The sequence below is a fragment of the Phaseolus vulgaris genome, chromosome 2, assembly GCF_000499845.2.
Source record: "Phaseolus vulgaris cultivar G19833 chromosome 2, P. vulgaris v2.0, whole genome shotgun sequence".
NCBI lineage: Eukaryota > Viridiplantae > Streptophyta > Magnoliopsida > Fabales > Fabaceae > Phaseolus > Phaseolus vulgaris.
The window spans coordinates 38,162,533-38,269,289 of NC_023758.2; the positions used below are offsets into that span (position 1 = coordinate 38,162,533).

Below are 106,757 nucleotides of genomic sequence, written 5' to 3' on the forward strand. Positions count from 1 at the left end.
TGTCAATTGTACCTAGCAGTGAAAAATTAAATCTGTTTATTCGCAATTGAATGTGTTTATTTTCTGCACTGATATGCATTGATGACTAGGAAAGAGAAATTCTGATATTTGACTGCTTGACTGACTTAGTGGGCATTAACCTCTGTACCTTTGACGGTTTTGGTCATGGTTATGTAACCGATTTGATGGTTTGGGTGCTCAATAAGAATTTGAGTGTATGCATCGTGACCCTAAATATTTGGTGCATATTTTCAAAGATTCTCTGCACAAATTCAGAGCATAATATCTTCATGCATATCCACTCATAACTGCCATATCAATCCATTTATTCTGCTATAAATCTGTGTGAATACTTGCTACCCACATTGGCCATTCTCTTTCTATTCTCACCATTTGAAATCAAGAAAAGAATTCAGGTTCAAACATGGCTTCGTCATCAAGACAAAAACAGAAAAGCAAGGGAAAGCAAACCACCTCTCAAGGAGTATTAGAAGGATGGTTCGCTGGAAATGAAGAAGGCATCAATGCCTACATTCATGAAACAAGCAGGAAGCAAATCAACATACCCAAGGTGCTGGATTTCAACTGGCTGAAATCTGAAAAATTGGTAGAAACAAGGGCTGTGTTGAAGCACCAGAAACTGAAAAAGATGCTGGAATTAACGGGTAATGTTTATCCTGACTTGGTTAAAGTGTTTTATACTAACCTCACATTGGATGGGAAGAATGTTGTCTCTTATGTGAAAGGGACCAAAATGAAGATCACAAGTGAGGTGTGGAATTCTGTGGCTGGAATAAAATATGCTGGACTGAAAGTAGGGAAAGGAAATACCAGTGGAATTTCAGAATTCAACAAGCTGCAATATTATAAGAGTTGCATGAGGAACCCTACAGAGAGTATAAACAGGTTTCATGCAGGGCATTTGAACCTCACTCCACGTCTAGTTGCATACATCATAGCATGGCAACTGATTCCAAGAGGGACAAACCATGCTGTCTTACATGAAGAGGATCTCATTCTCTTATATTGCATCATGAACCAGATTAAGGTAAACTGGGTGTTCATTGTCAATGAACACATGCTCAAGTCAAAAAGGTTGGCTGATTACAGATTTCCCTATGCTATTCTTGTTTCCAAATTAATTGATTACTTTGGTGTTGATGTTACAAATGAGAGAAATGACCCTATCAAAGTTGTAAGTGAGATTGATACTTCAACTCTCACCAAAATGGGTTTTCACAAAATTGAAAACAAGTGGGTGGTTCTCAAGGAGAAGGACACTCAAGCAGAACATGAGGATGAGGATGAAGCTGTTCCTATGGATGATGACTCACCTGCTGCCCAATCTGAACATGAGGAAGTTGCTGCAAATGCCATAGTTGCCTATCAAAGTCCAGAATACCGTGGAGAACCAATGTCTATGTTTGAGAGGCAAGTGCTGTATCGTCTTGATGTCATGTCTGCAGAACAAAGGGCACACTTTGAGACCACTCAAGCAAGGTTCCAACACCTTGATAATCAAATTGAAGGAGTTCAGGCACAACTTGCAGAGCTTTACTACAAGGATCAGTAGTTTTCTGCTTTTAATGCTTTCGTTATCAGTTTTCAAGTTTCTGTAATGTTGAACAATTTGGTTTTCTGTTTCTGAACTATTATGATTATGGTTTCTGCTTTATATCCCTTTATTCCCTATGCTTATATGCTGTTTGATGAATCCAAAGGGGGAGAAAAATAGCTCACCATGCTAGGTGAAGCTAGCTTAAACAGGGAGTTAATTCTGCACCTTAAAACCATGCCTTATGTTATGCAATACTGCTGTTTTTTCTGGTTTAAAATCTGGTGCAGTACAGGTGCAATTCTGGTTTAAAATGCAGTGCAGGTACTTAAAGCAACAAAGCTATGAGGTTAGCTATGGGGATTTGTCTCCATCAAACAGGGGGAGATTGTTGAAGATGGTTGCTGCCCCTTCAAGATTGTGTTTGATGAAGACCTATATGTAGTGTTTGATGAAGACTTTTATGTACTTTTCATGTATTTTTGCTTTGCTTTAAGTATGTCTTAGTTAGTGCTTAGAGGTTGTCTAAGAGTAGCTTTTTGCTGGGTAACTCACCTCATAACCACTGGCCATGTGTTAAGAACAAGCATAAGTTTTCTAAAACTGTTTTTCACATGTTTTACACAAAAACACGTTTACTGCATAAAAATAAATCTGTTCTTTTCTAAATAAACAGATTCATTTTCTTCACTGATGCCTTGGCTAAAGTCTTGTAAAAATTGGATTTTGTGCATCAGGTATTTTGACTAAGTCTTCTTCTTTTCAAAACGACTGAGTTTTAAATAGTTAAACTTTCTCTGTTTTTGTTTTGAAAAATAAATCTGTTCATCTGTAAATGAATAGATTCTTTTTGTCTCTGGTGCCATGTCAAGCTTAAACGTTTTCAGTTTTATCCCTGCACCAGAATGGTTGACTAAGTCTCATCACTTAACAGATTCTCTAACTGCTTTTTGAAAATAAATCAGTTCATTTTATTTTCAATCTGTTCATTTTATAACAGCTTTAACTGTTTTTCAAAATTCTGTTATAAGTTGGCTTTCTATAAAATGCAAACTTGTTTTCTGTGTTTAACAACAATTTCAAACAGTTCATACATTGCAAAAAACAAGTTTTGATAGCAGAGAGTTAAGTGTTTTCAAGGATTAGCATTTGTTCTTCAAAGATTTCAAAAATCACAAAGTGCTTGTTCTTTGTTTGGTTCCAAAAGCTTGGTGTGAGGTGCAACTACTGTTCTAGCAATCTTGCCTACTGGTTTAAGGCAAATATGTGTATCCTCAATCAGGTGTAGTCGTTTCACATCTCTTTCTTGTAATAGTTTGGTTGAACACTCTTCTTGATAGGTGTTCTTGAAGAGTGGGTGTGTGTGTATGCTGAAATAGGTTTTTTCAGCAAGAGTACCTAAGTTCTTGTAGGTTTCAAGAACAGTGGGAATTGTACTTGGTTGTACTGTGTGTTAGTGATTTCCACCTGTTGTTGGTGAAGACTGGATGTAGCTCAGGTTGAGTGAACCAGTATAATTGCTTGTGTTCATTCTCTCTCTCTCTCTGCAATTTCGTTTCTGCATAATTGATAAAACAGCAAAGAAATAAATCTGTTCAATTGAAAATAAATTTGTTCTTTCTGGGCACTGTGCATACTGTTCTTGATTTCTGAAAAAGGTGCTTGAATCTGATAAGAACATATATAATCTGCTAAAAACCATTGGAACAGATTGACTGTGATAGGCTGCTCAAGAAACTGTCAAAGCTATTAATTGAACCTTAAACAAATTGCTTAAAGTTGAAGCTTGCTGTTCTGTGATTCATTGTTCTTAATTTCTGGAAAATTGCTTGACATCAAGAAGAACACTCATAGTCTGGTAAAAGCCACTGGAACAGCTTGTCTGCAAAGGTCACTCAATTAATTAGCATGCTATCTGCTGAACCTTAATCACTTGCTTGAAATTAAAGGTTGTTGTTTTGTGTTTCACTGTTTTTCAAATCTGATATCTGTGTGTGTGCATCTGGAAATTCTTACTGCATAATCTTGTGATTAACCTTGCTGAATTAAAAGCGTTTCAAACAGAAAAACAGTGCTGAAATAAATCTGTTCATTTTCACATAAATCGATTTATTTTCTGTAAAACTGTGCTAAACACTGTTTCTGCGAGAAAGTTTTAAAAGGTCAATTCACCCCCCCTCTTGAACTTTGGCACTATTAAACCCAACAACTACGACTGGTACTACCAAGGTAATAATAGTAATAATAAGAGTAACAATAATAATAACCATAACAATAACAATAACAATAACAATAACAATAACAATAACAATAACCATAACAATAACCATAACAATAACAATAACAATAACAATAACAATAACAATAACAATAACCATAACAATAACAATAACAATAACCATAACAATAACAATAACAATAACAATAACAATAACAATAACAATAACAATAACAATAACAATAACAATAACAATAACAATAACAATAACAATAACAATAACAATAACAATAACAATAACAATAACAATAACAATAACAATAACAATAACAATAACAATAACCATAACAATAACCATAACAATAACAATAACCATAACAATAACCATAACAATAACAATAACAATAACAATAACAATAACAATAACAATAACAATAACAATAAAAAAAAAAAAAAAAAAAAAAAAAAAAAAAAAATAACAATAACAATAACAATAACAATAACAATAACAATAACAATAACAATAACAATAACAATAACAATAACAATAACAATAACAATAACAATAACAATAACAATAACAATAACAATAACAATAACAATAACAATAACAATAACATAACAATAACAATAACAATAACAATAACAATAACAATAACAATAACAATAACAATAACAATAACAATAACAATAACAATAACAATAACAATAACAATAACAATAACAATAACAATAACAATAACAATAACAATAACAATAACAATAACAATAACAATAACAATAACAATAACAATAACAATAACAATAACAATAACAAAAATAACAATAACAATAACAATAACAATAACAATAACAATAACAATAACAATAACAATAACAATAACAATAACAATAAAAAACAATAACAATAACAATAACAATAACAATAACAATAACAATAACAATAAAAAAAATAACAATAACAATAACAATAACAATAACAATAACAATAACAAAAACAATAACAATAACAATAACAATAACAATAACAATAACAATAACAATAACAATAACAATAACAATAACAATAACAATAACAATAACAATAACAATAACAATAACAATAACAATAACAATAACAATAACAATAACTACCGATGGTACTACCAACGGTACTACTACTAGTACTATTTTTTTTTTACGTATCAAAGCGACAAGGGCTGAATCTAAGTGGATCATGACAACTATCAATGGTACTACAAATTGAACTACCACTGGTACTACCACTAGTACTACCACTGGTACTTTAGAGGTAATCATTGTAATAATAATAGTAATAATAATAATAACAATAACAATAACAAAATTGAGGGTACTACCGAGGGTACTACCGACGGTACTACCAATGGTAGTACTACTAGTACTATCTTTTATTTTTACGAATCAAAGCGACAAGGGCTGAATCTCAGTGGATCGTGGCAACTACCAATGGTAGTATCACTATAATAATAGAAATAATAATAATAACAATAAAAATAACAATAACAATAACAAAATCGATGGTACTACCGAGCGTACTACCAAGAGTACTACCGAGGGTAATACCGACAGTACTACCGAGGGTACTACCAATAGTACTACTACTAGTACTATATTTTATTTTTTACGAATCAAAGGGACAAGGGCTGAATCTCAGTGGATCGTGACAACTATCAATAGTACTACCACTGGAAATATCAATGGAACTACCACTGGTACTACCACTTGTACTACCACTAGTACTACACAGGTAATAACTGTAATAATAATAGTAATTCTAATAATAACAATAACAATAACAAAATCGAGGGTACTACCGAGGGTACTACAAATAGTACTATTACTATATTTTTTTTTTACGAATCAAAGCGACAAGGACGGAATCTCAGTGGATCGTGACAACTATCAATGGTACTACCACTGGTACTACTACTAGTACTACAAAGGTAATAATTGTAAATATAATAATAACAATAAAAATAAAAATAAATCAAGGGTACTACCGAGGTTACTACCGATGGAACTACCGAGGGTACTACAGAGGGTACTACCAATAGTACTACTACTAGTACTATATTTTTTGTTACGAATCAAAGCGACAAAAGCTGAATCTCAGTGGATCGTGACAACTATCAATGGTATTACCACTGGAACTACCAATGGAACTACCACTGATACTACCACTAGTACAACCACTATTGCTACATAGGTAATAATTGTAATAATAATAGTAATAATAATAATAACAATAACAATAACCAAATCGAGGGTACTACCGAGAGTACTACCGAGGGTACTACCAATAGTACTACTACTAGTACTATATTTTTTTTTTACGAATCAAAACCGAGGTTACTAACGAGGGTACTACTGAGAGAACTATCGAGGGTACTACCAAGGGTACTACCGAGGGTAATACCGACGGTACTACCGAGGGTACTACCAATAGTATTACTACATTTTATTTTTTACGAATCAAAATGTCAAGGGCTAAATCTCAGTGGATCTATCAATGGTACTACCACTAGTACTACCACTTGTACTACCAATGGAACTACCACTGGTACTAGCACTAGTACTACCACTGGTACTACAGAGGTAATAATTGTAATAATAATAGTAATAATAACAATAACAAAATCGAGGGTACTACCGACGGTTCTACCGAGGATACTACCAATAGTACTACTACTAGTACTAAATTTATTTTTTTTACGAATCAAACCGACAAGGACGGAATCTCAATGGATTGTGACAACTATCAATGGTACTACTAAGGGTACTACCGGCGGTACTACCAAGGGTATTACCAAGGGTACTACAAATAGTACTACTACTAGTACTATATTTTTTTTTACGAATCAAACCGACAAGGACGGAATCTCAATGGATTGTGACAACTATCAATGGTACTACTACTAGTACTACCAATGGTACTACCACGGGTATTACCAATGGAACTACCGCTGGTACTACCACTAGTACTACCACTGAAACTACCACTGGTACTACCACTAGTACTACAAAGGTTATAATTGTAAATATAATAATAACAATAACAATAACAATAAAAAAATCAAGGGTACTACTGAGGTTACTACCGAGGGTACTACCAAGGGCACTACCGAGGGTACTACCAATATTACTACTACTAGTACTATTTTTATTTTTTACAAATCAAAGCGACAAGAGCTGAATCTTAGTGGATCGTGACAACTATCAATGGTACTACCACTGGTACTACGAATGGAACTACCAATGGTACTACAGAGCTAATAATTGTAATAATAATAGTAATAATAATAATAACAATAACAATAACAATAACAAAATCGAGGGTACTACCGGGGGTACTACCAAGGTTACTACCGAGGGTACTACCGAGAGTACTACCGAGGGTACTACTACTAGTACTATATTTTTTTTTACGAATCAAAACCGAGGGTACTACCGAGAGTACTATCGAGGGTACTAACGAGGGTAATACCGAAGGTACGACCGAGGGTACAACCGAGGGTACAACCGAGGGTACTACAAATAGTACTACTACTAGTACTATATTTTTTTTTTTACGAATCAAAGCGACAAGGACGAAATCTCAGTGGATCGTGACAACTATAAATGGTACTACCACTAGTACTACCACTGGTATTACCAATGGAACTACCACTAGTACTACCACTGGTACTACAAAAGTAACAATTGTAATAATAACAATAACAATAACAATAATAATAACAAAATTGAGGGTACTACCGAGGTTACTACCGAGGGTACTTCCGAGGGTTCTACCCATTGTAGTACTACTAGTACTATCTTTTTTTTTACGAATCAAATCGACAAGGGCTCAATCTTAGAGGATCATGGCAACTACCAATGGTACTACCAATAGTACTACCACTGGTACTATCACTGGTACTACCAATTGAACTACCATTGGTACTACCACTAGTACTACCACTTGTACTACCAATGTAATAATAGTAATAATAAGAGTAATAATAATAATAACAATAACAATAAAAATAAGAATAAATAAATCGGGGTCCTACTGAAAGTACTTCCGAGGGTACTCACGAGAGTACTACAAGTGGTACTACTAGTACTATCTTTTTTTTTTACGAATCAAAGCGACAAGGACTGAATCTCAGTGGATCGTGACAACTATCAATGGTACTACCACTAGTACTACCAATGGTACTACCACAGGTACTATCACTGGTAATACCAATGGATCTACCACGGGTACTACCGCTAGTACTACCACTGGTACTACAAAGGTAATATTTGTAATAATAATAGTAATAATAATAATAACAATAACAATAACAATAACAATAACAAAATTGAGGGTACTACCAAGGTTACCAACGAGGGTACTACCGAGGGTACTGATAATTGTAGTACTTCTAGTACTTTTTTTTTTTTACGAATCAAAGCAACAAGGGCTGAATCTCAGTGGATCATGGCAACTACCAATGGTACTACCGCTGGTACTATCACTGGTACTATTACTGGTACTACCAATGGAATTATCACTAGTACTACCACTAGTACTACCACCGGTACTACCAAGGTAATAATAGTAATAATAATAGTAATAATAATAACAATAACAATAACAATAACAAAATCGAGGGTACTACTGACGGTACTACCAATGGTAGTACTACTAGTACTATATTATTTTTACGAATCAAAGCGACAAGGGCTGAATCTCAATGGATTGTGGCCACTACCAATGGTACTACCACTAGTACTACTAATGGAACTACCACTGGTACTATCACTGGTACTACGAATGGAACTACACTTCGTACTACCACTAGTACTCCCACTGGTATTACAAAGGTAATAATAGTAATAAAAATAGTAATTGATTTTGAAGGGGATTCGAACGTCGAAGGATTCGTCACGTCAAACTCTATCCTCCACCTCCTCAACCACGACAAGTGCAAGAACGCTCCAGGAACTCCACAAGAACTCCAAGCAAACCTGCGAAACACACCAAACAGCGCCTCTAGCGGCTGATTCCACTCCGACGCCCAAGTCAGCCTTACAAAACCACCAAAAGAACTAAGAATCTCTGCGAGACTCGTGTGCACTCTATGTGTGTGTACTGGTAACTTGCAAGAATGAATCTTACCTCCCTCAGCATGAGCGCGGAATGCCCTTTATATACTGTTGCGCGCCTAAGTTATCAGTGCATGGAGTAACTTAGCGCGTTTCTTCCACTAGGTGTCTCGTGCAACCTCAGTGTGAGTACCAAGTGTGGCTTGGCTAAGCGTACGCACCAGGCATCCCCTACTGTGTGAACGATCACCTCTGCTTTGCACCATGCACGTTATGGGCTAAGAGAGCACCAACCACCGACTGGCTTACTAGCTCTCTTAGGCCACTCTCGTGCACGACACCATAAAGCACATAACTTCTCCTTTCTCTGATACTCTACCACACAAGGCTCGTATGCAACGCTTTCGCTGGGAAACGTCCCTCGTTTCCAGCTTAACTGCGTGCAACACGAAAACCCGATGACCATCGCCCACACCAGATGACCGATCGGTGCACCATAGCGCCACGCCTTCTGCTTCTAGGCGCGTATCCAGGCGCGTATCTAGGCGCCGTCCCCTGATGACCGATCACCACCCTGGGTGACTTACTCAATGACTCATCTGCTTCCCTGGCCCACGTGTTCCACTAAGAACGGTCCACGGGGCTATCTGTTGCTGATGTCACCGACTACCGATGACCGACCGGATCACAAGCCCCCCAGTCTCGAGCTGTAAACTTGTTTTCAACGAAGAGACTAAGTGATCGTCCTCAGTGGCCACGTGGCAAGTGATGCCATGTCACGTGCCACGTCACATGCTGTGTTTTAAGTGACGATACGCCTTCCTTCCTCAATCTTGTGACACATGTACGCATCAACGACTAGCATGAAACGCCACTTGCGCTTCCCACATTCAAAAACTTGCGCGCCTTCATTGTTCCTCTACCTTCTCCATCACTCTTCTCTGAACTTTCGAAACCTCTCTTATGCGCGATTCATCTCCCTCAATCTCAAGGTTTCAGAACCTACTTGCGATCATCAAAAGGTACCCCTTTTCTTCATCTATGGCATATTGAAATACTTTCTACCGATTGCATCATCCAATAATTGTACTGTGCATACGTTGTGGACTGTTTTCCCTTTCCCTGCACTGTACTAGGGTTTCTTCTGGTTTTTCTGCATTCTTCTGCATTTTTCGCTTCTTCTTCTTCGTCGTTTTCGCTTCTCCACTCCCTTCAACCATAGCATTTTCATTCTCCTCACCTTCCTCTTGTTTTTCGCTAAATCCCTGTTTTTCATTGGTCCCTCATTCCTTCTTTTCTTTCTCCATTGTAGTTACTGAACAATGGCTCGCACAAAAACCACTGCGTGTCTCGCCTCCTCCTCCGGTGCACAGCCTTCCGCAAGTGCACCACCACCACCTTCGACGAGTGCGCTCCCCCACACGGCGCCTTCTCAGCATAACTACGCGCGGGTGTACCAGTGGGCTCCCCTCCACTTGCTCGCTGAGACCTCTACACAACTTCCCGGCGATCATCTCACCAACCTTCTGAGCAGCGACTCAGACGAGCCCACATGCGCCCTTGACAGGGAGGACGACTCACACTTGGGCGTGTGCTTTCCTCGTCGGGACATGCCAGTATGTGTGGATGATAGGGCCACCAACGGAGTGCCCTTCACCTTCATTTACTCCGCCATCTTCAAGAGGTTGCGCCTCCGACTCCCTTTCACATTCTTTGAGAAGGACCTCCTCACCGAGCTGAACGTGGCTCCCTATCAACTCCATCCCAATGCTTGGGCCTTCATCCGAGCGTTCGAGATCCTCTGCAACCACTTCGGACACCCTCCTTCAACCGACGTCTTCCTCCACTTCTTCGAGGCCAAGAACCCAGGCGATAGGTCATGGGTGAGCCTGAACGGCGTGTCAGGGAGAGTGATCTTGGGCCTATACCAGTAATCCTTCAAGGATTGGAAGGGTAGGTTCTACATGATCACCTCCAACGAGCACAGCCCGACTCTCCTTGAGGGCTTCCCACTCTATTGGGTTCCCAAGGTAGAGTTCAGAAAACCCCGCGGCTTGGAGGCTATGGCACCCTACGAGCGCGAGCTGTGTGGCCTACTCTCGAGCTTGGGCGCTAAGTTCGGCTCCTCCACCCTTATCAAGCACGAATTCGACGCGGAGATGCTTAAAAAATACATTGGTTTGCACCCTCTCCTTCCCTTCAACTTGTCATTTCTTTGAGTATGATAGTGTGCTTGCTTGCCACACTTGCACATGTTAATCACTTCTCTGCATGCTACTGCTGAACTGATTAGTTTGATTGACTCTCTCGCACTTTGTTTGCTTTCTTGGCTCTTTGTGTACTATCCCTTTGCCATGCTTAACTGGTGCAAATATGACTTCCAACAAAGAACGACGCCAAAAATTGATCGCGCTGGCCAAGAGCCGACGAGCTGTCGGGTCGTCTTTGGGGACTGAGGCCACCTCCGAGCCTATCTCTGCCTCCCCTATCTCGGTCGCGCCAGCTGAAGGCCCCGAGACCAGAGGTGAGAGAAAAAGGAAACGGCTAGTGAAGGCTCCCACCACCGTTGCATCCACCAAGGCGGAGAGCTCGGGGTCTCCTCTGGTCCCAATGAAAAGAAAGGGAACCGAGGCGGGCGGCTCTTCCCCCCAAGGCCCGAGGGTGTTGAGGAGGATGTTTCTCCAACCCCTCCAACGCAGACTTCCCCGACGCACCCTCCTTCCCCAACATATCTTCCTTCCCCCACCCCCAGCCAGACAACCCCTCACCTTGCCATCTCAAACTGCTGGGAGCGGGGCTGGTCGCTCGGAGGAGACCTATCACCCCTCAACCTCACCACGTCCTCAAGCCTCTGCCGCCACGACCGAAGGTGGGGGTGAGAGTTCCCACCGAGCCTCGGGTTCCAGTACTGAAGGGCTCACCAGGGTCATCAAGCTGACAAAGCAACTGCTCCAAAACCACGAGTTGATCAAGTGGAGCGAGAGCGAGGTGGACCTTCATCTGGCCCGCCAGCTGGTGCTCTCTCTGGAGTTCTCCACCCAGCATCGCCGCATCGAGAAGCTGGAGAAAAAGATGGGCGAGCTGCACGACCAAAAAGAGTCGCTACAAAGTGACTATAAGGCCCTGCAGAACGCCAACGGGCTGTTAAGGGACATGGTGGAGGAAGCCAAGAGAGGGCACGCCCTGCAAGTCCAAGAAACCATTAGGACCGAGATGATGATGGGGGACGTCGTCACCTCTCTTGACACTGAGCTGGTCAAGACCACGGGGAAGGTCATTCAACTTGAAGCCGAGAATGCCTTCCTACGCCAACAGATCGTAAATCTAGCGGAGGCTCTCGCAACAAACAAGAAACGCACTGATGATCAGGGGTCCAAGCTCAAGGAAGCCGAATCCACTGTCGCCACCCTTATAACGGAGAAGGTAGTGCTCGAGACCGACAAGGCTGAGCTCGAGGATGAGAAGACCAAGCTTTGGGATGAGGCTACTGACACCTTTGCTGAAGGATTCGACTTGGCCCTCGAGCAAGTTAGGTGCGTCTTCCCGGAGGCTGACTGCTCTCAGTTTGCCATCGACTTTGAAGTGGTGGACGGCAAGATCGTTCGCCCTTGATCATTTGCTATTTTGTTTACATCCCTTTGTACATAAAACTGTAAAAACTTTTTGTGCATATATAAAATTCTACTTTTCTCTTATCATTTCTCGCTGTGCATCTCTTATCTTTTATCTACTGTCATGCACGACTGATCTTGCAAATGACTTGATCGTTGAAGGTCTCGCCACGTCAAACCTCGTTTCCCGCAAGTACGTTCCAACGAGCTCCAAGCGAACCTGCGAAAACACCACAAACGGCGCCTTTAGCGGCCGATTGCACTCCGACGCTCAAGTCAGTAAACAAGATGATCCTGCCAACAACTCGAGCGTGGAGGAACTGCCTTGTCGCTTCCTTTCCCCGCCTATGGCAACTGTGCTATCTGCAAGAGTGCTCTTAGAACCTTCTCTGGGAACTTCAAATGCAACCTGCAAAACACACAGACGGCGCCTCTAGCGGCCGTTTGCACTCCAACGCTTAAGTTAGATCACAGAATCACTCACAAAAATAATGTGTGTAAAAAAAGTGTGTCTGAATCTCCCTTTGATTCTCTTTTTATCTCCCTCTGTGTTTGTGCCTAACAGAATTCTGTTACGCTGTTCTCTGCGTGTGTTAGAATTCTGTTATGCTTTTGTACGAAAACGTACCACAGTCAGGGTCGTGGGTGTCTGGGTTTTCTGTCTGTACCTTTCACGACACGAAGTGCACCTTTATCTGGGCCGCGCCCCTCTCAGACAGCGACACGTGGAGGCATGCAACTCACATCTAACCGTACACGTGCCACCACCTGAAGGGCTCTAGCGCATCTCTTTGTGCGCCTAAGTTATTCCCTTGCAGAGTAACTAAGCGCGTTTCTTCCATCTGAGTGAATCGCACATTTCCAGGAGAACGCCAGGTGTGGTTGGACTAGGCACACTCACCCAGCACTGCTCTCTGCATACGCGATTTCCCCTCCACGACGTCATGCACGTAATGGGTTGAGGGAGTCACCAATCACTGACTGGTTTACTAACTCCCTCAGGCCACTCTCGTGCACGATTATACCGGCGAGGAGCTCTTCTTTCTCTGAGGTATGATCATGCGAGGTCCATGCGTAATGCTCTCGCTGGGAATCTCAGTCCCAGTTTAATTGCGTGTAACACGAGACCCCGATGATCATGCACCCGATGACTGATCGGTGCTCTATTGCTTCTCGCGTTCTCCCCCGGGTGTTTATCTTGGGACTGATCTGTCGGTGGCCACTCAGTTACTGACCACCGATCACCATACCGGTTGATCTCCTCCCTGATTTCTCTGCCACCTGATCCACGTGTCACCCTACGAGTGGTCCACGTGGTTATCTGCTGCTGACGTCATTGACTACCGATGACCGACCGGATCACAAGCCCCCTAGTCTCGAGCTGTGAACTCGTTCTCAGCGAAGAGACTAAGTGGTCGTGCTCTCGGTCCACGTGGCAAGTGGGGCCGCATCACGTGCCACCTCACGTGTTGCCTTTTAACGTTACAACTTCCTCCCTCAATCCTGTGACACGTGGCCGCCTCAACGGCCAGCGTGGAGTGTCGCAAGCGCTTCCCTCATTCAAATAGGCGCGCGTTTTCACTGTTTCATCATCTTCTTCAATACTCCAACTCTCAGACTCTCGTCGAACCTCCTCTCTGCGCACCCACTTTCTTCGAGCTTCCTACCTCAAGACCTTCTGCGATCACCTAAAGGTATGGCTTTTCTTCTTCCTTGATCCATTTAGGTTCTTTTCACCGATTGCATTCACCCTTTTCACTACCATGCATTCATCTTTCTCTGTTTTTCTTCTTCTCAACCCGTGCTAGAGTTTTTGCGTTTCTCACTTCACTTTCTACTTCTCCCTCTTCCTCTTCTTCGCTTGGACCTTCTTTCTTCTTCCCTTCCTCTGTTTTTCACCGAACCATTCATCATTCCCTCTTCTTCCGTTCATCTGACCTTTGCTTTCCTCCATTGCAGTTACCTCGCAATGGCTCGTTTGAAGCAAACTGCACGCCTCGTTGCCTCATCTTCTGGTGCACAGCCTTCAGCAAGTGCACCGGCACCACCTCCACCCGATGCAACCTCCTACCACGACAACGCCAGGGTCTACGACTGGGCTCCCCTGGCGTTGCTGGCCGAAACCTCCACTCTACTACCGCAAGGCCACCTCAAATCCCTTCTGAGCGACGACCCAGATGAACCTTCTTGCGCCATCGATAGGGAGAACGATTTTAACATCCGTATACGCATTCCTCCTCGAGGGATGCCCATCTGTGCGGATGATAGGGCTACTAATGGGGTGCCCTTCACCTTCATCTACTCCGCCATCTTCAAGAGGTTGAAGCTGCGCCTGCCCTTCACCTTCTTTGAGAAGGAGCTGATGATGGAGCTAAACGTCGCCCCCTGCCAACTCCATCCGAATGCATGGGCTTTCATACGGGCATTCGAGATCCTCTGCAATTATTTCGGGCATAACGCCTCCGTGGATGTGTTCCTACACTTCTTTGAGGCGAAGAACCCTGGGGATAGGTCCTGGGTCAGTCTGAATGGGGTTGTTGGACGAGTGCTCTTGGGCTTGTACTAGCAATCGTTCAAAGATTGGAAGGGCAGGTTCTACATGATCTCTGCTACTCAGCAAAGTCCAACGCTGCTCGAGGGGTTTCCCCTTTACTGGGTTCCTGGAGTAGAGTTCAAGAAACCCCGGGGTCTTGAGGTCATGGCCCCCTACGAGCGCGAGCTGTGTAGGTTGCTCCTAGGGGCAAAGTATAACTCGGCTCTTCTCATCAAACACGAGTTTGATGTGGTGTCTCTGAAGAAATACATAGGTAGGCTCTTCTTCTTGCACCCCTTAGAATGCTTGCACACTCTCATGCACACTTGCATAGCATTTTATCCACTTGCATAATTATGCCATCTAACTCTTCTTTTATCCTTGATGCAGATATGACTTCAGGGAAAGATAGGAAGAGGGCCTTGCTGGAGCTTGCCCGGACCAGGGGAGCCAAGGGGACTGGCTCTTCCTCCTCCACCACCGAGCCCATCGCAGCTCCCCCTCTCTCGGTCGCGCCAGCTAAAGGCCCCGAGCCAGAGAGGAAAAGAAGAAGGCTAGTAAAGGCCTTTCCCACCACTGTGGCGATCGCTGCTGAGCCTACCCCCTCAACTGAGGAGGAGAGTTCTGGCTCTCCCCTCATACATCGCAAGAGGAAGCATCAAGAGGTTGGGGGGTTTCTTCTCTCAGGCCTGGGGGAATTGAGGTGGTACAGATCGAGGAGGGTTCACCCTCACCTCCTCCTGCTCAACCTGCCTCAGCACCAGCTCTCTCTCTCTCCTCAGCGCCTACCATCTCCGACACCTCAACCACTGTCTCCAGCGCCACTTCCACCTCCACCCCCAGCGGGCCAAGCTATTGGTCAACTCACTCCACCTGCTGGGGGTGATTCTGCCCATTTAGGGGGTCTCTCAAGACTTCCTGCATCATCACCACCGCCAACCTATGCTGCTATTGCTGAAGGTGGTGATGCCAGCTCGCAGCCAAGCGGCTCTAGCGCCAGCAATGAGAATTTCAGCCGGGTCATTGCCCTGGTTCGACACTTCATACGCAGCCGTGAGCTCCTCGAGTGGAGTGGACAGGAGGTGGACGCGCACTTGGCTAAGCAGATAGTGCTTTCCCTGGAGTTTTCCACCCAACACCGCAAGCAACTAGTCCTGGAGAAGAGGATCAAGGAGCTTGAGCACGACTTTGAGGCTGCCCAAGGGTCCGTATATCTGATGAGGGACATGGTGGAAAAGTCCAGGAAAGAGTACCTATCTCAGGTCCAAGAGACCATCAAGACTGAGATCTTGATGGGGCAAGCTGTCAACGCTCTGGACAGCGAAGTGGTGGAGCTGCGGAGCGAGGTAATCCACAGGGAGGCTGAGACTTCCTCCCTACGCCAACTGAACTCACAACTGGCGGAGGATCTCAAGTCCACCAAGGAGAAGGCCGCTAACGGGGAGAAGAAACTTGAGGAGGCGGTGAGTGAGCTTTCTGAAGTGAAGATTGAGTTGTCTGAGGCAAAGGGCCAATTGAAAGAGGCTACCTCTTCCATTGCTTCCCTTACCACCGAGAAGAACGCTGCGGAGACTTCAAAGCAAGAGCTCGAAGCTGAGAATGCCGAGCTTATGAGCGTGGGTGTTGATGCCCTTGCTGATGGGTTTGAGCTGGCACTTGAGCAGATTCGATGCGTTCTCCCGGATTTGGACCTCACACAATTCAGCATTTACCATGAAGTGGTAGATGGCAAGCTCGTTCCTCCTCCTTGAGCTCTTTACTTGTAATTTCATATTTCTGCACCATTTCTGTACTTTGAACTTGTATAAAACTTGGTGTGAATACATACTCGTTTCAGCTATAAGCTTCTTCTCTTGTACTTTCTTGAGCTTCATCTTTCTTTATGCACACGACTAACTGTTAGCTAGCTTAGGTTTAGCGCGATCTTGTACTCTTTGATCTTGGCCTCTACCTTGATCACGAGTAGCTACTCCCTTAGCTTTGTCTTTAAACAGTTCTTATGCATAGCTTCGTGCTAGACGACTGACTAGGCGTAGTCTGGCTGCTTCGACTTGTTGTGTAAGAACTTGTTTGGAAAAGTTTCCTCCGACAAGGCACTACGCACTAGCATCCGCCGACAACTCATCAGTCATCGCTCTTCGGTCTTCACCTTGCTTCTTTGTCGCTCTAGCGCTAAGTGCATAGAGGACTTTGACATCGATCGTCAGAAGTGATGCCTTGTTTGGGGGAAGAAAAGTGTTTCTCGATAACCCCTCTTATCTTCCCCAAGGTCATCAACCTTGAGCGGATCGGGTCGTTCTTTCCCTTCCTCACTCCTGGGGTGAGAAGGATTTAAACTAAGGGCTTACTAGGCCAATATTGGTACATGCCAAGTGGGTAAGGACGTTTGTCAAAATCCTTCCTTTCCCTCTCTTGGTCTTACTAGCACCCCTGGCTTTTCGAACCTTAGTCACCTGCACTCACACCTGGGGTGAGGAGGACTTAGATCAGCGTCCATATTCGCACCTAGGGCGAATAAGGCCTAACCGATCACCTGCACTCGCGCCTGGGGCGAAGAGGATTTTAACTTGAAAACTTTCGCACACTTGATATGCTGATAATCTTTTCATTGGGTGGCCTCGTTAAAAACCCTCCTTAGGGAAAAGAGTGCCCCCTTATCTGTTCAACTGTTTTCAGTATATACACTGAGTGTGTCTTTAGCGTGAGAACGCAACTACTTTACAACTTAACTGAAATAAAATTTCAAGTGGGAGGCGTTCCACGTTCTGGGGATTGCTCCTCCCTCCAGAGTTTCCAGCCGATAAGCTCCATTCTCTAATGCCTCAACTACTCTGTATGGACCTGTCCACTTTGGAGACAGCTTGTTTTCCATCTCATTCTGGTGCGCCTTTCTCATCACCAGATCACCTTCCTGGAAGCGCCTGAGCCTCACCTTGGAGTTGTGCCTCCGTTCTACTCTTCTCTTAACGGCTTCAACACTAACTCTGCCTTCTTCTCACACTTCGTCCAGTAGGTCGAGATTCACCTTTCGCTCTTCGTTGGATTCTTCGGCAATGAAATTCAAAAACCTGGGGGAGTTCTCCTGTATCTCCACGGGAATCATGGCATCCGTCCCGTAGACAAGGCTAAAGGGTGTCTCATGGGTGCTGGACTGTGGAGTGGTATGGTAGGACCATACGATTCTGGGGACCTCCTCTGCCCATTTTCCTTTAGCTTTCTCTAATCTTCGTTTCAGCCCCCTGAGCAGTACTCGGTTGGCTGACTCCACCTGCCCATTGGTTTGTGGGTGTTCAACTGAGGCGAAAACCTGTTGTATCTTTAACTCCTCGCACATCTTCCTTAGTTGATGACTTGTGAACTGGGTGCCATTGTCGAAGACCAGCCTCTTGGGTACTCCAAAACGACAGACGATGTTCTTCCAGACAAAGTGTTCAACTTTCTGTGCGATGATGAGCGCGACTGGTTCTGCCTCCACCCACTTGGTCAAATATTCAATGGCCACAATGAGGAACTTCATCTGCCTTATCGCCAGGGGAAAAGGTCCCAGGATGTCGATTCCCCATGTGTGGAATGGCCACGGGCTATGGATAGACTTCAACTCTTCAGGGGGTGCCTTATGCCAATCTGCGTGAAGTTGACACTGTTTGCAACGTTGAGCATACCTCACGCAGTCTTCCTTCAGCGTTGGCCAGTAGTACCCTGCGCGGAGGATCCTACTTGCCAAAGCGCGACCGCCCACATGACTTCCGCACACCCCCTCGTGTACAGGATGAGAAAACCCAAATCTAAACAGGTTTCCATCAATCAAAGTAAACTTACTCGAGCTCCGCTTTATTCTTTTTGCCTCTGCCGGGTCCAGTGGGAGTACACAATCTTCTAAATACAACTGATACGGTGTTATCCACGCGTCGGGCTCCCTCACAGCGCAGACTTCCATCACCTCATTGGTCTTTGCCGGTCGCGCTCTAACCCTTGGCACTTTCAACGTCTCTTGAGTCAACGAACGATGACCGATCGCCAGACGCTCCATTGATTTGTACACTTGAAGTACCTGGTTGTCTGACACGAACGCTCGCGGTACCTTCAAGGTCTCCTGAATGACGGTCCTCTGCTTTCCCCCCTTGCCTGAGCTGGCCAGCTTGGCAAGCAGGTCTGCTCTGACATTTTGCTCTCTCGGCACATGAATTAGTTCAAACTCGGTGAAGGACGTCTTTAGGAGCCGTACGTATTCCAGGTAAGCTGCCATCTGGGGATCTTTCGCCTGGAACTCCCCTGTAACTTGCCCGGTGACTAGCAAAGAGTCACTCTTGGCAACCAAACTTCTTGCTCCCATTTCTCTTGCTAGTAACATTCCTGCGATCAGGGCTTCATACGTAATTATATTTTGTTCTTAATAAATACTTATTTTTAAGAGAAAAATATATTATTTAATGTACAACCAAGATAACGATTTAGATGACAAAAATAACTAATGCTAACGTATTTATATTAGAATGTGTTATTGAATTTTTCGGTGTAATGAAGAAATAAAAATTGTTTAATTGTAGAAAACTACCACGTAAATAAACAAACATGTAATAAAGTTTTCATAGTGATTAAAATTTTAATTCACAGACTATAATATATGATTAAAATTGAATGCAATTATTATTAATATTGTATATTAATGTAGGTTATCCTTGGTTTGTTGGGGATTGAATCCAGATACGAAATCACTGTGATTATTATAAATTTATTATCGTCGCATTTTAAAGCAGCACGCAACGAAACAAAAAGAACAAAACAAAACCACATGTGAATACGATTAATTCATCATACATCAACAAAAATCATTTCATATCATAGCAGCGCAATTCCGAGCTCACGGTGAAAGTGGAAGATGGAGAAGCCCCACAACGGAGAAGCTAAGGAAGAAGCGAAGGGCTCTATTTGTGGCTACGATTCTCTTCACCGTCTTCTCAAGGATAATCTTAATCCTCATCACTTTCAGGTATATATATATATATATATATATATATATATATATATTTATGCCAATTGTAAAGTTTCTGTTTCACTTTTTTTCTTCTTTATATTGATTCATGTCATGGATTTTTGGATCTGATTATTGGCCTTCATGATCCTTTAACTTTCCACATTCAAGAAGGAATTTAACATTTTAACAATTTACTTGAATTTTCCATTTGTAAATAAATCAACCAAATTTTACATCTTATTCAAAGCTATTCTAGCTTTACAGAAAATGGATCTCGTGTCTTTCTTCTAAATTAGTTTTTTCAGTTGGTGCTTGCATCAATCACATTAAATTTGCATTTTTTGCTGATGGCTCACTGTTACAGTGCCGTGTACCGTGTTGTAGGAAGTTAGCCGTTTGCTTACTGGGCTTAATTGTGGAAAAGCAGTTGAAACAATTGCTCTCCCTGAATCTGCAACTACCCTCTCTGTGGAGCATGGTTTTGACCTCCAGGTATGATACAATACAATCCACTTTTCTCCATATGATTGTGTTTTCATATTACAAATGAAAGGAATGGTGGATTAAGTTAACTTGCTTGTGCATGTGTGTTCAACTTCTTTTTAAGAAGTAATTGATTTTCTTAGAGTGAAGTGCCATTTTTGTACCTGAAAAATATGGTGCTGGCATTTAGGCTTGTGAAAGAAATTTTCAAGTAGGTGAGTTCTATAGTTTGCTGTAATTGGGCACATTCGCCCTTTTGTTACTCTCCCCTTTGGTAAGCTAAAGTAAAACTTCTCGTGAAGAAATGAATATAAGGATGCATTTAGGCATACCTTATAGCAAAATGCTCGTTTTACTTCAATATCTCCTATTTTTCACCCCTTATGAGTACACTGTATGAATTATGAACCGGGAACAGCTAATCCTTATTTTCTTGTTTGTCTGTTGTCTGTTGAATCAATTTTGGAACCTATTAACTCTTTCTCATTGGTTAACTGATATAGTTTTGGTTTAGTCCATTGATTAACCACAATATCTATCTTCTATATAGAAATTCTAACAGTTCAATTTGAACTTTAATCTGATTTATTTCAGGCCTTTTCCTTTTCTGCTGACAAAGAACTATTAAGGCAACCTCGAGTAGTGAGGGTTGGTTTGATTCAGAACTCCATTGCCCTTCCAACCACTGCTCACTTTGGGGACCAAAAGCAGGCTATCTTTGAGAAACTAAAGCCAATAATTGAAGCTGCCGGTTCTTCTGGAGTGAACATATTATGCTTGCAAGTAGGTGTCATATGTATGAGCATTTGCCAATTGATTTTACACAGTTGATTGAAAATCTGAAACGTTTTCATATAATTCCATTGCAGGAAGCATGGATGATGCCATTTGCCTTCTGCACTCGAGAAAAAAGATGGTGTGAATTTGCAGAACCTGTTGATGGAGAATCAACAAAATTTTTACGAAGTTTTGCTCTGAAATATAACATGGTCATTATAAGTTCAATTCTTGAGAGGGATATTAATCATGGAGAGGTTATATGGAACACTTCCGTTGTAATTGGAAATCACGGCAATATAATTGGGAAACACAGGAAGGTAATTGCCTTAAGCTGTCTGCATCTAATTTTAATGCCCGAAGCCTCTCTTTCATCTATCTCATGAACACAGTTAACATTTGGCAGAACCACATACCTAGAGTTGGGGACTTCAACGAGAGCACATACTATATGGAAGGAAATACTGGCCACCCTGTATTCGAAACAGCATTTGGAAAGATTGGCATTAATATATGTTATGGTAGGCACCATCCTTTGAATTGGTTAGCCTTTGGATTGAATGGTGCGGAGATCGTTTTCAACCCTTCTGCTACTGTTGGTGAACTCAGCGAACCAATGTGGCCTATAGAGGTTAGTCCCTTTATATAACAGGAACACATGCTAAATTCTTTTTAACTTTTATTGCTTCTGGTTCTTATATTTTATACAGGGCCCTTACACGATGGGCTGTATATCTTTTTCTATAATTTGATGCTAAATTATATAGATTGACATTTAGCATGATATTTCTTCACAAGTGAGTATAAGAAAATTGGACACAACTAAATTGTGGGATGCACTTTAGAGGGTAGGGTGCAAAGTTTATTTAATGGTTGATATTTTATATACTTTGTAATTTTTTTGTTTTCTAATCAACAAATATCACTACTCACATGAATTAAAATTCAAGAGAATTGGCATGTGATATTTTTTCTGCTTCACCTGTGATTACCAAATTTGGAAACAGACAGATAGATTTTGTACTTTTAGAATATCATATCAGCACAATAGTATATGGCTTGAAAGTGTGTTTGTTTGTCAGGCACGTAATGCTGCAATAGCTAATAGTTACTTTGTTGCTTCAATCAATCGCGTTGGGACTGAGACATTCCCCAATCCATTTACTTCTGGGGATGGAAAGCCGGCACATGCAGATTTTGGGCACTTTTATGGATCCAGTCATGTTTCAGCGCCTGATGCATCATGCACGCCATCTCTGTCTCGTTACAGGGATGGGCTTTTAATAACAGACATGGACCTCAACTTGTGTAGACAGTTGAAGGACAAGTGGGGTTTCAGAATGACTTCAAGGTACGAGTTATATGCAGACACACTCGCCCGCTATGTGAAACCAGAGTTTGAGCAACAAGTCATCAGTGACCCCTTATTGCATAGAAAGGCCTCGTAAACTGTAATGTAATAATGAGTTGATGTGGGTTCACTGCTTATGGTTCAGGCTCTGTAGTATAACCAATGCAAACAACCTTAAATTCTATGTATTATTAGATTCTGCTCTCAATTGTTCAAAATGCATAATTGTTTGATTTGGTGCACTTAGACTAGGGTAAATAATAATTTGTTGTTTTCAAAAACTCTTTAAGAAAACTCAGGTGGTCTTTAAGATAATTTTTTTTAAACTGAAACTTTTGAATGTTCGGAGTTTATTAGGGAGTTTATTATAATATGTAGAGATCAAAATAAATTTAAATAATAACAATTATATCTTCTATTTTTAAAATAATATCATAACATATTACATAATAACAATAAAAATCTGGACAGTAAAAAACTATAGAAGTACTCTTTAAAATTTAATTAGAATTAGTGTAAATTACTTAGTTTTATAACAATTAATTTAAGTCATATTTGAGATGATTTTCCATTTATTAATACTGTAATTCTTCCCACAAGAGTACTTCAAAATTGAACTCTATTTTTAAAATAGAAAATAGAAATCAATTCATCGACGATGAAATGGTTTTCTTCTCATTGGTTGCCTATAGGCTAAATTAAGCTCCTTGACTTGTAAATGTGTACTTACAGAAAATTATGGAAAACTATTTGAAGTATTATTCAATTCAATGACCTAGACAATAAGTGTATCAGAATTTAATTAAAATAAATGGACAATATACAAAGTCTCACACTGAAATACATTATATATTTCACTATAATAATAATTTTTATTTTTTTAATAATTTACACTGCAGAAGTTTTTAAACTAAATGCAGCAAAATTAAACTCTTAAAAAACTTAATTACTCGCTTAAAAGAAACTTAATTATTAAAAAAAGTTACTCCCTTAAATGTTAGAACTTATTTTTAATACACTAAATTCAACTACTGATATTTAATTTTACTCTCAAAGTTGTAAAATTACACAAATTTTGTTTTCTAAAATATTCTTGGTAAAATTTACTTTCCAATTTACAAAATGTTATGATTTTTTTGTGAGCAGAAAACTTGACAAAAGCTTGAATATGCTACGACGGTTTTTCTTTAAAAATGTTCACAAGGAAACAGAACTTACGATATTTTTATGAAGGTGGTGACCAACACAATAAAATATATACACTCTACACTCTAATAAATTATTATTTTAATTATATATATTTTTTAATTTAAAATATTATTATATTTTTATTATAATTGGTTGTTAAATGTTTACTGTTTGAGTGTGAAAACAAACTTTTTCTTTTATAAATTGAAGATAAAATTTTGCAATTTTTCCTTAAAAAAGAAGAAGAAAATCGTTAAACTTTAAATTAAAAAAAGTTAATTAGGCCTTGTTGTAACTGGTTCAACATGGTTTGGTTTAGCCTAACCCATGGTTATTATGGGATAAAGTATTTGTTTAGTGGGAAATATTGGCAAATGTTTTTACCTTTTTAATGACAAGTCATTGACACAAAACAAACCTATCAATACCAACCGTTAAAAGAAAAAAAAAAAAAAAAAAAAAAAGAAGGTAAGAAAGGCCAGAGGAAAAAGAAAAATTGATCCTTATCCCATTGTCGCTAGAAAATCTATGGAGGCATGAAGATCGATCCCTCAAATTTTCACAACGAACTTCCCAACCTCATGTTCCTTCCCATTCACTTCACATTCACATTATTCACAACTCAGCAAGAGCAACAACAACAACCATAATCTATCACCTCACCATTTAGCAAGAACACAACAGCATATTCCTCCTAATCTCCTTCAAACACGCACACACTCTGACACGCATATCCATTCCTTTCACTCTCCTCAATCTCTTCTCTCTCATGGCTTCCATCAGCGCTCCAACCCTCACCTTCCCTAACCAGAAGCTCGCCGTTCCGTTTCCCGCGCGAACGCCTTCGCTCCTTCCCTTCCCTTCCATCTCCTCTTGCCGCTGCCTCGCCTCCGACGACCGCAGCGGCGCCAAGCGCGGTTGGGACTCCGTGCTGCACCAGTTCTCCGAGGTCGCCAAGCGCGTCGATTCCTACTGGAAGTCCTTCGGGAACGCTGTCGAAGATCGTGGCCGCGCCGCTGGCCTCGACGAGGATTGGGATTGGGATCGGTGGCGCCGGCATTTCGAGGAAATCGACGAGCAAGAGCGTCTCCTCTCGATTCTCAAGGTGCACCGCCGCGTGCCTCGGATTTATTTTCAATTCGCGTCCTCTAATTACGTGTAACTTATTTTTTTTATTATCGTGAATCGATGTTAATGCGAAATTCTTGATTCGTCGAGGAAAAATTGAATTTATTTTCTAAGGAGTTTTCGTTTGTAGAAACAACGACAACGTTCAAAGCTTACAGTTCTAGTATTTTTCTACTCTAGCATCTTTTACTTAATCAACACTGTTTCGCTTAAATTAGGCATTCTGCCTTTTTCTCCCAAGCTTTGGTGTTTCTTTTAATTGACGGATGGAATTCGTTAATATGAAGATGAAAGTGTTCCCTAAGTTTGATGTGCTTCCAGGTTACAAATCTTTGCTTGCTTTTAGCTAACAGTTAATAGTCTTAAAGGAGTTTTTGCCAAAATTTAATGGCAAGTTCTTATTTATTACATGAAGGAACCTATTGTTAATGCTATCAAACTTGTTTTACGTGTTCATCGAATATCGTATGCCGTGAGATGCTTAAAGTTGGATTTCGTATATTTTGACTCTCGTATAAGTTTAATCATTGCCTGAACTTTTGATTTAGTGAGAATTAATTGCTGACAAATTTTGTGCTTGACAGTCTCAGTTAAGTCGGGCTGTGTATTTGGAGGACTACGAAGATGCTGCCAGGCTAAAGGTGGCTTTTGCAGCAGCAGCTAACAATGACAGTGTTGGAAGAGTGATGTCTTATCTCAACGTAAGAATTTTGACTACTCCTTTGACAGCCAAAGTTTTTCCATACAAATTTTTGGGTTTTTTTTTCACAACCCATTCGTATATACATTTTAAATATGTTTGTATATTTTCGAAACTTTCAGAGAGCCATAAAAGAAGAGCGGTATGGTGATGCAGCTTTCTTAAGAGATAAAGCTGGCGTTGGACTTGTGAGTTCTGATAGAATTTGTTTAATGCAACTTGTGTGAATATCTTTGCATTGTGGTGGAAATAGAATGTCAGATGTAATGTCAAAGGGTAACTAACCCTAGCAATACTTGTAGCTCTGCTTAAATCGCTGTAACTTAGCTGAAAATTTCTTTGAACCATCAAGATAAGACTTTCCTTGCTACTTCATTAGTCATCAGGATTCAGGAGTTCATTTAAAGTGAATCTATTCTTAGATCTGCTATTGGCCGTGGAATCTAATGACAGTCAATATTGGAAGATAGCAAATAAAAATCCATTTGTGAGCATGCTTGGTTTACTTATTATTGTGTTTTTAGATTTTAGAGCGCATTATAACATTGGAGTTCATCCTTTATATATTTATTTTTCAAACAGATTAATGCCTTGATGTGACATTTTAGTGCTGCATGCTCCGCCAATAAACTGCACTGCTTTAAACATCTGGATTTGATTTGTAATTTTATTTTTATATCTCTTGAATTTATCAATATTCAATAGAAGTTTTTTTTAATTGACGTGTATTTGCTCATATAGGTGGGTTGGTGGGCTGGTATTTCTGAAGATGTTAATGATCCACATGGTCTAATTATTCGTATAACTCCTGAGCATGGAAGATATGTGGCAAGGAGTTATAGTCCTAGGTAATTTCTCTATGTTGATGATAAAAGTGCGTAGGCTCTCTGCCTTTCACAAATTGAAAAGAAAAACTTATTTTGGTATAGGACCAAAGGAGGAGCTCCACTACTTATGCTTTGTGCTAATGAGGAATGACTTAAGTGAATGTACCTAAAATATTTAGGCTTATAATTCCTCCACTTTCTGTTAGGAATAACTTAATTATTGTTGTGATTGTCTTGTCAATCATTGTAATTATTCCCAACATGAAACTAAAATGTATGAACTGTGATCTTTTGTTAGGATTAATTTAACCTATTTTTGTGATTATCCTTTCTGTTAGTCTTAGCCACAAAGTAGCTTTTGTGGGTTTACGAATCTGATTTAATAAGCTCATCCAAACATGCTCAAGGATTCTAAGTGCTCTGTAATTCATAAATGTCTATTGTAGCAGCATATAAACTCAAATAAGTTTGGGAAAATGGACCAGCTTATGTGTTTATACTCTTGTAGCCTTAGTTCCTTTATGCATAAATAATGATACTGGGAGATCAGCTAGTTACTAGTTAGATTTCTTCCTCAACCTTCCCCCTTGTTGTTAGAGGTGGCCTATAGTTATATGTATTCAAAACAGTGCAAAATGGCATTAGCCAACTGTCCACCAGTTGGATTAACATATTCATTTTGACCTATTTCTTGCCATCCGCCTTAGTAGTTTGGTTAACCTTTCAATATTCTCTCTCAATTCTGTGTGTTCACACTTCACACAGGATAATTTTATAATGACTTAAATTGAAACATTGTTCTCTATTACCATGTTGTTCTAACATTTTCTGCATGATAACAACAGGATACTTTGTTTACGAGACTAAACTTAATGTACATATTTTGTATTTTTCACATGTTCATAAACTAAGATAAAAGGATGGATTGTCTGGGAGTATTGGTATAGTTTTTCTAATCTTAGACAAGTTTGTTGAATGGCGAAACTATGACGGAATCACATTGCTTCGCCTTCAAGCCTCATCGTTTCAATTGTTGCTGTTCAGTAATGAACTAATTTAGAGTCTAATTTGTCTATCTTTACCAACATTGTCTTTGTCTTTCTTTTAAAAATATAGCTGGAATTAATTTTAAATTGCTACAGGAACCAGTAGCTATAACTTGTGACCAATTTGATGAGCTAACAGTTAATTGCATGTTTTCTTTGGCACTAAATAATATTGAAATTTGAAACAATTATTATGGGAAGTCTTAACGGTGAATTGTACGGATCTGGTTGTTATATGCTCACATTATCATTTGATAAAGTTTTATACATTCATTTTTTGTATAGATTTACGGGTACAAGTATTTTTAGTGGCGTTTTGCATGAAATCTTTCTTATGTAATTAATTTATTATTTTCTTGCCTTGTTTTAATATTTTGATAAATTTAAGGAATATCAGTACATGAGATATTTTAGGTGAGCCCCTTCTACTACCTCGTGTGGCTTTCTGGTGTTAACCCCTTTTTACTATATTTTTCTAGGCAACTTGCAACATCTTCCGCTGGCATTCCTCTATTTGAAATTTTTCTTACGATGGATAAAAAAGGTGAATTCAAGTCACAGGTATCTCTTCTTGACTGAACCCATAATTTGTATTGCTTATGCTGGATCTTTACTATATAAACAGCAAGCAATCTTCTCTAAATTTGATATAAATTACAACTTTTCATAAACAAAACATTGTTCTGTATCTGGATTCTGTTTACTTATGTAAAATCTGAATATATGGGTAAGGATCACCTTCTATGTTTACTGTCAAACAAGTTTTCTGCTAATTATTCAGTTTAAAATACCCATAGATGATGGAAGAGGAAGTGGGATTGCATTAAAAAAGGAAGCATATTGCATGGAGTTCAGAATCCAGATTAATTTTCAATTTTTTGGTTTATTTCAAACACTAATGTCTTTTAATTATGAATGAGGTTTATAATTTGTTGGTAGATTAGTTGTTCTAAAACTTATGAGCAGTTGGGGGAATACCAAGCAACCAATTTGGATGGTTGGTGGCTTTGTGCTGAGTTGAATTTTTATTAATGGAACTGTATTAAGGAAATAATAATTATCAAATTATATGCAATTATTGTATGCAATACATGAAGTGTTGTAACCATACACATAAAACATAAAAGAATAAGAAACCTCTCTTCTTCTTACTATTTTTTTATCATTGTCTTATATGGTATCAGAGCACCGATTTTGGTGCCCTGACAGCCTCTCCATTTTTATCCCCTAAATAAAAGATAATGTCTGGCAAACAAGGCATGCCCGCGCTCGACAGTGCATTTTCATTGGTTATCCTCTCAATCAAAAGATGCAGACACTTTTTTTACAAGTCGGAATGTCATCTTCCATGAAAGTGTTTTTCCATTCTGTCAACCGTCGTCACAGATACAATCCTCACCTCCATCACAAGGTATTTTGCCCACTATTGACATTGACTTACCCACCCCTGTCCAACGTTCACTCGATCAACCTTCTTCTCTTATTCATCACAATGCACCTGAACCTCCATCAAACCAACATTCTTCTCCTACACATCACAATACACTTGAACCTCCATCAAACCAAACATCTTCTCCTACTCGTCACAACCTCAATCAAACCAACCTTCTTCTCCTACTTGTCACAATACACCTGAACCTCCATCAAACCAACCCTCTTCTCCCATGCCAAGAACTCTAGCACCCATTACCAAACCTTCTCCAACCGACCTTCCTGTTCGACGATCCAGTCACACATCAACCCCACCTTCCTGGAAGACTACGTAACGTGATCCCAAGCCAATCATTCGACTACTGTCCAAGACCGGCCGAATGGAACCACATATCTTATGCATCATTTTCTTTCTAATTCACGATTTTCTTCTACACGTAGTGCATATCTTGCTAACATCACATCCACCAAAGAACCTCACACTTATGCTCAAGCTATCCTTGATCCAAATTGGCAAAAAGCAAGGGACGAAAAGCTTTCATCCTTGCAGCTAAATCAAACGTGGACCTTGACACCGTTACTCGCTGGGCAGAAACCCATCGGATGCAAATGGATGGTAGCATCGACAGATATAAGGTGCGTCTTGTCGCAAAGGTACACTCAGATTGAAGGTGTCGACTATTTTGAAACTTTTTCACCAACAACAAAATTAACAACGTTGCAGCAACTAGAAATTGGTTCACTCACCAGCTAGATGTGCAAAATGCCTTCTTATATGGCACATTGCATGAAATTATTTACATGGACTTGTCACCCGGGCATCATCCACATGGAGAACATTGTATGTCGACTCAACAAATCCCTTTATGGTCTCAAACAAACATCTCGGACATGGTTTTCAACATTTTCTCATATGATTAAATCGGTAGGATTTCAACCGTTCAAGACAGAATAACTCATCATTCATTTACTGCCCTTTTGATTTAAAATGATTTGACAGAAGAAATTCAGCGGTAAAGATTGTCTATTACAACAATTTTGCATTAAAGATCTTGGAGACCTAAAATATTTTCTAGGGATTGAATTTTCCTTCCAAAGCTGGTATTTACATGTCCCAAAGAAAATATGCGCTAGATATTTTATAGGATACGGGACTTAGTGCTCGTCCAAACAAATTTTCAATGGAACAATACATAAAACTCACATCAGACGATGGAGAGTTATTAAAGGATCCACACGACTGATATACCTCACGCTTACTCGGCCTGACATAGCATTTTCGGTTCGGTTCACGGAAACCTCATTAGGATGCTGCAATTCGAGTCCTAAAGTACATGATCACCAGGACAAGGGCAAAGATTGTTATTGCCATCCGAAAACAATCTGACATTGTCAACTTATTGCGACTCAGATTGGGGAGGTTGTCAGACAACTCGGAAATTAGTATCTGGGTATTGCATTTTTCTTGGTTCTTCTATTATCCGTAAAAAAAATAGATAAACATATCAAGATCATCAGCGGAAGCAGAATACCGCGCGATGGTCAATACTGTTTGAAGATAGTTTGGTTGCGATATTTGTTGCAGGATTTAAAAGTGTCATGTAACTTGTCAGCTCAACTTTTCTGCGACAATAAGCGGCATTACCTATAGCAACACATCCAGTATTTCATGAACGCACAACACATTGAGATAGATTGTCACATTGTGCGAGAAAAATTACAAGCTGGAATCGGTCCTTTATATATACCGACACAGTATCAACTCGCAAATATTAAGAACAGTTTTTGACGCTACAACACAAATTGGGGGTTCATGATCTTCACCTACCAACTTGAGGAGAGTATTAAAGAAATAATAATTATCAAATTATATGCAATTATTGTATGCAATATTGTACGATATTGTATCTCTACCTAATTAAATACTGTAATTTGGAGAGACAAACTCCCTATATATTTCTTATACATGAAGTGATGTAACCATATAATAAACATCTCTTCTTCTTACCATTTTTTATTTTTCTTTGTAGTGTTAATGCTAGATTCAAACACACTTGAGCAGTGTTACTTCCTAGTGTTTGGAGCTTTAGATTGTCTTAAGTTTCGGTGGACATACATTCTCAGATTAGTGAAATTTCTGATCTAAGGTGCCTCCATTTAATTATTTTGAGCTCAAGGCTTCATGATGAGTTTCCCTAAATAAAAAGGTGGTTTTTTGGTATTTTAACTTGTATTCTTCTGGAATAAAAATATGGGGCAAAACTAATTTATTGTTGAACTTGTACCTATGGTCCATATTTGATGAGTTAAAATGATTGTTTCAGAAATGTATGGTGTGTGTGGTCTGAAGTGCACATTCTTTTAAGGGATATGCTAACCTACTGTCCTTCATGTTTAGTAGGTTAGCATCTACAGTGTTACTGAAAATAAAACAAAACCAAATATTACTCAACTTAAAGCAGTTAAATTCTTACATTTTAGTAATTAATTTTTTTTTAGTTGAATAGGTAATTGTTTATCTTTCATACTAATAATTATCAACCATATAAATCTTTCTCCATATCTACCAACCTTGAACTTTTCTCTCATTATTTTATAAAGATTAAAAATACAGTAATTTGCTTTTAAACAAAAAAATAATAGCAATTAAATTCCTACATTTTAGTAATTAATTTTTTTTTAGTTGAATAGGTAATTGTTTATCTTTCATACTAATAATTATCAACCATATAAATTTTTCTCCATATCTACCAACCTTGAACTTTTCTCTCATTATTTTATAGAAATTAAAAATACAGTAATTTGCTTTTAAACAAAAAAATAATGAATTATTTTTAAAATTGTAATAAAAATTCCATAAAGTTTCTCTATCATTTAAAATTAATAATAATAATAATAATAATAAATGTCAAGCATGGACAATTCATGGCATGTAAACTTTTTAGCATCCTTGATTAAATAAGATTAATGTATTTTAATTGATAAAATTTATTAGGAGAGAAGAAGGTTTAAAGATTTGGTTTGTAGTTATTAAGAGAGAAATTTATTTATGAGGCTGGTTGCAATTCGGAGAGAGACAATTATTAATTTGATTGGTAAGGTTATTAAATGACATTATCACTGAGTCGAGTAACAAGAGATAAAGATGGTTTGTTTTGTACAATTAAGTATGAAGAGTGCCACCTACACATGAAGGAGAGTAGTAATACCCTTACACAATTATGTATTATCCAATTGCTATTGTAAGGTATACTAAAAACTGTAATAGTTACTTTTCTACAAGTAATTATATAACACTAGTTATGTAACACTGTCTTTATCTATAGTTGTCCAATAGCAATACTACAACAGGATATTCTTTTGATTTTCAGGCTGTGTACTTAAAGCGGAGAGGGGCCTTTCATGGACCCCCAACAATGTCTTCTAAAACATTGGATGCTACTGGGAGACTGAGTTCAATGGAATCTACTGAAGACAAAAGTGAGTTGTTTGTTGTGAGTACTGAAGATCCAGAAAATGGTGATGATAGGAATGATGGCTCTGATCCAACAGAGGGAATGCCTGGATTTCAGAATGTATTGAAAGATATGATTCCTGGTGTAAAGGTGAAGGTTTTCAAGGTGATAACTCCGGAGAAAGTAGACACAGATCTATCCGATGTGATTGAGCAGATAATTGAGGATGAAGATGAAGAGGACGAAGACAGCAATGAAGATGAAGATGATGAAGATGATGATGATGATGATGAAGAAGAAGAAGAAGAAGACAAAGAGAAAGAACAAGATACAGAAAGTTTAGAACTAGAAGATATTAAGTCTGAGACTGAGCAGGAGGGAGATGATGAGATTGAAGTAAACACTGGTTTGGGAACTTTTGGGCGTGAAGAAAATGAATTTGCTGTAAAAATTGCCATTGGTGGTCTTGTTCAGAAACTTTCCAGTAATCTATCCACTAGAGATTTGCTTCGAGTTCCTGCTAAGCTGGATATGAAGGGGTGTGGTTCATTTTCGTTTACTGTTGAAAAAGAAGTCAATCAGCATATTGGTCTTGACAAAGGAAAATCTTCATCTGATAAATCAGCTAAGTTTCAAGGTCGTCGCAGAGTTGATCATGTTATTTTTGACCTTGCTAAGTTTATTGGCAGGGGAAAGATACCATCAAAGGTAGATATAAATAGTTGAATATATATTGCAAATTTTTTATTTTCAAAATTCAATATACTTATTGAATCTATCCATGAGTTGCGTAGACTATAATAGTTTGCTTTAATCTTTTAGGTTCTGAAGGAGGTGGGAGAATTGATAAGTCTCACTCTAAGTCAGGCTCAAAACCATCACCAATTATCTGGGTCAACTATTTTCAATCGCATCAAAATACCAACTTCTTTTGATCCCTTAAATGGTGATTTTCTATGGATATTGTCAATTTGGTCACTACGAGGTGCTGAATGTAGGATGCTTTTAATATGCAGCACAGCGTAAACCATGTAATGTATTTTCATTTTTATCAGGTCTGTACATTGGTGCACATGGACTTTACTCCTCTGAAGTTATTCATCTAAGACGAAGATTTGGACAGTGGGAAGAGGACAATGGAGCAAAGGAACCTTCAGATCTTGAGTTTTATGAGTATGTAGAAGCTTTAAAGCTAACAGGAGATCCTTATGTACCAGCTGGCCAGGTAATATTGTATACTTTATTAAAACAATGATTGTTTTTTCATCTCCATGCTTTACTATTTTGTGAGGTGTTGAATTAGCAGCTCTGTATCTGTGGAAAATGCAGTTTTTTGTCATACTTGCAAAAACTATAAGATGTTGGTGGTGTTGAGACATATGCTATGTCACTGAGAGCTTGATAGCAATAGTTTATTAAATATTTACCTTCATTATGAGAGTATTTACTGGATACAATTTTCTTTGTCTTTGGGAAACTTATATTGGCCAGAGTTCAACATGAACTGAGATATTTTTGTACTTTTTCTGCAATAGACTTAAATTCTCTTTTTGATACTAAGCTTCTCATCATGTTGTCTGTATCATATAGATCTCAGTGTTTATGTTCCTTGACCTTAGGTTGCATTCCGTGCAAAAATTGGAAAGAGGTATCAACTGCCTCATAAAGGGATAATACCTGAAGAGTTTGGCGTGGTAGGGAACTTTTCTTGAGGATCTTTACTCTCTCTGTTCCTCCCCTTCCCCAAATTTTTAGTTAATTGTTGTTAATTCACTTTAAAGAAGAGATTATTATTTTTATGTATTCTACTCCGGTTTTGTTGTAATTTTCAGATTGCTCGCTACAAAGGCGAAGGGAGGCTGGCCGAGCCAGGGTTTCAAAATCCCCGATGGGTTGATGGTGAACTTGTGGTTCTCGATGGAAAGGTTTGTATTCTTCAATCTTTTTTTATCATTTAGTCCTTTTTCTATTGTAATTTCAACTGAAATTATCCTCTTACTTTTGCTCAAAATGTTTCTGATTGCAACATGGCTTTTTATTTTTGCAGCACCTAAAAGCAGGCCCAGTTGTTGGATTTGTGTACTGGGCCCCTGAGTATCATTTTTTGGTCTTCTTCAATCGGCTTGGGCTTCAACAATAGGGTTTTGTTCATAATATCAGAGACTTGTAAATTCTTTCTTCAGATTCTCATCGTAAGTTCTCATTAAAGATCCACGTGTCATGGAAGTAGTAACTGATGGATTTTGTTTGCTGCATAAGTTTTTTTTTCTTACAAGCTAGGATTTTATTGAATTTTATTGGTAATTGTGTTAAAAAGTTATTTAACAATATGTTTATATTTATTGAATTTTATATTGCTCGTGGATGAATTATTGCCCTTTCTGAGTCAGTAACTGGCTTGAGTTTTACAACGCTACTTTTGGTTAGGTATGCTTGTTAGTTAGAACATGGAGAAGAAATGGAGAGTTCTTCTAGATGTTATTTTCTACTTTGTATGCTTAGCATTTTTTGTTGCTTTGTCTAAGTAGAAGAACGCCATTTTTTCTTTTCTATGGATTTCCCTAATTAAACTGTAGTACTAATTGAGAGCATTTTGTTTTCATTCAAAAGCACAAAAAAATAAACTCCAGAAGACTTAATTTGTAGCATATGTTATGTAGCCTTTTCTGTGAGAGAAATCTTGATATCATGCTTTGAAGTTTTAGAACTAGGAAATGGAATCAGAATAATACTTTTTGACTTGTTGGCAAGATATCTAGCTGAGACATAGCTACTAGATATCTCAATTAGATTATTACATTGAATTGGAGTAATGTAATGTAATTGTAAAACCAGAATCAAAGGCGTATACTTTGTAATGGTAATCATGAGATTTGTTAATGCTTTTCTTTTATTATGAGTAATGAAACATCTGTATGTAACACTTCTGTACGGTTATCTACAAAATTAACTAAACCTATATATCCTACTATTGTTCTGATTTGACAGTTTGATCTACCAACAGTTATATCAGTAACTATTTGCTCTGTTTGACCATTTTTCAAGTGCCATTCTGCCACTTGAAAGAAGAGTAGGAGTTTCTTCAGTAGTTACTATGTTTTCAACCCAAATAAGTCAGTTCCTATTCTGAGGAACAATGTTGTTAAAATCGCGATCTAGATTGTACGATCGTCGATCTTGCGATTTTTTAAAAGTAAAACGTGCTGGATCACATGGGGGACGGAAACTGGCCGGATCGGAGCGATCCGGCTAGTCATGGGCCGTATCAGAGGATCTTTGAGTCTCTCTGATCCGTGATTTGGACCATTAAAAAAACCTGAAAACTAGGCCCATGAGACCCAAAAGTGTTGCACAAAAACCCTTATTTTAATACGAATCTTTAAGTTTGGTCAGAAGACAGCTGAGAACTATTTATAAAAATGGAAATTCTTCTTTCAAATTTCGATTGCTGGGTTGCTAAAGGCTAAAGTTTTTTTTTATTCTGTATATTTTTTGGTTTTGGTTTTGGTTTCTAGTGGAATTGTCATGAAGTGTGTGGGTGATTCTAAATATTTAAATTGGTAAAGGGTTCATGTTGGAAGTTTATTTAATATGTGATCGAAGATATTTCTATTTTCAATAGGTTCTAGGTTTTGTTGAATGCTAAAACTGTGCTTCAATGGAAGATATCATCAATCACTGCAGGGTTCCATTTAAGGTATCCATTTTCTTCACTTCAACAACATGTAGGGTGTTTCATGATTCTTTCTTTCAGTGAGCTTGAGTTTTCTCTGATTGTTGATTTTCTTGTTTCTCTTTGTATCTGACTCTGATCTACAGCTATAAAATATCTTCACCACTAGCTTTCTGCCGAGTAGCAGAGACTGAGCATTGGACTACTTGTCTAGAACTCAAATGACTGTGGTATCTTAAGCTTGGTAGCTGTAGCTTGACTAACAATAAACTGAAGAGGGATTCATAATATCAGCACTAAAGCACAATGTACTAGTCTTCATTCCAAATTTTATGGAGGTGTAGTGTTCAGGGTATCTCTATCAACTTTGTACATTGTTACTAATTTTTCTTATAAGTTATATTCCCATGTATCATAAAATTCATAATATCATTGTTCTTTCTGTTACGACGAGATTTTCATCACAATTTGTCTTACTTTGGATCGTATATAGAGGTTTTTGGTATTAGCTTCCTCATTAACTATTATATCTAGTCAACATATTGAAGGTCCCCCGAAAGTATGAAACCAAAATTTTGAATACATAATTGATTTGATGACAAAACCGTAGTTGCCTTCTTTCCATCCCTGCCTGATCTGCGGATGAGCTTGGGACAGTATGCCCAGTTAGTTCATACCTTGCATTGAATTTATTGACGCATAATTAAACTTGCTTCGGGAAAGACAAAATGTGGTGGGAATGAAAATTAGGTGAGAGCTCTTGTTTGGAAAACTGAACATAGGTGAAGGCTGGCATGGAAAGGTAGTCAGTTATATCTCCCACATTGAGAAAAACTATCAAATCCGTTAGATCTCCTTTTCTCTAAATCAATGATTGAGGTTTTCTTTCACTTTTTATTTTCTCTTTGACCCCCTTTTTCCCAATCTCTACCTCTCTTTCAAAACACCTAACCTAAACCTAAAATTCCAAACAGAGAAACATAGAAGGGAGGAGGAAGACCAAAACGCTGTGCCGGCAAAGTTGCTGCTACAATAGCCATCTCGAATTGCAGGAAGTACCAAATGGGAGAATAAGACTGAAAGATGTTGAAAAGGAGGTAGAAATTGTTTAGTTGATGAAAGATTGTTTAATTTGAAATTTTGTAACTAGATCAATTTATGTTGTTGGAGTAATTGGTTAATATTATCTAATATTAAAAAGTATTAATACTTTTATTTTTTAAATTATTAAATGTTATCTAATATTTAAAAATTTAATTACCAAATATTTCTAATATTTAAATTTGGCCAATACTTTTGTAGTGAAATTTATTTTAAAATTTATATTTTAAAGAAGAAAATCAATTATTTAATCTAAATAAAGAAATTGAAATATAAAATATTTAAATTATTATATTTAAAAATTCAAAGAATTTAATCATAAATAATTCAAATATCATACTCTTTTGCAGTGATTGAAATCTCCAGCTCAAACACATGCTAACTTTTTATATAGCAATAAACCTTGTCTAACTTTTACATGATTATACTCTATATATGATGATATGTACACAATCATTTAGACCAACCATATTACATACCTTATGTAGAGAACATAGGTAGATTAAAGTTGAAAGAGCGCAAATAACTTCTATTAGTAAAGCTATAATTGTTCCTTCTTTATCTAATGTATCATAATTCATAAGTACTTCCCAAACTCTAAACATAACCTGAAAAGCATCACACAACACGGTTCTATATTAAACCTTCTCAGGTGAACCAATTAACACTTCATTTGCTATTTTGGCTCCCCGTTCTTTAGCCATATACAGCCCTACGTGATGCATAAACTCCTGCAAATGACATATACATCACCAGAATGCATTAAACATATTCCTTAAACTTTAGCATATCGTAACACATTCTTTCTCACGAAAGAGTCATATATGTACCTGTGGATGTGCCAAAGCTCCTTTGGTATTTGTGGCTTCTTCCAGAGGGATATTAAAGGTAGCACAGCCACGTGAATACACCACCACATTTTCTAAAGGCTTCAGAAAACCACGGTTTTTTGCTGACATTGTGGAACATACAAAATCTAGAACACAGATATCTGTGCACACACCTACAACCAGTAGCTTCACCGAGATAGAAACTAAGTTAATGGTTTTAAGAATACGAGTTCACATCTTCATGCCTAAGTACGTATTAGAATAAATAAATAAACACTCACAGTTGTTATCTTATTCTTTTTCACCCAATCTACAAAAACGTTAGAACCATCTTCTTCTATTGAGCCCAAATATCCGTCAAAACACTCCTTTCGTCTTATTGTTACATTGGGTTCATTCTCCAGCCATCTTAACTCTGTGAGCCATAAATAAAGACATGGCATGAGATGAGAGAGAAGGTTAGTAGAGGAAGAATGATGTTTGTAAACTATTCTTCATCTCAACTCTTAAACAATGTTGAACTTTTAAACCTATCACAGCTTCTAATAAATTTCAACTAAAAGTAAAAAATGTATTAAAAAAGAGTGTGATATAAAGTGTTAGTAATATTTCTCTTATATTTGTTGCTTAAAAGTTGAAAAGAGGCTGTGATGGCGTCCTTTCCCTTCCTGGTTTCAAGACCCATCAGCCAAAATTTACAAGTATTTCCACTCTGCAGAACTGGGTTAGTAATATCATTATTTGAACTCCAAGGAAATCCATTTGAGACTTTTTTGGGAGTAATAGCATCATTCATGAGAATTATGTGTGTCAATCTCGAGAGAAAAATGAAAATATATGTCAATAATTAATTGCTCACCTGGAACCAGATTTGATTCATCAGAGCCAATAATACAGTGAGGGGGATAAGGATCCTCTGGCTTGTTAGGATGGTGAGAATCCAGGAAAGCCATAACTGGCAATTTCTTCTCACAGAACACTCTTGCTAGCCTTGCTGATTCATTGATCATTCCCCGAATCTGGCTATTGGATTCTCTTGGAGCCTGAAAATTTCATCCATATATCTATAATTTTTGGTGCACAAAAGAATATTTAGTTTATCAAGATTGAATCCATTAAAGAAACACACGCACATAGTCACACATAGACATGAGGGTATTTGAAAAGAATCTAAAGCAGATACCAGATTTCCAGCACCAACTGTGCAGAAACCATTTATGATGTCCACAAGAACAAGACCATTTACTGTATCTTCAGCTAAAACCACTGACTCCTGTTCCAAAGGAATCTCCTTCTTTAGGAGTTCAACTGTCTGTGACACCATTTTGGTTTTCACTTATCTGATTTCTGAGATGCCTCAGAATTGTGTATATATTCAAATGTCACACCAACAGATTTTTAGTGAAATCTTTACTTTATAATGCAGAAAAGTATACGACGTGGTGAACATGATCTGCATAATGTTATCCTTGACTCAGTCAAGTGGAAAAGTCAAACAAAGGATAATGAAGTAGATTTTTACAATCATGGATATGTTTTCGAGAAAAATCTATCTAATGATTTCTATAAGAAATAAAAAAATAAAATAAAACTTTTATTTAAAATTAATTAATTTAAAAATAACAAGTATAAAATAGAAAATGATAACTCTTATGTGTAGCTGATAAAAAAAAAACTCTTATGTGTAGCGACTAAAATGTTTAAACAGTATAAAAAAAATAATTATTTAAATAATAAATGCATTTAGAATGTAAAAGAATAAGATTGTTATTTACTTAGATTGTATGAATGGTAAATTTATTTATTTTATTATTAAAATTAGCTCATTTACTTTTTTTTTATATTTTTATCACTTGTTTTAATTAAAATTATATGTCTGGATTTGATAAAAAAAATTATGTCTTAATTACACATTTTTAAAGTAATGTTTACTTTTATATCATAGTATATTTATGATCCATATTTAAGTTTATGTTATTTTAAGTTACTTCTATTTTTTATACTTAAAACATAAATTTGAAATTTTAAACCGGAAAATAAACCCACATAATTATAAGAATGGTTACTGTAAAATTAAAATTCATTCTTATACCTCCACATTTTAGAGTATGTTAAAAAATCTGAATAGAGGTTTGTGAACCTTTTCAAAGCAAAAGAAGTTGAAGAAAGGGAGAGAATGGATTCACCTTTTGTAATTTCATATCAATTAAACAAAAATATTTCTTCTTAGTTTGGGAAAGTAAGAATATCTAAGCTCAAACCGTAGAGTTTGGTCATACTTATATGGGTTAAGACTAAAAATTCTACATAAAAAAAGTTATAAGAACAAAATACTTACAAAAGTACCATTGAAGAGGCTAACCCGTTGATATTTTTTAAAAAAAATCTTATTTAAAAATGAAATGAAAAAATATTTATCTAAATCTTTTATACTTATGAGAAATATTTACTTAATCAAAATCTAAGTTCAAACCTAAGTTAGTATACTTAGTTTAGGTTATGTTGAACTAAGTCCAAATAGATTGGGTTAGACATATCTAGGTTGAGATAAGATTGAGTAAGGTGGAGCCTAGGTCAGTCTGGATCGGACTCAAGCAAGCTATGTCAAGTTGGGTCGGGCCTAGTCAAGTTAGGATGAGGCAGACTAGGTTAAGTTCAAGTCATGTTTCTTCAGGTTGAGTTGAACTCAAGTTAAGTCGAGTTGAGGTATGATCGAGTTGGACCAAGTCGAAGTCATATTAGATCAAGGTGAGTTGGATCAAGCCCAAGTCATATTAGGTCAAGGTATGACCGAGTTGGACCGAGTCCAGATTAGGTCGAGTCATGTCGAAGCCAAGTCAAGTTGGATCCAAGTCACGAAAGGTGTAGATGGCTTGTCATGGAAGATTGAGTTGAGTTTAAGTAAGGGTAGGTCGAGTTGGACCTAGGCAGATTGAGTTGAATCCCGACCTTGCAATTAAGTACAAATAGTAAAAAGTAGTTAATGATTAATATACAACTAATGTAAAATATTTAGAAATTAATTTGTGGTTTAGAATTTTTTAAGGATTATAGTTATAGATACCAATTTTTTTTTTCTCGTGGATGTATTTGGATTTGATTATATCTGAAGTAGATATATGGAAAGCTTAGTATTTTATGTTTAGAAACTCCATCAACTAGTCAGTAAAAGGTAAGCATCTTTTGGGTATGTCTTGTTCAAGTTAGTGTAGTTTATATGCATCTTTCATTTTTCATTTTCTTTTTTCACTGATATTATGTTTACTAGTCATGTAGTGTAGTGTGCTTCTCGCATGAAACATGCATATAGGATTTTATTCACCTTCTTTTTGGCGACCACTTTTCTTTTCTCCTTCGACACAAAGAGTTTGTGATAAATGACTTTAGGGTCATTCCCAACATATCAACAATTGTCATGCAAATAGGTTCACATTTCTCTTTATTGTTTCACATATAATTTCTTTATGTCATTGGTAAAAAATGATACTATCTTTGTTGCATTGTTTCGAGGTTCCTAACTAGAGGTTAGTTGTATCTTTCCTAGATTCTACAAGCATATAATCATTTATTCAAGGGTATAAGTTAGTCTCATTCTACTTCTTGTTGTCAATGGTGGATGTCGATGTTCAAAAAAGGGAGTCACACTTAGGCTTACCACATACCATTCTCTAGGTTTCCTTTGGTTGACATGAACAATTATTATGTCTCCTAAAGTTGATGGGAACTTCACTGTAGGAAGAGGCGTAGAGACAATGGTCCTAAGCTTATTCAAATATGGTCTTTCGAGAAGGATGTTGTAACAATTATTGGTATTGATAATGAAATATAATATCTTAATAACTTGACTATTTATAGTGCCCTTCCCAAACTTGATGTACAAATTTACATACCTACACATGTTTATCATTGCTCTTGAAAAGCCAATGACTTAATCATCATATGGTTGTATCACACTTTCTAGGAGTTTTAATCTCTTGAACATTCTGCAGTAGAGTATGTCAGCCGAGCTTTATTGATCGATCAAGGTTTCATGATCGTAAAGTTTTGTTTACTTTAATAGTGATGACTATAGGATCATCTTGCATTAGGTATGTTGCTTTAAAGTCAAAGTCAATAGAGATAATGAGAAACATATTTCTTCTAGGGGGTAAAACAATTGTGTTCACTTTGTACAACTTGCAAGTGTTTCTTTCTTGTCAAGTCAATTGAGTTGCTTGATGCCTTTAGTGTTTATCACTCCTCAAATTGACACATGTCAAATTTTTTCTTCTCTTGGTGTGTGATCTTGTTGGTGACCTTCACAACAATAATTACACCAAAATTATTCTTAAGACCGTGATCTTCCCTTCACCTAGGTTGATAATTCATCCCCATATGATAATAGTCATTAAGCTAAATCTTTGCATGTGTCCTGATTGTATAAACTTTTTAACCTTATCTTTCAATTTTAAGTATTTTTTGGTGGCATTATGATAGTATCAACATTGTCAGCTTGTATATACATTGATGGTGGACATTAAATGTTCTTACAAGAGTCGCGATAGTCCTACAATACTATATTTTCTTCCAACTTGATTGAAACCTTGATAAATGCTTCTATTTTGGAATATACTATTTTTTTAATTATTCAGACAAGTCGTGTCAATAAAAAAATACATTCATATTCAAGTCACCTAAAAGTAAATAATTTTTTTTTTCTTAACAGCTAGAAAAGTAATAAGTATACAAATCAATAAATAGTACACCTGAAAAATGTCAATACATTTATAGAATTTTAATGATTTTTTTTTATCCCAATGAGTTTAAATTAACCTTCCTCAATCATCTTAATACCTAATTAGTGTTTAATTTTATATTTATATGCATAATTTTATCATTAGGACTCTTATACTACATTTATGGTTTTGTTCCTTTATTTATAATTGAAATATTTTCGTTATTATAACAATCGAAATATTTTCGTTATTATAACAATTAAGGTTCCTTCACCTAGTATCTCGAACCCTAATTTTATGAGTTAGAAAAATACCTAACAATACCATATCTAATATTTAATTTTTATCTAACTTTATTACTTTTGAATTAACAGTATTAACATATAATCATCCTAACCATACATGTGTAGTATGTTCACAAGTACAACATCCAAGATAATATGTATGGGAATTCAAAAGTAATATATTAATTATTAAGAACATATTAACGCATTTATTATTAAATATATTAATATATCAATTTTCATATAAACAAATTTTGAAGGCAATAAAAACTTAGGTAACCCAAATCTATTTTATAGTTTTAGAAACCCTTTCACCTACTTGTTAACCCAAATTCTTTTATATTTTAAAAACTTTTTTACCTATTTGTTATTCTTTTACCTCTTCTTCTCTTCTCTTGTATTAGACAATTACATTATGCATTCTTGATGCAAATAGATTATGTATAATAAATATATGAGCTCTGCTCAAATTTATACTCCTTTTTTATAACTGGTTTTATTAATTTTTTTAATTAAATAATTTAATTTATATTTTAATTAAAAATTTAATTTAATATTTTATTATTATTTGGAATTGTTAAAAGATTGTAAAGTAAGAAGTTAGGTGTCAAGATAAAATTTTACCAGCTACTTTATTTTTATGTTTATGTTTAAATTATTAATAATATTCATACTATCTTTTCTTGATCGATTAGAGGCCAAATTAACGCAAAAGTCTCTTCACAGTAAAAATAATATGATTTAGATAGAAAATAATTTTGGTCCATAATAATTTTTCTTTATATTTTAATAGTTTTTTTTTTGTCTTTAATACATTTTTATTTTATTTTTTCTTTCAAAAATTCTTTAAATAACGTTTTAAACAATGAAATGAAACAATTTAGACAGTGATCTTGAATAAACAACGAAATTATCATACAAAATTAAAATTCAAAATTGATCAGAAATCAAGATCGCATTTAAACTTATGATTTATTTGAAATGTAACATATGTTTTCTGTAATAACAGTTTAAAAAGTAAGACGGTCTCCCTTTAATTTTAAAGAGTATTTTTTAATTTTCAAATATAAAAAGACTGCAAATAAAATAAGAAGTTGAAGCAAGGAGAGTTTTCTTTTTTTGTGTTTTAAAAGAGCTTGAAATTTTCTGAAATGAAAATATTTCATCATTAGATAACTTTTGACATTATGCAGTCAGCTGTAAGGCCACCACTCTATCATCTTGTAAGCTTAAGACCAAAGCTTCAAAAATTTTCATCAAAATCTCAACTTTGTGCCTTGGGGACCCCTTTCTGCAGACTAAGAATGACTTCAGTTTCTGGGTCTGAGCTAAGACCCCTTAGAGCTGTGGGTGGTTCTTCTTCATCTTCTGGAGGTGATGATGGGTTTGTGACACTGTTAGAGTATGTGGGGAAGGAAGGAATACACGTGAAGGATGATTTGGTGGTGTTGCTTGATCACATACAGTATGCTTCCAAGAGAATTGCAGCTCTTGTGGCTTCTCCTTTTAATTACAGCCTTGGCAAACAAACCGGTTTTGACTCTGTTGGTTCCGATAGAGATGCTCCAAAGCCTCTTGATATTCTCTCGGTATTTTCTTTTTCTCTTTGGAAATGACTAGAATGCAGTTTTGTTTGTTTTTCTTATCCTTTCATGAATGGTTATTGTTGTCGTGGTGGAAAGTGCTTTCCATTTGTGTGAGTGTGTCTTTTGGATGGTATAGAAATTGTGTGGATGTAAATGAGAGAAGAGAAAAAGGATGTGTGTGGTTTTGTCCTCTTATCCTTTCTTGGGTGATTTTTGGGAAGTGATTTCCATTGTGTAAGTGTGTACTCAATTGGGATGGAAATTGAGTAGTTGTAAATGAGAGAAGAAAAAAGGAATGAAAGTGTGGAGTGGCCATTATCTCCATTCCATCTTTTGGTAAAGAAGAATTCATTTCAAATTGGGATGAAGGGGCAATGTTAACAGAGCAAAGTGCAAAAGGGAATGATTTTTGTACCATTTTTTCTATTTCTCTTACTAATTGGGAATTTGAGGGTTTTGATATGATGCCTATTGCCGTTCAGGTTGTTGACTTGCACCACTTGGAAAATTTTGAAAAAATTCAGCCTCTTATGTCTAAATAAGTCATAGAGCAACAACATGAGAATGGCATTTAAATAAGTATATATCAATACATGAAGAAGGTGTACAAAACATAGTCTTGAATGTTTAATCCCTTACCTAAGTTGGTCAAGGGCTATATACTTTTCTTTACAAACATGGACCCATAAATATTAATGGAATATAGTATCTGATTATTCAATACTCCCCATCATGCATCATTGCAGAATGAAATTATCTTGTCATCACTCCGAAAATCTGGAAAAGTTGCTGTCATGGCTTCTGAAGAAAATGATGAGCCAACTTGGATAAGTGAGGATGGTCCATATGTGGTTGTAACAGATCCCCTGGATGGTTCTCGAAATATTGATGCATCCATTCCAACAGGCACAATTTTTGGTATTTATAAGCGGCTTGAGGAACTAGATGATCTACCAATAGAGGAGAAGGCTATGCTGAATTCACTCCAGAGTGGAAGTAGGTTGATTGCTGCTGCCTATGTTCTCTATTCTTCTGCAACTATACTCTGCATCACCTTTGGTTCTGGAACACACGCATTCACTCTTGATCATTCAACAGGAGACTTTATTCTTACAAATCCAAGCATTCAAATTCCTCCCCGTGGTAAAATATGCATTTTACATTTTCCCTACAATTTAAAGAGTTTAACATACATGCATTGCTTGTGTAAAAGCTTTTACACTGTCAACCATTAAAAAAGTTTATCCATGCTGCAACTTTTGTAGTAGTTGTTATAATGCATTATCTCTCATATCATGTCTTTATATTGCATTACTACCTAAGATTGGAAGCATCTTACAATGGGATATTGTCATTGTTAACTTCTGAATGAAATATACCTTTGGTTTATGCTGTTGACATCTGTCTAATGTGGTCAGGGCAAATTTATTCGGTGAATGATGCAAGATATTTTGACTGGCCTGAAGGTTTAAGGCAATATATAGACACTGTTAGACAAGGAAAAGGTAGATATCCAAAGAAGTACTCTGCCAGGTATATATGTTCTCTGGTGGCTGATCTCCACAGAACTTTGTTGTATGGTGGTGTGGCAATGAATCCAAGGGACCATCTTCGTCTTGTTTATGAAGCAAACCCTCTTAGTTTCATTGTAGAGCAGGCTGGTGGAAGAGGGTCTGATGGTAAACATAGAATTCTTTCTCTTCAACCATATAAACTTCATCAAAGACTTCCTCTTTTTTTGGGGAGCTTGGAAGACATGGAAGAGTTAGAAAGTTATGGGGATATCCAACAGAAAGTTAATCCTGGTTATGAGGTTTGATGCTGTGTACATGCAACCAAGTTTTGAATATTCAACCATCATTGTGCCTGATCAAGTGACTAATTGTTCCACTGTTCTTCACTTATGTTATATGTACTTCGTTATCCATCATCTGTGTTAATATATCTTTAATATCTGATCATACTTGTGCTCTAATATAAATAAAATTCTCTGTCAAATAGATTGCAAGAGAAAATGGATAGAAATCTTTTTGCTTTGTTGAATGTTTGGATTCAGGTATGATTGATCTTTGCCCTGAATTAGGTTTTTTGAAAAATCTTTGCAAAAAATTCTAAACTATAAAAAATACATCTGAAGGGAAACTTTAATCCTTTGCTTTTTACTTTGTAAATTTAAATTCTTTAATCATTTCTCCAATATTATATTAACCTTAATTTTCACTTTAATCTTAATAAACACATATCATATTTTCTTTTTGCTTTTTCTCCGAGTGGTAAGGGTTTAACGGGGAGAAATTGGCTCTCAATAAATTGAATTCTCATTTTATTTCTTATTCGTCCAAAAAAAACTGTTCCCACAATTTGGTTTTAGTTTTGATGATTTTTTATTGGTTGTCAAAAAATAAAAATATTTATAATGATTAAAAAAATATTATATGAAAAAATGATTTTTTTATAAAATTAAAAACATTTAGTTTAATTCTACGAACTTTTTTTTCAAAGAAGAAACGAATGTGAGAGATTTAGAGTCGAATTCTCATCGTGAACAAAAAAATCAATGTTACTTGAAGAAATAAATCACAAGGATTGTATTATACTAAAATTAATACTACTTAGAGAAAAAAAAAATTTATTATACTAAAATTAAAATATATAAATATTTATTGTATTGAACCCAACTCTTTATACTAAGTAATATGATATTTATCCTAAGTAATATGATATTGTGATTTTATTTAATTTATAATATTTTATTATGATTATATACGTTTTATCTACAATTTTTTAATTATCTTGTTGTCATTTTTAGTTAGAATATTAATAATTACTACTTTAATATTTTATATAGACCACTGAAACTCTTATTAACAAGTCTAATCATTTAATTTGATTTTTTATTATCACATATTTTAATGACTAATATTGAAAAACAATTTAAATCAACATTTTCAACTTTATAATTGACTATATAATAATTTTCAACATTGTAAATTTGATACTAAAATTATTATGAATCACGATTCAAATTAATAATAATTTAAAGTCACTGTATGATAATTTAAATCAACATTTTTTAAATTTGTATTTTAAAGTTAACCTTTCATATTTTAAATATTTTATTATTTTTGTTTTACATAATTTTGAAATAATTATGACTCATAATTATAGTTGATAAATGTTTAATAATATTAAAATTAAAATTAATAATCATTAATTAAAAAGTCTTAATTGTAGTTAAAAACATTTTCTAATATTAATTAATTACTTTATGTAACAGGCATCCCTCTTATCCCGTTCCAAACCAAAGTCAGACTTCTCTCTTCCTCGTGTCTGCAACTGTCATCGACCAAGAAGCACAACGAAACACAGTTACTAATTAATAATTAATAAAAATCATTAATCAGTGAAAGAGAGAGAGAGAAGACACACAAGGATAAACAATTAGTAATTTGTAATAAGGAGTATTTATATTTAATTATCCAATTAGGAGTAAGATAAATAAAGTCCTGCAAGAAAAAATACCTGTGTTATTATGGGAAGAAGCAGAAGCAGAAGCAGAAGCAGAAGCAGAAGCTTCCTCTGAAGCAGAATTTACAGATTGAATGATGATGGCGGATTCAAACCCCCCTAACGGACACTCCAACCGTCCCAAACTCTGTCAGACTCACGTCACCTTTCGTCTCCTCTGCCACGCCTCACGCGTCGGCGCCATCATCGGCAAGTCCGGTGTTCTCATCAAGACGCTTCAGGAGGCCACCGCCGCCAAGATCCGATTCGAGGACGCCTCGCCCGAATCCCCCGACCGGGTCATCCTCGTCACTGCCTCTGCCTCTGCTTCCGCCGCCGGCGAGGTCTCCAAGGCGCAGGAGGCGCTGCTCAAGGTCTTTGAACGGATTCTTGATGTTGCTGCCGATACTGCTGGCACCGAGGTCGGCGACCGTGTCGTCTCTTGCCGCCTGCTCGCGGATACTTCGCAGGTCGGCGCTGTAATTGGCAAGGCCGGGAAGGTGATCGAGAAGATCAGAATTGACACCGGATGTAAGATTAGGGTTTTGAACGATGGTTTGCCGGCGTGCACTGCTCCGTCCGATGAAATCGTTGAGGTCAGTTTGTTTGTTTCTGCTTTTCGTGTTCTTACACGGTGCGTTGCGTTGGACTTCTGCTGCTAGTGATGTATCGGCGTGCGATATGTTCGCTAGGATTTTGGCATTTGTTTGGAATTGAATTTTGAAGTTAGAATTTAATAGTTTAACTGTTTGGGTGAAAAATTGTTAGTGATTTATTTAAGGGAGGCATGTCTAACCTATCTTTTATTCTCTTTGAATGTATGGAATGGATGTTGAAGTCGTAGAAATATTAATGAGATTTTGTAGAACTGCTCATGTTCTAGTTGATAGAATTGAAGTGGAAGGATTTTTGAAGAAATTGAATATGAAGGGTTCCTCTTCTCCCGCTCTATTTTCCTTCCCTTCCTTTTTGTTAATGAATTTTATGAGAAACGGAAAAAATGGTTGAATATAAGGGACTATAATAGACTTGGTAAATTGGATTTTTGAATAATGGAGGCAGAGAATCTGAGCATTGATTAGTGTGGTCAGATGGGAAAGCATAGGAAGGTAGATGTGGATGTTTCCCACAAAATCTTGAGGCCGAACAGATGGTGATGTAACACGTCAGCAGTTAGCTGCCACTTAGTTTCTCGCTTCTATATATCCGGTCTTTTACACTTGTAATCCTGCTACGAGCTAGCAATGGTTGGCTATGCTGCCCATTTAGACGAGTGGATTTTTCATTTAAGGACCTTCTCAAAATAGATAGATTCATTGGTTGAAGGAAAATTTTGTGCCGGACCCCTATGAAGCCGAGATACTCCAAAAATATAAAAGTATCGGCGTGTAACTAGTATCTGATGTTAATACATACCCTATGGATACAGACATGAGTTTAGCATAATATCATGTGCTGAATAACTCTAATGAACTATCGGTACTGCCTGGTAAGTAAGCGGAGCCAGTAGCTAAGTGAGATTGTAACTACTGTAGTTTTTAATTGGTAAAAGGAATCAATAGTGTCTTTTGTTAAAAATGGACCGTCTCTCTTCCAAATCATGAGCCAGGGCTTGTCATTCTTAGATTAAAGCTTCTTTTGGATTGGACTAATGGTCGTTCTTGTGAAATTCTAACTTGGCCAGGGAAATTGTATTTTTTTTTTACATTTTCATATTAAAAAAATATAATTTCATATGGTGTGGGAAATATATGCATGTAAATATGCTTGATATGATCACTGGTATCTTTTTTGTAAATTGTGATCATCATCTATTGTATCGGCATGTTTGTGTATTGATGGGGAATTAGTAATGTGAATGTCTCTTGCAAATATTGTGTTCACAAAATTTTTGTTAGCATATATTGGCTGTGTCGTATATTGGATTTTTTTATAAATTTCACGTATACCTGTATTCATTTTGTATAGTATCCATTTCTTATTATGTATCTGAAATTCCTAGCTGTTCCCCCCCTCCCAAGCTAGCACATTGTTCTTGGTCTTTCACTTTATTGGTTCATGAACTGGCTGTCGAAGCAGTCCCCTTTTGGATACCTAATGAATTTTCTACAAGCATACATAAATTAATCATGATTCAGTAAAAATAGTCCATTAATATTATCATCATAATTGAATGGATAATGAGTTGGTGAATTATTTTTACATTTATGTTAGGAAAATCAAGATCTTGTATATGATCAAACGATTTTACAAATTTTGGAAGCCTGAGTGATCTCAGCTTAACTCATGTATGCGAGTTTGATAAGATCTTATTATCGTACTCATAAACTCAATGCAATTGCATGACCTTAATGTATATCTGGAAACCTTTTATTTTTAAAATAAATTGACAGCTCGGCCATTTTCTGAAGACCCATTCAATGAAACCCTGGAGACTTCACAGTATGATTCATTTTGGCTTGCCTTTTCTATTTTCTGCCCTTCTGAATCTGCATCTTTTGTGATTCGTCTTTGTTTGGTTCAAACTGGGTTCAACTGAATTGCTTCTGTATTGTTTGATCTCCTTTGTTCAACGATCTTTTCGGAATATGATGAGTTACTTCATTTGCTAGTGGTTTGAATCAACGTGGTTCTTTTTGCATGTAAAAATAATCAGCGTGGTTATATTTATTTTTGTTTCTGAAATCTACCAGTGGAGCTTTAGGCATTCCTTTAAAATATTATCACTTTTTGAATTTTTTTGTTCTCTTTCTGTATCTTTTTTATTATATAAAAAACTAAAAAATAGATGGAAATATTACTTTCAAATATAAAAAGGATTGAAATATTAATTATATAGTAACTAAAAAATCAAAATATTTATTTGAACGTTAATGATTTTATTCTATGTTTTAGTTAATTATATTACCATATTTTGATGTTAAAATATACTTTTATATTCTCAGTTGGTTCTTATTATTTGTGACCATGCTACGATCACATGATTCCCAATATTCCACCCCCCATACGATCTTATAAGTATAATATTGATTTTGACTTCCTTGTTTAACCCCCCTCCTCCCCCCTCTCTCTAGACCCTTTTCAGTGTTGTGAAATAGCCGCTTTCTCACTATTGCACTGCAGAATTTATTGGATTGCCTTTCTGGCTGCCATGGGTGTAGTTAGGGGTGGAAATATGCTGCAATCAGACTTTGGTAGAGCTAAGGCTAGGTTTGTTAAAAACAAAAACAAAAAAACTTTTGACTCTAGCCTGATCTAGATGCAGGTCTGAACTAGCCTGCAGGCATTTTTTGCTATAAGACCTTTAAAAAGCTAGTGGGACTTATTGTATTACAGGCCTATTAGTAATTACAATTTTCTTATATTATTATGTAATGTATGTATTTTGTATATATAATTATGTAATCTGACCTATTTTGACTCCCTAGTTTTCTTGGTGACGTCCTTTTGTTATCCGCAACGAGGCTTTGCCATTGAACTTTTGAGTTAATATTCTGCCAATTTTTATTTTTTATTGGCATAAATTTAATTTTTTATTAGTATAAAATTCCTATATGCCATTGTGCAACTTCTTCTATTTGGTGGTGATGCTATCTGTTACGTGATGTAGTATTGGCATTTCACCATTTTCCTCAATCCTATCCTTTATATATTGAAATAAAACTTGAATACGGGAGCCTGCTTAGTACTTACTAGTGTTGTCTTAATGGGCTAGGGTTAGATGGGTTTGATATCTGGAGGGGGACTTCGGGTCAATGTTATGCTTAGCCCCTTAGGAAACCTGTTTCCTTTGGCTACCTTCGATGCAATGTAAGAAAAGACTGCAATGTTTTGCTTAATGTTGGGAACATTTTCCAACTCACTGATTCTTGAGTTTCATGATTTCAAGAAGAAAGAAAGGAACAGAACAGTGTGGGTGAAGAAGAAAGAGTTTTCTGGGAAGAACGAAAACTATATATTCATATATTTTCTGATGCAGTAACTCTTACACAGATAAGGTTTTATACACACTAAGGAGAAGAAAAAAAAACTTGGTCTTTGGAACAAAGCCCATAAGAAAGATACAGGCCCAATAACTTAAAACCCTCCCTCAAGCTGGAGCATGTATGCAAAGAACTCCAAGCTTGCTGATAAGTTTCTGGAAAACGCTTTGCTTGAGGGCTTTTGTTAGAACATCTGCAGGTTGCTCTGCAGATCGAATGGGCAGGAGATGGAATAAATTCTACTGCAGCCTTTCACGAACAACATGACAATCAATGTCAATGTGTTTTGTACGCTCATGAAAGCTACTATTATGAGAAATATGCCTGGTTGTTTGTGAATCGCAGTAAAGACATGCAATGTTGAAGGTGGTGACATGGAGATCTCTTAGAAGAAAGGTCAACCATTGTAGCTCACATGAGGTTGAAGCCAAGGCACGGTATTCTGCCTCTGAGGATGATCTAGAAACCGTGTTTTGCTTCTTGGTTTTCCATGAAATCAATGATTCTCCCAGAAAAATGCAGAAACCAGTTGTTGAGCGTCGAGTCATGGAACATGACGCCTAGTCAGAGTCAGTAAAAGCTTTTAAATGCAAAACAGAATTCTTTGAATAGAACAAACCTTGTGCAAGTGCAGCTTTTATGTATCGTAGCACATGTTGAACGGCACGATGGTGATGGATTGTAGGCTTTTGAACAAATTGACTCAGATGTTGAACAGCAAAGCATATCTCTGGTCTAGTGTTTACAAGATACAAAAGACGTTCAATGAGTCTTCTATAACTTGAAGGTTCATGAATGTCAACTTCTTCAAACATATTCTCTGTCTTTTTCTGCATGGGTGTGGTTGTTGGTTTGGCACCTAGCATCCCTGCATCATCAAGGATCTCAAGAGCATATTTCTTTTGACAAAGATGACTACCTTCATGTGTCCGTGCTATCTCTAAGCCAAGAAAATATTTCAATTTGCCTAGATCTTTGATTTTAAAAGTAACATTCAGCAAGTTCTTCATAATATTTATCTCATGCATATCATCACCGATTAGAATAATGTCATCTACATAGACTAATAAAGCAATAAAAGATTTTTCTATTTTTTTGATAAAGAGAGAATTATCAGCTTGAGATTGGATGAAACCTATGGTTAAAAGATATGAGGCAAGTTTTTCATACCACTGTCTACTGGCTTGTTTCAAGCCATATAAAGATTTGGTCAAATGACAAACTTGATGACTCCAGGAGGAACTTCTGATGAAATGAATGTGCTTCTGAATAATGGAACTTGAGAACTTGTTCCTTTACCATCTAGGAAATTTGTTGTTGGTTGCAGGTGGATTTTTGCTATCAAACTTGGTCCTGATGGTACTATTGATCGTCTCAAAGCTCATCTTGTGGTTAAGGGTTATACCCAAATTTTTTGTTTAGACTATGGTGATACTTTTTCTCTAGTGGCAAAGATGACTTTTGTTCGCTTATTCATAGCTATGGCTGTTCTTCAACAATGACCTCTTTATCAACTGGATGTCAAAAATGCTTTTCTTAATGGGGATTTGCAGGAAGAAATTTATATGGAGCAACCTCCCGGTTTTGTTGCTCAGGGGGAGTCTTTTGGATTGGTATGTCGTCTTCGCAAATCCTTATATGGCCTCAAGCAATCTCCTAGGGCTTGGTTTGAAAAATTTAGCAATGTTGTTCAATAGTTTGGTATGACTCGCAGTGCAACAGATCATTCAGTTTTTTATCATCACTCGAGTGCTGGGTGTATCTATCTTGTAGTATATGTTGATGACATTATTCTTACAGACAGTGATCACCATGGCATCTCACAAGTAAAACAACACCTTTGTCAACACTTTCAGACCAAAGATCTTGGCAAACTCAAATATTTCTTGGGGATTGAGATAGCACAATCCAGTACTGGTATTGTTATCTATCAGAAAATACGCATTGGATATTTTGGAGGAAATTGGGTTGATGAATTCGAAATTTGTTGATACTCTCATGGATCCCAATGTCAAGCTTCTACCCAATCAGGGGGAGCCTCTTTCAGATCCTGAGAAGTACAGGAGATTAGTTGGAAAATTGAACTATCTCACTGTTACTCGTCCTGATATTTCCTTTGCAGTCATTGTGGTGAGTCAATTTCTTAATTCTCCATGTGAAGATCGTAAGAATGCAGTCATTCGTATAGTGAAGTACATTATAGGCTCTCCTGGACAAGGTTTGTTATATGGTCATAATAACCATACTAAAGTCGTTTGTTATTTAGATGCTGATTGGGAAGGATCTCCATCTGATAGAAGATCAACTTCCGGTTATTGTGTCTCCGTTGGTGATAACTTGATCTCTTGGAAGAGCAAGAAACAAAGTGTTGTGGCAAGATCTAGTGCAAAAGCATAATATAGAGTTATGGCCTCAGCTACTTGTGAGCTTATTTGGCTTAATCAGTTACTTAAAGAATTGCAATTTGGAGAGGTCACTCAAATGACACTTATATGTGATAATCAGACTGCTCTTCATATTAGCTCAAATCCAGTTTTTCATGAAAGGACCAAACATATTGAGATTGATTGTCATTTCATTCGAGAAAAGATTATATCAAGAGATATCAAGACTGAGTTTGTTAATTCAAATAATCAATTAGCATATATTTTTATTAAACCCTTACGAGGGCCTAGGATTGTTTACATTTGTAACAAGCTGGGTAAATATGATCTATATGCACCAACTTGAGGGGGAGTGTTAGATATTATTAGATAATATGAGATATTATAAATATTATAAATATTGTTACATATTTCATATTTATGTAATGGGCTTAGCTCATATGTTTCTTTTCCTATATAAACATAACCTTATGTGTTCAATATACACAAATGATTTACCCTACTCTTTCTTTTACTTTAATACTCCTGCGAGATTTCGCGGCGTCTCCGGTGAGATTCTAGCGACATCTCCAGCGAAGGTCCGATGGCGTCTTTGGCGAAGGTCCTGTGGCGGCTCCGATGAAAGTACGACGGCGACTCCGGTGAAAGTTTGGTGGGGCGGTGATTGGAAAATTCCAATGAACAGTGGTTTCACCAATAAAAATTGAACCCTAATCGTATGCTCTAGATACCATATTAAAGTAAAAGAAAGAGTAAGCTAAATCCCTTGTGTATATTGAACACAGAGGATTATGTTTATATAGGAAAAGAAACATATGGACTAAGCCCATTACATAAATATAAAATATGTAATAATATCTATAATATCTAACAGCTACTAATCGAGCTTTGTACCTCTCAATATTTCCATTTGCTCTTCTTTTAATTTTGTAGACTCACTTACATCCTATAGGAGTCTTACCCTCTGGAAGATCCACTAACTTCCAAGTGTTGTTGATCTCTAGAGCTTTAATCTTGTCGTTCATGGCTGCCTTCCATTTATCAGATTTGATAGCTTCCTCATAGGTGTGTGGTTCAGTTTGCAAAAAAAGGGAAACATAGTTAAAATGTTCATCAGATAAATTTTTATATGATAAGACCGAATTGAGTGCATACCTTGTCGTGTCAGTGTTTATTACCTTCTGTGAAGAGGTTAGCAATTGATGATGATAATCCTCAAGGTATGCAGAGCTTCTTCGACTTCTTGTTGATCTTCTGAGATCTTCGGTATCTCTGATCTTAGTGTTTTCAACTTCATTCATGTTGCCTCTATGATAACTGTCATGCGGACTGTCATACATGTGTTCCATAAAAATTTGATCATAACTTAGCTCGTTTTGTTCACTTTTATCAGTGACTTGACAAAAGCTTTTCTCATAGAAGATAACATTTCTGGAGACAAATATTTCTCTGGTTTGTGCATCAATGACTATATAACCTTTTGTTCTTGCCTTAAAACCCAAAAAAATACATCTTTTGGCTCTAGGATCAAGTTTATTCCTGTTGTTTTCAAGAGTAGAGGCAAAACACAAAGATACGAAGATTAGTTATATCAGGAGTAGTGGTGTACAATTTTTCATATGGACATTTATTTGAAATAACAGGATAAGGCACTCTATTTATGGGATGAACAACATGCATTATGGTGTAAGACCAAAAAACTTTGGGAAGATTAGATTGAAACATGAGACACCGGGTTACATTTAAGATGTGTTGATGCTTATGTTCTACCACAGAATTTTGTTGTGGTGTCTCAACACAAGTGGTTTGGTGAAAGATATCGTGCTTATCATAGAAATCCATCCAGCAAAATTGTTGGCCATTGTCAGTTCTAATAATTTTAATTCCTTTATCAAATTGATTTTTAATCATGACAACAAAGTTGCTTAAAAGACTACGTGTCTCATTTTTATTTTTCATCAGATATACCCAAGTAAATCTAGTATGATCATCCACTACAGTGAGAAAATATTATTTGTGACCATGAATAGAAGGAATACTAAAGGGACCCCAAATATCAATATAAACAAGATCAAAAGAATTATCACATGTACTTTTGCTTAAAGGAAAAGGTAATTTATGCTGTTTAGCAAGATGGCAATGAGTACACATATTGTTCTTATCAAAGTATATGTCGGGGATATGTTTTACTCACGCATTCTAACACCTTACTCGAGGGATGTCCTAATCTGCAATGCCATGTATCAATGTTTTTGACATGCTGAAAAGGCTCATCAGTTTGAGTGAAGAGAGCAATGTTCTTCTCAGATGAAAAATCAAGATTATAAAGTCCTGCACCAAGCCTAGCTCGTCCAATCATCTTGGATGTAGCTGCGTCCTGAATCTGACATTCATCACGAAAGAAAACAAATTTATAGTTAAGTGAGGTGATGAGTTTTTGAACAGATAATATATTCAGGGCAAATTCGGGAATAAATAAAACATTGTATATTATGAAATCTTCAGATAAGACTATGGTCCCAACACATTTTGCAATAACTTGGGTATTGTTAGGAAGTCTAACTTTCACAAGCTCAATTTCATAGTAAGTAAAAAACAAAGACATATCACAGGTTACATGATCAGTGGCTCCGGTATCAAGAATCCAAGATTTTGGATGAGTTTTACCTTTCTCAAAAGGTTGTTGATCAGTGGCAACATTACTGATTTTTCCTTTGTCACTGTTCATTTGAATAATATCAACAATTTTCTGCATTTGTTTAGTAGATAAAGTATTCAGAACTTGATGATTTAGAAACTTATCTTGTGGAGAATTCTTTTTTAACCATATGCTCTTCAAGATTTTCTACCGCATTCGTAGCAGCGTGTGCGATTCTCTGTTTGATCCATGGTGGATAACCATGTTTTGAGTAGCATTCATCCGCAGTAAGGTTCATCTTATTGCAGAAGGAGCATTGCTTTCCTCTGCCTCTGCCATTTCCTTTCCATCCACTGATGTTCCGTTTTTTACTAGATTGGCTAGCGTTGTTAGTCATAATCTTTGACTCTATGACAACGGCATCACTGAAAGTTCTTTCTTGCCTCTCTTGGTGCAGAGCAAGAGAAAAAACTTTGTTTATACCTGGTAAGGGCTCCATGAGAAGAATTTGGGTCTTTATACTGTTATAAGTGTCTCTGAGGCCTTTTAGAAAAGACATAACGCTTTCTGATTTTCTGTATTCGAGGATGATCTTGGACAATCTGCAAGTGCATTTGGTACTACAAATGCATGTAGGAATGGGTCGTAGTGAATCCAGTTCTTCCCACAATATTCTGGAACTTGTGTAATACTCGAAATGCTTCTCTCTCCCTTCCTGATCGAATTTATTTCTTGAAGGAGATCAGAAGTGTGGAAATGGTTGCTTTTGGAAAATCTCTCCTTCAGATCTTCCCATAAATCCCTTGTGTTGTCAATGTAAATGGCGCTTTGAGCAATTTGTGTGATAAGGCTCCGATTAATCCACGAAATCACAATGACATTGCAGCGTTCCCATGCTTCGTATTGCTTGCCCTTGCGTGTCGGTTCTGGTATTTCTCCCTGACAAATTTAAATTTGTTCTTCGAGAGCAAAGCCCTTTTCATCGCACAACTCCATGAAAGATAGTTACTACCGTCAAGCAGAGGCGAAATTAGGACCGCTCATGGATTCTCTCCGGGATGAAGATAGTAGGGACTTGTTGGGTCTTGTGAAGATTCCTCGGAAGCCATGGAAGAAACAAGACAAGAGGATACAAGAATGGGAAGAAAAGGAAGGAGAAACGGAGTGTCAAAGCGAGCGCAGGTCAGAGCGGGTCAAACCCGCTCTGATACCATCTTGAGTTTCATGATTTCAAGAAGAAAGAAAGGAACAAAACAGTGTGGGTGAAGAAGAAAGAGTTTTCTGGGAAGAACGAAAACTGTATATTCATATATTTTCTGATGCAGTAACTCTTACACAGATAAGGTTTTATACACACTAAAGAGAAGAAAAAAAACTTGGGTTTGGAAAAGAGCCCATAAGAAAGATACAGGCCCAATGACTTAAAAAAGGGACCAGTAAATATGGTAAATGGAATTAAATTTATTTGTGCTCTATTTTTTTTTTAAATACTGAGAAATTACCTTTTGGAATTGTGTTGTGTCAGATAGAAGGCCAGCTGAGGTCCGTAAAGAAGGCACTTATTGCTGTCTCCGAGCGACTTCAAGATTGTCCTCCACCTGATAGAACAAAGGTGATGGGAAGCAGGCATTATGAAGTGGTTCAGTCTGAACAGTTTTCAATTCCGCTTGAGTCTTTAACTAATCTGCATATAGATCACCATCTGCAAAGAAGCTCTACTTTATCCAACAGGTCTAATGGAAATGCCTCTGGTTCTCATAAATTATCAGCAGAAGTTAATAGAGTCTCATCCCTGGATCCAAAAGTACTTCAGCAGGAAGTTACCTTTAGAATTCTTTGTTCCAATGATAGGGTTGGTGCCGTTATTGGAAAGGGAGGTAATATTGTAAGAGCTCTTCAGAACGAATCAGGGGCTATTATAAGTGTTGCTCCTTCAGTGGTTGAGTGCGAGGATCGATTAGTTACTATTACAGCTTCAGAGGTTTGTTAAATGTAATCTTTTTGCTTGTACTTCTGTTCTATGTCTTGTCTATATATTAGTGTAGTACACTCTCTTTTGATGTTTCTTTTTTGCTGGTGGCTTACCTTTATGCAGAATCCTGAATCAAACTATTCCCCTGCACAGAAGGCTGTTGTGCTTGTTTTCTCCAAGTATGTTGAGGCTGGTGTTGAGAAGGGGCTAGACTTGGGAACAAAAAAAGGGACATCTGTTAGTGCACGTCTTGTAGTCTCATCAAACCAAGTTGGTTGCTTGTTAGGGAAAGGAGGGGCAATAGTCTCTGAAATGAGGAAAGCCACAGGGACGAATATAAGAATAATTGGCCATGATCAGGCTCCAAAGTGTGTATCAGAAAATGATCAATTGGTACAGGTGTGTCCATGATTCTTTATGTGCTTTCTCAATTAAAATGTTTTCAGATTGCATACATTCGTTTAGTGGTGCCAGATACTTGTTTTGTTTTGCTAAATCCCCAACCTCTCAGCATGTTACATTTGGTATTGTTTTAAGATATATAATGCATTCTTATCCTGGTATATTCAGCAAAAGTACCTGTTATCCCTATGTGTAAGAATGTAATCCTATTTTGATCCTCAGCTTGCAACTTTTTTTATGTTTCTGAACGCTAAGTCTTAGATACGACCCACCCACCTACTCTCAGTGTATAGATTGTATTTTATTTCCTTCTAGATGCTTTTTGGAGCAATAAGTAGCTACGTTATGTTTGGATGAGGAATTTTAAAATTTAGGAGAATTTGGAAGGCTTGAAATTTGAATTGATTTGATCTAAATTTCTTACATTTTTATGTGCTTTGTTTGGATAAATTAATTTAAATTTTTTACATTCTTAATTTGGATAGGGTAATTTAATTTCTACTATATCTAATATATATAAACGTGTATATTGAAATTTTAATATCAAACATTAGCTTATTTTGAATATTTGATGTTAGAGAGAAGAGAGTATTGAAAATTTCAAATTCTTAGTTTTTAGATGGAATTTGAAATTCTACAATTTCAAGTAATCAAAATACTTTAATATATTTCTAACATTTCAATTCCTTTTAAAAATCTCTATCCAAACAACATATTTTTGTCATGAAGTATTTTAAGTTTTTTATAAAAATGAATTATGCTCTAAAAACTCCCCACATAAATAGAGTGTGCATTGCAATCTGTATATAAAGGTATTTTGTTATGGAAAGCTGGGTTATGTCTTAGACACTTGGTTTTAGATTCTGTTTACTCTTAACTGTTCTTGGTGCTTATATGTCAAAACATGTTATTAATCCCTCAAAACGTTACCTATAATCGAAATATAAGTTGTATTCTCTACTTTATAGAGATTAAAAGTCTCATTTTCAAGTTGGAGCTACCTATTCTTTGTATCTCATAGACTTTTAGCCTCGTTATCATCTTGAGATTAGCTCTGAATTCATGGTCTTTCTGATGCATTCTATTTGTAACTTCAACTGTTATGTTGGCTCAATTTTTATCTTCATGTTTTGTTTGATCTAGAAATCTGATCTTAGTACTGGCCAAATATTGAAATATGGTTTTCATGATCTCCTTGTCGATATGTATAGTGATTATAACAAATGCTTAATGCTATGATATTCTACCTTTTTTCCTCATTTAATCCACTGATTGTTTTAACCTTTAGAGTTGACAAGAAGCAACTTATTTGCATGAGGATGTCTATCTTGGGTCATACACTTCTTGTATATGTAGTTCTTTAAAATTTTTTTATCAAGGGTGTCCTTAGATTTCAGTTGGGAAACCCAAACAACTTTCATCTTCCATCGAACATTGTGTCAACATGTTTGGCAATTTTTCTTCACAGTTAGAAGTGAAACTTATCTCAAACTATGGTTGAATTACAAGCCACAGTGGGCTGCTTTTTCTTAACTCTAGTTGAGTTCAACTTAACTTTCTTACTGAAATCTAAGTTCACACTAAATCATCAGGATAAATCTTGCAATCATGTTTCAGCATTTTTTAAAATCATTATTCACTTTTCCTTCAGATATCAGGGGAATTTTCAAATGTTCAAGGTGCAATATATAAAGCCACTGGTAGACTGCGAGATCATCTATTTGTCAATACACAACACAGTGGTGGAGGAAGGAGCCTTTCCTCTGTTCTAGCTGGAGGCCGACCAACTGTTGCTGTTTCTCATGGTCTCAATAGACATTCTTTGCCAGGATTACTGGCACCACAGGTATATTGCTTTCTCTCTGCTGGCTTGTTTTCCTTTCCAAGTTTTCCCTATAAACTTATTAAGTTTGGCTGCAGATAGTGGCTGGAATAAACTCCAGAGGCACCAATGGTCGGGGATTGATTTCTGAAAAAGGTGGCTTAGAACTTGTCAGGTAGTTGATATGCCAAATAATTAAACATGCTTTAATGCATATCAATGATTTATGAGGACAAACTTTAGGCTATCTTTTAGTATTTTCAGGATCATAGATCTGCATAACTAGGAACTGCTGCCTATGATTTGGTAACCAGTATTGATTTCTGTGGCATACTAGGTCAGGTCACATGTTTGCATTTCTTGTTGATGCCAAACTCACACTTTCACATTTTCTTACAAACAGTTGCTTCTGTCGTGCCACTTACTCTGCTGTTTTGAAAGATCAATACACTTGACTAGCATCTTTTGATTTATTCAACAATGACCTTTATGAGATCATTGTTTATTTGCTATTATTTGGAGCCCAGGCATTGACCAGGCTCCTTGTGAAGTTTTGGGACTACTATAACATGGTTTTTAATGTGAACAAGGCTTGGTTCTCCTTGTTTATTTTCTGCCCCATAATATAATAGTTGCATAACCTGGGTTCGTGTATGGGAATCTCCTCTTAGAAAATAATATGAAATTCCATTAAATTCTTCAATGAGTCCTCCCTGAACCCCAAAAGCATAAAAAAAAGGAAAATAATTGTTTTTCATTGTCACTAACAACTTATTAGAACTCGGAAATAGTTACTTGGGCAAGTATAACAATATGTTACAAAATGTAGTTCTTATTATTACTCTCTTCGGTCTGCAGTGGGAGTAAAACTGCGATTGTTACTAATACAACTGTGCAAATTGTGGTTCCTGAGGATGTTATTGGCTCTGTATATGGGGAAAACGGTAGCAATCTGGTTCGCTTGAGACAGGTACCCGATCTCGGATGAGTTTATGTATATATACTTTATTTAGGTGCTTAAGTGCTCCTCACATTAATCTTTTGTGTGGTCTCTACTATGATATTGTAATTGGTTAGTGGTTCTGTTACGAGAAAATAACCATCCAATGATGCTGAAATTGCTTGACATTTTGGACATATGGCATTGTTATGACGAACAATGGGACTTGTTTCAAAGACACTATTATTCCCCCTTTTTAACTTCATTTTGTTTCCGTTATCAGATATCAGGTGCTAAGGTCGTCGTCCATGAATCTCTTCCCGCAACAGGTGACAGGACTATTGTCATATCCGGTACACCTGATGAAACCCGCGCAGCGCAGAGCCTTCTCCAAGCATTTATTCTCACTGGATCATCGTGACAATACAATATCCCTTCACCGGCGACCCTTTACTTTTCAAGTAGTTTTACCAATTTTTTGAAATCGTTTTTTATCCTATCCCAAACCATCTACAACATAGGAAATCTTGATGTCTACTGTCACTCTAATGTGTCATTGTCACTCTTCTTTAATTCAATTTCGTGAAATTTAACTGACAAAAAAATTACTTTAGATGCAAATTATTTAAATGTGAGTGACAACAGACATATAAAGAGTTGCAATAGACATTCTCGTAATAGACTGCTAAATCAATTCACACCAGAAGTTGTTCACTGCGCGGCAATAGTCACTTGATTTTTTGGGTGTACCTAGTATTGGCGAGTTATATTCTACAGGTCAAGCATTTTTGCTATCAGCTACTTTTTGGAATATTACCCTGTTACATGTGGAACGCCGCGGTAAAGGCATGTGAACTTTTAGATACATATTTACTTGGACTTAGAATTTTCAGTGGTGCTGTGTCTGCATCCTAATGAGAATAAAACGACGGTAATTATTGACGAAAAGAACTAACAATGTGCAAAAATAGGAAGAACATCGTTTCATAAAAACTGCAATCCACAAGTCCTGGTTTTAGCATTTGATATATGCTTTAAACATTTACCTCAGACTAAATGGTAATACGAGGATATAATGTCTGATGTCTCCTCCACACGCTTAAATATATTGCACGCATTATAGCATTACAAGGATCATAAAACACAAGTTGGTGTTTCAAGTTTCTGCTGCAGCAGAGGCTGGACTGAGAATGATTTCCACGTTATCATGGACTCCTTGCAGCAGAAGCTCACCTTCGTATGTCAATACTTTTCTCTTTTTCGCTGCTCTTAGTGTTCCAACAAGTGCTTCAAATATATTTGCACATTCATCATCGTTAAATAGTGTTCCAAATGTTACCTTCACAATACAAGATGCTTTTGTTAATATCAAGAGAGCGCTATTCAGAAGGGTATAACATACAAGCAAAATTCTCCACCTAAAGATTAAAACATGATAATTACAAATTGCACTCATGCTCATTGACCAGAAAGTAAATTCACCATTTATTTTCCATGAATGCAATCGATTTTACGTGCTGCCTCCTTCAAAAATTTGGACATAAAAGCCAGAATTTACTTATTCTGATGATCATATGCTCTTGGATCACAAATTTTGACTTGTTACTTCAATGAATCACATTGAAAAGTTGAGCATTCTTCTGTTTCCCTGAGCAGATCAACCTTGTATAGAAGGGTTCTACATACTATCTCACCTTCGTAATTTTCAACATAGTAATGATATATTAAGAAGCCGTATTTTTTAAACACCCCAGCATGTTTTATTTCTCTTCTCATTTTATCATATTACTTATATTCTAGTTTTATATCTTTTTTTCTCTCATTCGGGGTTGAAGAGTATTTGGTATAGGTAACTAAAATTGTTTCTAGTGAAGAACAATTGTTGTTGCTTAAGTTTCATTTGATTATTAGCAGGTATTAATTACTAGGGCCTTTTTTTCCTAAGGATCGAATGGTTCTTTCCCATTTCATTCATCCTAATCTATGCAAAAAAACACTGAGGTGGTTTGAATCACAATTTTTCCAAGGAAAGAGGAACCTTTCTAGGTTACCGAAACTCAATTGACTTATCAAAGGCAAGTTGGTCAGAACTCAACTATCTCACCCTCAGTTTTTAATCCAATTCTTGAGAGATCCTGTTAACAAAGTTAAGATCCCTGTGAACAAATTTAAGATCCGATTTTGTTAAAGACCCAGGATCCCATTAACAAACTCACGATCTAGATCTATAAGAATGAAGTAAACAACAGCATATATTATTATGCGTGTATAAGGAAGAGGTGATGAAGAAATTGAGAGCTTGAAATTCCATAAATGTAGATTCATAGCAACATAATAATATAAAAAAAGATTTAAAGATGAGATTTTGTTATAGACCTTGTAAGAACCATCTTCTTGGACCTCGCCAAGCCTCTTGATTTCTTGCTTGAGCCGCTGAACCTCTTCTTCAACATTCATGGTTACAATATCTTCCTCCACCAAAAAATGAAAATATCCCCAGGAGATGTTTTTCAGCGCACTTATCTTAGAATACCTTCACAAGGAATAAATAATAGGCAAATAATATGATACATGAAAATTTCATTCAATAGTGTAAAGAGTATAAATTTATTGACTTTTACATTAAATATATAAGTCAATTATGTATATCCTACTATTGTAGAATAGTATATTATATAGTTGCTTAAATAATTTTTTATTCCCCAAATTGGGAGTAGTATTTATTTTGATCCTCCAATGAAAGATTTTATTTTTTTTAATTTTATGAAATGTTATTTTTAGTTTGTGGGATTAGATATTATATTGTGAATCTAACATATAAAAACTAGTTTTAATTGAATAAAATGTAGAAGTATACTATATTACTATATATAATACAAATGGGTAAAAATATAGATATCTATGGTTAAAAAATATAGACATTTTTAAAATAAAAAAACCATGTGATATATTCTTTTTCGTTATAAGACCGTGTTTTAAAGATGTAAATTTTAGTGGATAAAGAATGTAAAGTTTATAAATAGGTTATAATAATCTCATTATTTATTTTATAAGAAATTTATCTCTAAAAAATTCTTTTATTCTATTTAAGAGTATATGTATGATAAGATATTTGTTTTGATTACAAAGTATATTTCTTGATAAAAATAAAAGAATGTGAAGAAGAATACATCAAAATATATTAATTACAATATTGATGTAGGTAAGTTAACATTTCAATTCATTCTCTTTTTTTCTCGAGACTTGAAAAGAGATGTGATACTCATCAAATTAATAAGAGATGTTGATTGTATACTTTGAATCGAAATCATTGTCACCTCGGTTTAAGCTGCTTTTTGGGGGCACACTACTTTAGGGAGTTAATTAAATTACATTTGTTCATATTTGTATTTAAGTATATGGGTGGATTGTATTGTTGCTTAAATTGCCTAGATGTGTTAGGGCATGATTGTATACACCTACTTGGAATTGCTGAAAAATTAAAATATCATCATGGAGATAAAAAAAAATGAGCTATAATCATCTTTGACCGTATTGGTTTTCTGTATGGTGTATGGTGACTATGCTATCAGAGATGAGAGGAGAGAGAACATGTAAAAAGTAACTTTGGAAAAGATTATTACTGTTATTCATTATACATGCAGCCTATCTAAACAAGGAAGATATATATAAATATGAGTAGGACACCCATGGACCTAGTATAGCAAAAGAGAGCAAAGGCCCAAAAGGGTTCAAATATAAAAAAAAACCCCTTCAAGTTGGTGGATGGATACACCGAACACCAAGCTTGGAAATGAAATCATGAAACTTTTCTTTATCAAGAGTCTTTGTAAGGAGATCAGCTGGTTGATTCTTTATGCTGATGGGCAGCAAGTGGAAGAGGTCCTACTGGATCTTTTCTCTTACGACATAACATTCAATATCAAGATGTTTGGTTCTTTCGTGGAAGTTATGATTTTGGACAATATGGCGAGTGGATTGGCTGTCATAGTAGAGACTTGCAGTCTTGCTGATGGGTATATCAGGTCTTTAAGTAAAAATGTGAGCCATTGGACTTCATAGCATATAGTTGCGAGCGCTCTATATTTCGCTTCAGACGAAGATCTTGACACAGTATTCTGCTTCTTTGTTTTCCACGAAATTAATGAGTCTCCAAGGAAGATGCAGAGTGGCGTGTTAAAACACATGAAACCTAGTGTGAGTCAGAAAATGCTTTGATTTGAATATCAGTATTTTTGGAATAGAACATACCTTGTGCAAGTAATCCTTTAATGTATGTGAGGATTCTTTGGACAACTTGATGGTGCAGTTTCGTCGGTGCTTCAACAAATTGGCTAAGGAACTATACAGGAAAGTTTATGTCTGGTCGGGTATTAACTAAGTATAGCAGTCTTCCAATGACTCTACGATATGTATTTCTGTCATGCATTGGTGCATTCTGAATGAAAAGGTTCTCATTCTTCTTGATCATAGGGGTGCTAACAGGTTTGACGCTCAGCATACCTGCATCAGACAAGATCTCGAGAGCATACTTTCTTTTGACAAATGTGGATATCACTTTTGGTTCTAGCAATCTCTAAGCCTAAGAAAAACTTCAGTTGACCGAGATCCTTTATTTTGAAAATAGAATTCAGCGAACTCTTAACCTCATTAATTTCATTTATGTTATTTCTAGTAATCAAAATGTCATTTACGTATACAAGAAGGGCTATAAAGGATGTTTTTGTTTTCTTTACAAAAAGGGAGTTATCAACCTTGGATTGATTGAAATTGATGGTGTAGAGATAGGTATTGAGTTTGTCATACCATTGTTTACTTGCCTGTTTCAGCCCATATAGAGATTTGGTTAAGCGACAAACTTGATGTGGCTTATCAGTATTTATTATGGGTGGTAATTCCATGTAGACCTCTTCTTGTAAATGTCCATGCAGAAATGCGTCGTTTACATCGAGTTGCTAAAGGTGCCAATCAAAAGCGGCAACAACAACAAGGATGACTCTAACAGTAGTGAGCCTTGCCACGGGTGAATATGTTTCCGTGTAATCTATTCCTTCATGTTGAGTGTATCCTTTAGCCACGAGCCTCACTTTATATCTCTCTATCTCTCCATTTGCTCTCTGTTTAATTTTGTACACCCACTTGCAACCGATAACAACTTTGTTTGGAGGTAGATCTGTGACTTCCCATGTTTTATTGGTCCCAAGAGCTTTTATTTCTTCCTTCATAGTCTTCATCCATTCAGGAAAGAGTTTTGCTTATTCATAACATTTTGGCTCGTTTTCTGAAGAAATAGACATGATATATTTCAGTTGTTTTTCATAAAGACCTTTGTAAGATAAGACTGAGGGAAGGGGATATCGTACCACTTTATTTTCTTCAGAACTCCCAGCATTTGAAGTTCCGATGATTTGATGGTGGTAATCTTGCAAAAAAGTTGGTGCTTTTTTTACTCTAGTGGACCGTCTTGGTTCCTCCACTTCAACATATTCTTCCGTTTTAGTGTGTTCCTTAGGCTTTTCTTGTACTGGAACGTCCCCAAAAAGATCCATGCATTCATTATCTCCTTGTAAGGTTGTCTTATCATCTTTTTCCTCCAAGTTGCAAAATAATGTTTCATAAAACACTACATTCCTGGATACAAAAATCTCCCTAGTATGAATATCTAGGACCACATAGCCCTTAATTCTTTGTTTATAGCCCAGAAAAATACATTTTTGGGCTCTTGTATCAAGCTTGCGTCTGTTCTGTTCAAGGGTGGAAGCAAAGCAAAGACATACGAAAACCTTTATATAAGAGATATCGGTATGCGATTATGCAACAATTCATATGGAGAATTATTTTGTATAACAGGAGAAGGTAAACGATTAATTAAATGTACATAATGCATGATAGCATAAGACCAAAAGATTTTGGGATACCATGTGAATCATAAAGCTCTTGCCAGCAAAATTCTTTTCCATTTATTGTATTGGTTCTTAACAAGAATGAAGAAATTTTGCAAAAAATCTTTGGTATCACTCTTACTTTTCATCAAGTATATCCATGTATATCTACTATAATCATCAACCATAATAAAAAAATATATTTGTGTACATGTATAGAAGTGAGATAAAAAATATGTTCACTGCTGGACTTACTAAGTGAAAAAGGAAGGTTACGCTAGCTACTTAGCTAAATGATAAGGAGCACAAACATGCACACTATCAAAATGTAAATTGGAATATTTTTTGTTCAGGTTTTCTAACACTTTGTTTTGTTTGAAGGGTGACCCATTAATTAGCAAATTTTTTAAAAGAAAAATTAAGTGATTCTATCACTCATTAATTTAAACAGTTAATTTACGATAAAATAAAAAAAAAATAAGATTAACAATATGTCAGATGCATCCTTATTCTTTTTAAGAGATGAAATTAAAGATTTTCTCTTACTAAGAATCACTTATTTAATTTTTCTAATACCACATATAGAAGCTCTAAAAAAATATTGTATACCTGTTTTTACTAAATTTAAAAAATGAATTATTTTTTAAATTTTTCTACAAATATTTAAAACTATTTTTTTTCTTTATTCTATCCCAAGACTTAATTTTGTTTTGTCAGAATTTTACCTATAATCAAACTTATATGAGATTTGGTTTTCTAATTTTAACTTTTTCTTTTCACATCTAATTTACATTTTTTCTTAATTGTTTAAATTAATTTTGTTACCTCTAATTTTTTTTAACAATTTGTAGAAATATGAAAAAAAAATCAGATGCATAAATGAATTCAAAATTTTATTTAAAAAAATTATACTGAGACCAAGAAGTATTGTTTGGATGGTTGCTCTAACTTCAAATTGTTATGTGCCCACACAACATAAAGCCATGTAATAGCAGAAAATAAACACACAGAATCTGAAAATGGATGATGAAATTTATGAAGTTGGTGTGTGTGTGTGTGTGTTTTTTTTGTTTCAGCAGCAGTCTGCTCTTGACTCTTTGCTTGTCTGGGTTGTGATGTGTTTGGTATACAAAACATCACTCAATCAATAATTTCCATTTCTAATATTTTTCAATTTTTTTTTTTCCTTTCCACACTCTCTCCCTTTCCTTCCAATTCTTCCTTCTCTCTATTCTCTCTCAACCCCACTCTTCTTCTTCTTCTTTCTCTCCTTTTAGGGTTTCTTCCCTAAAATTTCAAACGGGTTTTCAAAATTTTCTGCAAGTGATGCTCCAGGAATGGATATGGTGAATAATCGATGCCAAAACGGGGAAGAGCCGCAGGTGGATGTCCTCAGTTACGCCAATGGTTCCGATGAAGGGGAAGAAGCTGCAACTTGTCCGCCTGTCCATGCTTCTTCTGTTTTGCACACCAGAACCAGTGAACTTACCATTTCCTTTGAGGGCGAGGTCTATGTTTTCCCTGCTGTTACTCCACAAAAGGTTCCTTCTATTCACTCACAGCTTTTTTATTTAATTAGAACAACACCTTGTCTCTATTAGTGTGGAGAGTTGGCACTCTGTCCAGATTGAAGTGTTTGAATTTGGTTTGAGGGATCCTTTGAGGGAAAAATTAAAAGAAAACAAAAATTGTTGCAGAAGGTGGCCCAAGCAGTGGTTATTGAAATGGTTTAAGGTTTTTGCATAGGGTAAGTAGAGAGATTTCTCAATATAGTTATGGGCTTGTAGATTGTAGTTTTTTTGCTTTTCTAGGTTTCCGTGTTTGTAAGGGTATAAAAAAACAACTGAAAGGAATAGGTTTTCGTGTAATGAAATTTCTGTAATTGTATTATTGGTAATGCTCCGATATTGTCATGCATAACATAGAAGACATTATCAGAGAAGCCAAGAGAAGAATCTCAAGAGGAGTGGTTCAACACATTCATTTCTTCTCTCTCTTTCTATAACAGAAAGTTATATCTACTGCTATTTCCCTTCCAGACATAATCATTCAAATGCAAATTGGTTATTTTTAACTTTGAGCTGTTCCTGATTGTTGTCATGCTGGTTGTTTGACATCTGTTCTCTGATAGCTGTATTTTCAATTTCCTGTTTCACACTTTGTTCATTTATGTTCATTACAGTGTTGTTTCTGGCTTCTCCTTTCTGCATTGTATTGACCCATTAATTGGTTTTAATTGTTTGATTACGAAAAATTGATGATTTTCTGATATCTGACTGGCATCTATGCTCCAACTTCAATGTGGGTTTCAAACTTTTGAGATGACCACAAGTGATCACTTGTCACCACTTAGATTATTCCATTGGATTGGATGTGACTCTAGATTAATTATAATAAAAGTGCTCTACTTGTGCATATTTGCTCCACTTCTATAAAATGATTGGACAATTTTAAAAAGTTTGATAATGTCTTTTTTTGCCTGAAATACAGGTGCAGGCTGTATTATTACTGTTGGGAGGGCAGGAGATGCCCAATACCGTCCCCACCTCAAACTTTTTGTTGCAGCAAAACAGTCAAGACATTAGGGTATGTCTTCAGAAATTGTTTTTCTCTTTTATATATTTTTCTCTAACTGTTTAAAGTGTTCTAAAAATTGTTATTATATGACAGGAAATCAATGATCCTTCCCGATGTTCGAAGCTTTCCCGAAGAATTGCATCTCTCGTTAGGTTTCGTGAAAAACGAAAAGAGAGATGTTTTGAAAAGAAAATCCGATACTCATGCCGTAAAGAGGTAGCCCAGAGGTAGGTGAGGGTAGTTGGGAAGCAGAGCCATATTTTTTTTCCCCCAAAATTATTGACTCTCTTGTTTCACACTTCTTCATTTTATGTTTTGAATTGCTGTACATACATTTATAAAGTGTTGAAAAGTACATATTTCGTTATTATAGTGAATTACTTTCCCCTACGATGAAAAATACTTAAATTGTATTATCATCTCTTATTCTAGAAGCTTATCTTTCCCAGGTGATTTACACGTGATATAATTTAGTTCATTTTGATGTCAATGAGTTTCTCACCGTCATCTTTTCTCTTTTCTTTGATCTTAACATTATTGTTGCCCACTAATTTTGAATCCCTTTTATTAACAAGATGAACTAAAGATTTCAAGTGAAGTTTAAAAACCAATAATGTGATTATACAAAACTTCATTGTACTCATAAAATCCCACCAATAATGTAATTTATAAGATTAGCTTCTGATAACCTTAGAAGTTTATTTATAGTTATTCTATTTGTTAAAGGGTTTTTTGGTTAAACACAAATTTTGAGCTGACCTGATATTGAGTAAATACCTGGTTCATATATGTGCTTCACAGGTAACATTCACACCGATGCCTGTGCGCATATGCAACCATTTATGTACATTGGTGATTGACATTTTATTATGATGTCTCTGTCTTGTAAAAGCATTAGCTTTCAGACTAAGAATTAGATTTTTACTTTTGACATACTTTAATGCTTTGTTCTCTGGTTTAGGCTGATTTTCTTGGGATTGTTTTGTTTGTCTTTTAGATGATTTAGTCCGATTTACTTGGGATTGACAATATTTGGTTGGTTATCTAATAGGATGCATCGTAAGAATGGACAATTTGCATCACTGAAGGAGGATTACAAATCTCATGCTGAAAATTGGGATTCAAGCAATGGTACTCCTGACCCAGAATATAAGTGAGTTTCATAGTTGTACCTTTTGTTAAAAAGAGATGAATGCAATAACTTTTATTCTTAATCATTCATTGATTAGTTCTAATATGATTATTTGTTGTGTTGCATCTCTGCCATTGTTAAGTGAACGTAGATGCCAACATTGTGGAATTAGTGAGAAGTCTACTCCAGCCATGCGTCGGGGACCAGCAGGTCCAAGATCACTATGCAATGCCTGTGGACTTATGTGGGCTAATAAGGTAATTAATATATGTTTTAGCTTAGCTTGGGACTCATTTTTTGCCATTGATTGTTGCAAGTGTTGCTTTCCAGAATCATATATGATATATCGGTCTCCCTTTTGTAACTTTATTTTAGACTAACTGATGGCCATGTCTTAAATACTGTGTTAACTGGTATTACCTCAAATGTTAGTAAACCAATATTTTAACAAGATTTCTTTTTAACCTTTTGTCTGCTCTTAATGCCTAGACTTTCATCTCTAGTGATTTGTTAATCATTCCAAATGTGATTATCAGTTTATGGGTTCTTTAAGGTCATATTTTGTATCATTGTCGGATAAAATAAAAGGAAAATTCAAAAGCAATACTACCTTTTTGGCATCTCGGACAAGTGATAACTATTTATGAATTATAATTTGAAAGTAAGGTTTCTGTGTCAACCTGAAGAATACTTATTTATAGGATGCATAGTTTTTCTGTTTCAGCAAGAAGAATAACAATGTTCTGTCTATATTCAACATCCATTTTATCTATTGCAGTTATCAACTCATTGTTAATAGTAGTCCTGGAATTTTGAGAATGATGGTTATTTTGCATGTCTGGATTGTTGTGGCCATGAGAGGATAGTTTATTACCGTATCAACTTGAACAACTTCATGTTTCCATCTACCCAAGTACTGATCTTCATTTTCATGCTTTATTGATTTGAAGGGAACTTTGAGAGATCTGACCAAAGCAGGAAGGATTGCTTTTGAACAAAATGAACTGGTATTTTTTTATTTTTCTTATTGTCATACTTTCTCCCACTATAAATCACCAATATTTAAATATATTGTCTTAATGCTTTACCACAAAATGGATAGACAAATTCCTCCAGGGCATTGTCTATGTCACACTTTTAAAAACACTCAAGTCCTCTTTGTGTTAAAAGCAAGATGGAACTGGATCCTATTGGGCACTTGCTAGACCGTCTAAAAGCAAGATTGTAGTTTTTGCTGTCAAATTAAAATGATATTCATTGTAGATCTTCTAACCAATGCTAGACCGTCTAACCAGTGTTAGACTATCTAACACCAAAGAGATGATAGTATAGATAAGGTCACGACCCTCAACAAATCTCATAGTGAAATCAGTCAAACAATGTTTATAATCAATCTACAAGCCACAATAACAATAAAATAAAAGGGGGTTGAGATTGTTGTGCAGAAAAATAAAGTAGAGATAATAAGACATTAAAAGGAAGTAGGTTGACTCTCAGGTTTATTCGACAATGAATTCATCATTGATTTTTTTTATGATTTTCACTTTTTCAATCCTCACCTCACACAATGTCAAAATCAAACAAGTGTCAATCAAATTCAACAAAATCTTATCAACAAAACAAGCGTTCATTGATGTATTCATTATTTCACTAGTTCCAACTTCTACTTGTAAGTGTCGATCTTCTACCTCTTGAATTAAGCAAACAAGAGATTGATTAAGACTAAATGAATTAACCAAAAACTCCAATTAAAGAAAAGAAATGAATCCTCAAGAATGGTTCGAAAGACAATTCTTTTGATAGAAACCAGATTTCAACAAGAGCAACGGTAAAACACAATCTGATACAAAGAATTTAAGAATAAAACTTTCTTGAACAGAAAACTTAAAATGAATTGTGAAATCACAAGAGAATCAACCTCAAGAAGTTTAGTCTTCCATACATAGCCAAAACAAAAGGATTATAGCAAGAAAATAAAAAAGTAAGAAAACTCTAATGTTCTGTTTTTCGAATGCTGTTGTCAAGCTCTGAAGCTTGATGATTTCTCCCTTAAGCTTGTATCTTTTTATAGGTTTTTCTGTTCCAAGGATCTCGAAAATATGTTTATGTTAAAAAAAAATTCACATTTTCTCAGTTTCCAACCTTCCTGAATTCTCGGATTTTGTTTCTTTGTATCTTTTGCAGATGATTTGTTTTCAATTTTGTTTCTGAAATATAGATTTTATTCTCTTATTCTTCTTCTCCTCATATTTCATTTTCTGTTTTGATTCAGAGAAGCAATTTGAACTTTCGCATATTCGGCTCTCTCGCAGAGGTAGAAACTTCCTTCAGACCGTCTATCCTAAGAAATATTAGTCTACTACAAAACACAGAATTAATAGAAATAACATTTAAGGTCCAAATAAATCCAATTAGATGAATCTTGATTAGAACAATGGGTTTATTCATGATTACAAACTTAGAATCTATGATTAAAGCTATTAAGTGGCCATGCATGAGATGATCCAAATGGAAATATGTATTTAGTAAGGATGTGTTGCTCATGGCTAGGTAGGACAAAGTTTAGAGGAGACTTTATTTATGCATAGTTATATACACATTAAAGTAAATATTTGTTATTAGTTGGTCAGCTGTATAATATGTAAAATATAGAAACATTCTTATTTTGATACAACTGTTTTCAGAAATAATTGTTGATTAAATATGACTAGAGGTTTTAGGAGATGACAACATGAAAATTTTGACAGCAGTCAACATTATTCAACATAAATGCTATGCATATATAGCTTGTGTCTATTCCCTACTCTTTTTTGTTAGGACTACTTGCTCAAAATCTGAAGAAATAATTTATTCTGTAATTTTGCTCCTAGTGGTCTCAAATTTGTACTTTCAGATGAGTTTTGCTCAAAAAGATGCTGGAATTTCAAATCTAACAATATTGTCTATATTCTAAGGATACTTCAGCTGATATAAAGCCTTCAAAAGCAGAAGCAGAACATTCTTGTGCCAAGCAGGACAAAGAGGTATTTATGTTGGAATTTTCTTTATCAAATTAATAAAAACTTCATTTTGTTTATCTATAACTGTTTCTTTAACTCTCTTTTTGACATTAGTGGTCTCCTTCCTTGTTACCAAACTTTGACAAAGGGTTGTAAAACTGCATGAAAACCCTTCATATTTTTAATATCAGTATATTGTTTTCTGAGGATCCATACAGGGATTTTTTTTTTCTCAAATTTGTGCTTGCTGATTTATCAATTAGTTGACTTTTGAGTACTGTTTGCATGACGAAACATGGATCCTCATGCTAATACTGTTTCCTTGGCTGTGGATTTGTAATTTTTATTTTTAATTTATCAGGGAAGCCCTCATGAAACAAAGCCTGTGCAAATGGATTCCAGACGGTCACCCGAGAAAACAAATGAGCAGGTTTTATCTATTTGTCTGTTCACTTTAATTTATTTATTTACATTTTCTATATAATTTAATGGAACTCAATTTTGCTCAATCTATGATGAAGAAATTTGTCCTATTTGCTTATATGAGATTATGCAATTTACTTTCATTAAATAGATTATGCAAAATTTGACAACTTAATTAACTTTTAGTTTAGTCCCTACTAAAATTGTGTTTTAGGTCTGGTGTGGATAACGATACATTTTTTTTATGTCATAGTCCTTTGGTGTGTTTATTGTAGCTTATATGACATTTTGATTTTGGAACTCGGGGTATTATTTCAAGAATATACCTTAAAAGTTTTTCAGCTTTTGAATATTGTCCTTCAATTTAATTTTATGATCTACAGTTTATCGTCGGAACTGCTGAATCAGTTACTGACAACTTGCCCATCCAAGTGGAGAATCATGCTCTTAGTCTGCATGGGCAGGTGTATTCCTTTTTCTTTCCCTAATCAACCAAGAGGTATCCTTTGAGATGGTTAAGTCGTGTTGAGATGATAGGAACTCATTGGACAATTGGTATGATTTACAGGATACTACTCTTGAGGATCTTGCTGATGCTTCTGGGACCGAGTTTGAGATTCCCGCAGGTTTTGATGAACAGGTATATGTTAAAGCTGATTGATTTGTCACCATTCCTGAAATATATAGGAGCTAAGCCATCCGATCCTTCCTCTACCCTTTATCTATATTAGCTTTACTAATAGTTCACGATACACACAGGTTGACATCGATGATTCCAACATGAGGACATATTGGCTGTGAACAAGAGATATTTCTGTCCTCAATCAGCAGGTTTGTTCCCAATGGAAACGCATATGCACTGCTGCTTCGACTAACATTGGACTTCTAGGAATAGTTTATGTTTTATAGACAAACTATTTCTGGAAGCACTGTGAATTATATGATTGTAGACTTACAATTCTCATACATGAGTTCCTGTAAATCCCTTTGGGACCAGATTTGGTTTATATATAATGTGAATAGTTTTTTTTTTACCTTCTGCGGTATTCAACTTTGATTTTGTATTCTTTTGTGGTAACGCAAATAAAAGGTATAATTAGATGGGAGATTGAATATGAGCATTCAACAAATTCCTAGTTACATAAGATTCACACCTCATTACGTTTGTCCACATGAAATGAGCACATAAAAAATGAGAATAAGCTAAACACTGCGAAATAATAAAAAAGGAAGTCTTTGGGCTGTGAATTTTTAAAATTTATTTTTGGTTGTACACTTCATGGTATTACATCATTTTAATTGCTTTAAGCAACTTGATTATTTTAAGATAATAAGTGTAAAAAGTTTGTTGGGTCTAAATGGATTTTATACAATTTTCTTTTACATTTTGGTTCTTGTTTTTATTTTAATCTCTGTAATGTATTCAGTTTTGTGTTTAGCTTTTATAATATTTTATTAATTTTGAATTGGATTTTGCAAAATTTGAAAAGAAGTAAACAAATTATTCACATGTGACAAGAAACTTTATAAATATCATAGGAGACAGCTTCCCATTGGTGTTGTACTTAAAATTGCGTGGGATTCAAAATAAACAAAAGGTTGAACTGCAGAAATACATGTCATCGTCCTTCACAGCCTAAGAAACCAATAATCATATATGGTTGTTTCTTACAGGACCTCCATAGCTTCCCATATGTGAGGGGAAAAAATTATTTTTTCTTTAAAAAATACATTATGAATTCTATAATCTTCAAAGATATTTTTAAATTTAAAAATACTTTCTGAGTTCTACCATCTGAATATACCTTCTGAATTTTCATAATGATTTTTTAAAAAAAAAATTATTATAGATTATAGAATTCAAAATATATTCTCAATTTATAATATCTTATGAGATTTATAATCAGAATTTTTTTCTAAAATAAAAAACATCAATAAAATAAAGGATATTTTTTATATTTTAAGAAGTATGGGTGTGAAAAGAAAATATACATGAAGAAAATGCCTCGTATACTGAGGGGATGAAACAATAAAGGTAAGTTTGTAACTTTGATACCATGAAGAATAGGTTGGGTGGGAAAGTAGAGCTTCTCTTGCACTTTGCTTAACTAACATCCACAGTTAGATCTCTCATATAAAAATTATGTGCTCACAGTTTTATTCAATTATGCTTTCCCCCAAAATTTAGGAGAAAGATGATTTGAATATTTTTAATTTATTTTTAGTTCCTTAAATTTGAAATAATTTTGATGTTAGTCTCTCAATTTAAAATTTGTTGCTTTTAATTTCTTAAATTTATGAAATTTTGTTTCTCAACTTTATCTTAAGGACTAAAAAAGTATGTATGTTCTTCTCTCTTTAGTCCTTCAAATTCATTATGGACTAAAAAAATTTAAGTTGGAGGATTACAACCAAAATTACTCTAAATTTGAGGAATTAAATCAGAAGATCAAAACTAAATTTACTTTAAATAAACATTACATTTCAAATACGAAACAATTAAAAAATTGTTTTAATTTCTTAAATTGAGTATTTAGTAGCTATATGTCGCATCGAGGGATTAAAATTCAAAATGGATGTGTTGGGCAGTTGTGTACAAGCTAAGAGCATCTTTAATTAGATATGATTCACTTGCTTAAACTTTAGATTTAGCAAGCAAGCAATTAACAAAACTTAAGGTGTTCAATGGATAAGGTATCCAATTCCCAATACAAAATATATTCTCAATCAACTACATTTAGCCAAAATCTTTTCCAAATTCAATATGAAATTTGGTTATTGGAAAACCCAAATACAAGAACTAGATAGTTATAAAATAACAGTCACTTATTCTTTTGGACAATATGAATGGAATGCAATGCAATGTCCTTTGATATTAAAAATACTCCTTCTAAATTTTAAAATATTATGAATGATATTTTCAATCCTTATTCAAATTTTTTCATTGTTTTTATTGATGATGTGCTTATCTTTTCTCATTCTATTGATCAACATTTCAAACACAAAGATAGTTTTGTTAATATTATCAAAAGAAATGGTTGCTAGTGAACACTAACTCCTATATATTGAATTTGCTACCAAACCAAATTATTGATTAAACCCAACTACAAAGGTTATTAAGATGTCTCAATTATTTTATTGATTTCATCCCAAATTTAATCAACATCATTTTCTTTCAATAATATATTTTTCTTTTCATTTTCAATATTATGTATACTACCACCTCTCTATAATTTTTTTTCTTTAATGCTTACATTTTAATTTTTTTTGTACATTTTGTAATCCTTAATTTTTTGTTCAATATTATGTATACTATGAAGTGAAAAATAGAAGCATTTGATTTCCCAGGCGCCACCTTGATCGGCCAGAAAATTCACCTCTCCTGCAAACACCGCTCACAACTCATTATTTCCCTCTCACAAAGGTTAGTTAGGTTGCTGCTTAGTATTCCAATATTGGAAACCCTTACTGCCGATGGCGGCGAGCGCCGCCGCCTCTCCTCTGGGTTCGTCGGTCATTTCGCTGGTGAACAGGCTTCAGGACATTTTCAGCCGCGTCGGGAGCCACTCCGCCATCGACCTCCCTCAGGTGGCGGTGGTCGGCAGCCAGAGCAGCGGCAAGTCCAGCGTCCTCGAAGCCCTCGTCGGCCGCGACTTCCTCCCACGTGGCAATGACATCTGCACGCGCCGCCCCCTCGTTCTCCAACTTGTTCAAGTCAAACCCTCTCAGGACGAGTTCGGCGAGTTCCTCCACTTGCCTGGCCGCAAGTTCCACGATTTCTCCCAAATTCGCTACGAAATTCAGGTTCACTTTGAATTTCAATTGAATTCGAATTTGATTTTTCCAGAATGGATCACTCAAGTATCACTGTTTTGTTTGTGTGTGTGTTTTTTTTTCCTTTCTTGCGTAGGCTGAAACTGATAGGGAAGCTGGAGGGAATAAAGATGTATCTGATAAACAGATTCGTCTGAAGATTTTTTCGCCGAATGTTCTAGACATCACGCTCGTGGACCTCCCTGGCCTCACCAAGGTTCCCGTTGGTGACCAGCCTTCAGATATCGAGGCTCGAATTAGAACCATGATCATGTCTTATATCAAAACTCCAACCTGTCTTATTCTCGCGGTTACGCCGGCGAACTCCGATTTGGCTAATTCAGATGCTCTTCAGATGGCGGCAATAGCCGATCCTGATGGTGGCCTTTTTGTTCCTTGAGCCTAAAGTGATGATCATTTTGTGTCTCTTTGACTGTTGGTGGTGATTGGAAATTTTTTCTTTTGCCTTTCTTTTGTATTGCAGGGAACAGGACGATTGGTGTCATCACCAAGGTATAGTATAATCTATAAATGTGGCTGTGCCTGTTAGTTTCTGTGCACTGACTAGTGTGGGGGTGTGCTGTATTGGCTGGGTTCTAGTTGGATATCATGGACAGAGGCACTGATGCACGAAATCTGTTGCTAGGAAAAGTTGTTCCCCTACGACTTGGTTATGTGGGTGTTGTGAATCGGTGTCAAGAGGTAATGTGTTATCCTCCCAAGTCATTGCTGATGAATATGCGCTTGTGAATTGGTTGACTTGCCTGTTGTTTGACATGCAATGCTGAAATTTAGTTTTTTTGTTTTCATATCAAATTAGGACATTTTAATGAACCGAAGTATAAAGGATGCTCTTGTTGCTGAAGAGAAGTTTTTCCGCAGTCGTCCTGTAATGAATTACCTTTGCTATGTACTATTCAACCTGTCACGTCTATATACTGATTTAATTTATGTTATTCAAGATATACAGTGGCCTAGCAGATAGTTGTGGTGTTTCTCAATTGGCAAAGAAGTTGAACAAGGTAAAGAATTTGCTCTGTTGAAAACAAAAATTGGCTTTTAATATTAATTTTACTTATCTCAAATGCTGGCTTTATTTACCTTTTCTGCTACCTTATACATTTAAAAGTTCTAATTCCCTGGAAGTTCTAATTATTATGAATTCTTATAGGATTCCAGTTCCTGTACTTAAGCATGTCTTATGCTATTTGCTTGTATATCTCCTACAGATTCTTGCGCAACATATCAAGGCCTTATTACCAGGGCTGAGAGCACATATCAGCGCTTCCCTAGTCACTCTTGCGAAGGAACATGCAAGCTATGGAGAAATCACAGAGTCCAAGGCATGTGTCCCTATGACTTACCAACTTAAAAGTTGTACTGTATAACTTTTTGTAATAAAAAGTGATTCGTTTCTACTCTTGCTGGCCATTTACCTGATTTTATCCTTGATTCTTGATCTCCTATAGGCTGGACAGGGTGCTCTTATCCTCAATATTCTTTCAAAATACTGTGATGGTACTTAATTATCCCTATTTTCTGATTTCTTATCTCGTCAACTTTTACATCTGTTAATTAATTCCATTTTTTTCGTATATGTTCATTGGTATTCCACTTATAACTACACCTTTCAATTTTGATCATGCCATATTATTTTTTTGCTTGTTGAAAACAGCATTCTCCTCCATGGTAGAGGGAAAGAATGAGGGGATGTTTACATCCGAGCTCTTTGGGGGTGCACGAATTCAATACATTTTTCAATCTATCTTTGTGAGGAGCTTAGAGGTATACATATATAATGGTCGTGTTGCTCCAGCCATTTCTTCATAGCTAGCTCCACAGACTTATTATAATGCAATTAAATGTTATCTAACAGGAGGTGGATCCATGTGAAGATTTGACAGATGACAATATTCGCACAGCCATACAGAATGCAACTGGACCTAAATCTGCACTCTTTGTTCCAGAGGTAGGTTTTGTCACGCTCTTATGCAAACACAATTATGATATTTTCATAGTTGAACCCATATTCTTATCCTATCAAATGTGTAATTTTTTGGCCAACTGAAAAGAAATCTTTATCTATTATTTCCATGTAATTAGGTCCCATTTGAAGTTCTTGTGCGAAGGCAGATATCTCGGCTATTGGATCCAAGTCTTCAGTGCGCTAGGTTTATATACGATGAGTTGGTTAAAGTAAGGTTTTATCTCTTGCTATTCTGCTTCTTTGCTTCAATACCATACAGACATAATCTAAATTAAAATCTCTTCTCAGATCAGTCATCGCAGCATGGTAACTGAATTGCAGCGGTTCCCTTTCTTGAGAAAGTGCATGGATGAAGTTATTGGGAGCTTTTTACAAGAAGGCCTACAACCTTCAGAGACTATGATAACACACGTCATAGAAATGGAGGTACACTTAAATCTGATTTATTTGATAATTTTTTATGTAGAAATGTTTACTTGCTCTGCCAATTGCAATTATTTTAAGTACATGCTGAAAAATGTAGTTGGCTGCTAGGGTTATGGAGTCTAAACTTGGCTGCACAAAACAAATCCTACAAAAATAATAGTTATCTATCCTAGTCACTTCGGAGTGGCTGTCTCCCAAAATGCTTTTGTAGGATAGCAGGATGACCACTATTATGAAGATTACAGATACATGACCAACACTTTTAAGAGAAATAAGAACATAAGAATGAACCAAAAATAATGAGGAATTATACCAAGGGAGGTGGATAAAAGAATAAAGACAGACAAATTAGGGAAATTTGAAGAAAGAACACACCAAAATATAAAAAAGAACAAACGCTTGTGAGCTATGGATCTTATGATACCTAATGTGAAGAAATTGAAGGACGAAAGGCAGAACAATGAACAAGCTTCCTAAACACCTAGAAGTAGTGATATTGTAATAATATATTGGGTTGATCAAAATCAGAAAACGCTGGGTCTGTGGCTGCAAATGAAATAGAGGTTATACTTACTATTTTTCATCCAAACAGAGGTCATCAAACTTTAAGTTGTGTTAAGACAACCTTTATCTATGTTTCAGGTGTAAAAAGAGGTCAAATCACAAAATATCCAAAATATTAGGTTTGATAGGTCAAATTTTTTTTGGGAGGGGGATTTTTAAAGATCCAACATTGACTAGATATATGGCCAAATTATAATATACGAGTGGGAGCAAATATAACATTACAAGCTGATTTTATGAGATTGAGTTAAACTTAGTTGATTTTATGAAATGGAGTTAACCTTAAAAGCTACTTTCTAAGATGGTATCAAAGCTTATTTTAATGAGATTTGTTGAGTCTATCGTGCCACTTGTTATTGGGTTATTGTTGGATCACCCTCAAATATATAGTCTCATGCTTGAGATTGCTAGTCCTTATTGTGTGAGGTATGTTGGAGATTCTAGATCAACTAGAAATATGACTACATTATAATATATAAACTAGTGTAAATCTCACATTTCAAACTGGGTGAGGTTATCCAGTTTTTAAGAGGTGGTTGTAAAAAATGGGGTCTTTACCTCTGAAAGAGAGTGACACACACACATCATGGCTGCAACTACCATGACAAAAAATTCTCCACAATTTAAGCCTTGTGGCAGCACTGTGCCACTCTGCTGCTATATTGTGTTATTTGCTACCTTGTTGATGTTAAATTACATTGAAAGCTAATGTTGGAATTTAGCTCTGCATACTATGAAATCTTCCATAATTTATGGGAAAATTGTGCTTTTCTTGTGATCTCTCAAGTTTTTAAATTCATCTTCCTTGTTCTTTTAATAAAGTGATTTAATTTCTTATTTTATTTTATTTTATAGCTAGCATGTTAACTAAAACGTAAACAAAATAAAATTATGAAGATTAAAAGTTAAACTTTTAAAATATAAAAATTAAAGAATTTTTTTAAGCAAAAAATTAAAGAATTTTTTTAAGCAAAAAACTGAAGGATTTGATTATCTTTAAAATATACAAATACAAAAAATTATACTTTTCACCCTGTAATATTAAATATAAAAAATTTATACTTTTATTTTATGAGAACATTGTTTAAAAATATAAAATACATAAATTGTTTTAAATATATGGATTAATTTATTAACTTATTTATCATATATATATATATAATTGGCTATGTCATTGCATCACTCACTATGCTAATTGTCATCCCAGGGATGCTTATACTATATATTTTTTCAACATACTAAGACTTTGTTTATTAATGTCAATAGTGACGTCAATCTATCAAATGAAACTTCAATTCCTTGTTCATGATTTGTTATTCAAACTACAATTTACAGATGGACTACATAAACACTTCCCACCCAAATTTTATTGGTGGAAGTAAGGCAATCGAAGCTGCAGTGCAACAGACCAGGTCTTCTAGAGTTGCTTTACCAGTTTCTAGGGTGAAGGTGTGCATATTATGTCTTCTCATCCAATTATATGCTCTGTTTTTCATGCTAGATGTGAATACTAGTTGATGCTGTTCTATTTTTTGTTTTAAAATTCTCTTCTTAATTTCAAATAGGATGCGGTGGAATCCGATAAGGGACCAGCTTCTGATAAAAGTGGGAAGTCTCGATCTATTTTTGCAGGACATGCAAATGGAGTAGAGGTTGATAAGGTATTTATGTAATTTTATCCTGTGTAGTTGACTAGACTTTTTCTAATACATATACATGTATATTTCACTGCAGTTAATACTTCAGAGAAATTAAAAACAAGGGATATTTTATTATTATCTTGTTCTGTTCTTTTCAACCATTATAAGGAGTTTTTCTTTAAAAAAACCAGGGTATTCGTGTTGCATCGGATGTTGAGGAAGTTGTGGCATCTGGTAAATTGTTTTCTATTTAATGTTTGTTGAGGCATGTATTTTATTATGTGCTTTCTTCTTGGTTGTCTTCAATCAAGTGTCTTTGATGTATCAAACACAGTCATTTGTATTATACATTATAAATTCTTTAATGCATGATATTTTATCCCAGGAACCATTGGTGGATCTAGGTGGGGGATTTCACTCTTTTTTAGTGCAGGTTATAATCGTGTGTCCACAAAGGAAAATACTGCTAGTAAACCACATACTGAACCAGTCCATAATGCGCAGTCATTCTCTTTGATTCATTTGAGAGAGGTATTGGTTGACACCTTTGCTAGCTGGTTCAATATGTCCTGTGGGTATATATATATTTATGTACTTTGGTTTTTGCAGCCCCCTTCTGTCTTGAGGCCATTGGAGAGCAATTCAGATACAGAAACTGTTGAAATCACAGTAACAAAGTTGCTTGTGAAATCATACTATGACATTGTCAGAAAGAATGTTGAAGATCTTGTCCCCAAAGCAATTATGCACTTCTTGGTTTGTTATATTCTTTTTCTAGGCTTTGCAAAATCGTTTTTTAATTAGATGTTGCACATACAAGACAAGTAATCTGCTTTCAATTTTCAAATTGAATGGCTTTTTTGTGGTTGCAAATATATATATTTCCGTTTCCTGATCTGCTCTGTAATCTTAGTAAATGAAAATATACATAGATCTGATGCATATCTTCTCTCATTGGAAATAGAGTGCGACAGATAGTTTTAAAACCCACTAGTTATTTTTGCCTAATGCTCACAGGTCACAGGTGTTTCTTTTTCATGTATAGAAGTGATATCAATTATTTGAAATTTAAGTGATTGATGAAGTTTCAGATTAGTCTCATAAGCAAAAAATGTAATGTTGTCTCCGCTACTGCAAGGTTTTGGGTATATAGATGTTGTGTCAAGCCTCTATTGTGATTTTCTCTCACTGGCTAATGTTAATGGTATTACGAGATATTTTCTAGTTTTTTTGTACTCCCCTCAATTTAAAGCTTACTAAGCCTCTAAGCTCATTGCAATTAATCACACCGAAAAGATAGCAAACTAAAAATGTAACACATGACAAAGTCTGATAGTTTAGGTGGGTCTACTCCATTTAAGATTGGAGATGGGGCCTGATTGCATCTTTGGTACTCAAAAAGACAGGGCTAGACATCTTAAGGGACAGATAAAACTTACGTGAGTTGTAGCCAATACAAGTCAGAAAGTACACCATCAAAATGATCATTGATGGCAAGAAAGGTCACCACTGCTTTGATTGTTAATAGACTGCTAACTGATTTTTAAATAGGATAATAGTAGATAATTTTTTATTCCTGCTCATCCTCATTGCAAACATGCCAAACTTGACACCAAGAATTTACCAAATTACTGAACACGGTCATGGGATGATAGTGAAACTATGTGGGATGGACCTGTGCTAGAACACCAATTGATAGGGACACATCATATTTACAAAAGTTTCTTACACAGTATTTTCTGCCCACAAACTACAACTAACAACACATTTGTCTAATTACACACCCTACTATTAGATATAATCCAAACACATAACTGTCAGCAATTATTTTCTAGGGATAACTGCCACCATGAAGTTTGGCTGCCAGACAGTAATTTTTAGGTAATTCTTGTCATTTTCACCATTTCGCAAAGGTACAATGTGATGTCTCTTCCATTGCAGTCGGGCAGTGCTGCAATGCTCTACCACTGTAATGTGTTATCAACTAAAGTCTTGATACTGATCAAATAAAGAAACGAATAAGGAAATGTATGAAATGTGAAAACTGCTTCTAAGTTATTATTTAAGATATGCTCTACAAATAGTTTGTACAACAAGGATATTTGTGACACTGAAACTTTTCTTATATTCTAACTGTTAACATTCATTATATCTTACTATATTATCTATAATTTGAGCATATTTAAATTGTTCATGCTTTTCATAACTAGGTAAACAACACAAAGAGAGAACTGCACAATGTCTTTATTGAAAAACTTTACAGGTATTGTGTTGTGGTTATAGCATACTGATTCATATTTTTTTTCTGGAATTTATATGTGTGTGTGTGTGTGTGTGTGTGTATATATATATATATATTGTCTGATGTGGCTTGCTTATTGTTCTATGTATGTTACATTTAAACCAGGGAGGATCTGTTTGAAGAGATGTTGCAGGAACCCGATGAGATAGCCAAGAAAAGAAAACACTGTCGAGAACTTCTCCGAGCTTATCAACAGGCTTTTAAAGTGAGTGTTTATAATGCTTTAATCAGGATTGTCCTACTGAAGTTCTGTATTATTTATGACAGTTGGTTCTCCTTTAAAGGTTGTTGTACGTGATTACCTGTGGAAATGATCATCTGCATCTTTGGTGCTCACATCGGTCTACTAAAAAATGGCCGCCTTCGGTTATAAAACTCACTTTATGCGTGGGGTCAGATCCATTTTGTGTGTCGTCTGTACTCTGTAGTAGGAAGTCTTGACATTTATTTATTTGCAAAGGGCAACAATTTGGTTCTCTTTGATCCTAGTAGCTGGCTATTGATGTTTTTCACCTGGGAAAAATGTGTTAATTGGCTTTTTGTTATAGTTTCTCTTCGAAACCTTGATTCTGTGAATAATTAAGCTGGCATGCACTAGGGTTGTAACACGATGCTGTCAACATGCATTCATTTGGTCCATCATTGCAGCAGAATTAATTTCTTTCTCATGATATTCAGATGTATATATTGTCGAAAGATTTGTTTATTTTATCTTGAAATCCTTGAGCTTATCTACATTGGTTGCAAATATGGTTGGTCTCTGATTATACTCTTTCCTTTTCAACAGGACTTAGACGAACTACCTCTTGAAGCTGAAACAGTTGAAAGGGGATACGGTTTGCCTGAAACTGCTACTGACTTACCTATAATTCGTGGATTGCCAACATCATCTCTTTCTTCTACTGGCAGTTCGGGAGACTATTATGAAGCTTCTCCCAAGAACACAGAATCTATAAGGTCTTCACATTCTGGGGAACTCCAATCACCATGGCATGAGAATATGGATTCCAATTGAAATGGAGGGCCATACACGTCAGATGATGAATGAACTCCCTGATTATACTTGTCAGTCCAAGATATTAGGCGCAGTGTTTTAATTAGTTTGTTTGTGCTTATGCAATTTTTGAGGTTTGGAACTCTCCTGGAATGCATTCAATTACTATTCCCATTAAAATGCTCCTCAGTGTTGGCTGGAGCATTTTTTTTTTAAGTTCCCTTTTGTTCTCATATAGCGTTATCGTTTTTTAACAAGACTCGGTAAAGAATAACAGGGCCATTCTTCGTATATTGACGTTGAGCCTCCATAAAAATTAAATTTTCAATTTTACTCTTCAAATATATATATTCTGGATTTACTAATCTGGACTACCTGGAATATACAATCAATAATCCAAAATGTATATTTTATGAATTTTTAAATTTTTTATTTACTCTTTTAAGTTGTGTAATACAAAACTGATTTTCTTAATACAAATTTTATGTTTTTTTAAAACAAAATAGATTTTTAATACATAATTATAATTATTTTTCATACAAAAATTATTTTGTAATATAAAATTGATTTTATTAATAATAATATTTTCATAAATTAATAATAACAATAAGTACAATATTCTCATAAATTAAAGTTTATATACAATATATTTTTTAACTTAAAGAATGGAAAAACTAAGTATATAATAAAATATCAAAGAACTTTCTTGTATACAACATGGGGATGTGTTGGTCTTCATCATTTGTGATGTTACGAATTAGTTGTAGTGCACTTTAGATTGTCTTTCATGCAAAGTATCTTCAAAAAAATATGTTTACAGTTAATATACATTGTAGGATCTTAAAAAAATATGTTTATAGTTAATATACATTGTAGGATTTCGATAATACTTATGAATACTAAAATGACATAGTTATTGAATATATTAAAATAAATAATAAATAAAATTAGATAAATTATTTATTCGATAAACAGGTTCATGTGTATTATCATCGGGATTATGTAGCTTATGATGTAGTGATACAAACGATCAATTTTCTTTTGTTCTCATGATGTATGTATGAATGTGACATATATTTGAATCATTCTATATATTTGAATATACATGTAGATGATTGTGTAGTTAGTGTTGCACCTGTAATAAGGTGTTCAACCGTCTCCTCATACTTGTATTTCAAGGCAAAAAGCGTATCTTGAGAACATAGATATTAACTCAAACAACTTATTAGAATTCTCACACCAACATGAATGATGTCATCTAACTGAAAGTGCACAATGCCAATTATGCATATATGGCCTTCGATCACATATCATATTGATTGAAGGTGAACATCTTGAGACATGGAATTCATATTCCTCTTTCTCATCACTGAAAAGTTCATATATTCAATCTTGTTACAATTTGAACAATTCATATATTTGAATGACTATAAATTTGTTATACAAATAATGTATATTATTTATCCATAAAAGTGTCACATAACTATCCAACTATTTTGTCTTTGTAAAGTATGCATCCCTTAGTTAGTCATACATGTGGCTGAATACGACAACAACCTATTAGTACCTATCACACATACACAAATTGTTGAATAGCTGCAAGTACGACATGCTAATAAATTTCGTACTTTTATCTGTAAAGATTGTGCATCCCATAAGATACAATAAATAAGATCAAGCTTCATACTTCCATCTTAGGTGGATGTAATGACATATATCCTAAACAATGTTGGTGTTGATCCAATGACATATATCCACAAAATTGTCCAAGACTAGGGACATGTAGCAATGCATACACAATTTAATGTGACGGTCATCACACCAACAGGAAGGTGGAAATCATTGGTGTCTCGGTGCCACCTTTCCACAAAGACTTATATGAGACCTTTATTAGCGGTCTCACAGTTGATGTTGTACAACGATATCAATTTAAAGTTAAGCACAACAACCTTAATTTGGGATGAGGGATCCTAAGTATACTTAACTTGAGCCCATAGGATATCAACTTTAATATTTTTCGATCCTAACAAAAATATATCGGTGTTTTTAACTATAAATAATAATAATAAATGATCAAACATAACATCCTTAAGTGTGTGTTTGGATTGGAGAGTGGATGTGTGAGGATGTGAGAAGAAAGTGTGAAGAAAGTGAGGTCGTTTGGATTGTGGTACGTTAGAGTGAATGTGTGAGGAAAGTTTATGGGAGTTTGTGAGTGATGTAATTGTTGTGAGGTTTTCTTAATTTTTGTTAAAAGTGTAAAATATAAGTTTACAAATTTACCCTTGTATTTATAAATTATTTTCTGTACAATTGAATAATTTATTTCGATACTATTAAATAATTTTCTTTTAAAAAATACGAGTTATTTAATATTATCAAAACATGAAAAAAATCATAAAAATAATATTATCTAAGCATATACAAATTTATTGTTATATTTATTTATACATTTTGAAAGTTTTTTATATTTACTGATTTTGATTTAGATTGTATGTAGATGCATAACCATGTAGATATTTTAGAGGACATTTTATAATAAAAAAATATTATATATAGAGTGAATTGTACAACAAATTTATTTATAAAGAAGAAAATATATATATATATATATATAATAAAGTATGAAATATCATAATATGATAATTATGATGGAAAAATAATAAAAATAAAAGATATTATTATATATATTATTACATTAATGACAAAGAAAAAAAATGTCAAAAAGGGAAAACACACCACCATCTTAGATGACTTTCCCCTCAAATCTTTGCATACGAGAAGGATGAGAAAAATCACTGATCATGGATATCTACTCACATCCTTCCTCTTAAATAGTACAACCCTTGAAACAAACAGAGCCTAACTGAAATTTTTATTTCTTATCTCACCCTTCCAAAATTTTAATGCAATGTGATCAGCTTATCTCTCAAGTATGGAGGTATCAAAAGGTTCGCCAAGGAATTCTTGTTGCTCATTTATCTATAAAACATGATTAAGGCGTAATTGAGTCCTATATGCGAGTCCATAACAGAAAAGATTCAACCAAAATGTATAAATAGTATAGACAATCAAGTGACATATGTAGCTTTTCAACTGTTACACACATGTAGACTCTACTCGGATTAACTTGAGCGTCAGAGTATCTTTGTAGGTCCCTCTGTCATTTGATAGGAGTAGAAGGATTGAAAGACAAAAAAACGACTGAAACGGGAGATCGAAAAAACCAGAAACAAAAGATAAAGAAGTCACTCTAGAAGTTATCCAACCTTATAAAAACACTTTAATTAAACAAGAAAAATGTTTATTTTATCTTTTCTTGTGCACTATTTTTTTTTTGCTTTATAACTGTTTTCTTCTAATAAACCATTTTTTTTTTACTTTGTAACTTTTTTCTTCTAATAAACCAAAGTAAATGTAGGTTCAAATCAATAAACTCATTCATTTAGAGTTTCATTCACCATAACAATTATTTTCAAAATTGTAATTTGTAACCTTATAATTAAAAAAAGATTTACAATTATAAATTAAGAGAAAAATCTTAATAAGACGTAAATCTCATTTTTCTTGTGATTTAAAAAAACCTTCAAATGAGAGAGTATGCCTAAAAAAGTATATTCCTACTAGCATTTCTCATGCAATAATATATAGAGATGTATGAATGATAAACTTGTATCAATATTTTATTTAATTTTTCAGGTTTTATGAGACGAACTTAATATCCAAATTGATAAACTTGGAATATTTATTTCAAAATTGAAATCGAATTTAATATAAGGGCATTAAAGTTAAATTACTAAGAAAGAGGAAAATCCAAATTTATTTACTTTATATGTTGATAGTGTATTGATATATTGTCATAATCTATTTTTTCAAACATTAAAATAAAAATATGAATTTAGAAAAAAACAATAAAAATCATAATACAATTTTTTTTTTAAAATTCATTATTTCATAACAATAATTCTTCAATGACCAAGACTTAAAGTAAAAAAAATGATTAAGGACTTCTTTCTCATCAATAATTTATTTTATATCTAATTTAATAGAATGAATATAAATAATTATTAAAATTTATAAATAATAACTTAAGGAATAGTAAACTGAATTAATGATAAAAATATAGATGATAAAAAATGAAAATAAAAAACCATATATTAAAAATCGTTAACTATATAAAATATTATAATAAATGGTGATGGTTAATATATTCTTTCGTGTTTCATTAAATTCGACTATTTTTATCAATAATTATATAAGTTTTCTAGTGTATATTAGTGAACACATATTAAGAAAATACAAAATGCACACAAAATATTAAGAAAAATTTTATTGACTTTTTTTATATGGTCTATAATGTGTTTGAAGTACACGTTAAAAATGATAATTATTTTTTGTGACAGATTAATTTTTTTTTATTAATATGCATCCATATACATTTTATGATTTTCTTAATATGTTTTTATATAATTTTTAATAAATGTTGAAATTTTCAACTAGATCAGGGTTGTGATTAGTAAATGGTTTATATTTAGTCTGCGTTCTAGATTGTTCCAACCAGGCATGTAGACAGCCAATGCAAAGGCAACACGTTTTCACCGACTATTTCAAAGAATTTAGGGTTTAAATAGGTCGTTCACGGTTCATAAACAGTATTTGTTATAAACCTCTTATTTTGTTCTTTCTTCCTCTCTCTGAATCGCTTTCACTCTTTCTCTGCCCTAATTTCAATCATGGCTCGTCGTAGCTCCGGTGGTAAAATCTCCTATTCCAGTTCTATATTCGAGTGTTTCATTATTCATTACATAACATTTATCTGTTCTATTTATAGCCTTCGATGATTTCTAGGGTTTATTTTTCCCCTTTCGGGATTTTGATAAATTTCTCACGGTTCCTGTTGTTTTCTCTTTTTTTTTTTTATTATCTTTTTGCTTTTGTCATTTGTGCGTTAATGGTTTGATTCATGAATCGTGTTTTCTCAATGTTTTGTTGTTATTTTTTGAGTTGGCAATTTCCTTTTCTCTCTCTAGGCTTTTCAACTAAGAAACAATACTAAAGATCTCGGTAGAAACAAAAAAAAATGATTGTCTTGGAGCAGACCTGATTAGAAATCCTTATTCTTTCTTTGGGGATGGTGAGAATTATTAGATGAAATCTCCATAGGCAGGAACAGGAACCAGGTTTCGTGATAGAGTACCAGCTTTCAAATGCTAACTCCCATTCAGTTGGCCTTTAAATTTATTTATTGGCTCAAGCAATATGAAATCAAATGAGATGAATTAACTTTATATTTAATTGCTTCTCTCCCAAATGTTGGGAGGTTGTTGATGGTGTTTTTTGGAATTGCCTTTTCCTCTCATACTTTTATTCATAAATATATATGGATCTTTTAGTTTGTAATGATGCTTGCTGTCAGTTTTGGTATGTGCTGATGGTTATGCTAGTGTAAGTGCTATGTTTTAGCCTGTACCGTGCTTTGGCCTATTCGGAGCCATGCTAAGGCTATGTGTTGGGTGGGGTTGGAGCCAACCTAACCCTGTTCATTCACCCATGCATTTAGATATTTATTTATTTTCTAGTTCTTTTATCAATAAAATGAATTCTATAACAATGCAATATCTGCATATGTTAAAACGATCAATTATCTTGTTTAAGGGGTGTTTGATGAAATAGATGTTCAACCTCAAATTGAAGTTATTCCAGTACTGACAGTTAGTAAGTAACCCACTGGTTTTTAAATATCAAAGACCAACTATTTATAATGTAATATCATTTTGTTGCTGGAGTTGTATGTTGGATTGCCGGAAATGGCATGAGTCTAGACGTGGTTATAATTCTGGCAATACATATCTGAGGGAAAGGGAGCCAAACAAAGATTGTGGCGGCAGTAGATTTTAAGGTGGTAGTTTTAGACAGACCTGGGTATAATTTCTCTCGCTTCCTAGTAGATAGATGCATCAACCATACAGTGCTCGAGAGTTTTGTTCTAGATATTATTGCGAGTGAAAAGCTTAGAGAATACCAATGAGTATATAGTCATGAGTGTTCCAAATCAAGAATTGAACAGGAGACCTTCTCTGTTTTTTCTATCTTTCTCTGCAATGTTTGAATCAAGACTTTGGTTTATTTAATAATACTTTATATGGTTATTTTCTGATACATATGTTTGGACTTATACGGGTAATGCATTGTAGCTTTTGAGTTATAGTAGGGTAAGCCATTGTGGGATTAGCCTGAACGAATCTACACATTTGATTTTGGATTACTCAGATCTTAAAACTGATGTAATGATTTCATGATTGGACCAGTTTCTGCAAAATACTTGCCACCTATTCAAATTCATGAAAAATCCTGAGATATTGTGCTCTTCACAAAGGAAAGGAAAAATGGGAATTTATGGCAAACATATTTTCACATGAGTTCATATTGAAATATTTTGATTCAAGATAGATATTTTATTTAGTTTTTTTATACTGAACCATTTTTTGTAACATGGATCACATGGTAATATGTTTATTTTTGGGTGAACCAGTGGTGGGATCAATTTTATTCTGCATGGTAATCTTGAATTTCACTTATGTGACATTTTTGTTTCATTGCTTAATCTAGGAAGATCTGCTCGTCCAGCTCCTCGTGCAGCACCTCGCCCTGCTCCTCAGCCTGGTATGTATGAATAGTATACATGAATGGTTTACCAATTTTAGTCTTCCAACTAGGAGTGGTAGGACACTTTTTTTTCTCTAATATATAATGCACTGATGTCATGATTCAGCTCGCAATGCTCCTCCTCCAGCCCCTGTTCAGAGTGGTGGTGGATCTATGCTTGGTGGCATTGGGTCAACAATTGCTCAAGGTATATCACGGAAGCCGAAAGTTACATTTACCTTGTAATCTAATGAAAGATAAAATTCCATGTTATTTAGTTTTGATTTTTCTGTTTATGAATTTTTCAGGCATGGCCTTTGGCACCGGAAGTGCAGTGGCACACAGAGCTGTGGACGCAATAATGGGCCCTCGTACCATTCAACATGAAGCAGTTGTCTCAGATGTTGCTACTGCACCTGCACCCGCCACAAATACTTTTGGAAGTGATGCATGCAATGTCCATACAAAGGCATTCCAGGATGTATGTTGTTTACCTCACTTTTATTATTGAATAATGATTTGGTATATAATATGCTAGTTAACACTTCATTAGTTGTACTAATGTATAGTTTTGTGCAATTATGTGTGCCATTTGTTATAGACATACCAATATGTATGTGCTTAGAAAGATGTGGGAGTTAACATTTATCTTCTACTGTTGGGTAAATAATCAAATGCTAACAGATATGTTGAGCAATATTGTTATAATCTATCTTTTGAAAGGGTGCAAGTAATTTGACCTCATATATGAATGTACGTAAGTGTACATATATATTAGGATGTGCAACTTATGGCAGTCATCATTTTAGTTTTCGCAGACCCTGGGCACTCACTTTTGTATTTTGTGCTATTTGAGTTCTGTTTAAGGATACATTTTGATTCACTATCTTATATGAATCTGCTAGTTGAGTTAATGCTACATTAGTTGATCTTGTTTGTTTACATCTGACTGCAGTGCATAAGCAGCTATGGAAACGACATTAGCAAGTGCCAGTTTTACATGGATATGCTAGCAGAATGCAGGAAGAACTCTGGAGCATCATTGAATGCGTGAATGTCATTTTTCGCTGTTTATGTGTTTGATCAGTATATCCTGAGCCATGGTTTAAATATGCATTTTAATAAAGTTTCGTGTCTGGAGATGCATACAAACTGATCTAAACTCAGTTTCAATTGATACCTTATTATTTTGATACTTATAATTGGTTACTTGTTGCTTAATTTGTCTGAATTATTTGTATTGCCCGGTCATGTTCATTTCTCTCGTCATTTTTATCTGCTATTTGGTTTTTGGCTTTATCTGAGTGGGAAATCTGCATGATCCCTTCCCAGGAGTTAAAATGGAAACAAGAAGGATAGAAATAGAAGTTAGTAAAAGTGACAGTTTTCAAATGAGAAAACACCAGAAGTAAATTTGGAAGCTGTTACAGATTAACAAAGAAAGAAAGTAAAGACATAAATTGTATATCATTTTTTTAAACTTTTATTTTTCGTTGTAAAAGTATTTGTTAGTTTAAAATTTTAGAGTAATAAAGATGTTTTTGAACGAGTATAATTTATTTCACTATGGGGAAATGATCAGTTATACTAAATGGTGAAACGTTAATGGTGAAGTTGTACTTGATTTTTAAGTGAAATGACAAAAGTGTTCTTAATTAAAAGGAGAATATGGTTTTTATTTTGGAATGTAATTTTTTTAAATTTTGGAATGAGTTTTTTATATTTGGATTTATGTTTTCTGAACACAATAATCTGTTTCAAATTTACTTTATTATGTATTTTTTCTAATTCTGGATTTAATAGGTTGGGTGTAAGGAGAATTTGCCTTATTTTAGATCACGTTAATCATAAGAATGTGAGCCTTGGAAGTTCGGTTTACATGCGGCGATTTGGATATTTTCTACACGAGTTTTGTCTATGAATTTTTAAACCCATGATTTTGTCTTTTTAACATTTATGTGCGTAATGCTATATAACAATAAAAATGTAAAAGGATATATTAGAAATTTATTTTTCTAATGTGTGAATTACATGTTCTGTGCAAAGTTTTCAATTTTATCATTATAAATTTAGGAATGACATCACTATATGTTATTTGATTAAATTAAAAAGTAAAATAAAAATGCATATTTGTAGGGACAAATACTGTTTTATTAGTAACAAATAAAATGAATTGTTTTTGTTTTACAAGGTGGTTGGTTGTTTGATTATTTAGTAGATGAATAGTCAATATTCTTTATAATAGATGACTTTTTTTTTCTTTATAGGGAGGAAAGTAATGGATTCAAAATATTTGAAAACATATGTGCTTTGAATTTGTAAAAGGAGAAAGGTTAATTGCATGTTATTTTAAATTTTTAGTTTTTTCCGAAGGTAAAGTTTTATTATTTTCATCTGTCTTACTACGACCTGTTTTATATAGTTTTTCAATCGGTTTAATGTAGTTTATTTTGATATTTTAAGGATTAAAAATTAATATTAATAAAATAATTAAAAATATTTTCTCTGTAAAAGAAAAAATGTGTAATTAACTACTACCAATTTTTATAATAAAAATATTACTATAATTAATAAAATAAAAAATTGGTAAATTATATTAGTTTAGAATTGACTCTTTTTTAGTACTATAAATAATAGGTGAACCTTAGAATGCAATAACATTGGAATATTTTTGTTTTGTAGTGATATTTTGCATGTTAACAAAATAAAAATGAAAGATTTAGCAGTTTTCCAAACAAATTATTAGAGTTATGCAATCATATAGTAATGTGACACTTCAATATGTTTTTTAAATATATATTTTTTTATTTCACTTATTTAGCGAGACATTATATTAGTTTATATTTTAAAAATATTTTATTTTAATCTTAGTTTCTGAAATTACTTGTTATTTTACAGAAAAATATATTTTGTTTTACTTTTAACAGGTATATTATTTTTTATTTTAGTTTTTCATGACATCGATAATATTGAATTGACAATATTAGTGAATTATGTGAGAACATTATCATAGCATTATCATGATGCTATTATCATTAAGAATAACGAGAAGAACTAACAGTATTGACTAAAAAAACTAGGTTAAGAAGGAAAAAAAAACTCAAAATAAAATAAGGTGGGAACTAAAATAAAACACATTTATATATAGTACAGGGATTATGAGTTAATTAAGGCTTCAATTAAATTTTGTATGGTATGGTACGATGCTGTGTTGTCGGAAGAATTGAAAGCTATATGATCCGTAAGAATCTTTTTAAAGAATATAAATTAAATAATAATAAAGTATTAACAAAATATTTAAATGAAACTAATCGATCTAAGTGTATGATAATGAATTTAGAGAGCCTCCTACTAAGCTAAATTCATAAGTGTAATTTCCTAAGTATTTTCTTTTTCATTTTCCTTTTTTCTTTTTTGATTTTTATTACAATCTTCATTTTCAAGAACTGAATTTTTTACTACAAATACAGAAATATAACATTTTTTAGTTGAAATAAAATACTATAAACAAAATGAAATTATTCATAAGAAATAAAAGATATAAAATAAGCTTATGTAATGTAGTGGGAAAAAAGTGAGGCTTAGATTTAAATTCTGAATATATATTTTTGCTGTTTGTTTTTAAGAAATGTTTCCTCTTTGAAAACTAATATCCTAAACATGTTTGTGCTAGTGAACAATTATTTAGGTTTTATTTACATTTATTTTCAATGCTTATCTATGAAAAAAGAGTATAATTTTGAATCATTCAAAGTTATAACTAAACAATATATATATATATATATATATATATATATATATTAGTTACAAAAATGCAAAATTTAAAAATTTAGTGATCGTGATAATTTTAGTTAAAAAGCCTTCCACGAATTTCTTTTGAAAGAATTCAATTTAAACTTGCACGATTTAAAAACATTAAACAAAACACATTAAAAAAAAAAAAACTATAGAAGAACACATTAAGACCATATATATAGCTTTTATATAAAAGTAGTATATATAGTCTAACCTGCTATGCATGAATTTAATTCACACATAAATTGTGCTGGTTGTTTTAAAATGAGCTAATTTAATTATCCAACCTATATTTTTTTTTAAAAATGAACAAAAAAATATCTATTACTTTATTTTACCTTAAATTTATTTAGTAATGATGTATAACGCCAACCTTTTATAAAAAAATTGTATTTGATAAAATAATATAAATATGAAAAGAAACAAATCATTAATAAAAGGTAGATTTTTTACAACAGAAGCATAAATGTTGTCATTTTCTTGCATTGCAATATTTATCAATTTATTGAATCGAATTCTTGTGGATAATATGTTCTAATGACATGGTATAAAAATATCAACAAAATTTGTTTTCAACTTAAATAATTTTACTGATAATTGAAATTCGTCTAAAATAACTAAGAGAATTAGTGACTTTTAGAACTGCTAGTGGATAACGATGTGGATTTTTTTTTCAATTATCTTTAAGTGGTGCACCAAACTATTTTTTTACTAGTTTAATTCTTTAAAATTCAACTAAAATATAGTTTAGTTTAGTTTTTAATAAAGGTACTTCAACTTATAATATAATTTTTTATACCAATTTTTTTATAGTCTTCTTTTGGGAAAAGTAAATTGATTATATTTTAGTTCAACTCAATTATCTATTTCTTTATAGTAATTTTTTTTAATACTCATAACATTAATCTCTTGAACATATTGATAATTTCATATCTTGTTTTTGCATGCTACATCATCAAGTCATTATTAATCTCTTGAACATACTAATAATTTCATATCTTGTTTTTGCATGCACATCATCAAGTCATTACAAACACGTCAGAATTGATGTCAATGGTCATATAGTAGTTCATGATATCATGTTAATGTCATTCATCAAAGTTATATTAAAGTCTTTATATTTTAATGGAAGACTAATCAAGAGTCAAAGTTGTACAATTGTAATATTATGAGAAACATAATCTTCACTAAAGTATAATATGCTTTTGATAATTTTTTGATGATGATTAATTTGGTTATTAATGCTTTTGATAGTTAATAAAATTACATATAATATTTTGAAAAAAATAATTAAAGATTTTGTTTAGATATGATATTATTTGAAGTTTTAAAACTGTGACTTTTCAAGAGATTAATTCGGTGATAATTTTTTAAGAATATTAATATAGAAATACGGGTTCATAATTTCAAAAGATCAAATTTAAGATTTTATTTAGAAATATCTAATTCTAAATTGATATCTAATTACTTATCAAGATTTTTCTACCAAATTTAGAATCTAAATAATTGGTAATTAAACTTTGATAGCTAATTAAATATCAATTTAGAAATTATTTACCAATAATAAAAATTAATTTAAAAATTAATAATTTTTTTAGTCTCTAAATTAATATCTAATTTAATCAATATAACAGCTAATTATTTTTAATTCTAAAATTGATTTTTATTTAATAATTATATTAGGTGGATATGACACTAATAGTTATAAGTTAAATCATAATATCAAGCAGCATATTTATTATTTAAGTATATATGTTTACTTAAAATAATTAAAATTAGTAAAATAACAACAATAAAATCATTAAATAAAAATCAAATTTAATTAATAAAATACAACTACAATAAAACTATTAAATAATAATAAAATTTAGAAAAAAAAATTAATTATTATATTAACTAAATTAAATACTAATTTAGAGATTAAAAAATAATTTTATATAAAACGATTTATATTATTAATAAATAATTTTTAAATTAGTATTTAAATTAATTATCTAAATTTTAACTACTAATATTTTAAATTATAAATTAATTTCTAAAAAATTAATAGAAAATAATTTGAATATGAAGTAGTAAATAACTATTTTTGATATTAGTTTAAAAGTTATTTTTTAAGAGGATGTCGATATCTATAGTTGCAATCCTGTTAATTGAAATTATGATTCGATGTATCTTGAGAAGCGTGATCCAACATTGATAGTCATGTGACCAAACTCCATGAAGGAAAGCTTGACAGCATGACTTCTTCATGTTCCAACTCTTTAAGACTCTTTTGTCATTATATATCTATTCATGCAAAAGGAGGTTGTGCTGATTAAGGATGCTGAATGCACATATTATAAAACAACTTGTCATACCCAACATACTTATTATTCTTTGCATCACTTCCTCACAAGACAATTAATATGTCTAAATATGAAGTTACTTATCAAAGTTCTTTAATAAAATTCAATAGTCTACAACTGAGTTTGTTAAGAACCATTTCAGTAATATATGGAGAGTTAAAATTAGTATGTTATTTATCGTATGAGAATTGAAGAAAAGTGAGTAAAGATTACTTATTTGGCTGGCAAATAGTAAATGGTTGTAGAATTTGAAGGAAAGAGGTAGCTGCTTTTGGTGTAAATTATTGGGACCACTTTACATATTTGCAGTGTTTGTTTAGGCACGGAACTAAGGGAAAAACTTTTGTTTGAGGATAAGGTTTTGGTGTTGAAATATTTGTTCGTGGAGATACAAAGGAAGTCACAATGCTTGGGAAATTAGGTGCAATTGACTGAGTGGTTTTTTAGTGGAAAGCACCCATAAGATTGAATGTTGACAACATTGGAGTCCATGTACATGTGAATGATAAGTACTTAACAGGGTAAAGGAACCAAAAAGAGACTCTCTTTTCACTCTAATGCGTAGTGATTTGGAAGTGCTTCTTTTGTTTACCCTTCAATTATTTTTGTCCTCTTCCTGCTTCTTAGGGCTTTTTAATACAACCACTCTACGTCTTTACTTTCACGTTTTCAATCTCATTCTCACTTCATAGTTAACTCTTTCTTCCACGCAAAAACCTTTTTCACCTTCATCTTATTTTATCACTTTCGTCTCTCCATTCATAATCATACACTCTCTTCTCTTCACAAAGATACTCCAATACCATCACAACCTATTAAGCATGGACACGGACATGGGTTACACACGGACATCTTATGCACTACGTTTAAATTCACATTTAAATTAAAAATTATAGGACCAACACAATATAATATTTTTTTAATATTATGAAATATTATTTTATTATATTATATTACATAATCGATTATATGTATATATATAATAATAAATAAATCAATATATTTTAAAATTAATTTATTATTTAAATTATAAATAAAGTTATTATATTTAAAAAATATTATAAATATTTAATCATTAATATAAATAATTTATTTTATATATTTATAAATAATTAATTTAACTATATTTAATAAAAATCATATAGAAAGAGAAATTACAGTGAGAATAAATATGAGATTTTTCGAAACAAGTCACCTAATTTCATTGTATTTCTTAACACTTGGTTGAGAATTGTTTCCCACATTTCTTCACCCATAAATCATCACAGCCTTCTTGATCTAAACAGAATCCATCCAGACTCTTCCATCTTGTATACAGTAATTATCTTGAAGAAAAAAATATTTTCATATTCAATACTTTTCTTCTATTTTTTTTCTCTCTCTAATAAAGTGTAATAATAAGTTAAGGAGCCAAAGTGTTTGTAAACTATAGACTTTTATATACTTTTCAAACAATTAAAGTCGTATCATGTCATATTAAATTATTTTGTTTACTAGAATCGTCTTTCAATCACGATTTCAATGATTTAATAATTTTCATTAAAATAGTGTTATTATCAATTTATATAAATTATTTAATATAATAATGTTGGTACTGACATATGAGATAAAACATAATACTAATAAATAGACTTAAATTGTGACGCAATTTCTATCGTTACAAATTATTAAATGAAATGTTACTCGGAGAAGCAATAATTACAATTAATAGATGGTTTCTTTTGTTAATAATAATAATTATAATATATTTTTTAATGTTGTAAATGTATGAATAATTTATTTATACATTTAAAGACCAGTTTAAAATATTTTAACCCGGTAGAAAACTTTCATTTCTAATTTATTTAGTCTAAAATAAGTGAAATTATTTTATTGGTACACAGTAACTGAAAGTGTTAAACAAAGTTTTTGAGTGAGTTGAGCTTAGAGTATTGAACATTAACTAATAAAAGAAATGGTGAATTATAATAAGATGACAGTATGCTAATGACAGATAGGTTTGATGGGATATGAATACTATTTTCCAAAGCATCTCCTTATCATTCTAAAATGACAAGCTGGCTAGATAAGGTACCTAATAATAATGCATTCAATTTATCTACATTTTCTTCATTTTTATGAACTTTCTACAGATTTATTTGTTAGATTTAAGAAGGAACCAAAACCTATAGTCTTATAAATCACAATGATTGCTTGAAACTATGTATATGGGAGACACATTACACATATACAACTTTTATCTATATCTAAGTTTATACATTCTTCTTTTAACATAAATAATACATATCCACATATTTAAATTAATATAAAATTATTTATTATTTATATCAAAACCCACATAATATATATCATGTACAACTTTGCATAATAAGTTGATAATTGACATATACATAAAATACACACCTGCATACTATTATCTGATTATTTTATCTATTTTAAATATAAATTCCATAAATAGATCATGTTTAACATTAGCTATTTTTTACTAAGTACAGTCGTAACAATCAACAATACATGGAAGGATAAAAAATTTAATTTAAACATTTACCACGTAATATATAACATACATACATATATACTATAGTTTACCAATTTCAATATGCTCATCAACACACTTTTAATTACAATGTGAATTGTTAATAAGATGAATGTATTCTTTAACATCTCCTATCAACAATTCCAACTGAAATACTATCAACAAATATGCTAAAGTGGTTTTGGTTTTTAGGCTCCTGTTATTCGTGGATGTAAATTCCATTCACTCATAGTACTTAGCACACACAAGCCAGACAACTCTACATGTACAGAAAAGATGAGATGTATTTTGCTCTTCCTTCCCACACATACAACAGATATTATCCGTCGTGCAAATCCCCCTTCTTGCTAAATTCGCCTTAGACGCTATTTTGTCTTCCAAAATCCTCCATGTTGTGAAATGAGATGATGGTTGTACCTTTATCCTCCAGAAACCTTCAAACAAATCCCTCTCGTCCACCTGAGCATCTTCCTTAAAAATATCATATACAAATTTGACCGTGTACACTTATGTCACGTCATCTTTCCAAACCCAAGAATCTTCCTTATCCGCCCCTACCCTCTGCTCTCCCAAAAGTTGCATCATCTGTTGTTCCTGAATCTTTTCTCAATCGAACAAATTCCTTCTCCACTCAATCTTCCATGACCATTATGAATTTTCTGTCCTCACCCCTCCTTGAAAAAGGAATGATTCCTTATTAACAGAAATAAAGTAAAGCCTTGGAAAATTGTCCTTAAGAGTCGTATTTCCCACCCATCTGTCCTCTCATAACCTTATCTCCCTCCATTCCCAACTTCCCATGTGCAATTATCCTCAAACTTGTCTTTCCATCCCTCAAGAGACCATACTTCCTATAAGTCCCGCCACCAAAGGGAATTTGATCTACCATTGCTTTGAGCCCGAAGATTCCACCACCCTCCGTACTTAGAGTCCAACACTTCTTTCCACAAGTCCTTCTCTTCATGCCCTAATCACCAAATCCACTTTCCTAACAAAGTCGTGTTAAACCATCAAATGTCTGTCATTCCTAACCCCCCTTCTTCATTTGGCTGACACACATTTTTCCACGAGGCCCAAGCAATTTTCCTATGTTCTGAACTCCATCCCCACAAGAAATTCCTCTATAACTTCACTAAATCCTTCACCACCATAACCGACATTTTATACATAGACATGTGAAACAAGGGAAGAGCGAATAACACTGATTTAATCAGATAGAGTCATCATTCCATAAAAATAAATTTACCTTTCCATTTGCCTGATCTATTCCTCACTCTTTCCACCACCCCTTCCCAGAACCTACCTCTTTTATGACATCTACCTACAAGCATGCCCAAATATTTGAATGGTGTCTTCGTCGTATTACAGTTCAAAATAGTCGCAAAATGTTGTATCAAACGATAGTTACTTCTCACTCCTCCAACATACTTTTCTAGAAATTAACCTTTAAACCCGAAGCTAATTCAAAGCAATCCAGAATCACCTTGATAACGAACACGCTTTTTGCTTTCGCTTTATAAAAGAACAATGTATCATTCGCATATTGAAGCATATTGACCTTGATGCACCTTCCCTCGATCTCCACACATTCTAATAACCGTTCTACCACAATAATGAAAAGAAACGGTACTAGAGGGTCTCCTTGTCTCAACCCCTTTTTTTGGTTTAAACTCATGAGTGGGGCTTCCATTTACTAACACTAATATCGGTGAGGACTCAAGACATCATCTTATGCATCCAACCCACTTCCCACAAAAACCTAACCTTTCCATCATGTAGTACACAAAATCCCATATTACTGAATCATAAACTTTTTTCATAATCAATCTTGAAGAAAACACAACTACTTTTCTTCCTCTTTCCTCTTCCAAGACCTCGTTTGCTGCTAAAACACCATCCATTAGTCCCCTGCCCTCCAAGAACACAGACTGCCTTCCATCTATGACCTTGTGTAGCACTTTTTTCAACCTCATAGATAAGATTTTTTCCACAATCTTATACAAACAACCGACCAAAGAAATAGGTCTAATCATTCAGATGCTATGGATTGTCAACTTTAGGAATCAAAGAGATAAACGGAGTGTTTGTCCCCTTTGGTCATCTTTCGTCCTCCTCAAAATTATGAACAACTCTTAGGATGTCACCCTTTATCTCTTCCTAACAAAACTTTATAAAACTGAAATTAAAACCCGTTGGGACCTGAGCTTTTATCACTACCGCAACTCCACATAACATGCTTTACTTCCTCTTCGGTTATCCTTCCAACCAGCGATGCGTTATCTTCTTCTGTGATCTAGTTGAACTCTGCATATCTAGCCTGACCCGTTGATAGGCTTCTCCACTGAACCTTTCTTTGAAAAAATCTCTAACTTGTTCCTTCACTACACTCTGCTCTTCAAACCACGGTCCATTTTCTCTAATCCCCTCTGAAGTCGTTCCTTACTCTTCTCCATTTAATTATTGAATGGAAGTATTTTGTGTTCAAATCCCCCTGCTTCAACCTCCTAGACGGGTCAATGCTTCCTAACTGTGACTATTTCTTCTCTGTTCTACTAATAACCACTTTCTCTCCTCCCTTCCTACCTCGCCCAACTCGCTCTCATTATCCTTTGTATCTAGCTCCTATAATCTCTTTTGGATCTCCTCCCCTTGCTGGAAAACGTTACCGAAAACCTCCTTATTCCAAACTTTTAAATTTGATTTCAACATCTTCAACTTCTCTTTAAAAATAAATATCCCACTTCCTTGCACCTCATAACTTCCCCACTTTTCGCGGATGAAAGCCTTGACCCTATTATCTTTCTACCAGATGTCCAAACTTCTAAACGATTTCGGTCCACAATCCATGATATTCATTTTTAGCACCAAAGCACAATGATCATACATCGACCTGTCTAGAACATAGTATATACTATCGGACCACTTATCCAGCCATTCCGTTGACACTAAGATTCTGATTCTGTGAATTCTGCTCTTGATCAAGCCATTCGGTTTGTACCACACGTACTTTCTTCCCACCATCGGAATATCGACCAACTCATTGTTTTCAATAAACTCATTAAACCTTCTCATCTCCCTCCTATGATCAACATCAATCTCTACGTTCCTCCTCTCTCCAAGTCTTCTGATTGAGTTAAAAATCCTCAACCACACACCAGGTCTTTGTATTTTGCGCCCTTCTCCTCTCCTACACCTCCTCCCACACAACTCTTTTCTCCGTAGATGAACCAGAGTTATACATATTAACAATGGTAATATGTAGAGCCTCCTATCCTCCATTCCCCCTCAATAATACTATAATTACTCCCATTAGTAATATTACTTGGATGAAAGCAATTTCTCTTCCACATCGTGATCATCCCTACACACCATTATCATTTCCATTCTTAATCCACTCGACTTCGTTTGTGCCCCACATTTTAAAAATCTCTTCTTGTCCCAACTCCTTACATTTTGTCTCCTATATATATATACCAAATCCATCTATTCTTTCTGAATTAAATCACTCAGATATTTCCTTTTAATGTTTCCCCTTAATCTCCTTATATTCATACTAATTAGCTTTATCAGATAAACTATTCTCCGCATTTTTATAGCATTGTATTTAAATCCATGCATTCGATAATATAAATTATTTGCGTATCTTAAATTTCAAGTTGTAGATATACCTTATACAAAGTAAATCTGTCTAATTAACAGAAAATAAAAAAATAGTTTTTTTCTAATAGATTATGATCAAATCAATATAACTTTAATACTGATAAAATATTAATAGCAAAATGAAAAAAGAAAATAAAAAAGGAATAGGCGACAGTTATACTTTCTGTGTATAAAAAGGAAAAAAAAAACTTCCCAATGAAGACTGTGAAATGGAAAAAAAAAAATGTTTGCCTGAAGAAAAAAATATCGGTACCTTACTAATAAAAAACATACTAAAAACTAAATTATTAATTAAAAAAAACTCAAATTCCATTATATCTCTAAAAAAACTTTAAATATTTATCTTATTATATATATTAAAATTGAAGGATAGTCAGTGGACCAAGAACTCAAGAGACAGTATTAAAGTTCCTGCATATATTGCATGTGACATGTGCACACTCTCCGTCAATGATTTGCCCGCAGATTAGACGTTAATGGTAATATGCATTTTCACGGAAAAAGTATTTTATAAAACCCAAACATAATTTTTTTTAGTTACGTCTCTTACCAAAGTTTATACATTCATTATTTTAGATTCCAAATTTCCAATAATTTGGAAAACTTAAATGATGAAATGAAATTCCAGAAACGATTTCAATGTAATTTAAATGACGTTCTCTAAAAAAGCAGTTTTATGCGTGATTGCGACGGAAAAAAGGTTCTCCAAATAAGCAGTTAGGTGTTTGCAAGGCAAAAAACAAAAAACGTGAAAGCTGTGTCTGTTATGAGTGCATCTAAAAGGCAGTGTTCGTAAATTAAAGTTATTTTATGAAAATGGATCCCTTTTAA

At 34.6% G+C, this 106,757-nt stretch overlaps 10 protein-coding genes across 12 annotated transcripts; 7 read left to right on the forward strand and 3 right to left on the reverse strand.

Moving 5' to 3' along the window:
• Nucleotides 1-6,281: 6,281 nt before the first annotated feature.
• LOC137809466 (uncharacterized) lies at nt 6,282-10,627 on the reverse strand. The gene is made up of 8 exons (XM_068610575.1): nt 10,479-10,627; nt 8,485-8,628; nt 8,222-8,359; nt 7,914-8,063; nt 7,620-7,757; nt 7,365-7,478; nt 6,650-6,811; nt 6,282-6,381 (listed from the first exon to the last, which is right to left on the reverse strand). The coding sequence occupies exons 1-8, from the start codon at nt 10,625-10,627 to the stop codon at nt 6,282-6,284; spliced, it is 1,095 nt and encodes a 364-aa protein (XP_068466676.1).
• A 9,065-nt stretch (nt 10,628-19,692) lies between these two features.
• LOC137811890 (beta-ureidopropionase) lies at nt 19,693-22,802 on the forward strand. The gene is made up of 6 exons (XM_068613752.1): nt 19,693-19,998; nt 20,368-20,475; nt 21,061-21,249; nt 21,336-21,563; nt 21,650-21,874; nt 22,326-22,802. The coding sequence occupies exons 1-6, from the start codon at nt 19,888-19,890 to the stop codon at nt 22,689-22,691; spliced, it is 1,227 nt and encodes a 408-aa protein (XP_068469853.1). The 5' UTR covers nt 19,693-19,887; the 3' UTR covers nt 22,692-22,802.
• Nucleotides 22,803-24,228: 1,426 nt separating this feature from the next.
• Nucleotides 24,229-36,489, forward strand: LOC137811889 (protein EXECUTER 1, chloroplastic). Its single transcript, XM_068613751.1, has 13 exons — nt 24,229-24,887; nt 25,495-25,611; nt 25,733-25,798; nt 26,352-26,458; nt 27,963-28,044; nt 32,286-33,077; nt 33,192-33,315; nt 33,425-33,594; nt 33,989-34,063; nt 34,202-34,294; nt 34,417-34,561; nt 35,992-36,066; nt 36,189-36,489. The coding sequence occupies exons 1-11, from the start codon at nt 24,552-24,554 to the stop codon at nt 34,507-34,509; spliced, it is 2,055 nt and encodes a 684-aa protein (XP_068469852.1). The 5' UTR covers nt 24,229-24,551; the 3' UTR covers nt 34,510-34,561; nt 35,992-36,066; nt 36,189-36,489.
• Nucleotides 36,490-37,504: 1,015 nt separating this feature from the next.
• On the reverse strand, nt 37,505-39,402 carry LOC137811891 (nicotinamidase 1-like). 2 transcript variants are annotated; one of them, XM_068613753.1, is made up of 5 exons: nt 39,157-39,402; nt 38,833-39,016; nt 38,255-38,388; nt 37,974-38,159; nt 37,505-37,874 (listed from the first exon to the last, which is right to left on the reverse strand). In XM_068613753.1, the coding sequence occupies exons 1-5, from the start codon at nt 39,295-39,297 to the stop codon at nt 37,782-37,784; spliced, it is 738 nt and encodes a 245-aa protein (XP_068469854.1). In that variant the 5' UTR covers nt 39,298-39,402; the 3' UTR covers nt 37,505-37,781. The 2 variants fall into 2 exon arrangements, with proteins under 2 accessions (XP_068469854.1, XP_068469855.1); XM_068613754.1 differs by having other exon boundaries at nt 39,107-39,365.
• A 4,666-nt stretch (nt 39,403-44,068) lies between these two features.
• On the forward strand, nt 44,069-46,519 carry LOC137811892 (fructose-1,6-bisphosphatase, chloroplastic). Its single transcript, XM_068613755.1, has 3 exons — nt 44,069-44,561; nt 45,305-45,701; nt 45,977-46,519. Exons 1-3 carry the CDS (start codon nt 44,160-44,162, stop codon nt 46,375-46,377), a joined length of 1,200 nt encoding a protein of 399 aa, XP_068469856.1. The 5' UTR covers nt 44,069-44,159; the 3' UTR covers nt 46,378-46,519.
• Nucleotides 46,520-47,855: 1,336 nt separating this feature from the next.
• On the forward strand, nt 47,856-63,098 carry LOC137811894 (KH domain-containing protein HEN4). Its single transcript, XM_068613756.1, has 7 exons — nt 47,856-48,661; nt 58,596-59,051; nt 59,166-59,441; nt 61,096-61,290; nt 61,365-61,441; nt 62,125-62,236; nt 62,490-63,098. The coding sequence occupies exons 1-7, from the start codon at nt 48,161-48,163 to the stop codon at nt 62,625-62,627; spliced, it is 1,755 nt and encodes a 584-aa protein (XP_068469857.1). The 5' UTR covers nt 47,856-48,160; the 3' UTR covers nt 62,628-63,098.
• A 68-nt stretch (nt 63,099-63,166) lies between these two features.
• Nucleotides 63,167-64,767, reverse strand: LOC137811895 (costars family protein). Its single transcript, XM_068613757.1, has 2 exons — nt 64,583-64,767; nt 63,167-63,545 (listed from the first exon to the last, which is right to left on the reverse strand). The coding sequence occupies exons 1-2, from the start codon at nt 64,661-64,663 to the stop codon at nt 63,363-63,365; spliced, it is 264 nt and encodes an 87-aa protein (XP_068469858.1). The 5' UTR covers nt 64,664-64,767; the 3' UTR covers nt 63,167-63,362.
• A 4,247-nt stretch (nt 64,768-69,014) lies between these two features.
• LOC137811896 (GATA transcription factor 19-like) lies at nt 69,015-76,253 on the forward strand. Of its 2 annotated transcripts, XM_068613758.1 has the most exons (12): nt 69,015-69,629; nt 70,579-70,674; nt 70,759-70,892; nt 71,717-71,818; nt 71,940-72,054; nt 72,748-72,804; nt 74,070-74,111; nt 74,752-74,820; nt 75,158-75,226; nt 75,603-75,683; nt 75,788-75,859; nt 75,979-76,253. In XM_068613758.1, exons 1-12 carry the CDS (start codon nt 69,426-69,428, stop codon nt 76,018-76,020), a joined length of 1,083 nt encoding a protein of 360 aa, XP_068469859.1. In that variant the 5' UTR covers nt 69,015-69,425; the 3' UTR covers nt 76,021-76,253. The 2 variants fall into 2 exon arrangements, with proteins under 2 accessions (XP_068469859.1, XP_068469860.1); XM_068613759.1 differs by lacking the exon at nt 74,070-74,111 and having other exon boundaries at nt 69,093-69,629.
• A 2,235-nt stretch (nt 76,254-78,488) lies between these two features.
• Nucleotides 78,489-87,161, forward strand: LOC137811897 (dynamin-related protein 3A-like). The gene is made up of 20 exons (XM_068613760.1): nt 78,489-79,023; nt 79,130-79,412; nt 79,517-79,545; nt 79,633-79,734; nt 79,853-79,921; nt 79,995-80,054; nt 80,262-80,375; nt 80,502-80,550; nt 80,708-80,817; nt 80,909-81,001; nt 81,136-81,228; nt 81,308-81,445; nt 83,345-83,458; nt 83,575-83,670; nt 83,841-83,883; nt 84,035-84,180; nt 84,259-84,405; nt 85,860-85,912; nt 86,057-86,156; nt 86,739-87,161. Exons 1-20 carry the CDS (start codon nt 78,694-78,696, stop codon nt 86,964-86,966), a joined length of 2,397 nt encoding a protein of 798 aa, XP_068469861.1. The 5' UTR covers nt 78,489-78,693; the 3' UTR covers nt 86,967-87,161.
• A 4,293-nt stretch (nt 87,162-91,454) lies between these two features.
• LOC137811899 (uncharacterized) lies at nt 91,455-94,821 on the forward strand. The gene is made up of 5 exons (XM_068613762.1): nt 91,455-91,700; nt 93,555-93,608; nt 93,718-93,798; nt 93,899-94,071; nt 94,546-94,821. The coding sequence occupies exons 1-5, from the start codon at nt 91,679-91,681 to the stop codon at nt 94,642-94,644; spliced, it is 429 nt and encodes a 142-aa protein (XP_068469863.1). The 5' UTR covers nt 91,455-91,678; the 3' UTR covers nt 94,645-94,821.
• Nucleotides 94,822-106,757: the final 11,936 nt, after the last annotated feature.

Excerpts from the sequence above, each read along its gene's own strand:
- LOC137811896 (XM_068613758.1), top strand. The coding sequence starts at position 69,426 with ATGGATATGGTGAATAATCGATGCCAAAACGGGGAAGAGCCGCAGGTG. Across the intron at positions 70,675-70,758 it reads AAAACAGTCAAGACATTAGG|GAAATCAATGATCCTTCCCG; the intron begins GTATGTCTTCAG and ends ATTATATGACAG. Across the intron at positions 74,821-75,157 it reads GTGCCAAGCAGGACAAAGAG|GGAAGCCCTCATGAAACAAA; the intron begins GTATTTATGTTG and ends TTAATTTATCAG.
- LOC137811890 (XM_068613752.1), top strand. The coding sequence starts at position 19,888 with ATGGAGAAGCCCCACAACGGAGAAGCTAAGGAAGAAGCGAAGGGCTCT. Across the intron at positions 19,999-20,367 it reads TTAATCCTCATCACTTTCAG|GAAGTTAGCCGTTTGCTTAC; the intron begins GTATATATATAT and ends ACCGTGTTGTAG. Across the intron at positions 20,476-21,060 it reads AGCATGGTTTTGACCTCCAG|GCCTTTTCCTTTTCTGCTGA; the intron begins GTATGATACAAT and ends GATTTATTTCAG.
- LOC137809466 (XM_068610575.1), bottom strand. The coding sequence starts at position 10,627 with ATGGAGTTGATAGGGAGCCACGTTCAGCTCGGTGAGGAGGTCCTTCTC. Across the intron at positions 7,479-7,619 it reads AGCCCTTGTCGATTTGATTC|TACCAGTGGTAGTACTAGTG; the intron begins GTAAAAAAAAAG and ends TTACTTTTGTAG. Across the intron at positions 6,382-6,649 it reads CGTCCTTGTCGGTTTGATTC|TACCAGTGGTAGTACTAGTG; the intron begins GTAAAAAAAAAT and ends TTACCTCTGTAG.
- LOC137811894 (XM_068613756.1), top strand. The coding sequence starts at position 48,161 with ATGATGATGGCGGATTCAAACCCCCCTAACGGACACTCCAACCGTCCC. Across the intron at positions 59,442-61,095 it reads AAAATGATCAATTGGTACAG|ATATCAGGGGAATTTTCAAA; the intron begins GTGTGTCCATGA and ends CTTTTCCTTCAG. Across the intron at positions 61,291-61,364 it reads CAGGATTACTGGCACCACAG|ATAGTGGCTGGAATAAACTC; the intron begins GTATATTGCTTT and ends GTTTGGCTGCAG.
- LOC137811895 (XM_068613757.1), bottom strand. The coding sequence starts at position 64,663 with ATGAATGTTGAAGAAGAGGTTCAGCGGCTCAAGCAAGAAATCAAGAGG. Across the intron at positions 63,546-64,582 it reads AAGAAGATGGTTCTTACAAG|GTAACATTTGGAACACTATT; the intron begins GTCTATAACAAA and ends TGTATTGTGAAG.
- LOC137811889 (XM_068613751.1), top strand. The coding sequence starts at position 24,552 with ATGGCTTCCATCAGCGCTCCAACCCTCACCTTCCCTAACCAGAAGCTC. Across the intron at positions 25,612-25,732 it reads GAGTGATGTCTTATCTCAAC|AGAGCCATAAAAGAAGAGCG; the intron begins GTAAGAATTTTG and ends CGAAACTTTCAG. Across the intron at positions 26,459-27,962 it reads GCAAGGAGTTATAGTCCTAG|GCAACTTGCAACATCTTCCG; the intron begins GTAATTTCTCTA and ends ATATTTTTCTAG.
- LOC137811897 (XM_068613760.1), top strand. The coding sequence starts at position 78,694 with ATGGCGGCGAGCGCCGCCGCCTCTCCTCTGGGTTCGTCGGTCATTTCG. Across the intron at positions 79,413-79,516 it reads GGCAATAGCCGATCCTGATG|GGAACAGGACGATTGGTGTC; the intron begins GTGGCCTTTTTG and ends TTTGTATTGCAG. Across the intron at positions 80,818-80,908 it reads TCTTTGTGAGGAGCTTAGAG|GAGGTGGATCCATGTGAAGA; the intron begins GTATACATATAT and ends GTTATCTAACAG.
- LOC137811892 (XM_068613755.1), top strand. The coding sequence starts at position 44,160 with ATGCAGTCAGCTGTAAGGCCACCACTCTATCATCTTGTAAGCTTAAGA. Across the intron at positions 44,562-45,304 it reads AGCCTCTTGATATTCTCTCG|AATGAAATTATCTTGTCATC; the intron begins GTATTTTCTTTT and ends GCATCATTGCAG. Across the intron at positions 45,702-45,976 it reads CATTCAAATTCCTCCCCGTG|GGCAAATTTATTCGGTGAAT; the intron begins GTAAAATATGCA and ends TAATGTGGTCAG.
- LOC137811891 (XM_068613753.1), bottom strand. The coding sequence starts at position 39,297 with ATGGTGTCACAGACAGTTGAACTCCTAAAGAAGGAGATTCCTTTGGAA. Across the intron at positions 38,389-38,832 it reads TGAATCAAATCTGGTTCCAG|AGTTAAGATGGCTGGAGAAT; the intron begins GTGAGCAATTAA and ends TATGGCTCACAG. Across the intron at positions 38,160-38,254 it reads AAAAGAATAAGATAACAACT|CTACTGGTTGTAGGTGTGTG; the intron begins GTGAGTGTTTAT and ends ATCTCGGTGAAG.
- LOC137811899 (XM_068613762.1), top strand. The coding sequence starts at position 91,679 with ATGGCTCGTCGTAGCTCCGGTG. Across the intron at positions 93,609-93,717 it reads TCGCCCTGCTCCTCAGCCTG|CTCGCAATGCTCCTCCTCCA; the intron begins GTATGTATGAAT and ends GTCATGATTCAG. Across the intron at positions 94,072-94,545 it reads ATACAAAGGCATTCCAGGAT|TGCATAAGCAGCTATGGAAA; the intron begins GTATGTTGTTTA and ends ATCTGACTGCAG.